A 143,759-nucleotide genomic window follows, 5' to 3' on the forward strand; every position below is an offset into this window, starting at 1 on the left:
CCATCCAAGTGATGATGTAAAAGAAATCCTGATTCATCAGACCAGGTCACCTTCTTTCATTGTTCATTGTTTCATCATTTCATAGTAATTTATATTTTAAGTTATCATGGCAAATTATATACAGGATACAAAAGACGCTATTGACCCTGCCCCCCGGAGGTCTGTGCACGCCACTGCACCCTACACTGATACTGACCCTATTTTTTTTTTTTTTACAGTGTATTGAACCAACCTACAATTCTGCCTTTTTTCGCTTTAAAAAAAAAAGAGAGTTTATAACTCGTAATTGTTACTTTATATCACGCAATTCTAGGAAGAAGAAGAAAAAGTCCGAACTGTGCGAGGTAAGTTCAAATTAACTTTTTTATTTATTTATTCTGTGCTGGAAACAAGCTTCATACTAAACTGAATATTGTAACGTTAGTTCCTGGAAATCGAAGCTACTACAGTTAGGCTGTGGGCCAAGTCCTTTTTTCTCCTTTAGTTTTCGATTTGATAGATCTCCTCCAGGGAACTGATTTATTTTTTATAACTGATTACATTAACCGTTGTTGAGTACATTACTACTTGTTTCCAACATCAAATGTTGCACATTAAAAATATAATGTAGATATAATTTCGCTATCTAACCACAAACGGTTAGCCGGAGTAAGAACCAATCAAAGCTCGTGTTGTTACCTTGTCAACTTGAGTTGGCCAATCACATCATTATTTGAACCAGTGCCTGAAGACCCGGATGTGAACTGAAAGCGGAGCGGCAAACCATTGTTTTGGCTACAGTGTATGGCTGCACCACACCTCGTGGAGACGGTAGGTAACTGATTAGCACTAGCATTGTCCGAAACGTTGTAAAATGTCTGAATGCATGGGTCTTGGCACATGTTCGCCGTCAAAATAGCTACTACTATCAGTATTTGTACAACTAATATAAGCAAAGTACCCAATGCTACACACGTGGGTAATGTTAAGCTAGCGTTAGCACCTGAGGTAACTTAGTATGGTGTGATTAACGTTAGCTTTTTATCTGTGGATACCGCAAGCTAATTATTTATTTAACTGTATGTTTGGCTTTATTGCTATAAAGAGTTTAGCAATGGCATATTTGCATTAGTCTTAAAATGATGACTAAGTTACGCTGAAGGTTTTTTTTTTTGTCTTGCAGAAGATTTCAAGTTTTTCCCCATCGTTCAGCCCCTTCCGTGTAGACTACCAGTAACGTTAGCTGTATGAATTTATTTTATTTAAAGTTAAGCCTGTGATCCTCCCCTAATACTGTTTGGAGCCCAGACAAAAATGAACTTGAACCAGATTAACTTTATCAGTGTCATTTTATTTAAAGATGCATTTAGCCCATGGCTGCATGCTCACAATTTTTGCAAGTTTTGTGTTGCACTTAGACAGCATTGGAGCAGTTCCTACATAGTACTGTACATAGTAACGTTACATCACAATGTGTGCTCACAATGTTTTGTCACATGTAGAAAGCACCAGCTAGCTACCATGCACAGACGTGTGTCTGTGCATGGTAGCTATCTGGTGCTTTCTACATGTGCAGTTTCCCCCCACACATTGTGATGCTTTGCACTGGCAATGCACAAGCTCCAAGACACTTGTTGGTGCTGGTGGAAGTGTCATCCAATGAACTGCGTAGAATTCCCCCTCGATCCTCCATCCATGCTGCATTGGGGGAGGTATGTCTGGCAGGCTTTGCAAACTTCTCCTGTAGAACAGAGGAATAGAAAGTTTGTTGGTATATATTCAAGGTCAGGCAGACATGGACAGTATTTTTTTGCTACATGCATGTAAAATTAATTTTTAAACAGTGAAGAGCTTTCAATTATGATAAATTGTGTTGCTTTGGAAAAATATTTAGTATTTTTAAAATACAAATTACTGTTTATTTTGATACATGTCATGGTTGATGTAATTTGTATTTTTAATTAGATACCTTTACAGATTGATTTTTTTTTTGTATCTTATTTAAAAATATTTTTTTATGTATTTTTGACAATCTAAGTAACATTAGTATTCTTAGTATCACTTGTTCTTACAGTACTAATTTGTTATTTTTTCTGTTCCTAGGTTCTTTACCTGTATATAGCAGCCTGGTAGTTTGCTCGCTGAATGTGAAGGTAAAGGGAGTCCTTATTTGGAGGAAGACTTGGCATCTATAATCTCCTTTAGTGACATGGCTGCCTGATACAGAAGTTTCGAGTCTTTTGTTCCTTGCCCTGCTCCAACATGACTTGTTTCTGTGTCATCTTCACTATAGTCTGATGATGATGGCTGTGACGGTTCATCATGGATTACTTCATCAGCAGTTAAATCATCAACATATACTAAATAATTTCTCGAGGATTTCAGAAATCTCAAAAATGGATGTGACTTTTGAAGTCTGGCTTTTAAGGAAAAAGCTTTGTAAGTTGAAATGTCAACACCTTCTTGTTCTTTAACTATAACTATTTAAAAAAAAAAAGGCCATTTAGCCAGGACAGCCTTAACACCTCACGGTTTCTCAGCAACCTCTCTTCCACCACTGACTCACAGAAATGGTTGTAGCCTGCCTGATATGGATTACTTTCTGGATTTCCCTCACGATAAATTTTGGGCAGATGTCTTGTATAACGTCTGTAGCACCTTTTTCTGCTGTGACTATCAGTTATGTATTGGTTCTTTCTGCATATCAGGCATCCAACAGGCAGGAGATGGAAAGCTCTTTTTGTGAGGCTTGGGCCATATGATGCAGAACGCAAAACCCGAACCTTGGATGCAGTGTCATCACTGACTTCCTCTGGCAACAAGTGGCCTTTATCTATAAGATTACAAAGGGGACAAAAAATGTGTTTATCAAAGGTGATTACTTTTAGTCTAGTAATACCATGTGATGTCTTTGTTTCAAATAAAACATTTCTAAAACAATGACTTGTTCAAGTCAATGTCAACTTCACAATATTTACTGTAATCTTATTTTGAATCTGTTTTTTTACCCTTGTTAAATGTCCAGCTTTTCAGTACAATTTTTTAGATTATAAAAAATAAATTAAAAAAAAAAACATAATGAAAAATCACAGTGTAATTAAGATTCGCTGGTATTGAGTGGTTTATTTAACATACATTTTTTAACTAACTAGAATACACAAATACATGATGCACCTATACACACTTATTTTAATAGACATTTGGTAGAATTAATGGATTTGATACATACCTTTAGTATCTTTGGCTGCTTTTTCTCTCCTCCTACATGCTCTTGCAATATGATCTTTATTGGTGAAACGCATGTAGCATTCCCTATGGAAGCCCACGTTGATTGGCACATCTTGGTCTCTAGGTTTCTGTTAAGTTAAATGTTGCTATGGCTTTTTCAGCTACTAAACTCAGCAGTGTTGAGGTCAACCCATTTCTGGGCACACTAAACAAATGATGCCCAACTTGTTTTAGAAAATAAGGTTATTAGGCGTTTTGCCTTAGAAGCAACATACATACAGCACTTCACATTGACGCGCACCGGCTTTCAATCGCGACCCGCTTTGTTGTTATGCGGTCTAATGTAAATAAATTAACTTAGGTGACAAGCCCACCTACGGGTGATCAACAGCGTTAGAAGTCTTCTGATGGTAAGTGCACAATGTATAGTATAGTTTGAATAAATAAAAAGTATATAAAGCCTATTATAATGGAAGGCTTTCGTTATCAAAGAGAAATGTTACAGTATCAACAATGTTAGTTGTCAAGGAGACGGGTTTATTTGTTTACGTTTTCTGACGCTACGATTTAGTGGTCCTACAAATTTGCCTGTTAAAAAAATTAAGAGTTTAAATTGATATCTTTATAAAATGTGCACGAATCAAAGTTGGAAACAATGCTTACACCACTTATAAGATTTTTTACATGCCATCTTTGAACAAATTACTTAGTTCCTTGGCAGGGATCTATGAAATTCACAATATCGGGGTCCGGCCCACGGCCTAAGTCCTGTTCACAGGGAAACACTTAATTAACCTAAAAGCAATATGTATATTCGGGTGAACTCAGGTTGATTGGGACACTTTTTGCCATTGAGATGACTTCGCAAATGTGTCCCAATCACCCTGAATTCACCCTACACAACGCTTGCGTTAAAAAAAAAATTATATTGTCATTTTCAGTTTACTAGTGTTAACGTATAACGTTACTACCGACCGGCAGAGTCTATGTTGCTTGGATACAACGAGATACAATGGCAAAGTTGTAAGACAAAAAGAGAAAAACTCTGCTTTTTGTGCTAGATTGGTGAAGAAAAATAACCAGTCAGCATTATTAAAATATACATATAGTGAAGTAAATGTGTCCTACCTGGGTTCAAATCTCAGCGCATCAGTGTGTTACGCATGTTCTGTTCCCATGGGAACAGTCCCAAACTCGTTATTGTGTGCCCATTTGACGGTTACAATCGGCTATTGTTACAAATTACAATACTGTTTGTAAAATAATTTGGCAAATAAACTACCATGTAAATTATAGTAATTTAGACCGCAATGAAGTAAAATTAAAACTAACCTTCAGAAAAGCCCAATTTAAAAGGACCTTGGAGTAAATCTACTGACAATTACATGCTTAGAAATGCTTTACGGATTAATATTTTAACTATAATATACTATCTTTTCACTTTGGCTTAAGCTTTTCAGTCTTACACACCTGGCTTTCTTCCAGATAACCTCTCCAGAAATGTATACATGAACAACATTGTTTTATAAGTAGTTGTGCATCCAAATGGACTGAATACATAAAAAGAAACAACGTTCATCTAAATTTGTGCATCACATGCCATTCTTTGTGATATCTGATATTAGAGACCAAGATTCTGATGGGCTATGAACAAATCACATTCATCATCATGTAGAATTTTTTAATATAAAAAAAAGAGTATATATATATATATATATATATATATATATATATATATATATATATATATATATATATATATATATATAAAATAAGAGTAGAATTTTCAGAATTCAGTCATTTTCTTATGCGTGTCTGCTTTCTTTTGCTCTCTCTGGATGGACTGTTCCTGAGCCTTCAGCTGCTCCAGCAACTTGCGGGAAGCAGTGAGCTTCTCCTCTAATCGACTGACCACTGTAGCATCCCTGAGGACAGAGAGAAAGGAACAACTTAAAGAAACTGAGAAAGAGACAAATAGCAGTGAGTGTCGGGGAATAAAAAAATGAACAACCACCCATAATTTTCAACTCAGTTATATACAAATGTTGATTTGGAATTATGTAAAATTCTAATGATTTGTTCAATTGAAACGAGGAAAAAAAATTGGTCTATATATACCCAAACAGCTTCAAATTTTCAAAGGAGTAATTTTGAGAAAGCAAGGGATGATAAAAAGAAAAGATAAATACTGTCTGGGAACAGAAAGTGAGGAAAGCATACCTTCCATTTCGTTTACTAAGAGACTTAGTGAGCTGCTGGATCTCTTTCTCCACTTGAGCAACTTTCTCTGTGGCCTGGAACAGACGAACATTCAGTGAACGTTTGATGCTCTTTCCCCCCCTGTAGGCCTCTGCACCAGTGACGGATGAGCTTGATGAATGAGATGCAGGCTGAGATCCATCGCCAAGCTTAGAGTTCAGGAAATCAAAAACATTGTGGCGTGTTGATGAGGAAGCCTTCCTCTTCCTCCGCTTAGCCTTGGGTTTATGTGAGGCCGGGTTATCCTTCGCGATAGAGGCTGCAGTCTTTCTCTGAGTGAGCTCAGCACAAACGTCCAGTGTGCGACCTTTGGGAAGAACCACTGCCTGAACTGGCTCTACACGACCAGAGAGGGTTTTCCCCAAACCTATGCATACACAGAGACAATAGCTACATATGTATGCACAGACAGAAACAACAGTTCTGACGGTTTTAAAGGGATAGTTCACCAAGGTCTAATTAGTCAATGGGGTCTAATTAGAATTACACCCCACTGACATGCATTATTCAAACAACGGTTGGAGTTAAAAACCTTAATTTGTGTTCTACTGAAGAAACAAAGACACCTTCATCTTGGGTGCCCTGGGGATAGCAGATAAACATAACATTTTCATGTCTGTTATGGTCACCTACCTTTACCGAGCTCATAACCCATTTTCAGCAAGAGCTTGGAGCCAATGCCACGTGTGTGAGCCTCCCAACCGCAAAACTCTGCACTGTTTACTTGGGCCATATCCTCCTCTACGGATGTTAATACTGTAATGAGATACAAAGTCAACTTGATATCAACAATACTCTGTAAATGTGCTGAATAGCGATAAATCTATGCAGCTATTTGCGTATCAGTGAATTCCAGCAACCTACACATCTGGAGCCGTATTCACAAAACATAATATAAATCGGTCAGAGGACTAAACATAAAATACCTTAAACTGTGTTCCGAAGATGAACGGAGGTCTTACGGGTGTGGAACGTCATTAGGGCGAGTTATTAATGACAAATTTCATTTTTGGGTGAACTAACCCTTTAAGAGGAAACTCTTACCTAGGAACTTTTACTGCTATTTAGGAGAACTCTTAAAGGACAACTCGGGCGAATTTTTAAGTTTATCTTGATCGTTATACCTTTGTGAGTACAGTCTATAGACAAAAAAAAACAAAAAAAAAACGAAGCGGATTGGTGCTTGCAACACGGAGTTATTACAGTTAATGCCCAGAGCCCCCCCTCAGCTAAAACGGCAGCTTTGGGGGCATAAACGTAAAGGGTATCTATGTGCCTCTTAACAGATAGAAAATGCAATTAAAATGTCTGCCCAACATGAACAGGTCCCTCACATGACAACGAGATGCGTTTAGCCACTTAGCCATTGTTTAAATTCACCTGTTTTAGCCGGCTAGCTGTGTCTCGCGCTGAAGTCCCGTGGGAACGCAGCGGTAGCTGAAAAAATAGTATTGAACGTGTCCGAGAGAAACAGTTTTCGATTCTGTACTGCTGATCCTGAGGACCGCTGCTCGTTCAGTTACTCGCACATGCTCAGTATCAGCGGCTTGTGAGTTCATCAGTTCTCTCAGCAAAACATGACTCAGTTCAGTGAACGGTTGGAGTTACAACATATAATTCAAGACATTAGTTTATTTCTATTCGGAGGGACTGTCACTCATGTCAGAAAGTGAGTAACTAAAGTAACGTGTGGGATCAGCGCTGATTTTGAGACGCGAACCATTTAGAACGATTCCGTCTGATTTGGTGAACTGGTTCGCCCGGTTCACTTAAAAGAACCGGTTAAAAAGAACGATTCGTTCGTGTCCGGACATCACTAAAATGATGATCCGATCGGGCTCACGAGTGAAGAAGAAATGGTTCGCGTTTGTGCCTTTCCGAATTGTAAAAATTTGCAGCGAACACTTGACTAACTTACAAAGACAGAACACAGCCAGGCCAGCTGAAGAAAAATACCATTCCGTGGTTAAAGACGGGTGCAGCCACTGTGGAGGTAATGTAAACTTTATTTATCCTTCCATTTGGGCACACTCGGCTTGAGGAAAGATGTGCAGTAATTTAAAATAATGTAAATTATAACACATGACGCTCTTCCCAACTGGACTGCCTTTTTTCCGGCTACCGCTGAGTCCCCGTGGGACATCAGCACGAGACACAGCTAGCCGGCTAAAACAGGTGAATTTAAACAATGGCTAAGTGGCTAAACTCCGCGTTGCAAGCACCAATACGGTTCGTTTTTTTTCTTCTATAGACTGTACTCACAAAGACATAACGATCAAGATAAATTAAAAATTCACCGGAGTTGTCTTTTAAGATAGAATGTTTGGTGAATACGGCCCCTGATCTGATAACAGTTAAACTGCTGATAGATGTTAATGTGGGGTTAATTCATCTGACCCTTGAATTGAGCTTATATTTTAAAAATGATTCTGCAAAATGTCAATGTTGCTTAACTGGAAACATGCACACTGACATTCTTTTAATTGTAACACAAACAGGGCAAATCTCACACTAATAATAACTCCAATCTGCACTTTAAAAGGGACAATTATATTTTAGCACCATTAAGATTTATTACATGGTTCCATTTTTCATGACAATTTTAATTTTAAAATCTTGGCATTTTGTCACCAAGATTTCTCTTTACTGTAGTTCATTTGGATGTATTTTTGTAATTACAATTTATATTGTACATTCACATTACTGTTACATGTGTTTACAACATGTATACAACAATACAGTTTTTAATAAAAAACAAAACTGTTAAAAAACTTCAGGTCAGGATTTTTTTTTTTTAAAGAAATGTATATTTTCATGCAGCAAGAGTACATTATATTGACCAGATTTAACAGTAAAGACATTAAGAATTTTACAAAAGACTTCTATTTCAAATAAATGCGGTTCTGTTGAACTTTATGGTAATCGAAGAAAGCCCTGAAAAAAAGTATCACAATATTATACAGCAAAACTGTTTTCAACATTATTTCTTGAGCAGCAAATTAGAATGATTTCTGAAGGGACATTTCACTTAGTGTGAATGTGTCAGTAAAGACACATTCACACTAAGTGCATTTATGTGGAATAAACGCAGCCGTGGCGAACATAAGAGACTTCTTTCAAAAACATAAAAATTAACTTGTAGAAATTAAGAACTTGTGACTAAGAATGGACTCCAAATTTTTAACGGTATTATACAGTATATTTTGATGTACAAATACTTTAAATGTATATTTTTTACATTCAGCGATGATAATATTTTCTATATGAAATTAATGAGAATTGAGGATAAAAATGCTTATATGTAATGAAAATTCTGTCACTGTAAAAAACATCTCGATGGTTTTAAAAATATGCTTTGTTTTTTTTTATTTAAAGCAAAACATTATTTATTTATTTTGCAGAGAAATAAGACCCTGATAGTTTTTTTTTTTCTCCAAGAGATTCACTATTTTCCTCAGACTGTGTGCCTGTGTTCCAGTATATAATGTACATCCCAGGGAATAGGGAATTGCGCTTTAGCACCTTTAGCATAGCCGGCATCACACTGATCATCCTCAGAGTCCGATGAGGAAGAGGAGGAAACATCATCCTGACGAAGAGGAGGAATGATCCCATCAGCCTCCAGCACAGCCTCTTTCAACAGCAGTGAATCAAATTTCACTGTGTAAAAACCACCTTCAATCTCTGGAAACAGGGAAGCAGAATGTCTAATGCACACTTGTAATGTCTTGCACTTAGTTTTACTAGATCAACTTAATATAGTGTTGTGTTTTTGTACAGTCTATGTTTGAAGCTGCAATTTTCCATGAAATCTGCCCTTGGGGATCAATAAAGATTCTCCCCGTCTTGTAAATTGTGGGGAAGGTAACAAACAAATGATATCATGAAGCAATATCAGTTCTTCCTTTTATTTTTGTTGCTGGTGGTAAAGTAACTCTGGTATTGTACCTGATATTCTGGCTGGATACCAGATGCCATCTTCATGCTTGGCCAAACATGCAGAGCCTGACTCCATGTTACTGATGTCAGCCTCCAGGAAGTCTCTGAGCTCTGATACACACACCACCTCACCATGAGAGAACCTGACACACACACACACACACACACACACACACACACACACACACACACACACACACACACACACACACACACACACACACACACACACACACGTCAGTCATGACGGTGTGTCAAGATCAATTTTCATGAAAAGACTTGTTTTATGAACAATATTAGCTTGTTAAAATGTTATGTGGTACCCATATTTTTTTTTTAATTCAAGTAGTCATTAAATGTATGCTATTTATAATATAAAATAATACTTCCACCTTGAATATTTTGTTTTATATATATATATATATATATATATATATATATATATATATATATATATATATATATATATATATATATATATATATATATATATATATATATATATATGGTAATTATTAACCTGTTAAGCTGAATCCCAACTTTTGAAAAAATCCTAAGAAATGCATACTCAGACTAAAACAAATACAGTTTGTGAATCCTTTGCACTAAAAGCACACTTGGCAGTTTACTGTAAAGTCAAAATGATAATATTTTTTATAATCAAAAATAGCTATAAGCAGCTTCAAAGTTTTGTAAAGTTATAATAAAAGTATTTGTATGAAATATCTTTATGAAAATAAAATGGAAGTTGGCCTTCAATCTAGAAATGCACAACAGCTAAAGCCACGAGTCTGACCAGGTTATATTTCAGATCTGACGATGATAAGTCTAAAACTCGGAATTTTATTAAATGTTTTACAAGACATCGTTTCATGTGATTTTATTTTGAGATATCTCTAAAATATCCACTGATGTTTATTGCATGCTATTTACATTTTGGAAAAAAAATGAAAATGCTGATACAAAATTCATTAACATTTAAATTAATGATTTATGATTTAAATATATAAATTAAATATAAAATATTTATTTTAAAAATAATTTTACTTACTATGAAAATAAATATTAAGATCAGATGTGTAAACTTACATGTATTAAGTGTAAGGAAAACATGTCTCTACTTTTTACTTGATGTCATTTAATTTAAACTTTTGTTGAAAATGTTATTTTTTTCTTTTCAAATGTTTACCTCTGAGGACGTTTTTATTTCTGTCTGTCAAAAAAAGGTCTAAATGGTCTCCACGAGTTGCATACCATGTTAACATTAAACATGACAATAATGTGAAAAAGGGAAAAAAAAAAAAAAAGCAGCACCTGCAATTGTCCATGAAACGGCACTTGCCCTCAAGGAAGAAACCACAGGGTTTCATAGATTTGTTTGTAGGATGAAGGTAAAGCACCCGGACTTGAGCCTCTTCTCCTTCTGGCTCTTCAGGGCAAACCACCATGGCGTTATGGTACTCTAGGGTTCCCCATGAGGTACGGTAAGGAGCACGTACCTTGGTTCCACTTAAATCCTCCTCTTCCTCTTCAGGTTCAGTGTTTTGTTTTACCTTACAGTGTTCTGACAGTTCACCATTGAAAGCAGCAAACTCATCATTCAAATCTGTTTCTTGAGTAACCGATGTGGGATTTCGGTTTGTTGACGGCTCCTCCAAGGAGGCCAGCAATTGGCTTTTTCTGACAGATAGCAGGCTGGATTCTGTGAGCTCAATGAGCTGCTCCAGGTCCTCTTTTAGCTTCAGCAGGTCAGCCTGCTCCGCTGAACCCAAACCAGCAGATAATGCCACCTCCACCTGCTGAAGCTGAACGCTGTAGGTCTTGATGGCTTCTTCCAGACTGCTTTCATCCATAGTGAGGATCAGGCGCTTACATGACAGGAGCTCAATGTAGAAAAACTGCAGGAATAGCAGGCAAAATAAAGGGCTCGTGCATCACATTATGCAAAAGAGTAGACTTTATACATAATTCACAATCAGCTCCTTGTTGAAAAATTATCTGGTGTTCGTGTTAATATATATAATATATCCTATATATAGGATATCTCATGAGTGTGGTAAGAAAGGTATGTAACGTTAATGATGCCGGTTAGCTTTAAAGCTACGTTAGAGATCCCAACAGTTAGCATTCTCTAGCTAGTTTCCTGCTATCGTAATTCAAAATCATGGTTTTACGTTTGTACCTGCTAAACAGGTTAAAAATCACAGACTCACATTTTAAATCTTCCGTTGACAGTGTTCATAGCATTGTGTTGTTTCTGTTTGGGCAGACGGTGAGCACTGCGGCTCACTAAGAGTCACTCAACTTTGACCTCACTTTCGTCATCGGTCAGAGGTTCAGCTCTGGGCACTTCCTACATCCTATTTCAGTGCATTAATCGCATGAATTACATTTTTAATTTAATTTTTAATAAAAAAAGCTTTTTTACGTTTTATAAAGGACTTTATACAGAAACCTTTGGTTACAAACAAAAAAGTGCTGCGGCGTTCTAAAACCATTGATCCTTTCGTAGGGTAACTTTTAGTTTTGTTTTAGTTTTTTTCTGGCTGGCGGCTTATGTTGTTAATAATGTGACTGTGTGTAATGCCTCTTGTGGCAAAATAAAAATCTGCTTATTAATTTAACGTTGTATTAAATATGTTGGATTGAATTTCTCTATAGATACACATACACTACTGTGCTCAATGAAAAGTTCTAAAAAAAATAAAAATAATCACAATACAAAATATGACTCATTCCCAGACAATCCTTTTATTATTTTGAGTCTATCACATATAAAATAATAATTAAAACACTAAGAAAAATCTGAATGGTCTTTTCACCATATGCATTTTTTTGTGCCTATAATTCCGTTTATAAGAATTATGTTGCTTTATTTTCCTGTTAACACTGTGAAGCTGCTTTGGAACAATCTGCATTGTAAAAAGCGCTATATAAATTAAGGTGACTTGACTATTCATGCATTTATTGTATGCATTTATTGATTGAAAAGTAGTTCATAATTCATTAGTTTTATAAATCTTTTACTGTTAGCATATTTTTCTAAGTAAATTTGATAACTAGCAGCCTAATACTGTTCATCTAACAAAATATAATTGTATATCCAATCAATTTTAACTTCTAAATAGTTCAAAAGTTTGTTAAAAAACTGTACATTATTAATATTGATATACTATTTTCCTGGCAATAAAAAAAGTTCATGAATCATCCCAATTCATGAATTGAGCTATGAGCATCCTATGAGTTTTTTTCCAGGAAAATATCTTTTCACAGCAGAATATATATATATATATATATATATATATATATATATATTTATTTTTTGAAAAATGCATTTCATTCATTTATTGTTTTTTAATCAGTTAATTCATTTATTTTCTTATTCTCCTGCATAAATCTCTTCATGCATGGTTTATGTAAAAAAGACAAGAAAAGAAGATATTGATTCAATATCTGGAAGTCCTAGCAGCATTCATGAAAAGAAGGATGATATCTTGCTTTGAGTCTTTCCTGCAGATAACGGAGATGCTGCAAAGAAAAGAAAAGAAAATCAAAGAATGATTAGCATACTTGTCAATGTCTACTATCCTTAAAATAAGTCTTACAAAGTCTTACATAAAATACCTTGGTTCGGTGGACTTGATCCCATGTCTGAATTGTGGTTTGCTAGAGAATCATTTCCAGTCAAGGATTTTAACAGCTCACCGAATTGCTTCCTGTGCTGTGGTCGAATGAGCACAGATAAACCTAGACCAAACCAAACAAGTTCAGCAGGAAAACATTTTGATCAAGTAAAATGGTTATGATGAACCCACAAGAAATGGACTTACGTTCTAGTAGAGTGATGTCCTCATCCCTCTCAGTCAATAAACTCACAACAGTCGACACCATCTGCTCATAATTGTTTGATGCTTTATACGCCTGCAAGGCTAAAAACATCTGACGGGTTTTCTCTGCACCGATGGCCTGTTTTATGTCTGACAGCAGAGAGGAGCACGATAGACCTTCTTTGATGGATGTTTGTGGCTTCTGGTCTTCACTTCTTACATTCACTATTAAAAAATCCACAAACTTAATCAGAAAATATTCTGAATGTTAGCAGCAAAAGTGAGGAGCAGGCCATTTTAATAACAGTTAGTATAAATAAGCTCAAAGGTACCTCCAATTTTACCATCCCCTCCATTAAGTTCCACGGTTCCCAAGTGAGGACCACCTTGGTTCAGCTGTTGACTCGAATTCAGCTGCTCGCTAGGTGGATTTACAAGTGGGATCTCAGCTTTCGCTAGAAAAGTAACAAAACAATGTTATTTATGATTATGGAGAGATAAAATGAGGCCCAAATGTTTCCTGTAACAGCTACATATCATTTACTAGTCAAATGTTACCTGTGTTCTGCCCAAGAGCCTCTCGCTCCTCCCTTGACAGTGAATGCTCTGGTTTATAGCCACAACCTTCACCTGTTAACTCCATGCAACGCTCATCAAAATCTTTCTTATGGTGTGGTCGGATAAACTGATAGAGACCTTGAGAAAAAGATAGTCTGTTAAGACCAGGGGGAAAAGACTAACTTAAACACACAGAGTTTCTGCCAATCTCATGTTAATCTTGAGTACCTATAGAGCAGTATTGCATCCTTAATGTACCAATTCTTTCTGAAAACAGCCAAACTCGTGGAAGCGTGCAGTGGGCGGAGATAAAGAGTCACAAGCACACACTATGACACACACACTCACAGCAATGCATCATTGCATTATCCCTGGTTAACTTTTGTTTCACTGTATGTTTGCGTTGTTTACATTGCATGCACATTAGTGCCAACTGCTAACAAAACACAGACATGTGATGCAATTTCACTCAACGCCTGCGGTTTTGACTTGTGACTGGGAACAAACACACACTGCACAAACTGCATCCACCGTTTCCCTAACGCTGGGTTATTTGGGAAGATGAACAAGGTTATCTTTCCCTCACAACCAGAAACTTTTTTAGCGTGGTCCCAAAACAAAATGACAGCGCTGCCGATGGCTTTCGTAACCTGAAGGAAGCTCATTGATGTATTTGCTCCTGCTCTCGCTCTGGTTGATGTTTGCACACGCGCTTATTCGGGAGAAGTGCCTATACAAGGAATTCAGCCCTTTATGATGTCATACAGGGCCATTCTAAAAAAAAAAACTTTACGAAACATTGTTTGAATCCTGAAGGAATGTATTTTGCACAGAAATACTATGCATAGTTATACGTCCAGGGCTAGTTGCATGCAATTTCATTTTTTTAACTTTAGTTAGTGTGTAATGTTGCTGCTTGAGCATAAACAGTATCTGCAAAGTTACAGGGCTGAAAGTTCAATGGAAACAGAGATATTGTCTCTGACTTTTCGGCGGGATGGGCTTCATAGAAGCAGAAAGCAAACGAGCCATTCAAAAGACAGTGAAGATAGCGGTGTGGAATAAAGGTCAAATATAAGAAAAAAACAGCGTTTTTAAAAAGAAGAAGTGTTAAGACATGTTATACTGCGCCCCATTAACACAACCAAGCCTAGAAAAAAACCCCGGAACCAACCCTATAAATTTTGGCCATGTTTAGCATGAGAATCCAACTCTTTAACAGTGTAATTAAGTCAGAATGCATGAAATGGCATTAGACCCCCTTTAAAATGTGTCAGTACGTATACTAGTTAAAGTTGTACTTTACAGCTGGCAAATGGGCTTTCAATAAAGCTTGACTGCCTATGCAGTAGAAAGGCAAAAACCTTTTTAAAATAGGTGCAACCTGACTAAAGAAAACAGAAAAAAATGCTGTTGTCTTCCCTTTTGACAAATAGATAGGAAAACTTCCAACACTCATAATGCACTGGGCATGTTGACATCCAAGGCCACTCCCACCAGTCAAATGCCACCTTGCTTTAGTAGGACTTTTTTTTTTAATAGAATGTGAGGTGGGAAAAAAGCTTTCCAAATATTCGTGGGTGGGGATACAAAAATGCGGAACAATAATATGCAGTTTTCACAAATGCCTTGGACTTGAATGAAAGACTTCAGCTGATTTTCTGTGATTTGTGATTTTCTCAAGTAAATATTGTTCAATTACATATGACACTGTAAAAATACAAAGCAGGTTGAAACCCAGCGAAGTTACACATTATATTAATTGGCATATCTCATGGGATGGATATGGTAAGATTCCACACCTCTGAGCAGACTGTGTGTGTTGTGATCTTGTATTAGGGGTTCAACCACATTAGCCAGAAGATTAATCAGGTCATCGCTTGTCTTGTACGACTGTAGCGCCTCCATGATGATCTTGAAGTTCTCATGACTCAGGCATCGTCTCAGCTCTATCATGAAAGCTTTGCCTGTTTTTGCAGTACAGGAAGCTGCTGTTTTCTGAAACACAGCCAACAGAGGACAGAATACATTTACTTGAATCAAAAGGATCAAAGGAGAAGCATGGCCTGTTCCTTTTACTGTCCAAATCCATTTATTTTTGTAATCCATTAAATTAAAAGATAAAGTGTAATATCTGCATCACCAAATTTTGAACTGCAAAAATAATGGCAATATGTGGAAACCTATTAACAGCACTTCCATTTAAAAGTTGTAAAAGTTTTAATACTTCCAATAAGCAAGGACACCTTATACTAATTAAAAGTGACAGTAAATACATTTATAATGTTTTTTTCTTCTTCAAATAAATGTTTTTCATTGATCAATCATTTTATGTATTAGTTTCCATAAAAACATTAGGCAGAACAATTGTTTTCAACACAGATATAAGCAGCAAACCAGTATATCAGAATAATTTCTGAAGGATATTGTGACACTGAAGGCTGGAGTAATGGCTGCTGAAAATGTATCCTTGCTATCACAGGAATAAATTACTTTAAATAAAAATAAATACATTTTATTTTGAAACTACACACACACACACACACACACACACACACACACACACACACACACACACACACACACGAGCCTAAAAGCACAGCTCAAAACTTCAATCAAGATTCCTCACCCGTTCTTGAACCACTTTAATTTTCCGTTTCCCACCCCTCGATTCATCATCTAGACGTTTATCATGCTGGAGGGAAAGAGTAGACAAGCGACTTGCCTGCAGGGTCACAGACCAATGAGAGAAAGGGAAAATTAGCAAAAAGATTCGCTCACATAGTTACGTTACGGCGTATGAGAAATTTTACAGACCTGCACAATGAGCTTATCTGATGAAAGTAGAAAGATTTGAGAAACAGATAAAAGGGATCAAACGTGTCACTCAAACCCTGATTATGATTTATGAGGCAATTCTTTACCATTCATATCTCATTATTCAGCAAAAAATCATTTTCTAGGTTATTCCCTTTCAATTTCTCAGAGAAATGAGATGCCTTGTGCATATACAAGTGTTTCTCACAGTAAGCAGAAGTTCTGGAATGTGGCACAAACTTTGTATGTGAATACTTTTTTATACTTAGTCTTATATTTTATTTGGACCATGGCAGTAGACATCATCATTATATGGAAAAGAGCTGCTCTGAAATTCTGCATAGGTGCAAAACAGTAGAGAGAAAATAACACTGATTCGGAAAAGAGTGCAACTAAATTAATCTCTTTTGTGATGTATTTCTTGTCTTACCCTTTCTTCTCCAACCATAGAGTCTTCCCTCCCTCCTTTGTTGGTTGTGTCATCCAGGGCGTCCAGCAGGCTGACTGGTTTCCTTTTACTTGACATCTCAATCTCATATTGAATGCAAAGTCTGGCTGCCCCATCCCTTCCAGAATGTTCTTCTGACTCTAAGACAACACAAACTTTTTTGCTCTGACTTGTCTTGCATTGCACTTAACTGACAACAATTAATGCCTCAAAAATTATAAATGATCAAATCTGAGGTCTCTGCTTCCGTTAAAAGGTTCCAAGCATTATCTAATGTTAATGTTTCATTTGTTCAACTGGGCTTTTCTTTAAGTCTCAGAATGAGACAACATTATAACTTATTGCTTAATTACTTGACTTTTATATTGATTACTGTTTAAAGTAATCAGGGAATCAATGGCAACATAAACTTCTAAGACCTGGTTCATATCTTGTTTAAGAGCCTTTAGACCTCATAAAAAAAGAGGTGATCTCACCTAATTTTCTCCTTTTTAAGCTGGGAACGTGTGAGTCTAGCATTTTGGCCTTTGGAGTAGTGTCACTGAGCCAGACACTCTTAGCAGGACAGCTGGAGCCTGTGTTGAGTGACCTGGTGTCTGTATGATTCACACTGCTCTCTGCTTTTCCCTTCTTAACAGGAACTGGTCTCTGACACACAAATCAAACAATAAATGTGCACGTCAGCTCTTATCAGAGCAAAATCAGGAATACATGAACAAAAAATAAACATACTGTTTTCTGCGCCGTCCGAAAGAACTGAGCCACATCACGGACCATGGTACCGAAGTTATCGTAAATCTTAACGTATGGCTTCACCCAAGAAGGAAGCTGATTACGGGCTTCGGTGCCTCTGAACCTGGATTACAATCCCAGAACATTAATACATTCTAAAAAATAATTCAGTGGCTTAGTAAAGATCACAGTAATAATTAACTTTATTAACGTAATAAACCATCAAGTAAATGATATTGAGAGATTTTTAGTTAAAGGAGTACTTCAGCGCTGAGAAGATGAACCTGTATTTAAACTGGGTCATTAATGTAGTAGAAATGTGAACTTATTTTTTAATTTGGTGCCTTCTAGACTGAGAAAAGACAGAAAATGTATTTTTGTCTCATGGGGATGAAAGACAATAATTCCCAGAATGCTTCACTGCCAAAGCCACAGCTGCTAGATAACTGGATCACTTTCCCACCGTGACCGCGTTCATTTTCATAAAATCAGTTCAGTTAGAGAACAGACACTACAATTAAAAAATAGATTAAAAATACAATTAAAAAATGTCTGTTCAATATAATAAGATTTAGAATATACTCCAGGGTTTCTACAGATATGCTAATCGCTGAAGTAACCCTTTAAACATACCAAAATAATTGACTAAAAATAATTTAGTATTCAAATAATGATTATAATCCAATTATATAATTGTATAATATATAATCCAATTATTTATTTTAAATATACTTAATACATTTGTGAATTTCTTTCAAAATATTTGAGAATGGAGAATTAAACTGATCTGTTTCAAGAACCACAAATGTTACTTAATTAAAATCACGATTATTAATATTTAACACAGACTGAAGAAATTGAGTAAGTTTACTCAATTAAAACAATGCGCCCCTCCTCAACCCTCTGATGTGACACCGACAACTCCACGGTTGAGAGTGCAGATATTTGAATTCTTTTAAGTCACCAGAGCAGTTTCTTCTTCTCAGCGTCGCAGAACTGGTGCATTTCCTCTGTGAAATTCAGGTTTGTGTTTTGTTTTATCTCTAAAACCATTTACTGTGCTAAACGGGATTTTATTTAATGCAAAACAACATACAGGGACGCAATGTGAGTCACCTTAAAGTAACGTGTAGTGTCTGTCTTTGAGACGCCTGCTGTGTTGCTCAAAACACACAACTTTATTCGTAAAGATAATGAATATAATTAATTTGGATGATAAAATCTTATCAAAACTGGGCACTGTTTTTTATTGTCAGGTTATGGAGTCTGGCGCCTCATAGCATCTTTCAGCTACGAATGAAATGCAGGGTGGCGGTCTCAAGTTCAAAGTCCAGCCGCAGTCCACCTCAGGCTGTTGAACCAGCACTGATACGGTGGAAATGGGATAACAGTCCAGTTGATTTCACTTGAATTACTTTAAAATGTTTAATTTTTACTTCTAAATGTTTGTTACATGAGTTTAAATGTAAATATTATTTACATGTCAAAACAATAATGCTGTATTGCTGTACTTGTCGACAATAAAGGCCATGTCATGTATAAGTATGTTTGTGTGGAGTATTTTACAAAGGTTTAGAGGAAATTAAAGTTATACTATACAAGGGAATAATACTCATGAATAAAAACAGTTCATATTAGTCATAAATATTGGATTTTAAATGTTTTTTACCCAATTTTTTCTACTCAATTGTATTTGTTAATGTAACAAATTAAGTTACTCTGACATACTTCATTTTTTATTTATTTACATTTACCGGCACTCAGTTAATGTGGTGTCTGTAATTGATGTCACTGCTTTAAAATTTACTAATTTTTTTTTGTGTGTAAAAATGTTTCACCAAAAAAATTGAGTAAATCATAGTTGAATTTTTTAGAATGAGTTTATTGGAGTTCATGCTCTCCAGTCAAATTGGGAATTGCTGTTTTAGTAATTAGTGCTGACCTGTGATCACAGAGGAAGATGGCTCCGTAGTCTTCTCTGTGGCGGATCACTCTGCCAATGGCTTGATTCACAGCTCGAGAGGCCTGCTGTCTGTACCACTCCTGCCCAGAAAGATACTGAACAAACACACAGACCATAAGAACACAACTGTACCTGAACCATACACAATTTACTGCAGTTTATCTTAACCATTATAAAAATAAAAATAAACGACATATCATATTTATTAAATACAGGCAGTGGTCCAAATAGCGATAGAGGCTATTATACCAAGTGAAAATATTGATATATTCTATTTACACCAGAATATTATATTATATTCTATTGTATACATGTATATTTAGCAGCAGGTGTAAACAGTACACTATTAGATGCTATTTATATGTTATTTTGGCAGGTACTATTTGCACCTCAGTATTATTGTACATTAACAGGATGCAATAATAACAGTGTAAATGATTATATTTATTAAAATGATTTAATGGATGCCGCCTTAATAAGACAATAAAAGCCCTCCATACACCAACCCAATAAATATTCTTATTATTATAATTATTAAACATTTAATTAGGCACTTTATTTCACTTTTAGAACATTTTCTTCATTTTTTTATTGAAAGTAAATGCCTTTCCGATGTGATGAAAAAAAAAGCGAAGAGCGAGCTCTGCAAAAGGCGGATTCGAACCCGGGTCGATCGCATCAAAACCTAGATGATTGATTCTTACATTTTAATGTCTATGCCACTAAAGATGTGGAAACATGCATGTCTTTTTAAAAATCTTGTTTGGCCCAACCAGGGATTGTTGGGTGGAGGTAGTGTAAATAGCGCTTGCCAATGTTTATTCTTGTCAGTCAGTATGAATTAGATTTGATATATAAGTCGCATCTGACTATAAGTCGCAGGACCAGCCAAACTATGAAAAAAAGTGCGCCTTATAGTCCAGAAAATACGATATATATACATATATAATGTCAGCAAATAGTACACCATGCATTCTGCATTCTATTAAAACCACAGTAAGGCATTTTAAAGTGTAGGTACCTTCACTCCACTAATTTTATTTTTGCACATCTCGTCCAGATACTGCATTTTAAGCACCACTCTTGGGTCCATCCTGGGGGGGAACGGAAGTCCAGTGATCACAACCCCTCGACCGTACGTGTCAGCAAAATCTAACCCTTCACTTGCCTTGGGGAAAGATGGAAAACAAAGAAATGTGTTGATATTACTGGTGTTGGCTCATAATAAAGTAGTTTTATTGCATCAAATATTTATAGTCTCACCTTTCCTCTGCATACAGCGAAGAAGCTTCCTCCGCTGGAGTTTGGGTCGTTCACCTTGCCATAATAACCATCAATCACCTGCAAGAGAATCCAATTTCAGAGCAGCACTGACTGACAGCTTGTGCACATCAAGCTATGTTGGCATTATGTTAGAATCTATATCAAATCATACAGAGTGCACAATTATTACATGACTGGTACCAGTAGCGGTTACCTCAGTAAAAGTGCCTTTACCCCTCGGTTCTACAAACATGGGCTTCACATGCTCAATGCGATCTGCATGTCCATTAGCCTGAGAGAGTGAAGTGAATTGGTGCATAGTTACTTAAAGATGAACAATATAATCATGAATCTATAGAAATGTTCAACTTAGAAACTTTTTTTAAAAAATTGTCCAACAAATCTTTGTTTTGGTTCTCTTCAATGAATCAGCTAAACCATTTCACATTGCTCTGAATGTTTTTCCAAATCACAACTCCTCACTTTCTTTAATACGTATCTTTAATACGGTCAGACTGAACAAACTCACCCTCCAGAACTCCAGAGTCTTATCCATCACCGGATACGAGGGGAAGAACACCAGCAGTCCATGAGGCACCACGCGTGTCAGATTGACTGCCAATCCAATTAAATGAATATCATCACACATCATATCATTATTGATAAGTGATCAAGATCAGCAGCAGCATTATTTCAGTGTAAGCATCTCTCACCAAGAGTGTTTCCCATAGACGACATGTTTTCAGGAACAAACCTTCAAAAACAAAACAACGTTTACACACCTCATAATGGCTCACATATGGCTTTAGAAACCTTTCAATATAGTAAACGAGTCACAAAAACCAGTATTTCTTAACTGGTGGGTTGGAAGACTAAGTGATTGGGTTGCAGGACGAGCAGTCAAAGCAACAACAACAACAAAAGTAATTTTTCTGTTGCAAGACTTTTATTTTGATGTACAAGCAGGGGCAATTCTAGGATTTCAATATTAGGAGGGCTCATCCACCTATGGGGGTGTGATTATATATATATATATATATATATATATATATATATATATATATATATTAGGGCTGTACTAGAATAATCGAATATTCGTTCGGTGAGGTGGCCTTCGATTTTCAGTTTTGAGATTCGAATATTCGTTTTTTTTTTTTTCAACACGTGACTTCCGTCGCGGACTCTCTCACTCATGCTTGAAATAATAATAATAAATTAAAAAAAACACTGCAACATGCTTTCAATAAAAGCATCGCCCATTTTAAAGATTTAAATTAACAAAAAGTCAGAATAAGACAAAATAAATCCCTTATATAGAATAAAACTAATTGTAATAGATATTACATTTTGTCATTTTAAAAACAATTCATTTATTCTTATTCAACTGTTTATAAGCATGCTACCGTGTTCTTTATTTATTACAGTTCGTTGAAATCACTGTGTGTTACTAATTTAATTTCTGTTTTGGGATTCATTTGTTTTAAAGAAAGATTCCTTATTAATACCTTATTAAAGTTATTGCTCTCAACAGACTTTGTGTTTTGTATCACTTGTGCACTGTCCGTTTTCGGAGCATAAACCTGCCCGTGTAATGCGTACCGGAAACTGTTCTATTTAAAAGATTATTAAATGTTTATTAATATTTAAAGAATGTGTGCCACCTGATCATATTGCACCAAATGCAACACTGCACTCCACTGGATCTGCCGCAACACATTTACGATGCCGAAGAGTGAAACGTGAAGTCGTGAAAGATGATACAAATGCAAACCGACACTATTATTATATATTTAGCCCCACCCACCGAAGCTTCGAATATTCGATATTGATTGCCACCTAAGCTTCGAAGCTCAAAAAATGGCATTCGAAACAGCCCTAATATATATATATATATATATATATGGCTGAACCCTCCTAATATTGAAATCCTAGAATTTCAATATTATATACATGTTTGTATACTATGATAGGCATGAACAATACAGTAGGTTATACACTGCCTATCAAGTTAATCCCTGAATATTGAATTTATTTTTTAATAATTTTAAATAACCGCCTAATCATATATTACTGTAATTGTCTAGATTGGCAATATGCGGGTAAAATACATTTAAAATATTTTTTCCTTTTTTATTTTTTTACTTTTTTTTTTTTTGCAGTAAAATTAACTTTAAAGATGAAGATCTACATTTCTCATTTTCATTCATGGAGATAAAATGGGAAATGTATCATGCTTTAGTGGAGGATTTCTGTCACCTGGAGGAAAAAATGAAAATTACATCAAATTAAGGGAGTTCCAAACCCTTACAGTTATTTTTACGTTTTGCTTTTGATTTATTATAAAATGAATATTAAAACAAATTTGAGGAATTTTACTAGCCTGACAAGCCAGACCCACATCAAGATGTTTGGTCTGGAAACTCACCATACACAGGGCTCAGTCCGAGGGGCGGGATAAACGGTTGTCTTTCAAACTCCCTCTGCACGCGATAGGATAGCGGTACACCAACCAGAGTAACGACGGTGAAGGGGAGCTCGCTGACTGATTAAACATTCGCTGTATCCGGTCGGCTAAACTCCTAACACATCTTCCCTTTTTAAGAATGTCTTCAGTGCCGCACTTTGTTCTTTTCTCAGAGGAAAGCTTAACTCCAAGTCTTCCGGAGGCGCGGGCAGAGCTGATTCGAAAGACCGCCGCCGTTCGCCAGTTTCTGTGTTTACTAGAAGACTGTGTTACTAGAAGCACGCAAACGCAACTCGGCCGTCGTCATTATGGCCCCGCCCGCCGACTCTATAGCCTACACGATGTGATTGGGCCGTCCAGATTCTGAGGAATACAGCTCAGATAGGAATTGAGAGTTGCTAGACCACACTTGCGGGCAAATTAAATTTGCTGCCGCTAGGGTGCGTCTAGATTTCTAGGCTAGAATTTTACTGCACTGAAGTTTTAAACATAGCAAGAGTAGGAAAATGTCACAAAATCTCATGACATTTAGATGAAAGAATTTATTTCAATAAATAAGCCCAAACTTTTACAGTAGACGGGATATTGTCTTGAATTGTTCCCACATCATATTATGTAAACTGCATTTATGAAAAAGAATTACACCGATGCAGATATCATTATCTATCAATAAATGCACACACACACTGAATAATGGAGCGTTTGAGCTTCAGCAAGAACCAATGAGGTTTCTTCTCATGGGTAAAGTAGGTTCGTTTGAGCTTCAGTTTTTATGTAAGCTGATCAATGTTTTTAAATGATAGAAAGGCTAAATTATATCTGTTCATCATATAAATAGATCAAGTCTCTTCAGAAAATGTAGACTAAACCATTCAATTCATTTGGATTATTTTTACAGTCTCTTTATGAACGTTTTGAAGAGCCAAACGTGTCAGTTGCATAATTAATAACAGAATTTACATTTTTGAGTGAACTAACCATTCGACAAAAACTAGTTTGGGACTGCAATTTAACAGTATTACTTTCTAGGCTATTGTTTATTTATCAGTATTAGTCGTATTCTTACACTTTATGAGTATGTTAAAGGGTTAGTTCACCCAAATTATTTCATTAATTACTCACCCTCATGTCATTGGACACCCGTAACCCGTAAAACATTGTTACATCAATGTTCATCATCAGTTCCCTCAGCAAAACATGTCTCAGTTCAGTTAACAGTTGGAGTTACAACATATAATTCAAGACATTACTTTACTTCTATTCTGAGGGACTGTTACTCATGTCAAAAAGTGAGCAACTAAAGTAACTTTTGGGATGATTCAGTCCGATTTGGTGAACTGGTTCACCCGGTTCACTAAAAAGAACCCGTTAAAAGACTACTGATGATCTGATCGGGCTCACAAGTGAAGAAGAAATGGTTCGCGTTTGTGCCTTTCCAAATTGTGGCAACAGAATGCAAAAATTTGCAGTGAGAAGAAAAATACCATTCCGTGGTTGAAGACGGGTGCAACAACTGTGGAGGTAATGTAAACTTTATTTATCCTTCTATTTTGGCACACTCGGCTTGAGGAAAGACGTGCAGTAATAAAATAATCATGCTTTACACACACAACGCTCTTCCCAACTGGACAATTTGCCTTTTTTTTCAGCTACATCTGTGTTCCCACGGGATTTCAGCGCACGCTACAGCTAGCCATCTAAAACAGGTGAATTTAAACAATGGCTTAGTGGCTAAACGCATATCGTTGTCATGTAAGTGACCTGTTCATGTCGGACATTTTAATTGCATTTTCTATCTGTTAAGAGGCACAAATACATCCTTTACGTTTATGCCCCCATAGCTACCGTTTTAGCTGAGAGGGGGCTCTGGGCATTAACTGTAATAGCTCCGTGTTGCAAGCACCAATCCAGTTCGTTTTTTTTTTTTCCGATAGACTGTACTCACAAAGGTATAACGATCAGGATAAACTTAAAAATTCCCAGGAGTTGTCCTTTAAAGCGACATGACTTCTCATTATTACAACATAATTGAGTGAAAAAAAAACCTTGTGGCAGCAAAACGTCATCGTACAATATAAATTACAATTCTTGTATAAAAATAATAATAGCACCTGTGTTTAAAACAAAATGAGGGTGAATATATAAATGACAGTTTAAAGCATAGGGTGCCCTTGATAAAACACTGACCTCCTGTCAAAGGCTGTGCTCAACTTAACGCCATCCGGACCTTTTTCAATAATACTGACGAAGATCTGATCACGCTGGATGACATGAGGATTCTCCAAGGATACAGGGAAAGGACTGCAGAAAATCAGCAGAGAATTAGCATCCAACTTGCATCAACTCATAAACCTCAGCGGGGACAGCTAGAGGAGAAGAGCACGAACATTTGCATTTCACAGGTGAAGGATGAGAGCGGCGAGAGAGTTCCACTGGTAAGAATGATGCTGCGTACTCCCTGTCCGAGCAACTCCTGCATGCTGAACCCCGGAGAAAAACACCAGTAACTCAGCACATTCCCTATAAAATATACACATACCATATCAATATTTTATAGCTTTGGCATACAAGTTTAACGTGCAAGATCACTTTTTTCCCCCCATTATTTCAACATGGAAATAGATTTCTCATGTGTACCAAGGTGACCAAAACATGTAACATCAAAGCAATATAATGCACATTGTGGCCTGGTTTTAGAGACAAGATTAGGCCGTAGTTCAAATTAGGGCATTGAAGTAGGTTTTATAAACATGCTTTAAAAAAACATTACTGGTGTACATCTTGAGACAAAACAACGGCACTGACATATTTTAATTTGTGGCTCTAGACTCATTCTTCTCACTGGTTGCTCTGGTACGACTAACTTTCTCAGTTGGTCACAATTTGGTCCTTTTTCTCTTCTTAAATTCTCTTGATTTATATATGATGGTTTTGCACTGATGTAAAGATTGACGTGACTAAAATCTTGACATTTGCAAAATATTTTAATCTAAACATTGCTTCCAACAAGGAAACATTTAAAAGAAAACCTTAATTAATAAAAGTTATTATTACTGTTATAAAAGTTATTATTACTGTATTAATATTTTATTAATTTATTCATTATTATATTAATATTATATACTATATTATTAAGTTATATTTCCATGGCTACGCATCATGCCCTTGTGACACAACGCAGCCTCAATAGTGCTGTATGGCAGATGTATCACTTATTTAGTTTTAATCAAAATATTCACAAACTTGCTATGTCATCAACTACCTGATATTCCGATTCTCAAAAACATACAAGTTAACGTGTTTTGTTGTTGAAAAATATAACGATCAGATTAGTTGATCTATAATGCGTGATGGGGCATAACCAAGTTAGTTTGTGCCGCAGAATCGAATCTGTCAGATTTACAAAATCAATTCATCCACTTCTCCTGAAATACATGAAAGTAAGTGGCTTGTAAAGTGGGAGAAGAAAAGAGTACACTTTATAGTTACTTACACAATGTGTATCTGATATGAATATATCACGTCATCAATGGATTGTTATTGCCGCTTCAATAGACATCGCAGTGTATTTTACAAACTATTATGTATTGTTTTGCTAGTACTTGTATAGGATATTTAAATGTGTGACATGTAAAATAAATATTATGTGGTTTAAAAAAGCATTGTGTGCTCGCACCAATGCAACCATGTGAAATTTTAACTCGCCAATGATCATCGAATAATAATTGCATGTACGGCCATTTTGGTTGCAGTCTAAAGCCCTGTTTAAGATATGCCAAAACAAGTTGCTTGCTTTTAGTTAAAACAACTCACACATACATTTTAGTCTGTGAAACCAAGGGAAAACTACATTTAAAAAAAATAACCAGTGTGCGCTCTAAAAAAAATAGGACCTTGAGGTGTCTCGGAGATTGAATAAGTCTCATACCTTGTTTCTTGGTAGAGGAAGCAGCCCATAAATCAGTCAGCTGCTTCTTCTTGAAGTTATTGGTGTCTGGATGAATATGGACCTGATGATATCAGACACAGATTTGGGAACAGAAGCAGAGAGTGGAAATGAAAGACAAGGATTACATGAACTATCCTCTGACATAAACTACATCATTAAAAAGTTTGGGGTCAAAAATATTTTTTTTGTGTAAATATGTTTTTGAAAGAAAACTTCAACAAGGCTGCATTTTTTTATTTATTCTTAATCATAAAATTAGCCATTACTCCAGTCTTCAGTGTCACATGATCCTTCAGAAATCATTTTAATATGCTGATTTTGTGCTCAGTTGTGCTGCTTAATATTTTGTGGATGAAAATCCTTTTTCAGGATTCTTTAATGAACAAGGTCAAACAGAACAGCATTTATTTGAAATAAAAAATATTTTGTAACATTATAAATTTCTTTACATGTCTTTAAATCTTAAAATATACCCTTTTTAGTTTTCTGTATATCATCAAATTAACAACATAACAGTATCGCTCACTCCAACTAAAACCTGATAACAGATATGCAACAATGAAGACAGCATGAATGTGAAAATCAATCAGAGCAAACCTTAAATTCTTTCAAGCTTTTTCCCATCTGTGGTTTCTTGCTGCCCTCTGTAGGTTCAGCCCCAAAAACTAACTGATTTAGGACAAACAGACAAATACAATAAAAATGCAGAAAAAGGTCAACTGATCCTCTTGAACATGCTCTACACTTCTTACCTGAATTATATCTGCTACTTTTTGTAGTCCGCTGGTGTTCAGAAAGACACCAGGCTCTGTAATTATTTTTAAAAAATAATAATAATTGACATACACAATAGACAATGTTGAACTGATGAATAAAAAAGGTAAATTATACTGAGGACCAGTTGATTAATACTCACTCCCTGCTAAATATCCTGTGATCTGCTCCATGGCTTCCACTATAGCCATTTTATTTTCAAAGTTCACATTAGCCGTTTGAAAAAGCTCATATATGAAGCTTTAAAAAAGACAGAAAAAGAGCTGTTGTGCATCAAAAATTGTAGATTTTATAGTCAATATATCAAGGTCACTGATACACATTCCCAGCACCAATCTGAATCAGATCACAGGTTTAGTGATGCTCCACTCACCTGCCAGGTTTGGTGATTCCTTGATTATTTGCTGGCATCTCAAAAGCGTTAATGGAAGATTCCATATCCATCAAAATTTCTGTAAGATTATTAAGTTGTGCTCTCAGCAAAATGTTTTGAATAACTTCCAAGTATTCAAAATAACTCCAGACATACAATATTGTATTAAAATATATACATGAAGTGGAACCTACGTTTAATTTTTGCAATTGTGGTAATATCCAGTTTTAATCCTGTAAAATAATATGTAAGAAGTATAAAAAATGGAGTTTAGGATATATACATATACACCATATTGCCAAGTTTTAGGATGCCTGCTTTTACATGCACATTAACTTTAATGACTTCTGTAAGTCAGATTTTCTCTATATTAAAATCTGTAAGGTTTTAATATGGAGTTGGCCCACCCTTTGCAGCTATAACACCATCTCTTCTGGGAAGGCTTTGCACAAGGTTTAGGAGTGTGTTTATGGGAATTTTTGATCATTCTTTTAAAAGCGCATTTGTGAGGTCGGGCACTGATGTTGCACGAGATAACCCGGCTCGCAGTCTCCGCTCTAATTCATCCCAAAGGTGTTCTATCGGGTTGAGGTCAGGACTCTGGGCAGGCCAGTAAAGTTCATCCACACCAAACTCGCTCATCGATGTCTTTATGGACCTTGCTTTGTGCCCTGGTGGGCAGTCATGTTGGAACAGGAAGGGGCCATCCCCAAACTGTTCCCACAGTTGGGAGCACAAAATTGACTAAAATGTCTTAATATGCTAAAGACTTAAGAGTTCCTTTCACTGGGACTAAGGGCCATGCCCAACCCCTGAAAAATAACCGCACACCATAATCCCCCCTCCATCAAAGTTTACACTTGGTACAGTGCAGTCAGGCAAATACCGTTCTTCTGGCAACGGCCAAACCCAGACCAGTCCATCAAATTGCCAATCAGAGAAGTGTGATTCGTCACTCCAGAGAACACATTTCCACTGCCTAGAGTCCAGTGGCATTGTGCTTTACACCACTGCATCTGACGCTTTGCATTGCACTTGGTGAAGTAAGGCTTGGATGCAGCTGCTCGGCAATGGAAACCCATTCCATGAAGCTCTTTTGGCGGCGATGTCCCCGCTCTGTACATGGCCTACCACTTCGTGGCTGACTTGCTGTTATTACCAATTTCTAAATGGAAATTTCACAAATGGACTTATTGCACAGGTTGCAACCTATCAAATTAACTTTTTTCACAAATGTTTGTAGAAGTCTGCATGGCTAGGTGTTTGATTTTATACACCTGTGGCCATGGAAGTGATTGGAACACCTGAATTAAATGATTTAGAGCTGTGTCCCAATAATTTTGGCAATATAGTGTATATAAACCATTTATTTATATTATGTTTTAAATACAAGAAAAATGCCATGTTTTTGCCAAACTAACCTGAATTCAGAGATTCCACATTAAAATCTTCAGCAGAATCTGTTTTGCTGATGTCTGAGGCCTGTTCCCGCAGCAGTCGATCCACAGCTTCAATAGCAGAAATCAGGTCGTAAGGAGTGAGATCAAACGAGGTGGACTCTTCACACATCTTCTCCTGAAATGTACATAAACAGTAGATAGAACATAAAACAAACAAGAATATAGAACAGCTATGAGGTCTCAAACAACATCAAGACACTTACAACATTATGAGCCTCATCAAAAATAACCACAGCTCCTTTCAGCTCAATGTTGTGTGCTCTTCGGCTCTGTGAATAAACAGAAATCATAATTGTGAATAATTAAAGTAAAATAAAAGTCTATCCTAAAACAATACATATCAAATCAAAAATATAATAATTTCAATATAAATAAAATATACAATATCATTAAAAGTTTTGGAGTCAGTAAATACATTTGACAGTAAATACTTTTTTGTAATAAAGACTTTCATTCAGCAAGTACACATTTAATTGATAAAAAACAGCAATGTTACAAAAATGTATTTCATCAAATAAATGTATCACATGCATCAGAAATGTTAAGCAGCACATCTGTTTTAAACATTAATAATAAGAAATGATTCTTGAGCATCAAATTATGAATTTGATTGCTGAACGATCATGTGACACTGAAGACTGATGCTGAAAATTCAGCTTGGCCATCAAAGGAATAAATTAAATTTAAAAATATATGAAAATAGAAAACCGTTATTATATATTATAGGTTCAGTGTGTAGTATTTATAAGGATCTATTGACAGAAATGCAATATAATATACATAACTAAGTTTTCAGTGGAGTATAAAGACCTTGCATAATGAACCCTTATATTTTTATTACCATAGAATGAGCCATTTCTATCTACATACACCACGGCTGTCCTTACAGTGGAGTTGCCATTTTGCGTCATAATGCTTCTACAGTAGCCCTAAACGGACAAACGTTTTTTTTCCCCCAAAGTGCTAGTTGCTCTCTGCTGTCTCAACATTTTTGTCCTTTGTTGGCAACCTTAACTTCTCTATGCACTCTGAAAGGGAGGTGTAAGTGCTGGGTGATGCAATACACAACCTCACTGCTAGATGCCGCTAAAATTCACACACTGCACCTTTAAACTGAAACAATATTTCACAATATTATTGCTTTTTACTATATATTTTTGATCAAATAAATGTAGCCTTGGTGACACAGCTTTCAAAAATTTTAACATTAGTGTATCCAAAGTGATGATACAGGTAGGGTAAATGTTTCACCTTTGGGTCAAGCAGGTAGTTGTAAGGCATGAAGATGACATCGGCGTGTTGTTTGAGCGAGCGGGACAGGTAGTATGGACAAACTCTACGGGAACAAACAATCTAAGCAATGTCACTATTTACAAACACTCAAAGAAAAGATTCACAATGGAATCAGGTCAGATGTTGCATCAGATGGCCACCACTATTTCTTTCAGTGCTTTGATCAAGGCTATAAAACAGTGTGCAGTCTCTCACCTTTGTTTTTTGCCTGTTTTTACAAGATCCTCCACATCCAGGATAGAATTAATGATTTCTTTATCAGTGCTTTTCTCTAAAAAAAAAGACCAAAACCCCCGAAAAGATAGTCAGCCATTTCTTGTAGTCACACATTAAAGCCACAATATGTATTTTTTGTAATTCTTAACAGCTAGAGGTCGCTTATTCAAAACAAAGCGGGGCTTTTATTATGCAGGAGACTACTGCTTACGCTTCTTCCTTTCATCCGTATATGGGGTAACACAGCTGTTTTTTTATATTAGATACATTTGAGTGCGTTAAAAGTTATAACTTAAATGTTACTTTGTGCATTCACTCTGCGGCTACTATGAGACATTCGTTGCAAACTGAAGTAAGCTAGATTGATATGAGGCATGGTAAAACATGGTACTCACGATAAAAAAAAAAAAAAAGGGATTTAAACAATAAGACTAACTGTGTTGAGCTATGTAACAATGATTTGTTTTCTGTCAATGAATGTATCCAAACAGTTGCACACATAATATATTAAAGCGTCTTTGGTGTTTGCATGGTTTCTATAAAATAAAACCATGGGTAAAATGTCATTGATAGGCGACGCAAGGACAAAGTTCCATATTTCTCTGGATTTAAACATTCTTGGAAACATTTGGGATAATGTAAGTACACAAGTCAACAGAATATTTAATATTGTTCTAGTGGTCTTTGGATATTTGCATCCAAAAATCTTACATATTGTGCCTTCAACAACTAATAGTCACAAATCTCTATTGACACTAGGTCAACATTGTTGTCATACCATCAACATTGTTGTAGAATAAACAGGAGCGAGACGATACTTTTGCTCTGCACATGTGGACCTTGAAACAAGCCAAAATGCCTTCATTAATATGATGTTAAGATCCAGCACTGGTATTGTAAGCATCTGTCGTCACACATATTCACACACAGTGAGGAACTGATCATCTTACCTTAATGTGGTTACTCTCATGACGCATCACTTCCTGGTTTATGCAGAGCTGTTCTCTAGATCCTAAAACACAAATCTTTGGCCTATAATAAAGAACAGTACTATGTGTTAGTAAATAGAAAAATATACTAATATTTTTCAAAGAATTTAATAATTTTAATCACCAAGGATGCATTAAAATGATAAAAAAAAGACAAGACATTTATAATGTTACAAAAGATTTCCATTTCAAATACTGTTGTTTTGAACTTTCTATTTATAAAATGATCCTGAAAAATTATCATAAAAATTAACACTTTATTTAACATTGATAATAAAATGAAAAGTTTTTGAGCACAAAATCAGTATATTAGAATGACGACTTCTTTTGTGATGATTTTTACTTTACATAAATGTCACTTATAAACAAAATAATTTATGATTTCTTATGACAATTTAAGACAAACATAATAATGATTTATGAAAGCTCATGTAGCACATATATTTTAAATAATAATAATAATAATCATCATTCACAATATTAAAGGATCACTATGTAGAGTACTTACAATATCCCAAATGTTTCCAACTATTTGTAAATTGTGAGAAAATTGCTATTTTAACCAAGGACCCGGGACGTGTCAGTATAGCGTTTGAGGGAGTCGCCTGTCAATTGCGTCATATCTACGTTACCCTCGGTTTTATTTGGCAGAAGCGCTTTACTCTTAGCAGTGTGAACATGTCACAGCAGCGCCGTGCGAACGCACAGAGTAACGTCATAATAGGGCTGAACGATATTCTGTTTTAACATCGACATCGCGATGTTCGTGTGTGCAATAGTCTCACATCGCCGGAACATGCGATGTGAAGGGTCGTAGCACATGGTGTATTAAGAGAAACGCAGCACACAGTAAACACGAGTTTGTTGCTGGAGTGACATGCACGTTCCGCAAGCCTGCACAGTGATTGGTTCGCTGAGCCGCTGCTCACCGCTCACGGCCAAACATTCACTGCTAAAATGCACAACGAAGAGGATCCGCCGCAACAACAAAAAAAAGGTTTCGTACAAGAAATCATCTTTTTGGGACTATTTCGGCTACAAAAAGGAGGATGTTGACCAAAAAGAGGTACTTTGCATGAAGTGTCTTGTGGCCACAAAACAAGAAAACACCAATTTGTCTGATCACTTAAAATGGCACCACAAAGCACTTTACGACAAATACAAAGCAGGGCTCGACATTAACGCTTGTCCGGGACAAGTGGATGTTTTGAAGGGACAAGTGAAAGAGAATTTTACTTGCCTGACGGACAAGAGCCTGATTAAAACAAAAAATAACTAGCGAATCACCATTGTGCATTAATTTAGTGTAAGTACTGATCGATAGAGGATAATAATATATAATGAACTGACGAGAATAAGGTCGCGCTGTTGGACGCTCGTGCAGCCTCTCGAGGAGAAATTACAACACTTGAGCATTTTCCTGAATACCATCACGACTGTAAATGACACTGATTTTATATGACAGTTCCATACACAACTAATTAACATTCATTTAGTCACTTCCATTTTAGATGCAATATTTAGTGTTTTTGTTCTATTTCAGCAGTGAAAATCGTTCACAGCAGAACCGTAACGCGTCTCACTCACAGCAACAAGCGTGAACTAATCAGCGTTTGAATGAATCGTTTGAATAAACGACTCAGTGACTCACTCATTATGACCTGCTGCCACCTACTGGAGGTTTAGCTTCATGTTTACACATACCTTTCAACATTTCTTTTTTGTCTCTTGTTATGAAGCTTGCTTATTACTGAAATTATTAATATCATGGAATGGTAATTATTGACCTTAGCCTGGATTGATGGCTCTCAATATCGCAATATATATCGTTGGGGGGGAAAATATCGCAATGTAATTTTTTTCCAATATCGTGCAGCCCTACGTCATAACATCATTTTAAACACATTTAAATGTATTTAATATGATAATCAGAGCTGCGTTACCTTACCAATACTCATGACCGGAAAAGCAGAAATAGCGCAGGTGCCCAGAGACTGTGTCACGTCATAATAAAAGTCCCGGTGCTCGCGAGGCGGGTATTTGTGTAACAATCACTCCAGCGGCCGTGCTCAGCTCCACAACACTCGCTCCTGCTCTGCTTTACTACAGTAACGTTAATAACCGCATTCATGAACATGATTTCTGCCCGAGTCCTATTTTCCACCGGCTGTGCGGTGAAGACCACATGTCCCAAGATACTGCGCTTAAACTACGCCTTTGTTTTGAATAGGCGACCTCTAGTGGAAGGAAAGTTGCATAGTGCACCTTTAAATTTTTAACTGTATTTTTCATTAAATAAATTCATCCCTGGTGAACTTTTTCTTGTACGGTAACGTGTGTATTACAGAATATTCTCTATAATCATGCTTTCATATTCTCAATGATCATGATTGGCTGACTGTGCAAAATCTCTTAAATATGTGATGTTATCTCACATAGCTGACCTGTATGATGTGTTCTTGAGCTCATGTATGACCTGTGTTAGCTGGGAATGGGTCCTGGAAGCATATATGATCTTGGGGATGTCCGTGTAATAAGCTAAATTAAAAATGGGGAAAGACAAATCTCATGATATTGATACTTGTGTTAATTCCTATGGTTGATCAGAAAGTAAACTGTCACTAACAACTTAGCCTTTGAAAACACAAGAAATGTTTACAAATTATATTGAAAATATAGATTTGAATCAATAAATCTAGAACAATACTTGGAGTGTCTCCATCCGTGGCTGTTGTTCCCCACGATGACATTGGTCTGTCAGGGAACAGCTCCGCACCGCCCATTCTCTCTGCTATCTTTCGGGCAGAGATAGTGTCTTTGAAGTTCTCTCTCCATCCCAGCGTTGAACACAGCAGGCAGAGCGTTTTACCAGTGCCAGTGGGACTTTCAAGAACACCATTGACTTTCTGAAAGAGTACAAGTGCGTGTCATTCTTATTAACGGGAATTGAATAGAACAATGTGACCTAACAGGAAGACTTTAAAATCTTTATTGCGTGAGATTAAGGTGCCACAGCCTTTATATTATACATGAATCAAAAGGGTAAGTAAAACAAAAAAGTAATTCTACCTTCAGTAGAATGTCATTCTGTCTGTGTATTTTACCTCTAATGGAAAAAGTTATTTAACTTTTTGGAAATAACAAAAAGTGCCAGACTTTTGTCTGTTTGCTATAACCCTTACACTTTCAAAGTAGTTGGTAAATTAAATGAATGGGTATTTGTTTTAAACAAACTTTGTTTAAAGATGATTCTCAGCTATGTTATGAAAGATCTGTAATGGAATAAAATGGAATACATGGGTTTTCCCATTCAATGCAATGTATTTATACCTTACAGTCTTTGATTTATACACTGTCCCTAATTAGCATATTAATGTGTTCTTGGAGCAACATATAATGAAAAAAATAATTGTAATAATTGGAGTAAAAGTTGGCAACATTTTCAAAATAATACCTAATATTTTATAGGAACATTGTTATTTCTTTCCCTATTCACGTTGTCTAAAATGCTTGATAAATATGATCCTGGTGTCCTCTACAGTGGACATGTACGAAATCAATACCCTTTTTTGTAACATATTTGTATTATAAACCTTATAACATTTTGCTGATGCGTTACAATAATTTAAATATTGTAATTAAAATACAAATTTGAAAATTAGTCAGAATTAAATGATAATTACAAAATATGATCATATTTTCATAAGAGTGTTGTTCTCCTGGTGAAACCTCAAAGCAATGGTATCTCTGAAAATCTCTCAATGTGTCTCTTTATATGACATCCAGACTTAAAACTGTGACATGTATGGTGTCAGAGAAATTCATTCAATTACAATGTCCACGTACGAGGACAGTGGCACCCAGAAGGTTAAAGACTATCAAGAAACTTTGCTGTTGTACATTAATGGTAGTGTATGGTGACAGAGTCGCTCACATTCTGCAGACATTCGATGACTTTGCTCATGTAGTCCTCCTGGCACGGGTATGGAGTGAAGGGAAAGTCCACAGTTACTCCTCTAAGCTTAATAAGAGGCATTTTCAACCAAAACAGACTGATCACATGTAAAAAGCGGCACCAAAACACTATAAAAATAACACACTCCTAAGTCTAACCCCAGAGACAACCACAATCCCTTAACAAAACTCGAAAAAATAATAATTCATTCTGCTCTGTTCTATTTGAATGTAATACAATGATGTTAAATGCATTAAAATATATAACATCTAGACCAAATCACAACTTCAGTAGCGCGCCATTTGTGTTTCTTCTTCTTCATTTCCGATTTACACGTAGACTCCTGGCGTGAGTATAATGCTGCCTCCTACAGGTGACGCTGGAAGTGCAGCCAGTAACACAACAGGTCATGTCCATGGTCATGTCGCAGCATTCAAATATTCAACAAATAATAATAATAAATAAAAAAGTAAAGTCTATGATTCAAACAAACACAATACATTTGCTTACATGTTGCTGAGTAGACTTGGACCGTCTTGTAAATTACTATAGCTTAAACTTGTATTATAATATTTATTTAGCCTAAATAAAATATCACTTTAACTGTTTGGGTGCTGTTTAACTCTAAAACTGTGCTAGACTTTCAAATAAGAAACCCTATTTAATTAGTCACACGGGTTTCTCCTAACTGAAATGAAAGAAATTATTATTAGAATATAAAGGCATCTAAACCATGGCCATACAAAATTACTTTTCAAATAAAAAAAGAAGAAGAAGAAGAAAAAAAGAAGAAGATTTTTTTAATGGCCTATGGCTCAACTACACAAGTCAAGCGGATGTTGAGCATTCTATTAAACTAAATAATTAAAATGCACTTTTTTAGGGAAAACATTAAGATATACAAATATTTTAATTTTAATAAACAATTAATAATTTTCCCTTCAAATCACATAGCTTTGTCGCTCATATAAATGTGAAAAACATCCATAAACCCACTAGAAGAGAGTTTATAATTTCTTTATGGAATATTTAATTTATTATGATTTATCCATGCACATCTTTTAAAAAAAATCATAACCTTTAATCAAAATGAAATAGGTGGGAATATATAGATACGCGTACATATACTACGTCGTGTACTATGGGTGGGAGTGGGACACCAGTAGCAAACCATCATGATCCAACGACCCAATCTATTCCATAAGGACAAGATCACATTCTGCTTACATTTTTGTTCGACAAACCGCAGGCATTATAGGGAATAAAAGTATCAAAACTTTTGTTTCATGCCAGCTTTAATGTTAAGTGGTTGATTGCTATTGTTTTGTGAAATAGGCTAGGGTAGACCGAGTACAGTTGGTACAGGGGTACATTTGAGACACCTCAAATAACTTGCGTGCTCAACAAGTCTGGTCTGTGATATTTGCTTCGCACATGCGTATTAGCGTCCTCTTCAATCGTGGAAAATTTGAAGTCTGTGCGCTTCTCCAGTCCGAAGATATCGGTGAACGTTTTTTTTCTAAGGTCAATTTTTCATTTCACCACAGCTCTTCCACATTGAATAGCTTCTCATCCTTGCACGACTTTTAAAGTTAACTTACATTTTCTTAAACCTTAATCTGTGCTCTAAAAACTGGCATATTGCATGACTGTGTGTCATGTAAGGCAGTCGTAAAATATGGAGAAATGTCCAAGGTGGTCAGCGGGGTACAGTTGAGACGCAGTGTATCAATTGTACCCCGCACTAGAATCCTATTGTAGCACATGCATTTTAGTTGCACGATGAAATTATTTTCTTATAGTATTTTTGTCTTATTTCAAGTCCAAACATAAAAAATAAAAAAATAATAAAAAATAAAGTAAGAAGTATTTACTAGACTAGTAAAAATCAGTCCTGTTTTGGGATTTAATTATTTTTTTTCCTATAGTTTTTGCTTAAAATAAGCAAAATAATCTGCCAATGGCAAATGGCAATGTATTATTGATAAATAATCAAATAAAATACTGAATGGAAATAAAAAAAAAATTGAATTCTAATTTTAAAGGTATTTTACAAATTCAATGAATTGGTTTGGCAGTTTTACAGCATTAGGGATGGGTGTCTCAACTGTACTCGGGTACTGTTCCAACTGTACCCAACATGGGTACAGTTGGAACGAAAAAGCTTATTGTGTTTATAAGCTAATTGTGGCAAATATGACCTACTTATGGATGTTAAGAATTATTAATATTTTAGTAGACAAGTAAAGGAAATGTCGAATGAAAAAAACACATATTTTCAGACCTCAGTTTTGGTGTGGTAACTGAAAAAGCAAAAAGTGTACCAACTGTACTCGGTCTACCCTACTTTATTAAAGTTTCAAGCAGTCAAAAATGAGAAGAAAAAAACTGATTCAGCCTAGAAAGAAAGTTCTACAACTTACAAAGACATTTGTTGCTGAATTTAATTATCGGTAGCGTGTGTGTGTGTGTGTGTGTGTGTGTGTGTGTGTGTGTGTGTGTGTGTGTGTGTGTGTGTGTGTGTGTGTGTGTGTGTGAAACTATTCTACTCCCACCATAAAAGTTAATAAGGTGAATTGTTGTTTCCTCCTTACATTTTGTATTTATCGTCTGTACGGTCCCTTTCAAGTCTGTGCCCAAATCAAACCAACTATTTCCAGCATTGGCTGAAAGTTTTCTATAACAATATTTCCTTTTATTCAGGTCTGAGCAGATAAATCTTTACAAGCTTTCTAATGTCCCCATCACAGCTCCGTGCGTGGAAACGAGGAAAATGTGCCATCTGTTTTTAGTCTTGAAAGTTTAATCAAAGGTTATAATACTGTATGCAGAATAATGATACATGAGGAGTGTGAACCTGTATTATATGCAGCTCTTAATCTTAAAGCATGTCAAAATAAAATGACAAATCAAATAAAAACAAAAATAATAAATGTTTAGATTTTTGGTCAAAATGTCATTTTGTATACATAATAAATATGTTTGACCTGATTTTTATTTTCGTTCATCCAGTCTTGCCTTTATTTTCACTTCTCAATATTTCGTCACAACATGGCGACGCACTCAGACGCCAGGCACGAATTAAACACTGAAAACACACAGGTACTGTACCTCAACCTACTCGCTGCTGAACATTTAGTTCAGATATAATATCATTGAAATGTCTAATGCTATGAAAGACTTGCTATACGCACACGAAGGGAACCTGTCGCCATAAATGTGTGTTATTTGCGAAGGAAGTAGCTTTAGCCAGCTAACCAGCAGACAAGGCAACTTAAAAGAGCACTTTCAACTTACATTATCAAAATATCAAGGCTAAACACTGAGATTTACAACCGTGAGGTGTTTTACTTACATAGCCCTGACATAAGTGACGGTATGGATTTTGATTTTGAAACAGTTGTGAATGTGTTGAATGCACGCGCGTGTGTGTGTTGGTAAATGTGTAGTTAGCGAGTTAGCCTGAGGTTTACAGCTTTACTGATTTCACGAAATGATTATTTTGGGTATTAATATTTTATCTGAGCTTTGATTAACTTAAAATAAACTTTTAACCCTGGGCAACTGATGAATATGATCCTCGTTTGGCTTACCATTAGATTCAACATCAGAATTAATTATCTTTCTAAATAAAAAATATAGGCGACTAATATATTTTTGGAAATCTAAGTATGCTTAAATACTCCGTTCCATATTCATAAGTTTGTGGTGTATTAATGTAGTGGTCAGTGTTGACGCATTTTCTTATGCAGATTATTAGGCACGTGCTTTGAATAAATGCATCAGTGGTCTCATTTGTTCATGTCTTAACCCGTTCCCTCTCATTTATTTCTGCTGGTTCTGGTTATAAAAAATAACTGTCTGTGGTTCAAACCCTTGTGAGCTTCTTGTCCAGGCAGCATCTCAAACGTGTGAGATGCCCCAAAAAGCTGCCTATATAGGGAGCTCACTGGGATTTGAGACAGTCTATTTCACGTGTAGCTGCTCTGTCTGCAGCACGTGTTCACCTCTCTTTTCCTGTAAATTAGTTTGTTTGCGTTTGTCTCTGTTTGCAATAAAAATCTTGGATACTGTAGTAGAACAGGTATCTTTATAAAGGATGCGATTATATCACTTAAATGCAATGAGTCAGTGGTTAATGTCAGTGTCAAAACTATACAATAGCTTAGCTTGGTTAACTTAATTTAAGGTTGTTGTTTTGTTTTCTGTTTTTTTTTTTTTTTGCGTTTACACAATCAGGGCACTGAAGTCATGGAGGAAATGATCAAGGTCTGTGGTTTAGAGGCCAGAGGACTCGTTGAAGGAAGCAGTTCACCTCTGGATGTTGAGACTCCATCCCAGGATAACGTTGAGGATTTTGCTGGGCTGGTGAGCAGTGAGGAGGAAAGAGGAGAGACGCCAGGAAGGGAGGATAGCATCCCTGACCCCCTCGATGTGGAGTTGGACCCTAACACAGCAAAAACCAAGGATAAAAAAGCATTCGGTTAGTATTCACCATTAAAGGAGTGTTTCCGGTTCAATACAGGAAATAAACAGGGCCCCATATGACTATGCCATATGACTATGTTTTGGAAGACATTTGTTTTTAAAGTTGTGATAGGATGACTCATTTTAACAAGTTATTCTATGAGTAATTCTTACCTTGTTGTCATAGGCAAAGAGGTTCTGTTGCTGATGCAGGCGCTTCATACTTTAGCCACCCCAGAAGAGAAACTTGCTGCCCTTTGTAAGAAATATGCAGACCTGGTATGTATTTAAAGCTAGAGAAATGATATTGCACAACAACGTATATTTCATAATTAATGTCCTTACAGGGAGAGTTCACCCAGAAAACGAAATGTGCGAAACGAAAAGATTTTTTTCCTTCATCAAGGACAAAAGGAGATATTTAGAAGAATTTCCAAGCTGCTCTTTTTTTCATACAACAAAATCTGAAACGGAAATAGCTACACAAAGTATTAAACAATTCCTGTATCATAAAATACTAAGTGACATGCTGAAATAAATGATTTACTGAAACAAAATGAAAATTTTGTTTCAGTAAATCATTTATTTCAGCATGTCACTTAGTTGGGATAAAATAGTTGGGATAAAAACAAAATAAAAGGATAAAATAGTTACATTTGGTTAATTGTGTAATTACATTTACATTTATGCATTTGACAGACGATTTTATTTTATTGTGCATGCATTGCCTGGGAGTAAAACCCATTACATTGCTTTGCATTGCACTAAGCTATACTGTTTGAGCTAGAGCAATATTGTATTTGAACTTGGTATAGTGTTCATTGGGGGCATGACATGGGTGTTAAAATAGTCAAAAAATATCCTCAGCGATGTGATGATAAAATTCTCAAAACTATCAAAAATTATTTAGCTAAACCTGATAATTCTCTCATTTGTTTTGCTGTTTCGATCAAATATTTTGTGTTGCTGAAATTTCAGTGCATGATAATATTTATGTGTCTTCCTGGGACAGCTGGAGGAGAGTCGGAGCATGCAAAAGCAGGTGAAGGTGTTGCAGAAAAAGCAGAACCAGGTGCTGAAGGAGAAGATCCACCTGCAGAGCGAGCACAGCAAGGCCGTCCTGGCACGGAGCAAACTGGAGAGTCTTTGCAGGGAACTTCAGCGCCATAATAAGACCCTGAAGGTAGAACCACCAGAGCTCATGCACATTTGATTTTAAGATTCATGTTGGCCTTAGCCTTAGTTTAACCATATACCTATTGTGATAACAGGAGGAGAACTCTCAGCGGTTCAGAGAGTATGAGGAGCGGCGTAAGGAGGCGACACTGCACTTCCAGATGACACTCAATGAGATTGAGGCCCAGATGGAGCAGCACAACTTGCATAACAGCAAACTGCGACAGGAGAACATGGAGCTGGCTGAGAAACTCAAGAAGCTAATTGAGCAGTATGAGCTCCGGGAGGAGGTAAGGCCACATCTGTCAAATATGTAAAGTTGCTGTTATGCTCTGGTTGAGTCCTCAAAGAATTATGAGGTGCACCGTTTGCATTTGTTTTGTACCTTATACAGTGCATCTGGAAAGTATTCACAGCCTTTCACTTTTTCAAAAAAAAAATTGTTACAGCATTATTACAAAATGGACAAAATTCATAATTTCCCCACATTAATTCTACAAACAATACCTCATAATGAAATCTTGCAAAATAAAAAATGCCAAAAATCACATGTACATAAGTATTCACAGCCTTTGCCATGATGCACAAAATTGAGCATAGGTCCATCCTGTTTTGGAGTCCACTGTTGGTCAATTTGGTTGATTGGACATCATATGGAAAGGCACACACCTGTCTATATAAGATCCCATCACAGTTAACAGTGCATGTTGGAGCACAAACCCAGCCATTAAGTCCAAGGAATTGTCTGTAGATCTCCAAGACAGGACTATATCAAGGCACAGATCTGGGGAATGCTACAGACAAATTTCTGCTGCATTGAAGGTTCTAGTGAGCGCAGTGGCCTCATCCGTAAATAGAAGAAGTTTGGAACAACCAGGACTATTCCTAGAGCTGTACGCCAGGCCAAAATGAGCGATCATGAAGAAGGGCCCTGGTCAGGGAGGTGAGCAAAAACCTAGGGCTGGGCGATATGGAGCAAAAAATATATCTCGATATATTTTGCTATATCTCGATATACGATATATATCTCGATATCTTCACAGGAAAAATAACCCCCTAAAAACTACAGCAAAAACAAATATGCCAAATACCACAAATTCTTTTCTTTTTTTATTGAAGTGCAAAGAGGTAGTCAGTTCATGTAGGAACAAAGTCCTTTTGCGACATTTAAAAAAAAAAAACTCCCTGATTACATAAATAATAATAATTTAACTGTAAAAGAAAATAAATAATATTGCCTTCTTTTCATTTATTTCATGCTTTCAAAAGATGAATCAAAGACTCCCTTATTTACACTTAACAGTAAAACAGTAAGCATTTTGCAGAAAGATGGGGGCATGACTGAGATATAAATAAACTGATTTTGTCATAACACCATTTCCTGTTAAATTTTTATAAAAATTCAAACTCATCATGCGGATCATGTAGGCTACACATGAGCTGAATTTCACTTCTTTTCCAGTTACAGAACGAAATATGAATGTCAGAAGGTAGGCTATATGATAATATGATACAGTACAACTGACAGAAGAGCACCGTGTGTCTCAGGACACCCAGGATGTGGCGTTTTTCCCTCTTGGTTAAAACGTGAATAGACCTGTTCATCATAATCCCGTGATAAAGCTGACAAAATAATCATAGTAATGATATTGCAATACTTTTTAAATGTTTTCAAATGATATGCGATCATTTTGACATTTTAACCGAAAACTATGCGATCAGTTAGACACAGATCATAAACTGGCACCAGCGTCTCGCACCAGTAGTGTCAATCACCTGACTGTGGGTGAAACGTGCGATTTGAACTATGATGAACATTAATATTTCTTTATAAATTTAAGCAAGCAGTTGTGTTAGAAGGAAAACGTGATCTCTTAACTGAGTCCTGAACAACGCGCGAGCTTGTCAACATGATAACTAATCCTCACCTGGTTGCGGACTCCGCCGTGTGCACTGAGACGACACGCGAGGGGAGGGGGAACAAAAGCAATGAGGCGGGAGGCGCGCGAGCGGGAGCGAGCAGCCGAGCACAGCACAGGGAAGCAAAGTGGCGGAATCAGAATTTAATATAAACAATATATCGATATATACGATATGTCCAAATCCATATCGAGTTGAAAAAATATCTCGATATATTTTAAATATCGAGATATCGCCCACCCCTACAAAAACCTGATGGTTACTCTGACAGAGCTCAAGCGTTTCTCTGTGGAGAGAGGAGAGCCTTCCAGCAGAACAACCATCTGCAGCACTCCACCAATCAAGCCTGTATAGTAGAGTGGCCAGATGGAAGCCACTCCGCAGTTAAAAAAAGGCACCTGAAGGACTCTTGGACTACAAGAAACAAGCGTGTCTGGAGGAAACCAGGCACCACTCATCACCTGGCTAATATCCTCTCTACAGTTAAGCATGGTGGTGGTAGCAACATGATGTGGGGATGTTTTTCAGTGGCAGGAACTGGGAGACTAGTCAGGATTGAGGGAAAGAGAAATACAGCAATGAACAGAGACATCCTTAATGAAAACCTGCTCCATAGCGCTCTGGACCTCAGACTGGGGCAAAGGTTTATCTTCCAACAGGTCAATGACCCTAAGCACACATCCAAGATAATAATAATAGATTTTATTTATAACAGAGATCTGAAAATGTCTCTGCACCGATGCTCCCCATCCAACCTGAGAAGTCCAGCAAAGACGAATGGGTGAAACTGTCCAAAAATAAGTGTGCCAATCTTGTAGCATCATAATCAAAAAGTCTTGAGGCTGTAATAGGTGCCAAAAGGTGCTTCAACAAAGAATTGAGCAAAGGCTGTGAATACTTATGTACATGTGATGATTTTTTGTGTTTTATATTTCAATCAGTTTCAAACAAACTTCTTTTACGTTGTCATTATGGGGTATTGTTTGTAGAATTGAGGAAAAAATTATTAATTTAACATAACAAAATGTGGAAAAAGTGAAGTACTGTGAATACTTTCCTGATTCACCATGTGTTGAGGTCTTTCATATTCATTCATATTGACATTTGACCGCCAAGGGTATTTGCTGCCATTTTATTTAATGGTTTTACATTATATTTGCTTAATTTTAAAAATGTTCCTCAGACATGCGGTGCCCTCAGAGATGTTTTGCATGTTGAGCTCATTCCAAAACTGCAACCTCATATGAAATCATTATAATGCAGCTGGTTCAAAGTAAACACATAATCACGTCTATGTATGTATTATGCATAATGTTCACTGCCGGTAATTTTAAGGGTTCACCCAAAAATCAAAGTTCTGTCATTAATTACTCACCCTCATGCCGTTCCAAACCTGTAAGACCTTTGTTCATCTTCAGAACACAAATTAAGATATTAATTTGATGAAATCCGAGAGCTTTCTGACCCCACATAGACTGAAAAGTTATAACCACTCTCAAGGCCTAGAAAGGTAGTAAAAACATTGCTAAAATAGTCCTTGTGACTACAGTGGTTAAACTTTAATGTTATGATGTGACGCAAATACTTTTTGTGCATAAAGAAAATTGGTTGGACATGGTGTTTCAGAGTAACAGCATATTTTTTTTAAAGGAAACCTATTATGCAAAATTCCATTTTGCATGATGTTTGAGCATAAATGTGTGTCGGCAGTGTGTACACAACCATTCTATAGTGGTAACCCCCCTTCCCCCACTTAAACAAAATATTCTCCATAAATCATAAACAAAGTCCTTCACGTTTTCTACATTTGTAACAGTGTAACACAAATGTTTACCATTTAGCTGAGGCAATCTAAATGTTCTGTGGTTGGCTGTATGAATGAACACACGTTTTTCCATTCCACTTCATTACGTTTCAGATGCTTTTCTATGTGAAAGTGCTAGACGGACGTGTTTGACTGTTGCAGACATGTCTCGCATATTTACTACTTCTCGCATTTTAAAACCGCAGTGCTCAAGTTAAAAAGTTTGAATAGCAAGGAATAGGAGAAAAAAAAAGGCAAGGTGAGTCTAGTGTGTTCTTATAGAAAATAATCTAAAATTAAATAATACAATTTTTAATGTTGTGCATTGAATTGAAAAGTAAAATTAGATTCTGTTGCTTATTTTTCACTGCAGATGTAGGAGATTTTCTGTGAATGAGAGAGACTTCCGTTTCATTAGCCACTAATAGGTAGGGCTGGGCGGTATCTAAATACAATGTATATCTCGATATTGTCCATTTTTACGGTATTTGATATATATGTATGTTTGCAATTGCTTTTTAGTAATAAAATAAAAAAACATGGTTTTATTTGCCCCTTAAAAACATCAAAAACTATTTAGATAGATTTGAATTAAATACAAAATGTTCACATTTTAGTGAACAGGTTGGGATGACCAAAACCTTATTTCATGATACAAGTAATTTAATATTTTTTAAAATGTACCTTATAAATACAATGTAGATTTTTAATTTTTTTTTTAAATAAGCAAAACATGCTAATTACAAACAATATGAAAAAAAACAGTGCTTTTTTCAGATTTAGGTCTATTTAACAGTAGCAAGTCAAGAAATAAATTAAATAACCAAATGTATATAAAAAAAAGCTTAGTCTTTACTCTACAAATTAACTACACTGAGCTTTAAAGGTCCCGTTCTTCGCTTGTTTTCGAATCTTTGATTATGTTTACAGTGTGCAATATAAAATGAGTTCATGTTTTGCGTGTAAAAAAACACAGTATTTTTCACACAATTTACTTATCTGTAAAGCGCTGTTTCCTCTGTCCTAAAAACGGCCTGATGATTTCCTTGTTCTATGAAGTCCCTCCTTCAGAAAACGTAACGAGTTCTGATTGGGCCTGCGCTTCCCGTGTTGTGATTGGACAGCAGCTTAGCGCACTTTGCCCGGAAAGGTCCCGCCTCTTACCATAACGGGGAGATGCAAGCTGTGAATGCGCGCTCTTCTCCACGTGGGAGAGCAACAAGACCACGCCCCCTATTTTGCCTGTTCTTGTGGGCAGAGGTCTTGTGGTTAGTCAACAAACGGTTCTAGTGACATCATTACATCCCTGCACTTCCTGCTGTAGTCCAAACCGGGCGTTCGCTGTAGGCTTTGAAAGAGAACTTCTGTTAAATAAAATATCTCGCTTGGCCTTGAACTTTGAGCTTTATAATTTTACAGGTATTGTTTATGCTCTAACAGCAACATTACACACTAACTAAAGTTTGAAAGATGGAATCGCGAAGAACGGGACCTTTAATAAATATATTAAAGTTATTTAGCCAAGCATGGGTGTTTTTCTATTTTTCATTGTTGTTTGATCACACAGAATGTTATGTCTGACTTAAGACCTGCACGGATCAAGTTACCTCAACTGTATACGTTCACCAAAGACATCCTTATATACAGAATACTCACCAGGATGTGCATTTTTATATATTTTTGAACATTCAAACCCAATAATCCACGAAAGCACTGAATCACAATTGCATGTTGTCTGCAAGGTGTGTGCGCTGTGCTTTATTCTCTCATGGGCGCATGTTTCTTTCTTTGCCATGCGCTGCACATATAAATATTTAACTCTTCTGCTTCCAATGTTTAGTGAACAGTGGAAGCAGACCTCTCGATGATCTGCGTTATCTGGTAATGTTCTTTGGGAAAGTATGTTTGCTTTTGAAATATTCGGTATTCATGATATTTTCACATTTTACATCGTCGTCAAAATTATTGCAATATTATTGCTAATATTCGATATATCTCCCAGCCCTACTAATGCAGTGGGTGTTGTTAGGGGGTAACATTTTATGACCCAAGACTAGTAGTGAAAAATGAGGACCAAGAGTCAGGAGTGTAATTTTTAAATTTACTGAAGAATAGTTTGCAGTTCTGACCGCAGAAGCCAGCTTCAAGTCGTAGGCGGCACTCCTTCTCTCCCTGTCTTGTCGCCCCGCCTATCGTACATATAATTGTCTTAACATACTGTTTTTAAAGTCTATCCACATCATGACTCCAAGTTGGATGATTCTGATTGGCTCAGAGTCATGGTAAATTTCCACTTATTGTCAGTTAATTGGATGCACGTCTTCATAGACTTGTCACTTGTTGACGCTTTCACCCCAGAATTAGGCCCTTAGTGACCTTCCAGGTCTGCAGCAGGCGCCGGCTTGCCCAGAACAACAAGTCCACCCATCTCTTAGGATGTCCATTATACACCATTCTCAGCACTAATCTGTAACACAGAATATTGCGCACATACACAGATACACAGTCTCTCCAAGATTGGAGCTGATTGAGCTCCAGTTCTAACCCAAAACATACTGATAACATGTGCTTTCTCTCAGTGAGAGGTACAGAGGTATACAGGCAATATTCATCTTGATTTTTTAATGTTTCAGTAAAAGGACATATAAAATATAATAAATTAAATGAAACACAAATCCATATTTCATGTGTGTATGTATGTATATATATGTGTGTGTTTGTGTAGAATCACCCTTTCAGTATAGAAAAGAATCACCCTTAAAATAACCAAAAAATGTTTTGCTTTGCAGCCTGAAATGAAAATGGAAAAATACTGTTTTTGTTTTATTCAGCTGTATTTACAACTTATAAGTGAAAGCTTTAATACCAACTTGTCAGAAAAAGAAAAAATTACACAATAAAAAACAGAATCGCTGAGTTGAAAAAAGATTCACCCCCCTCCTAAAAATGACTTGTAAACCCAATCAGGTGTAGTTAATCACCTTCTTAAGAGCATACAAAGCCATTTGACTTTTCCTGAATCATTTCAGTCCTTGGTAGTGTAACTAAAGAAAACAATCAACTATGGGTGGCAAGGCATTGTCAAAAGATCTCCGGTTGATAAAGTTGTGGACAGGCACAAGTCAGGAGATGGATGTGCCTAGAAGCACACTGAAGTCTATTATTAAGTAGTGGAAGGTATTTCGTACAACACAGACCCTCCCTGAATCAGGATATTGCTCCAAACTGGATGAAAGAGCCTGGAGGAAACTGATCAGAGAGGCTACCAAGAGGCCTACAGCAACTCTGAAGCAGTTGCAGGAATTCATGACAAAGAGCTGTCATGACAAATGTCACAAATGTGGCTTGTATGTGAGGGTTTCAAAAAAAGCCACTCCTCAAGAAAGGCCACATGCAGTCATGACTGAGCTTTGCCAAAATGCACCTTGAAGATTCTGTGGCCACGTGGAAAACAGTGTTATGGCCAGATGAGACTAAAATTTAATAAGTTGCCCTCAATGCCAATCGATTTGTCTGTAGAAAATCCAATACAGCTCACCATCCAAATAACACCATTCCTACAGTAAAGCATGGAGATGGTAATATCATTTTATGGGGTTGTTTCTATGCAGCAGGGCTGGAGGACTGGTCAGGACAGGATAGAAGGAAAAATGAATGGGGCAAAATACTGTCTAATTCTTGACGAAAATCTGCTGCCCTAAGCTAGAAAGTTGTCAATAGGAAGAAGATTTTCCTTCCAACATAAAGGTAAAACAACACAGTAAAACTGACCACACACTAGTTGAAGGAGAAAAAGTTGAATGTCCTTGTATGGCCTAGACAGCGCCCAAACTAAACCCCAATTGAAAATCTCTGGAATGACTTGAAGACAGCAGTCCACAAACACTCACCATCAAATTTAACTGAACTTGAGCAGTTCTGCAAAGAAGAGGGGTCAAATATTGCAAAGTTTGTAGAGACATAGGGCTGACCCTGAATAGTCGAAGATTCGATGCATCGATATGCGGAGCCTGATTCGACCACCGATCTTCACCCCCTTTAGGCACAATCGGCTTAAGAACTTGCATGTAAACGCACTCAAAGTGTTCTTTTCCTCTCTAGGCAGGTATTTTTTTAGGTTTATTTATCAAAATGTTCTTTTATATATTTGCGTGATGTTCTGTATTTCGATCGCGGCTTTAACATGTTATGAGAAAACGGTTTATTAATGTTCCCCTACGAAAGGAAAATATATTTACCAATATATTACTTGAAATATATTATAATATATTGCAAATACAATATCAATAATGTATTGATGATATTATACAATATATTATATATTCCTGTACTATATTGCAAAATATACAAATGATTGCCGCTTTCATATATTGCAATATATTGGAGAATATAAATATTAAATCCCATATATGTGAATATATTTCCTAATGTATTAAATTATATTTTCCAATATACTGCAATATATATTTGTTTTGTAAGGGTTTAGCCACCACATTACCTTTTAGGTGATTTAAACCTAAATAAGAAAGCCATTGTCAGTTCGTCTGTCAATTGGCAGGCAGTTTTGGTCTCTTTTTTTAAAAGTTGTTGCTGTGTGCAGTGTGTAAAAGAAAAGAAAAATAGTTTTACCCTTCTGCTGACAGTGTCGTGCCCCTCCCAACCCATTCACACACACACAGATGATTCGACTATCAGTCGACCATAGAGAGATTCGACAATTCTCATTCGATTGTCTAAATCCTTAGTCGAGGACAGCCTTATAGAGACATATCCCAACAGGCTTTAAATAAAGCAAAAGGTGGTTCAACAAATACTAAAACAAGAGGGTGATCCTTTTTCCAAATCTGATTCTGTTTTTTTATAATATTCTGTTTTTTTACTTTATATTTATTTTTTTCTTTATTTTCTGATATGTTGGTGTTATCTTTCACTTTAATGTTATAAGTTGCGCTGAGTAAATGCAGCTGAATAAAACAAAAACTGTGTATGTCTTCATTTCAGGCTCCAAAGCAACAAAATGTGATTATTGAATGGGATTGGGGGGCGGGGCAGTGTTATTCTCTATACCCACTGTAGATAAATAACTAGAATAATAACAATAGAAACTACAGAACTATTTCAATTATGACAACTCTTAAAATAGTTTTAGCATGTTAATGATTATTGTAATGGTAATTTATGTGGTCTTGATGGACTTGATCTGCTATGCTGCTATACTGTTAAAAAAGTTGTGCTATTTACTTAAAATTATGGTAAAAGTTTTAGTATTAGCAGAGTAGTTTTTAAGGCTTGTTTTTAATAGACTCTACCTAAATAAATTGTATAAAATCTCTTTAATTATTTAATTCCTTAATTAAGTCTATGAAACAATTAATTTTATAATTTAGTGAAATGTGCTTATTTATTTTAAGTGAACCTTAAAAAAAGGTGCATACATGAAAGTGAATGGAAATGACCTGTTTATATTTGACTTTTAGTTACTTTATACAATTAATAGCCTGTTTGCTGCTAGCACAGCATGAGCAGAAACAAACTTGTTACCGCACAGGCATTAGAAAAGTTATTGGTCATTGAACAAAGCAATATGCTTTATAATATTAGTGTACATGCAGTTATCCACAACCTAACCATAAGCTCTGCTCTTCTGCACAATAGTAATGTTTAAAACTTCAACATAAAGGAACTTTTTCAAATGTCAAACATAACTGAACATTAAACATTAACAGATGTTTCCCTTCACTCAAAAACATACAATTTTAATTTTAATAAGAATTTAATTTCAATATTAACTCTCCGTTTCCAGCCTTTATAAAACTTTATAAAGTAAAATATCTAGTTGAATACATCCTCCATATTCAACTTATATATTTTTCTTACAAAAACCCATTGATTTGGTTCAGAAGGCCTTTATTAACCCCTCAGAGCCTTGTGGATTTTTGGGCTATATACAGGTCCTTTAAAAAAATTAGCATATGTGATAAAAGTTCATTATTTTCCATAATATAATGATAAAAATTAAATTTTCATATATTTTAGATTCATTGCACACCAACTGAAATATGTCAGGTCTTTTATGGTTTTAATACTGATGATTTTGGCATACAGCTCATGAAAACCCCAAATTCCTATCTCAAAAAATTAGCATATCATGAAAAGGTTCTCTAAACGAGCTATTAACCTAATCATCTGAATCAACTAATTAACTCTAAACACCTGCAAAAGATTCCTGAGGCTTTTAAAAACTCCCAGCCTGGTTCATTACTCAAAACCGCAATCATGGGTAAGACCCTGTCCAGAGAAGGCCATCATTGACACCCTCAAGCGAGAGGGTAAGACACCGAAAGAAATTTCTGAAAGAATAGGCTGTTCCCAGAGTGCTGTATCAAGGCACCTCTGTGGGAAGGAAAAAGTGTGGCAAAAAACGCGGCACAACGAGAAGAGGTGGCCTGACCCTGAGGAAAATTGTGGAGAAGGACCGATTCCAGACCTTGGGGGACCTGCGGAAGCAGTGGACTGAGTCTGGAGTAGAAACATCCAGAGATGAAGATTTGGTTTTTCAGCACGACCTGGCACCTGCTCACAGTGCCAAAACCACTGGTAAATAGTTTACTGACCATGGTGTTACTGTGCTCAATTGGCCTGCCAACTCTCCTGACCTGAACCCCATAGAGAATCTGTGGGATATTGTGAAGAGAAAGTTGAGAGACGCAAGACCCAACACTCTGGATGAGCTTAGGGCCGCTATCGAAGCATCCTGGTCCTCCATAACACCTCAGCAGTGCCACAGGCTCATCGCCTCCATGCCACGCCACATTGAAGCAGTCATTTCTGCAAAAGGATTCCCGACCAAGTATTGAGTGCATAACTGAACATAATTTTTTGAAGGTTGCCTTTAAAAAAAAATTAAAAACACTTTTCTTTTATTGGTCGGATGAAATATGCAATTTTTTGAGAGCTGTATGCCAAAATCATCAGTATTAAAACAATAAAAGACCTGAAATATCTCAGTTGGTGTGCAATGAATCTAAAATATATGAAAGTTTAATTTTTATCATTACATTATGGAAAATAATAAACTTTTATCATATATGCAATTTTTTTTAGAAGGACCTGTATATAAAACTCAGATTGTATTCGCCTGAAAGAAGAATATACAGCTAGGATACCTTGAGGGTGAGTAAATCAGGGTAAATACAATTTTTGAAGGAACTATCCTTTGAAATGTTGAGCAAGTAATCTCTCTGGCTGCAGGACCAGCAGAGGCCAGTCAGCTTGTGTCATGTGGTAATGATGTGATTGCTTGCAGATTGCATGTAAAGGACCAATCAGCATGCGCCGTCTAGAGGTTCATGACTGAACTAAATATTTGCACTATGAACCAGTCTGTTTATGATTACAATACATTTAATGTGTAGATGCAAGCAGCAATTTACAGGGTTCAAACAATTATGACCTCTAAGCGCATGCATAAGTTAGTTAGTTTTATTTAGCAATACAGGTAATTTACTTAGGCAATTTACTTAGGAAAAAAAATCTTTAACATTATAGCACCACCTGGCACTTTGTGCTTGAACCAGTGATGCACGGGTCAATGTATAAACAACCCGCACCCGACCAACATTTTCAAGTAACAACTTAGACCACAAAAAAAAAAAAAAAAATGGTACAATGGTATTGCTCAGTTCAGCATGTTGGGAAATCGCCAATCGGCCATTTTGTCCCGCGTCAGGAAAGGGGTTAAAAGAGCTATAAGGCAGGCTATTGGTGGCCTAAAACAGAAGATTAGCCTACTTATTTTTAGCTTTCCTCGCGCTGTGTAGAAAAGATATTCAATCAACCGTCTCTGGGTTGAGACTGTTTCTTCTTGCCTCTATGACACGACCTGCGGAGCTGAATGTGTGCTCACTGGCTGCACTTATGCTGGAATGCGAGAATCCTCCTTGCCAATTTCATAGTAAATTGTGTCTAGTACTATATAAATAATAGGTTTAATTGGCTTCTTTATTTCAAATGACTGATCACGACCCGAATACCATTAAAACATTTTTTGGATGACTCGTAACCACGGGTGACCGCAGGTACCCGCTCATTTTGAATCAACCTGCGCCTCACTGGCTTGAACCCCTGATTATATGACAAAAAATACCAGTTTGCAGTAACAAACAGCATAATTAATGTTTTTCTAAAGCTAAAGTATCCACAATAAAGTGGATAGCACTGTAATCCTTGCACATTCAAAGAAAAGTTGTCATTTTCTAAAAGTGAGTGTTTAAAACAGAATCCTGAAAAAAGAATCCTGTTGAATATGACATTTGTCTTTACCCAGCACATCGACAAGGTGTTCAAACACAAGGAACTGCAACAGCAGCTGGTGGACGCTAAACTCCAGCGGACGGCTGAGCTGATGCGTGAGGTGGAGGAGAAACAGCAGAGAGAAAGAGAGTTTGTGAGTATCCTTGTAATAATCCAATCCAAAAGCCAGGCTTATTCCTGAAGGTTTGGTACTTAAAACCAAAGAGCTATCCTTTAGCATTCCCATTCATAACAATGGCAGTTGTTTGGTTGGCGACTGGCATGAGACCACCTGAAATATGAGATTTGAAGTCTGTCATATTTATTCTTTGGTGCTCAGTTAAAACCATAAATGCCGTGTGACCAAAAGGGGTGGGAATTGAAAATCAAGTCCAATTCTGGAATCAGATACTTTAGTTAAAGGTGCCCTAGAATAAAAAATGTTATTAACATAGTGAAATAATAAGAGTTCAGTACATGGACATCACATACTGTGAGTCTCAAACACCATTGCCTCCTCCTTCATATATAAATCTCGTGAATCAAAAACACCACGGAAAAATAAGTGCTTCTCAACATAAACCCAACAGTGACGCAAGCGTTGGGGATCATTTATATGCACGCCCCCAACATTTGCATCTGTCCAAATGTATTCCTGAAAGCAGTAAGTAGTGATTTATCCACTTATTGACTGTTTAAACAATTTCGGATTAAATTGAAAGTTTCTTAGGGAGACCACATTGTCTAGATAACACAAGATGCTAGTACAGTAACAATAGGAAACTCCAAGTACCATACAAAACTAAATAGTGTGTCTAATGACAAAGGTTAATATTATTTTGTATTACAAAATACAACCGTAGATACATTGCTTACAGATCGTTCACTCGATCCTTCTAGCAAACGTCACCTTTTCCACCATATAAGTTAAAACGATAGTCATTTGACAAGGCTATTCATTTTGTAAAAATATAAGTTATATATTTATAGTTTTGAGAACTGAAGTAGGCCTATGATGTTTTTGCATGCTTGTATTTCAGAGTACATCTCAGTCACTGTGTAGCCTACATTGTGACTTACGTTATGTAAACATGCAATATCGTTGACGAAAAAAGACAAGTCTAAAATGTAGACTGAATGACACTTTAAGCAGACCATCTCAAATGGAGATTGCTGAAATGCAGCTTACTCGTTTATTGGTGTTTTCACATCATCCCCGCGTGCGCCGTACATATGGTTGCCAGATTGGACATGTTTAGGTAAAACACTGCATAGTATACATGTTATTTTCACAGAAAAGCTCTGTTTGGGGGGTTTAAATTACTGAAATCTGGCAACTGCAAGCAAGCAAGCTCTTTAATCGCCCGCAGATGATCTGAAAACACCAATAAACAAGTAGGCTGCATTTTAGCAATCTCCATTTGAGATGTTCTGCTTAAAGTGTCATTCATTCGGTCTGTGTTCTGTCAGGACTCACGAGCCGCTTCGCTGAACAACTGAACTGCAGTGAGCTGTGAGAGGCTGAAATAAGCCAATCAGAGCAGAGCTCAACATTAATATTCATGACTATTCCAAATAAGGCAAAACAGAGCGTTACATCCTAGGGACAATTTATAGGGTTGTAAATGGACCTGTAAAACTGTATCTTTTTTTGCCCTTAAATAAGCCACATACCCTCTATGTATATATCAGAGAACAATTTAACATAGGGTTGTGCCGATGGACGACATCATCGTCCATCGTGATGGCTGTGCGACATCACGATGGAGAAACACCATCGTGATGCCACGCCCCCGCCCCGCTGCGAGTCTTGCGAGTCGACACCAGAGTATGTGAGCGGAGTGGAGCGGCGGCAATTTCCCCTCCACGCTCTTTCTAAGCATTCAAGAATCCCTCCGCTCCAGTTCCGCTCCGGGTTCACCATCTCCCTCTCCCCGCCACGCTCACTGATATCAGAAACACCGCTCCGTCTTCGCTCTGAGGAAATTTGCGGCTAATAACTGCTAAAGTATTTTAGTAAGCTCTGAAATATCACTATAAAGTTCGGTTAATAACCTGCATTAACTGAAAAAAATTATAAAAAATAAATAATAGGAGATTAAGACTTAAGAGCCTTCAACATGGTTTTTTGGAACATTTGTGTGCATTTTCCCCCCACTATGCCAAACTGGCTTTATCAAAGGTTAAATATCATTGATGCTTTTTGCAGTACGAATTTGTTTGTATGTTTGGAAGTTTGGAAAGATGAACATTTTCATCAGTTATTTTATCTACGGATCAATACAGATTTCTGCTCATTCAAAATCATATAATAGAATAGAATAGAATAACTGTATAGGCTACCTACTGGCTACTGATAACTGTATGCAGGTAAGCACTACAAGATGTTTTTGAATGCATTAGAGAGAACGGTTAGTTCGTGTGTGAATAAGTGCTACGTACCTGTTTAAAATGTGCTTTCACCCGCACATATTCAGTATGAGGTAAAAAAAAATCCCTTAAACTTTAACATCCCGCTCATGCCCATCGCCGTGAGCATCTGTAGCCTATAACGCTGGTTGTTTACCGTGTGAGTTCTGAACACTGCACCATGCTTATTTAAATCTTTTCGTTTCTACACATATTAGGCTACATATTTCTCATGTCTGTGAGGCAAGCCTGCTGAGTTTCCGTTTATTTGAGACCAGTTCATGACCACTGAAAGCGATCGCTTCCGCGACCTCATAGTCTAGGCTACTTATTTGCTTCTTATTAATTAAATACATGCAATTGGCCGAAGAAACCTTTATTAAAATTAAGATACAATTTGTACAAAACGAAAGAGAGGCTTTTTACAAAACAAAATGTAATATTAAACTAAATATAACCACCAAAATCATTTCTGACCCACTCGCATCTTTGCACTTATAGGCTATCTCAATCAGATGAAATTAAAAAATAATATTAGGCAATAATATTTAAACATAAATTAAAAACATTGTTTAATGGCTACAACAAGTATAGTAAGCTACAGATTTATGTCATGTCTGAGCTGGATTTGAACGAACATCATTTTACCGGCGGGTTCATGAGCGCGCGCCTGCGGATTATTGAGCTGATCACACCGGCTCCGCTCCACTCCGCTCATTAGTCATTACAGGCTCGTTCTCGTCAGAAAGCCCACGTATTCAAAAATGGTCGGGTTTAAATGGGGCTTGGGCTCATAATTACAGTTAATGTGTCGGGCAGGGCCGGTCTCTGGGGTTCATTGGCTTGGGTAGGGACGGTCTTGATTTTTTTTTAACTGATCTAAGCTCTAGTTCGAAAAAACGAAAACAAAACGAAAATATTAGTTTATCGGTTCCTTTGTGTGCATTTTAATATGACTTTTCAAGCGCAAGAAGACTCACACACTGTTTTCTGTGCTGCGCACATATCAACAACACACAGAAAGCCACCTCTCATACTGTATACTGTGCGATACTGAGTTTGCATCCGCATCTTTTTGCACTTGAACGGACAAATGTACCTAAAATGTCAAAATATTGTCGTAAACCCAGTCGGTTATGTCTGCACGTAAAGTGACTGCAACCTAAAATTCCTGCTGCCGTAACTATAATAACGTTAATCAAACAACAAAAGACAACGAAAATTCACTCGCTGTTATTGACTAAATAACTTTTGTAACTATATTTGTAATGTATATTTTAATTATAAAGTGCAGTGTTATTTTACATTTGATTACAGTTTATGCCTGAATACCTGAAAATCTTAAAACACTGTTTATTTCAATCGTATATCAATATTCAGTTGTATTTATTTGTGTGATTGGTAATGTTTTTGTTCTTTTTTATATATTTGTTTTATTTAAGAGTGTATACTTTAATAATGCTTGAAACTTTTATATTATGTTTTATATTTATAAAAATATTAGTTACTGGTTGTTTTTTCTGTGGTATTTTTAACTTTGATTTTTGTTCATGTTATTGCAATACGACTTATGTGAATATCTAAGTTTTTACTTTTGCAATATCGGAATCGATAAGCAGAATTGGAATCAATAAAATTCAAACGATACCCAACCCTACTAAACACTCTTGACTCCAGGAAAATTGTCATTATAATACTGATTGGTTGATCTATATTCTCTGTTCAGCTTCTGAAGGATGCGACTGAGTCGAGGCATAAATGTGAGCTGATGAAGGAGCAGGAGCATCAGTTAAAGCAGCAACTCACTCTGTACATGGACAAGTTTGAGGAGTTTCAGACCACCCTCGCTAAAAGCAACGAGGTCTTCACCACCTTCCGACAGGAGATGGAGAAAGTGAGTGTGCAGGAAGTGTGTCCAGAAGAGTCTCTTATGCTCAGGCTGCATTTATTGATAAAAAAAGTAATATTGTCAGATAGTATTATAATTTTAATAACTCTTTTATATTTCAAATATATTTTAAAAATTTGACTTATTACTGTTATTGCCAAGCTGAATTTTTTTCAGCATAATTACTCCAGGCTTCAGTGTCACATGATCCTTCAGAAATCATTATTATATGCTGATTTTGTGCTCCAGAAACGTTTCTTTTTATTATCAATTATCGAAAACAGTTGAGCTGCCTATTATTTTTGTGGAAACTGCTAGGGGTGTGCGATATATCGTCTGCAATAATAGTGTCTTAAATAGTGAAATAGCATTCATTTCTTGATCTGCGTTGTTCTCTCTCTTGACTTGATATTTGAAGAGCGCGCACCCTCTTATGATTAGTTATGAAGTTTTTGAATGAAAAAAAAAAAACATCCAAACGTCATACGTTGACCACAGACAACAGCATTCATTTTTTTTAAAAAGCCGATTCATGCCACCTTTAATATTATTTGACTTACATGTTAGACGTCATGTTTTTGCCCTTTTTTTGCCAACAAAAATAGTTCAAAACAAAGCCACAGCAAGGACTAATTGCGTCCTTGCTGAATGAATAACATTTTTTGAAGAATCAGTTGAATCTCATGATTCACTCATTAACATTGCCTTCCTGCCACCTATTGGCAGTTTTAATTTTGCATTTAAATTAAGTTTTCATGTTTTAAATAATTTCAAATATCAATATTTAACATTTTATTTTTAAAATATCAAAACTTTATTTGTGCATTTGTAACTCAAGGTTATTCATTTATCACCTCTTTAGCAGCATTAAACAGTGTAAATGCATCTAAATGCCACTTCATTTCAAAGATGAATTTTGTCGATTTAATTTGATTGATAACATCCATTATTATTATTATTTTTAATAAATTAAATTGACATAATAGAGTATGCCTGCATGCATATAATTAGGTTTAAAAATAAATGTATACAATGCCCATAAGTATAAAAAAAGAAGAAAGTAAAACTGAATTTAATCTTTTTGGAAAAGATGATTCCTGTCACTGCTGTGAACTGACCACCACACAGAATATGAAGAATATCAAAATCTTTAGGAGTCAGCTGTCCATGGCAGTCCTAGACCTGCCAAAGTACAGAACAATAACACACTGAGCAAAATATCGTCTAATTACCATTAGCGTAAAAAAATCCTGGGACAAAAAATATACATATTTGTCAATATTGCACACCCCTAACTGGTACATTTAATTTGTTTCTACGTTTTTAAATTCACATTTTCTAAAGAAAATAAATCTTTAGGAAAATTAAGTGATCAGTCATGATTGTTTGAAAGACAATTAAATATAAGCTTGAAGAAATTAGTATTAATCCTCTGTATGGAAAAGCATGTTTTTCACGACAAGTTTATTTTCTGTGAATGATCAGATGACAAAGAAGATCAAAAAGCTAGAGAAGGAGACCACGCTGTGGAGGACCAAATGGGAGACTAACAACCACACTCTACTGCAGATGGCAGAAGAGGTGAGAGGAATACTTAAGTTGTTGTGTTTTTAAAGCCCGCAGCGTTTACTAAAGTCATATTTCTAAATTCTGTTTGTAATTTAAGTTTGAAACGGAAGGTTTGGGGGAAAGAGGTGGCGGGAACTGGTGTATGTTACACATAAATGTATTTATAAAATAAAGCACAAAATGAAAGTAAAGCGGCAGCCCCTCACGGACCACTGCTGTATATTTTTGCTTTGTAACTGGGTGCATTATCCTGCTGAAAGAGGCCACAGCCACCAGGAAACACCGTTTCCATGAAAGGCTGTACATGGTCTGCAACAATGCTTAGGTAGATGGTACGTGTCAAATAACATCCACATGGATGGCTGGACCCAAGTTTTCCCAGCAGAACGTTGCCCAAAGCATCAAACTGCTTCCGCCGGCATGCTTTCTTCCCATAGTGCATCCTGGTGCCATGTGTTCCCCAGGTAAGCAATGTACGTGGCCATCCACATGATATAAAAGAAAACATGAGTCATTAGAGCAGGCCACCTTCTTCCATTGCTCTGTGGTCCAGTTCTGTTGCTCACATGCCCACTGTCGGCGCTTTTGGCGGTGGACGGGTCAGCATGGGCACCCTGACTGATCTGCGGATATGGAGCCTCGTACGCAACAAACTGTGATGCACTGTGTATTCTGACACCTTTCTATCAGAACCAGCATTAACTTCTTGAGCAATTTGAGCTTCATCAGAACACATGGGCAAGCCTTCGCTCCCTACATGCATCAATGAGCCTTGGCCCATGTCCCTGTCGCCAGTTCACCATCGTTCCTTCCTTGGACCAATTTTGATAGACACTGACCACTGCAGACCGGGAACACCCCACAAGAGCTGCCGTTTTGGAGATGCCCAGCCGCCTAGCCATCACAATTTGGCCTTTGTCAAACTCATTCATCCTTACGCTTGCCCATTTCTCCTGCTTCTAACACATCAACTTTGAGGACAAAATTTTCACTTGCAATATATCCCACCCACTAACTAAGGTGATGTGATGAAGAGATAATCAGTGTTATTCACTTCACCTGTCATAATGTTATGCCTAATCGGTGGATGTATGTAATAACTACACTCACCTAAAGGATTATTAGGAACACCTGTTCAATTTCTAATTAATGCAATTATCAAATCAACCAATCACATGGCAGTTGCTTCAATGCATTTAGGGGTGTGGTTCTGGTCAAGACAATCTTCTGAACTCCAAACTGAATGTCAGAATTGGAAAGGGGGAATGGGAAGTTTCACAATCTGCTCAGTTACTGGGATTATCATGCACAACCATTTCTAGGATTTACAAAGAAATGGTGTGAAAAGGGAAAAACATCCAGTATGCAGCAGTCCTGTGGGCGAAAATGCCTTGTTGATGCTAGAGGTCAGAGGAGAATGGACCGACTGATTCAAGCTGATAGATGAGCAACTTTGACTGAAATAACCACTTGTTACAGCCGAGGTATGCAGCAAAACATTTGTGAAGCCACAACACGCACAACCTTCCTCAAATAGGAAAAAGAGGCTACAATTTGCACGAGCTCACCAAAATTGGACAGTTGCAGACTGGAAAAATGTTGCCTGGTCTGATGAGTCTGGATTTCTGTTGAGACATTCAGATGGTAGAGTCAGAATTTGGCATAAACAGAATGAGAACATTGATCCATCATGTCTGTTACCACTGTGCAGGCTGGTGGTGGTGGTGTAATGGTGTGGGGGATGTTTTCTTGGCACACTTTAGGCCCCTTAGTGCCAATTGGGCATTGTTTACATCCCACGGCCTACTTGAGCGTTGTTTCTGACCATGTCCATCCCCTTATGACCACCATGTACCCATCCTCTGATGGCTACTTCCAGCAGGATACTGCAACATGTCGTGCTCAAATCATTTCAAATTGGTTTCTTGAACATTACAATGAGTTCACTGTACTAAAATGGCCCCCACAGTCACCAGATCTCAACCCAATAGAGCATCTTTGGGATGTGGTGGAACGGGAGCTTCGTGTCCTGGATGTGCATCCCACAAATCTCCATCAACTGCAAGATGCTATCATATCAATATTGGCCAACATTTCTAAAGAATGCTTTCAGCACCTTGTTGAATCAGTGCCACATACAATTAAGGCAGTTCTGAAGGCGAAAGGGGGTCAAACACAGTATTAGTATGGTGTTCCTAATAATCCTTTAGGTGAGCGTTAGTAGTCAAGCGAATATTCATATATACTTCTGTTTGGGAATTGAAAAAAATATATATTTGAACCTTTTTTTCCCTTACCAAGCCTGCAAAAGCAGTAATAATGTGAAATTATTATTACAATTTAAAATAATATCTAATTTGTTTCTGTGATGGCAAAGCAAAATTTTCAGCATTATTACTCCAGTCTTTAGTGTCAAATAATCCTTCGGAAATCATTCTAATATGCTGATTTTGGTGCTTAAGAATTACTAGGGGTTCAAGCACGAAGTGCTTGAAAACCTATTGTATTTGTGGCAGTTTTTATTCTGCCGTAAAACGCATCGTGCAGACCAAACCATAAGGGCTAGAGACTTGAAACTTGGCCAATAGGTAGTACAAAAATCGAGGAGAGGTTATCAAGTTATGAGCCAGATTGGCCTATAGGTGGCACTATAGCAATCAGTTGCGCAAAACTGCTCATAACTTCTAGACCGTTGGCCATAGCCTCAAGTGTCTTATATCGTTTGAATCCTTGGTTCAAGACCAAGACTCGGATTGGCTCGCTCTTCAGGCGCTAATTTTGAGATTATTATTTTTATTTTATTTTGTTTAACTATATTTGCAAACTAGTCCCTGTTTTTTTGGACCGATCGGAACCAAACCGGTGCAGAAATAAAAACGGCTATAACCATCTGACTGTTGAAGAGACTGCTGTATGAAGAGCCTTGGTCCATGGCCCCATGTATGTATAGGAGGACATCAGCGTATCTCAAAAACATGGCCGCCATCGGCCAATGAAGTTGAACACCTATAAGACAAGGTTAATGGAGGCCGATCTTGATGGACATGTTTGACTCATGGCCCTAGAGGTCTGTAAGAATTTTGAAAGAAATCAACCACTAGTTGGCGCTAACAAGTTTTATTACAGATGGCTTTGTAATCACATGACATCCACACCATATGCATGTCAACTGATGGATCTCCTCTTATTGAACAACTTTGCTTCTAGAGCCATTGCTGTCAATCAAATTGTTCATTAAAGTGTTAGTTCACCCAAAAATGAAAATTAGATGTTTATTTGCTTATCCCCAGTGAACCCAACATGTAGTTGTGTTTGTTTCTTCAGTCGAACACAAATGAAGATTTTTAACTCCAACCGTTGCTCTGTGCCAGTCATATAATGGGGTGAATAGGTAACAATTCTATGAGAGGAAAACATACAAACAAAAAAAACATGCTTAGGCAACGTGCACAAAAACCCTGCTGCTCCTCACGACACATTGATTTGTTACGACTCGAACCGATCGGTTTCTGTGAGAAACTGAACAGTATTTGTTTTTGTTTTTTTTACCTCATATCCCGACGAGTCTCATCAAGTTTTCCCATCGGCAGTAACTTCCGTCTGATGTGGTCATCATATATATACAGTCCCTGACAAAAGTCTTGTCGCTTATCTATTTTCTAGAAATACCTGATATTAACCTGACTTTTAATTCATTCATTGGTGTTAGAAATAGCTCATATGAAAAGCTAAAACCCTCCCAAATGATGTTTAATGCACTGAAATAAATAATTTTCACAGAAAAAATATTTATCATTTAATCAAAACAGAAAGGTCATATTTTGGCAAGACAAAAGTTTTGTCGCCTATACAGAAATTGAACAAATTTACAGCAAATACAAAAATATGTCAGCAAATTAAGTTGTGGTGCTGTGAGATCCAAATTGAATATCTTGTATGGCTTCCATGGGCTTGAAGGACTGCATCCATGTGGTTTGGCAAGGATTCATACAATTTATTGATGAAGTCATCAGGAATAGCTAAGGAAGCAGTCTTGCATGCCTCCCAGAGTTCATCAATATTCTTTGGTTTCGTCTTCCATGCATCCTCTTTCATCCTACCCCGCATATGCTCAATGATGTTCATGTCTGGTGACTGGGCTGGCCAATCCTGGAGCATCTTGATCTTCTTCGCCTTGAGGAACTTTGATGTGGAGATGGAAGTATGCGATGGAGCACCGTCCTGCTGCAGAATTTGGCCTCTTTTATGGTTGGGAATATAAGAGGTAGCTAAGATTTCTTGGTATTTTAGACTATTGATGTTGCCTTCCACCCTGCAGATCTCTCGCACACCCCCATACTGGATGTAACCCCAGACCATGATTTTTCCGCCACCAAACTTCACTGTTTTCTGGGTGAATCTCGGATCCATTCTGGCTCCAGTAGGTCTCCTGCAATATTTGCGGCGACTGTGGTGTAATTCAACAGAAGATTCATCTGAAAAATCCACCTTCTGCCACTTTTCCTGCATCCATCCTTTTAGCAGGCTGTGAGCCTTGGCAAATGCCACACGGTTTTTCAATTGTCTTTTGTTTAGTGCGGGCTTCTGGGCACTGATTCGACCATGGAGGCCATTTCGAGACAGAATCCGACAAACTGTTCTGGTTGACACATGGACTTCAGGTGACCAGGTCTTGTGGAGCTCTGCTGCAGTGGAAAATGGGCTGGCCTTGGATATTCGAGCCAACAAACAGTCCTCTCGAGCAGTTGTCTTGCGGGGTCTGCCTGACCTGGGCTTGTCAAAAACGTCCCCAGTCTCTTCAAATCTTTTTTTTATCTACTGTACTTGACGCTGAGACACATTGAAGGTGTCTGCCACATCAGCAGTGGATCTGTTCTTCAGCCTCTTGATAATCAAAACTTTAGTCTCAGGGTGAATCTTAGGCATGTTTGCAGAGGTCTAGTTGCAGTTGATGTGAAGGTCTAGCGTACTGGGGTTCTTTTTATACACACTTGAGACCTAATTGGTCCATTATTAGTCACAGGTGAAGCTCATATGACAAGGTGACAACACTTATGTCTTTGCAAAAATTGACTCAATGGGCTTTACCAAGCTGTGAATATTAGAATACTTTTTGAAAGTTTAGTTTTTCACTGAAACATTATCACAAAAGCTGGTGGGATTAAAATGAGCCATTTCTTGTAAAAAAAATCTTGATTAGAAATATATTTCAGCGGCGCTTTAGGTCAATTTGTACACAAGCGACAAGACTTTTGTCAGGGACTGTATGTATGTATATATATATACAGTCTTGTTCAAAATAATAGCAGTACAATGTGACTAACCAGAATAATCAAGGTTTTTCGTATATTTTTTTATTGCTACGTGGCAAACAAGTTACCAGTAGGTTCAGTAGATTCTCAGAAAACAAATGAGACCCAGCATTCATGATATGCACGCTCTTAAAGGGATCCCCTGGTGTTGAGACTTGTATGGCTTAATATAACATAAATGATGTCTCTTACTGAATTATGTAGTAGAAAACCCATGAAAGATCTACGTTATTTTAAAAATCGATTTTATATTTGGACCATGGGCGGCGCCATTTTGTTTGCGTTCTAGGTTGATGACGTAGAGTGGTTGAACTCCTCAATCAGCTGGCATTACCCGTAGCTATTTTTACCACAACGCAACTCGAAAATTGTTTCAGAGTTAAACAAAACCAATGAATTGCTTTGTAATTATACTTAAAACACACTCAAACATACATGTGCACACAAACTCACCTACACAAGTCACAAACAGATCGGCGGGCGCGCACACGACAGGCTCTGTCTCACTCGAGATGTTGGGCTGCTCAGTCTCCACGACAGGGGCTGAATCTGAAATCGACCTTATACCCTTAAATAGGGCATTATTTGAAGGGACGGACATTTGTAGTGTTGTCCGACACCATAGTGGACATGTTCGAGTGCAGTCATTCAGTCTCACGTTCACCGCAATAACGAGTGTAAAGCCGATTTACAAACAGCTGTCCGACTTCACGCACTCAAACATACATGTGCACACAAACTCTCTCTCTCACACAGACTCACACACACCCCAACAGATCGGCGCGAACAACACACACACACACACACCCCAACAGATCGGCGCGAACACACACACACACCCCAACAGATCGGCGCGAACACACACACACACGCACGCACTGCGTGCGCGCATACATAACCCTCAATCTATGTCCTGTGTTGATATCCTGTTCAACACATCCTGTTCCCTAGATAGACTGTTGATAGTAGATTAACTAACGTTATAATGCCTAATGTGACCAGCAGAGGGAAATAGGTAGGACGATGGGATAAAGTAACGTGAGGAAGAGAGGCAGGATGTTTTGGTGATGATGCATGCGATTGAGACAGAGCAGTCTGTCAGAGGTGTGTGTGTGCGCGCCCGCCGATCTGTTTGTGACTTGTGTAGGTGAGTTTGTGTGCACATGTATGTTTGAGTGTGTTTTAAGTACAATTACAAAGCAATTCATTGGTTTTGTTTAACTCTGAAACAATTTTCGAGTTGCGTTGTGGTAAAAATAGCTACGGGTAACGCCAGCTGATTGAGGAGTTCAACCACTCTACGTCATCAACCTAGAACGCAAACAAAATGGCGCCGCCCATGGTCCAAACATAAAATCGATTTTTTAAATAACGTAGATCTTTCATGGGTTTTCTACTACATAATTCAGTAAGAGACATCATTTATGTTATATTAAGCCATACAAGTCTCAACACCATGGGATCCCTTTAAGGCTGTGCAATTGGGCAATTAGTTGAATTAGTTGAAAGGGGTGTGTTAAAAAAAATAGCAGTGTAGCATTCAATCACTGAGGTCATCAATTTTGTGAAGAAACAGGTGTGAATCAGGTGGCCCCTATTTAAGGATGAAGCCAACACTTGTTGAACATGCATTTGGAAGCTGAGGAAAATGGGTCGTTCAAGACATTGTTCAGAAGAACAGTGTACTTTGATTAAAAAGTTGATTAGAGGCGAAAACCTATAAAGAGGTGCAAAAAATGATAGGCTGTTCAGCTAAAATGATCTCCAATGCCTTAAAATGGAGAGCAAAACCAGAGAGACGTGGAAGAAAACGGAAGACAACCATCAAAATGGATAGAAGAATAACCAGAATGGCAAAGGCTCAGCCAATGATCACCTCCAGGATGATCAAAGACAGTCTGGAGTTACCTGTAAGTACTGTGACAGTTAGAAGACGTCTGTGTGAAGCTAATCTACTTTCAAGAATCCCCCGCAAAGTCCCTCTGTTAAAAAAAAGGCATGTGCAGAAGGGGTTACAATTTGCCAAAGAACACATCAACTGGCCTAAAGAGAAATGGAGGAACATTTTGTGGACTGATGAGAGAAAAATTGTTCTTTTTGGGTCCAAGGGCCACAGGCAGTTTGTGAGACGACCCCCAAACTCTGAATTCAAGCCACAGTACACAGTGAAGACAGTGAAGCATGGAGGTGCAAGCATCATGATATGGGCATGTTTCTCCTACTATGGTGTTGGGCCTATTTATCGCATACCAGGGATCATGGATCAGTTTGCATATGTTAAAATACTTGAAGAGGTCATGTTGCCCTATGCTGAAGAGGACATGCCCTTGAAACGGTTGTTTCAACAAGACAATGACCCAAAACACACTAGTAAACGGGCAAAGTCTTGGTTCCAAACCAACAAAATTAATGTTATGGAGTGGCCAGCCCAATCTCCAGACCTTAATCCAATTGAGAACTTGTGGGGTGATATCAAAAATGCTGTTTCTGAAGCAAAACCAAGAAATGTGAATGAATTGTGGAATGTTGTTAAAGAATCATGGAGTGGAATAACAGCTGAGAGGTGCCACAAGTTGGTTGACTCCATGCCACACAGATGTCAAGCAGTTTTAAAAATCTGTGGTCATACAACTAAATATTAGTTTAGTGATTCACAGGATTGCTAAATCCCAGAAAAAAAAAATGTTTGTACAGAATAGTTTTGAGTTTGTACAGTCAAAGGGAGACACTGCTATTTTTTTGAACACACCCCTTTCAACTAATTGCCCAATTGCACAGCCTTAAGAGCGTGCATATCATGAATGCTGGGTCTCGTTTGTTTTCTAACAATCTACTGAACCTACTGGTAACTTGTTTGCCACGTAGCAATAAAAAATATACTAAAAACCTTGATTATTCTGGTTAGTCACATTGTACTGCTATTATTTTGAACAAGACTGTATATATAATATATATATATATATATATATATATATATATATATATATATATATATATATATATATATATATATATATATATATATATATATATATATGTATATAATGTGTGTGTGTGTGTGTGTGTGTGTGTGTGTGTGTGTGTGTGTGTGTGTGTGTGTGTGTGTGTGTGTGTGTAAATGGTCTTTTGCATCTGTTATCATATAATGTTCAAAACATTTGTTAGATCTCCTCATTCTGACTCTCTAGGTCAATAATTATCCAAAAAATTACTTCTGCATTTGGATGGCTATAATAGGGTCATATCAAAATATGACTTTGACCAAGTGTACCTAAAGCCTTTAACTTCTCAATGAATGCTCAGATCTTCATTTCATCTGAGATCTCAGTTTTAATTATAATTAATTTAATGCTTAAAGGCCTTAAATACAAAAGACCTTAACTGTTTAAAGGCCTTAAATGCTTGAACCCCGCTAAATGATGCTTGCAGCTTTAATTATTATTATTATTAGAAGTGTTAAAAACAGTTGTTATGTGGAAACCATGATACATTTTTCCCAGGATTTTTTTTTTTTTTTTTATGAATAGAAAATGTATTAATCTTTTGCAACATTATAAATGGTTTCTGTCACTTTTGATCAATTTAATGTGCCCTTGCTGATTAAGTGACCTCAAACTTTTGAATATTTAAGAATCTATTGACTTGCTACTTTCATTTGTCTCGTAGAAAACTGTGCGAGACAAGAATTACAAGGCCCTCCAAGGCAAACTGGATCGTCTGGAAAAGCTTTGCAGGGCCCTGCAGAGAGAACGCAACGACCTGAACCAGAAACTCCGGGCCCTTCAGGGCCCAGCGAAAGATCCTGAGGAGGAAGGGACAGGGCCTCCTGACCCTCAGCCTCAGGGGCTCTCTAACCAGACCTCCAACCCAGAGATGGAGAGAGAGGTGGAGGGAGAGATGGAGGGTTTGGCGCCTGAAACAGAGAATCTTGGGCTTCAGCCTGAGGAATTAGGCACCACATCATCCAGACAACTCATTGACGACTGAGCCTGGCCTTCCAGTGGCCTTTCTTTTCTTTTTCTTTTTTTTTGTGGAGGTATATATTTTTGTCTAACAATTATTATCATAAAATTTGTGAGAAAAAAAGCAGGACATTAGTGAAGACGCTAACTGCTCTATATGTTGGTAATTCGCTTTGTGGCGAGCACTTTTTACTCCCTGTTTTCTATCACATTGTATTTTCGTAGGAAATGGTCATGGGGTCCAAGGCGGCCACCAATGCAGCTTTGTTTCGTATGTTTTTTTCCTTCTTTTCTCTCCCCCAACCCCTGCCCCTTTCCGTTTTCAGCCCTTCCCTGTTTAGCTGTGCTGTGGTTGCACATTTTTCGGTTTTCTTTAATAAAATGTAGCTCTTCGCTCTGACCTCTAGAATCTGAATAAATCATTTTGGATGCATATAATGTTTAATATTGCTATTTTAAAATAACCATACATAGTCAACTAGCCAGCCCAGCTGTAGATTACCAGATAACCTTGAGGCTGGAGAAACAGGGCATTAATAACGGAGGAGAGAGATACGTTAACACGCACTCACCTACTCATTGGCACTTTGAGTCAGAGCCTAAACTTGTCGATAACAAGTCACGCTTCTATTGCTTTGATTAAAATGGACGTGAAATGGAATTTAAAGGAAGATGCATTTCTAAATAAGAGAGGGGTCAAGACTTCTTACTGCCTGTGACTGGTTTTCATATGAGAATCTGATTAAGGGCTAGTTTGGCTTTGAAAAAGGCTGCTACATCTCCAACAATTATGTGAAATACTAGGACAGGGTCAAACAGTCTTACAGATTTTTTTGTTGCATGACAGATAACTCGTATTAATGACAGCAAAATGCCATGTGCAATTATATTACATTAAAATTCACTTCAACTTTGCAACCCCATTTATTTAAGAAACAGGGTAGTTTTTTTTATTGAATCAGGGTATCTAGGCCACTTCAAGCCAGTAGACCCCCCCCCCCCCCCCCACTCAAAAGTATACAATTGATCATGCCATTTTTAAATTGATTGATTGTTGATTTTTTTTTAAATTATTATTTGCTCCTTAATACTTCTGAATTGCTGAAAGAGCAAGATGATTATGTGAAAATCTCCTTTGTTTGGTTTGTTTTATTGTCCTGATTCTGCTATTGATTAGTCCTGATGACAACTGTTGTTTTAATATTTTTTCACCAAAATGTCATCATTTACTCACCCTCATGTCTGTCTAAACCTGTATGACATAATTTTTTTCTGTTGAGAATGAAAGTTATTTTTTGGGATGAATACCTGGATGCAAAACTTCTGTTTAAAAGGGGCCTTGACATATTTGTTACTGGATATGCTGAATGTGATCCTTTTTTGCGGACTTTGTTCAGATCTTTACATTCAATGCTAAAATGTTCTAAAGACCTGCAAACTCAATATTGTTCTCAATATTGTTAATGTGAAACTATATGTCGAGATATTAACCGATGAATGTAGAAGTTGCCAATTCCATGTCTAAACCAATAGCCTCACAGCCCTTTAAGATCTGGGTTGCGTTTCTCAAAAACATTTTGAGCTAAATTGGTTTGCGGCAATGGTTCTACGATCTGTTTAAGCTTATGATGCTTTTGGGAAACGCAGCACTGGTCATCATCATGTTGAGGACACAGGGTCTAGAAAAACTTGCCTCTTCAGGTCCATTATAACATCTGACTCTGTTCATGTCCTGATCTGAACCTCTCACACTGGCCAGTACATTCCTCAACACTCGATCCAACCAAACATCCAGCGTGCATTTAACATAATCGATTTTCCACTGAACACATTAACCACAAATGGTGTGTTTTTGAATGTGAATGTGTTTAACTTGCCAAACTGTAGATCTTCACCAGCTTCCATCATTGCTCTCTATTGTATCATTGTCTAATGACCTCAAATTTTGGATAATGTTGATTTTTATTACAAGAACGTCTCAGCACTTGATTTGTATGGATTTTCTCAATGTAAGTTTCACTTCACCGTTAAATATTATCTTGTATCTACAGAAGTCTGTGAGAAATTGTTTTGATGCATACATATGTAATTGGGGTCATGGTCATTCTAAATTTGTGGAGATGTTGATACTGTCATTTGTATCTGCTTGCATTTTTTATTTTATTTTCTGGCAATGCCCCAGTTTGATTCTCAGGTTATGCAAGAAATCTACCTCTTCAGGTAAGACGTACTGTGAAAGATGCTCAAGCGAGCTTTTCTTTCTCCCCCAGCTCAGCCTGCGACCCCTCTTGAGATTGTACAACGCTCTTGTAGTTCTGTCTTGCTTTTCAATAAAACATTTTGTAGAATTTTCCTTACTGTCGTGCCTTGTTTCACCTCATCTTCACTGGCCCAGCACAAGCAATACTAGAACTAGCATTCACACAAAATGCACAGCTTCAGATGTCGAGACACAAAATCTAACAGTTGTTCTGTACTTTATTTTTATAAGTGAATTAAGTACAGACAATTATCAACAATTTAGGAATACAAAATCATTTTAAAAGTTATTACAAAAGACTTATTGCAAATTGACACCATGTTTATGCACACAAAAAGAAACTTAAATTGTGATGAGCCACACCAGGCCGTAACTTCTCAGAAGTGATTGAACAAGTGGTGCAGTCTTTCTCCAAACCATCTGAGCACAAACTTCTCTACTGAAATGAATGAAGGCTGAACCTTTTAATCTACAGAAGGACCCTGTAATGGGTATGTATGAAGTAGGAAGTAAAAGGATGGATTTTACTGAATAATGCCAAAAAAGCAAAAGCTGAGGAGTAAGAAGCCATGAAAGGGTTGTAGATTTTTAATGAGATCAGTTATGATGCCTGGCCCTCAAGCTCTGACGCGGGGGTGTCTGGCTCTTCATCGTTGTAGATGTTCTCAGCCTAAGCGAGAGAAGTTTATGATATTAGTACAAAGTACAAACCTAATATGAAATTAAAGGCATTAAAAAAACCATAGGAATCCACAGTCTTGCTTCTACTTACCATCTGCCATACTTGCATAATGTTGTCCTCTGACACAGAACAGATTACCCAAGGTTCATTTGGGTTCCAGGAGAAATCTGAGATCTTAGCTGTATGCCCACCATGAATGAACTGCCAAAACAAACAAAATTCATGAACTCATCTCATTATACACTATTGGTCTATTAGTGGATTATTAGAATTTCAAAACTACTGGCTCTTTGGTACCAAGCTGAAACAAAAAAAACAAAACAAAAATGATACTGTTTGGTACCAGATCAATAGTACCATGTACTCAATTGTAGTGTCATGATACTGGAATTGATGACTTCAATTTCTGAATTCAACCTTGAAAAACCATAAATATTTTCAAGCTTCAAAAAGTATGACATCGTAAAAATAATCCATCTGAGTTGTTTATCCTGAGCCTTCTGAAGAGAGTAATATAATTGATATTTCATATTTAATATGGACACTCTGGGTTCGGGCAAAATTTCAGAGCCCGGAGCCCTCCCCGGACAGCACGCCAAATACGCATAATCTTTACTCTATTTAATCACGAGTGTGAACTCGTGAAAAATTAATCCAAAGAGGCAGAAAATAACTTTATAATCTTCTCTAATATATTTCTATTTTAAATAAATACTTTTGTTCTGAACTTTCTATTCAAAGAATTCTGGAAAAAGTTTACAAAAAAACAGTTTTTTTTGTTTACAAAAAAATATTATTCCACATTATTTCATTGTTTTCAGCATTGATAATAAACAGGAATGTTTCTTGATCACCAAATCATCATAATAGAATGATTTCTGAAGGATCATGACACTGAAGACTAGAGTAATGGTGCTGCAAATTCAGCTTTACCATCACAGGAATAAAATTACATTTTAAACCTTTCAAATAGAAAACAGAAATAGAAAAAATAGAAAAATATTTTAAATTACAATGTTTCACAGTATTACTGTTATTACTTTAATCAAAATAAATGTAGATTTGAGGAGCACAAGAGTCTTTCAAAACATTACAGACATCTTACTGACTTCAAAAATATATTCATAATCTATATATCCTAGCTATATATCCCATCCATCCATCCTTGTACTAATATTTAACTTTTTAAATAGGGTGTTTAATAGTATGCATTTTTTCTTCAGTATTAAAATACTTATCAATAATAATATCATTATAGCTCTATCTAGTATAATCAATATTTTAAGCAAATAACTGGACTCACCAGCAACTCAGGTGGCCCGTCCTCTGCGTCCTCCGCAGACTGCTCTTCTCCAATTTTACTAAAGGACACAAACGTAATGCAATCAATATATGATAAAGGCATTTGTGGATCCATATGAAGAAATTAGAAGAAAGTAATGTCATACCTCAGGTCCCAAACATTGAGGCGTCTGTCTGTGCCACTGGAGGCCAGGATGGTCTCGTTATGGGGAGACCACTGGACCTGTCAAGATCATCAGCATTATTATTACACTATATTTTTTCAATTCTTTACAGATTGCTTGAGGTCACATTGTAACAGAATCTTGAGTGTTACCTGGAAGATTTCATCCTTATGCGACTCAAAAGAGTGAAGCTTCAACTTCAGGTTACGCAGATCCCACAATGCAACAGTCTACAGCCATAAAAAAAAAAAAAAAAAGTGAGCATGTTACTTTTTTCAAACCATTTTTTTTTTCTGAATTACACATCAAATAGCAGGGGTTCCCAAGTTTTTCAATTATGATTTTTTTAATCTTTAAAATGTATTTAAAAAAAAAAAAGTATACATTAGTTTTTCTGTGTACAGTGTGTGTGTGTGATCTAAATTTCATCACGTGTCCGTGTAGCTCTAAATTTCTAATTTCTGAAGAGAAATAGCACAGACACTGGTCAAGAATAAAACTTTTTTTAGGGTGCATGTGTGGAATGCCTGTGTTCATGCACACTATTAAATACACTCATCTAAAGGATTATTAGGAACACCATACGAATACTGTGTTTGACCCCCTTTCGCCTTCAGAACTGCCTTAATTGTATGGGGCACTGATTCAACAAGGTGCTGAAAGCATTCTTTAGAAATGTTGGCCCATATTGATAGGATAGCATCTTGCAGTTGATGGAGATTTGTGGGATGCACATCCAGGACACGAAGCTCCCGTTCCACCACATCCCAAAGATGCTCTATTGGGTTGAGATCTTGTGACTGTGGGGGCCATTTCAGTACAGTGAACTCATTGTCATGTTCAAGAAACCAATTTGAAATTATTTGAGCTTTGTGACATGGTGCTGGAAGTAGTTATCAGAGGATGGGTACATGGTGGTCATAAAGGAATGGACATGGTCAGAAACAATCCTCAGGTAGGCCGTGGCATATAAACAATGCCCAATTGGCACTAAGGGGCCTAAAGTGTGCCAAGAAAACATCCCCCACACCATTACACCACCACCACCAGCCTGCACAGTGGTAACAAGGCATGATGGATCCATGTTCATATTCTGTTTATGCCAAATTCTGACTCTACCATCTGAATGTCTCAACAGAAATCGAGACTCATCTGACCAGGCAACATTTTTCCAGTCTGCAACGGTCCAATTTTGGTGAGCTTGTGCAAATTGTAGCCTCTTTTTCCTATTTGTAGTAGAGATGAGTGGTACTTGGTGGGGTCTTCTGCTGTTGTAGCCCATCCGCCTCAAGGTTGTGCGTATTGTGGCATCAGAAATGCTTTACTGCATACCTCGGCTGTAACAAGTGGTTATTTCAGTCAAAGTTGCTCTTCTATCAGCTTGAATTAGTCGGCCCATTCTCCTCTGACCTCTAGCATCAACAAGGCATTTTCGCCCACAGGACTGCCACATACTAGATGTTTTTCCCTTTTCACACCATTCTTTGTAAACCCTATAAAAGGTTGTGCGTGAAAATCCCAGTGACTGAGCAGATTGTGAAATACTCAGACCGGCCCATCTGGCACCAACAACCATGCCACGCTCAAAATTGCTAAAATCACCTTTCTTTCCCATTCTGACATTCAGTTCGGAGTTCAGGAGATTGTCTTGACCAGGATCACAACCCTAAATGCATTGAAGCAACTGCCATGTGATTGGTTGATTAGATAATTGCATTAATGAGAAATTGAAAAGGTGTTCCTGATAATCGTTTAGGTGAGTGTAGATTATACTTTCAAAGATTCTGCATTAGACTGTATACATATCCTAAGCTTACACATCAAATTTGAGATGTACTTTAGGCTTTAAGGGTTAGCTCACCAAAAAACACTCACTCATTACAAACCTGGAAGACTTATTCCTCTATGAAACAACTGTTTATTGAAATTAGAGAAATTTCTGTCCCTCCATTGACAGTCTACGCAACTGACACTGATTCTTGAGATCGTAAAATGAAGAAAACGTAGTTTAGTCCAAATTTTACAAAGATGATCACTTTACATAATAAACATATTCAATTGAGGCTTTTATTCACATAAAAACATAGATCAGTGAACATAAACCGCAGTTTAACTGTACTTGACGCATTAGAACAAACCTCATCAGTTTTTGTGGAAGATCAAACACGCTACGTTTGTAAACTAGAATGAACCTCATTGGTTCATTGATAAACCAGCCATGCTTGAGCTGATGAGCTGATTGAAGTTATATGTAAATAAAACCTTAACTTAAATCTGTTTATATCTGAGCGATATAATTTTATCAGAAAATTTTGATTTAACCACTTGATACATATGGATTAGTTTTACAACCTACTTATGAACTTTTTGAAGCAACAAATTGGTAGTTGCATAGACTATCAATAGAAGGACAGAAAACTCAGATTTCATAACAAATACCTTAATTTGTGTTCCGAAGATGAATGAAAGTCTTATGGGTTTGGAATGACAAGAGGGTGAGTAAAAAAAAATTAATTACATTTTTGAGTGAACTAACCCTTTAAAGGGAATTGTGTCCCCTCCTTTAGATTATGCAGATCACAGCATGTACAGACCTTGTCTGCTGAACCAGTGGCCAGAATGAACTCGCTGTATGGGTTGAAGGACAGGCAGTTGACTTCAGCCGTGTGAGCGTCCACAGCGTGACTTGGCTTTGAAGTGTTATTGGATCGTGTGTCCCAGCTGTAGAAGACAGACATTTGATAGTGTAACACAACTTAGCTTAGCTGTTAAAAAAATGCTTCTCTTTGTATTTATTTTTAAAAAAAAACCTAGTTTCAGAGATTCCTTTACAGTAGAGGGAAACCATAACACTTTGCTTACTCACATCATGAGTTTCTGGTCATCAGCCACAGAGCCAAACAGCGATTCATGTAGAAGGTGCCAGGACACATCCTCCACCACAGCTGTGTGTCCTGTGAAGATGGTCTTGGCATCTACTATCTTCCCCTCCTTTGGAACAGCACTGATGTCCCACAGACAGATTGTCTAAAGTTAATGAACAACACATTATCTTAAAACATGCAAGTTTTAAGTATGAATGAGTCCATCCAAAACTCAGTATCAGAATTGTGACGATACAGGCCATTTTTGCCTTTATGGGTCAATCATGGGTCGGTCAGTCCAAAACTGTGCATTATGGTTGTTAATTGTATAAAACACAAAAAACTATTATAAAAACATATTCTGAAGCCATTTAGTAGCTTTACTTGAGGAACAGAAATTCATGGAAACTTTTATGTGACACTTTGAGCACTGTTGAGTGGAATCGTAAACCCCTCTGATTGGCCATTGTGCTCACATGCTCATCAAATATGTCTGTGATTGGCTACAATGGTCAACGCTTCAAAAACATCAACGCTCTTCACCTAGCGCTTACACAGATACACATGGCTTGTGCAATGGCTTTCAAAACCCTTTCGAACAGTTCTGTGTGCTTTCAAACGCTCTGGTAAGTTGATCATTGTAGTCAATCACAGACGCATCTATCATCATATAACTGCTCCATATGGCTCCGGGGGTTAATAAATGCCTTCTGAAGCCGTGTGGAGCAGTTATATGATGGATAGATGTACTTTTATGGACTTCAAAAAGGAGACAACAATTCACTATCATTATAAAGCTTGGATTAGCCAGAACTTTTTTAATTTAACTTTAATATAATATTTTATTATTCTGAAAAAGAATGTCACATACACCTAAGATGACTTGAGGGTGAGCAAATCATGGGATAATTTTCATTTTTGGGCAAACACCCTTTGAAACAACTCATGCATATGATTACCTCTGTGCTATCGTGTCTATGGCCCAGAGAAGACTGTATAGGCGCTGGGGCGGTTCATGTGACTAATGTAAAACGCAAATGTTATCATTGGTTAAGAGCACTAGTTAATAGATAACAGTAAGGCTAGCATATTCATACAAAAAAAAAAAAAAAACATATCTACAGTATTGTTGATGGTGAATTATTTTGATGATGTATCCAGTAGCCTAGATAAAAATATCTACCGGTACCTTTTTTTTCATAGGCAATTAGGCCCATTTCTTTTTTTCTGTTATCCATTTTTTTAAATAATGAAACACTGTACAGTTAGCAAGTTAGTGAGGTATATATTTAAAAAAAAAAAACTGATCAAGAATTGTGATATTGAAGTACTAGTGGCATAGGCAGATACTATCTGCCATAGTATCGAGCCATTCCTTCAAATTCAAAACTATGTGAGGTCAGTTTGAATGCGAGAACACTCACATGGTCGTCTGATGCACTAAGTAAGTTTCCACTTAGGTTGGGGTTCCAGGATAAACCGTATCCCTCCTTCTGATGTCCCCGCAGTCTCAGGTCTGGACTACACTCTCCATTGGGATCTGCAAATTGACAAATCAGACATATTATTCAAAGCAAGCAGCTTCAAACATGATTTTTTTTGGTCTGCAACATCTAATCAATAATAATAAACTAATCTGATTATAGATGTCATTGTCATTGGTCATCGTGGGACCAAAGTTGTCCTATACATGAGCTTAGAAGATTATATTAAGCATTAAACAAGCTTCAACATTAAGCTACAAAACCGGTTGTTTAGGAGCTCAGCATAAGAGTTTGGAGTCTAAGATACTTAACACATTTTCACCAGCACAAAACTTTCATTGGACTGTTAAATCCTTATCTTATGCGTAGCTCTCTAACAGAGTGAATTGTGAATTTATCTATTGTGATGCGTCGTTTCATTATGGGTTGTTGTAGCACTGTGCTGGAATTCATTTTCAAGAAGCACCGCATCTATTTATGGGTATAGCTACAGTAACATCTTCAGCTGGTCAACTTGAGATCGTTTTCATCTAAACTGGGTGTTGAAATGAATTGTCAGACATGGACGATTCTGCATCAATGCAGGAATTGACCATAATCGATTATAGCCTACTGACGTTTCTTTGACATCATTCATCACATACAGTATGCGCTTCTCACGTTAGCATAAAATTGTGGAGGGAGGAAAAACACAAAAGTGAGTAATAAAAAAAAAATGCACCTACTATTTAAAAGGGGTGATGAATTGAGAAAACCAACTTTCCCTTGAGCTTTAGATATATAAAACGTCATGGTAATATAAGAATATCCTGTAAGTTTCAGAGCTGACAACAAGATCGCGTGCGCATCTATATGTCCTCACGAGATGAAAACCGCCCATCAAAACCCAGCGTTCAGTAGAGAGCCTCAAAATCAGTGTAGAAAATAGCCTATTACTTATTAGTTATGGTGTTTTTGAATGTAAAAACCACACAAACATCATAAGTTAACCTCAGACAACAGTATAAAAAAAATTCAAAAGTTCATGACACCTTTAACATGCTCACAATTATGAGTGTGTGTGCAAGGCTGCATGCGTGATGGTGTGTGCGCGCGAGGCTTCATGTGTTGGAGTGTGTGTGAGGCTGCATGCGTGTGTACGGGTGTGAGCGAGGCCGCATGCCTGTGCGGATGAGTGTGTGCTAGGCAACATGTGTGAGATGGGTGTGTGCAAGGCTGCATGCATGCAAGTGTGTGCGAGGCTGCATGCGTGTGCATACAGGTGTGTGTGAGAGGCCGCATCATGCCTGTGCGGATGGGTGTGCGAGGCCACGTGTGAGATGGGTGTGTGAGGCTGCATGCGTGTGCGTACTGGTGTGTGCGAGGCCAGCTCAGGCCACATGTGCGAGATGGGTGTGTGCGAGGTTGCGTGCATGTGAGTGTGTGTGAGGCTGCATGTCTGTGCGTACGGGTGTGTGCGAGGCCATGTGCGTACGGGTGTGTGAGGCTGCACGCGTGCATGCAAGTGTGTGTGCCAGGCCAAGGTTTCATGTGCGTGCGTCAAGGCTGCATTCGTGTGACTTAAGTTGTGTTTGATGTTTAAATGAAGGAAGTGTACTTTCTTGGAGAGGAGTTCATATATCTGACTGTTTGTATTCAGACAAAAATGTAGCCATGTGCAGTAATATTGAGGCGAAGGTGTCACAGAGCCGAAGCACAAACAAAAGGTTTTTTTTTTTTAATCGCTAAAGGGCCAAAAGTTAGTGTCTTTAATATATTACAGGGCTTCTTTGGATCAACTGAAAGGCACTGACCTGGTTTAGAAGGGTGTTTAGTGTAGTCAAACACCAGCACGTCAGAGGTGGGGGTCTTGGTGGCGATGATGCAGGGGTTTTGTGGCATGTATCTGGCTCTGTTCACTTCTCCTTCATGGTTGATCTTAATCTCAATCTCGATCTTTCCACTCACTGACCCAAACCCTCCAAACTCTGGTGGAAACATTATATACAATCATTAATGTCCTAGTTTAGTTAACTTTATTTGTCAAAATTATGTTTGTAGAATTCAACCAAATAAAAAATTAACTGCCCATTTAGTCATCCAGGTATTAAAGGATTAGTTCACCCAATAATTAAAATTCTCTCATCATTTACAGATGCTCATGTCATAAACCCAAGAGACTTTTGATCATCTTTGAAACTATATTTTAACAAAGTCTGAAATCTTTATGAATCATAAGGTTTAATGAAGAGACATGGTTGGTTTATAAACACTGATCAGCCGTGCCTGCTTTTCATATGGATTACCTTTAGTGTTTTCATATACGTTTTGAAGCTTGACAACTGCGGTTGCATTTTATAGAGGGACAGAAATCTTAAATATTAAAAATATCATAATTTGTGCTTTCAAAAATTAACAAAAGTCTCATGGGTTTGGAACAACATGAGGTTGAGCAAATGACAATTTCATTTTTTGTAACATCCATCTTGGTTTAAAAACACTAAATACAGGTATTAAAAAAAAAGACCCATCACATTCTGAAGTTGTCAAAAATGCACATGGCCGCATCATATTTGTGGAATGATTCAGTCTTATTGATCAACTCAATCTGGATTCCCCCCCAACGTCCTGACCATACCTGCTGAAGAAACACAGACATGAAATTGATTTTATTATGACTTCAACACAAACCAGAATACAAAATTAGCATCCATTCATTATCAGATCAGTTCTAACCTCCTTTCTCGCTGTCGTAGTGGGACGCGTCAAACTGAGCGTCGTCATTAGGGATCTGAACACTGGCGATGACTAAGTGGTTCTGCTCATCCGAGGTGTGTGTGCCCAACACCAGCCGATGAACCGCGTAGTCCTTTCCCTCAGGCCTGCACAATGATAGACAATGATTTGTAGAGTCCTAGTCATCTGTTGTTCCAGAAGGGTGTGCAGGTTAGTTATTAGATTACCTGTTCACATCAGGAAGCCACTGCACCGTTAAACTCGGCCACTCGAGTGCATGTGTCATGACAAGATCGTACAGGAACGGTGTGTTTTTCTTCCAGATCTTGTATTCCTCATTTATTACTCTCTCCTCCACTGCATCATCATACACTGAGAAGAGAGAACAGAAGGATAAATTTAGGCCAAATGCATCCAAATTAACATATTCCCCAATAACTGCATTGTGGGAGTGCAAATGACAGTAAACGGTTGCTGTATTCTCTTATATGTGCAGAAACCTAAGTGTAACATGATTAAGTTCCTCAACTTTGGTTACACTGCAGCACATGAATGATGGAGGGAACTTGGAGAACAGCATTTCGATCTGCTTTGAGAAAACATTATCTGTATTATTCAACTCAGTAGAATCGTTTAATAATGCCAGTAGCTTTAACCGTGAAGTAAACCGTGAATACTTGGTAAAAACAGGCTCAGGTTGTGACACTCATTCATTCTCGTGTTAGTAAGTGGGTCACATCCATTAGCACTTTAGGCTAAAGCTAGCAAACTCTGTCAAAGAAAAAATGATGCACGTAATTCACTACGCAAAAAGTTTACCTTCTTTGTCTGCCATTTTGGCGTGTTTTTCTGCGGGTTGGCCACTGAATGAATTATTGGTTTTAAAGCCAAAAAGCAGGGGAAAAACAGGCTTTTGGGCTTTTACGCTCACGACTCCGTCACTTGCAGCACCAGCTCGCGCCTCCCAAACGCGCAAAATCTACGAGCTAGGGCTGTCCGATTCACATGCGAGTTGTTCTTTTGAACCGACTCTTTTTTATGATTTGGTCAAGCCGATTCACAAAGAGCTCGAAAATCACCTAACTTGGCTTTTGGATGGTGTTAAATTGGTGACAAAAATTAAGAATTTGATTCAGTTTTTATAATTGCTCATTATTATATGCATAAAGTCAAAGGGAACGGAAAATACCTATGTTAAAAAATCTTACAATTTGCTTGGCTCTCAAAAATTCTTGATTGTCAAAAAAATTTGTGAAATGTTTTTGGGGATCATTAATATTATATTATTATTGATAATACTAAAATACGAATTTATAAATTATATAAAAAATGAAACAAAAAATATGAATATTTTAATTGAACAGGTGATGTTTTAGGATTTATTAGAAATTAAATTGATAATGAAGGATGTGGTACTGGTTTGTTGATTAGGATCAGTCTCTGAAAGGCCAATTTTTTTGTAATTAATCTGATCTTGTTACTTGCTAAATTCCACAATCATAAACCCAAATAGCTAAATGCTAAACCTCTCTTTCTTATATTTGTGAAAAAATTTGATAAAAAGAAAATAATATCTATTTTCAAATAAATGATCTGAGATTACATTATCTCAGAATATCTGTTTGCAATTATTTTACTTTGCCCTTTTTCAGTGTCATGCAATTCTCATAATTTGTCAATATGTTTATTTATATATTTATATTATTCCCCCGTTTTTTTTCTTTTTTCTGTTCTTATTCGTTATTACTTTTTGTGTTGTGTATGTGTTTTATTTTGAGCATCAAAAATAATAAATAAATCTGGTTGAGCAAAACGAGCAGCTCATATGAACCGATTCGCTTTAGTGAATTGAGCTCCCAAAGCTAATCTGAGCATGCGCGTTTACACGCTTTCAGTGTACGACGATAAATGTGATGTCATCTTTGCGCGCGCGTTGTAGGATTGGTGTGAAATGTGTTTTCTTTATAGATAGCTTTTACAGTTGTCTACCTACGTAATGTGTAAATAGTGTTTTAAAATGACGGATAATGATTGTTGCGCGGTTCAGACAGACCCTTCAGATACGCAGGACACTGAGAGTCGCTTAGATGAGTGTGAAACTGCTGCTCTTGTGCTCAGGTGGTGTATGGGGATTTTTATTATGCAGCTTTTTAAATTATTATAAGAAGGTTTTTAATATTTTTGCGATGTATTTATCACCATTTATTTAAACTCCTTTTTAGTCAGAAACAACGACGAGCTGTTCTTAAACGAGATAGAAGGAAAAGGAAACGTCAAGCTCTTGCTAAAATAAGAGAAGCAGGTAATAATTATATTTTGAGTATAGTTACTTTTAGTACACCTGTCTATGCAAACATAACCCTGACTTGCACCTTAGTAGTATTTGTATCATATAAACATATGTTTCAGCTTTAGCAGGTCATTCACAAAATAAAGAAAACCAAGAGTATGAAGCTGAAGATGAGGAAGAACAGAAGAATGATGAGCAGAGGTTTGTCATCTTAGGTTCAGTACGGTAAGCTAATATAATATTATTGGACACAATATAAATATGTCATGTTTTACACTTCAGTAAGCAATTACACCAGGAATGGATGGAGAGAGAAAAAATTGCACAGGAAGAATTTAGGTTGAAGAGGGAGAAAGAAGAGGCGGCGCAAAAGAGAAAGGAGGAAGAAGAGGTAAGCAATTTCTGGACCGCTTATTTTAAATGGAAAGAAAAGTCTAATTGTTGACATTAAATCAATGACATGACATTCTGCAATGTGCTGGGCAAATCTACATATAATGCTCCAATATCTGCTTTTCTGTAACCAAAGAGGAAAATAAGAGAAGAATGGGAGGAGCAGCAAAAGAAAGAGAAAGAGGAGCGGGAGCAGAAGGAACAGGAGAAGAAACAGAGAGAGGTGATCCCTGCACTGGGAGGATAAAGATGCTGATGTCTACATATATCCTCTACCAGATATCAAAACATTTCATGCTACCTTCAACAAATCAGCCTTTAAAGTGTCAAGCAATTTGTCAATCATGGTTTTACATAAGCACACCACATGCTTATGCCACAGTCTCTGTTTCTTGTGTACAGTGATTTTGTTTGTTTAGCCAAATATTATGTCTTCATTTCCTTAACTAAGATACACAAAATCGATTTAAAATGCAGCAAGTGTCCACTTCCATTGAAGAACATGTATCTTTTCGTGTCAGCTGGGTGTATAGTGATAATGTTGCTTACTGATTGCCTCAATAGAGAACATGTGCTGTAAAAAGTCACATTTGAATTACAAAATACTGATATCAGTCCATAATGTACAAATGATCTGCCTCATTATCTTAACCAATTCTAACAGACATCTGCTTGCACACCACACAATTTCACCCGCCATACTCTGTATGTTTGCACCATTTATAGGAAGCGGTACAGAAAATGCTGGATCAAGCAGAGAGTCAGGTAACATCCTGCTTTCCATGTCTAACGTATGTTGGAAAATCCAGTTCTATGTTTGCAAATAATGACAGTTCTCCTTATTTTGTTGCATTTAGCTGGAAAATGGTGGTCCTTGGAAAAACCCTGATGCCCCAAAGGATTATGGGACTGAAAAGGACAGGGCAAACTGTCCCTTTTTCCTTAAAACGGGTGCTTGTAGGTTTGGAGACCGGTAAGTGTTTATTTAACTGCTCTTTTCAAGGAGCTTGCAAGGTCAAAATGAGATTTCAAGTTCTCTAGATGATGATTTTTTTTGAATGAACAGGTGCTCCCGAAAGCACGACCATCCAACATCCAGCACCACTCTGATGGTGAGGGCGATGTTTGTGACGTTCGGGATGGAGCAGAGCAGACGTGATGACTACGACACTGATTCCAGTCTTGAGTACAGCGAGGAGGAAACACACCAGCAGTTTCTGGATTTCTATGAAGACGCTCTGCCAGAGTTCAAGAACGCAGGGAGGGTGGTGCAGTTCAAGGTAGCTAAAATAAAAACCTAAAAATGATAAACATTAAAAAAATATATATTAAAATGTAACAATTTGGTTTGATACTGATGCTTCTGTGTCACGGAGAGCAACCGAGGAATCGTGTTTATCCGTATGAACCGAAGCATCTTGTTTTTGGGGATTCCGCTTTTTCAGTGTAAATCACGGTTTGTCCCTCTTGTAACTCGTCTCCTCTCTACATGGAGGGAAGTCGAAAGGCAGTAGCAACAAGTTACAATCTGGCAGGCATTTGCCTACTATTTTGACAATAATCATATTTTGTTAGGCAATGTTCCCTTTCACTGGCTGCAATAGGTAGACTGGATAAACCCAGGCTGATCTACCGGCGATTTGATTTCGCCCTGCAACTCAGTTTGGAAACCTGTACATTAATTTCTACTGCTGCTGTTACACTTTTGCGGGAACCAATCACACACTGGCTTATTTACCTGGCTTGCTATTGGCGGGTTTAACACGATGACAGATAGAGAAGCGATAGGTCATTGCACGTTGATCACGTCTCTTGTGGTCTGATTGGGTGAAGGACTATCCAATTGCATACAGAGTCATTTAAATTATTATGCTCATTTATCATGCCTCTTGTGGTCTGATTGGTTGAACAACTATTCAGTTTCATACAGAATAATTTTAATAATGCTTGCTTATCACGCCTCTTGTGCAGTAGAAAATACAGAGCAGACTCCCCAGACCAATGTTCAATCTTAAATTGAGCTTGGTCTGGTGATAGCCAGACAGCGCAATAGATACAAACCCTTATTTAATTACAACTGTCTTAGACCTAGGATCTTAAAGGGATAGTTCAGATTGAAGCTGAACATGGAAGGCTAGCTATTTTACTTTATAACGTGTTAAATATGGATATTTTTCTTACACAAACCCATCGATTCCCTTCAGAAGGCCGTGTGGAGCAGTTTTATTATGGATGGATGCACTTTTTTATGTTCTTCAAATGTATAATACTTGCAATAGCCAGATTTTTTTTAATATAATTTTGATGGTATTTGTCTGAAAGAAGAATGTTATATATACAGTGCCTTGTGAAAGTATTTGGCCCCCTTGAACTTTGCGACCTTTTGCCACATTTCAGGCTTTAAACATAAAGATATAAAACTGTCATTTTTTGTGAAGAATCAACAACAAGTGGGACACAATCATGAAGTGGAACGAAATTTATTGGATATTTCAAACTTTTTAACAAATCAAAAACTGAATAATTGGGCTTGCAATTAGTTGCAAAGTTAATACTTTGTAGCACCGCCTTTTGCTGCGCGATTACAGCTGTTAAGTCGCTTGGGGAAATGTCTTTATCAGTTTTGCACATCGAGAGACTGACATTTTTGCCCATTCCTCCTTGCAGAACAGCTCGAGCTCAGTGAGGTTGGATGGACCACCATGTTTGACAGTGGGGATGGTGTGTTCAGGGTGATGAGCTGTGTTGCTTGTACACCAAACAAGGTTTTGCATTGTTGCCAAAAATTTCAATTTTGGTTTCATCTGACCAGAGCACCTTCTTCCACATGTTTGGTGTGTCTCCCAGGTGGCTTGTGGCAAACTTTAAACGACACTTTTTCTTCTTCTTGCCACTCTTCCATAAAGGCCAGATTTGTGCCGTATATGACTGATTGTTGTCCTATGGACAGAGTCTCCCACCTCAGCTGTAGATCTCAGCAGTCCATCCAGAGTGATCATGGGCCTCTTGGCTGCATCTCTGATCAGTCTTCTCCTTGTATGAGCTGAAAGTTTAGAGGGACGGCCAGGTCTTGGTAGATTTGCAGTGGTCTGATACTTCTTCCATTTCAATATTATCGCTCGCACAGTGCTCCTTGGGATGTTTAAAGATTGAGAAATCTTTTTGTATCCAAATCAGGCTTTAAACTTCTCCACAACAGTATTTTGGACCTGCCTGGTGTGTTCCTTGTTCTTCATGATGCTCTCTGCGCTTTAAATGGACTTCTGATACTATCACAGTGCAGGTGCATTTATACGGAGACTTGATTACACACAGGTGGATTCTATTTATCATCATTAGTCATTTAGGTCAACATTGGATCATTCAGAGATCCTCACTGAACTTCTGGAGAGAGTTTGCTGCACTAAAAGTAAAGGGTCCGAATAATTTTGCACACTCAATTTTTTAGTTTTTGATTTGATAAAAAAGTTTGAAATATCCAATAAATTTCATTCCACTTCATGAATGTGTCCCACTTGTTGTTGATTCTTCACAAAAATTACAGTTTTATATCTTTATGTTTGAAGCCTGAATTGTGGCAAAAGGTCGCAAAGTTCAAGGGGGCCGAATACTTTCGCAAGGCACCGTACCTAGGATTGCTTAAGGGGGAACTTCATTTTTGGGTGAACTGTCCCTTTAATGAGACTGCATGATTTATAGACAATGGAAAGACTAATGTGGACTGTGTTTTTGTTGCACATTATATCAATTGATCCAGATTCTGTATGCATTCTATTTCTATATTCTCGGAGAACGAAAACAATTGATTAAAATTAAATGTATTGTTGAAATGTAATTTTTATAATTGAATAATGCATTTAAAAATATGAAATAATTTGCATTTAATTTTTATATAAAATTACTACAAATAATTTGGATTTTATGAAATTAATATTATTTCCCCTTTTTTTAATAGGTGAGCTGCAACTTTGAACCTCACTTAAGAGGAAACGTTTATGTTCAGTATGACACGTAAGTCCCGTATTATTAGTCATTGCTGTAGAGGTGAAATTACATTTGTTGTAAATATTATTTTATTTTTGATATCTCTGTTTATATACCTGCAGAGAGGAGCAATGTAAAGAAGCTTTCATGATGTTCAATGGCCGCTGGTATGCTGGAAGACAACTGCAATGTGAATTCTCCCCAGTAACTAGATGGAAAACAGCCATATGTGGTAAGGAAAAGAGAAGTTTCTTTGCCATTATTTTAATCCTTTCTTTATATATTAATTTAAAAAGACTATATTCTTTTTCTTATGTTCTCAGGACTTTTCGACAGACGGAAATGTCCAAAGGGGAAGCACTGCAACTTCCTCCATGTCTTTAGAAATCCAGACAATGAATTCTGGGAGGCGGACCGTGATCTTCATATGTCCCCTGACCGCGGTGGAGGCTTTTCTAGTCGCCATTTGAGCAGCAGAGATGGAATGTGGTCCCAGCGTGGAAATAGTCCTGAACGATCCCAGCGCAGATGGACTGATCGAAGAAGTCACAGCCGTGAACGGTACAGTTATAGGGGAAGGCGGAGCCACAGCAGAGAGAGGCGTAGCCGTAGCAGAGAGAGGAGGAGCAGGAGTAGAGAGAGGCGGAGCAGGAGCAGAGGGAGGCAGAATCGAAACCGGGAAAGGTGGAGTCGTAGCAGAAGTAGAGAGAGAAGGAAGTCAGAGCAATCAATAATAAGGAGATCTCAGAGAGAGCAATCCAAAAGGAGCAGGAGCCGATCCAACAGCAGAGACCGGTTAAAGCAGAACGAATATTCATCAGCAGACTCGAGAAGAAAGAGGTCAAAATCAAACAGTCCGGACCATGTGTCCAAAAACGGGTCTATGAAACGGAAGATCCACAGGAGGGAAAGCCAAAGCCCAGAAAACTCTGATCGAATGGATACACATCAGCACAAGCACTCTAAAAAGAGCAAGAAGAAGAAAAAGGGTAAAAAGAAACACAAAAGAAAGAAGAGTAAATCACGCAGCTCAAGCTCGTCTGCGGGGTCTGGCGAAGATTCCCTGAATGAGGAGTGTAATAAGACGCCGTCTAAATCAGAAGCTCTTGCTGAAGAATGTACAGCTGCGGCGCCTAGCGCAGGTTCACCACAAGATCATGTAGAAACCTCAACTTTGGGGTTTTGTCACCCAGATGAGGAAATCCAGTGCGCACTTACAGACTCTACTAATTCCGAAAGCATCACACAGATTACATAGAAATACATAAACCGTTTCTGTTGTCTTAAAGCAGCTGTTGTAATTTTAGTTCACATAACAGATTGCCTAGTTTTCAAGATTTATGCTGATGAATACATTGCTTGTACATTTGTAATTAAATCTAGCATTTTCTGAAATCTTGTTAAAAGCGTTGGTAAGGTAAAAATGATTTTTAATTCATTTTCAGTGAGGTGTTCAAAGACGTTATGTTGGTAAGCAGTTCTTGGTGGTTATTTTTGCTAAGTTGCGATGAAACAGAAGTAGCGATGGATAATTTCTTCCATATTGTGACATGCATCTGAGTGAAACATATTAAAAAAGATGCAAGTGTTGGGTGGGGACTTGGTTCTACCCATCAGTTGTGTGGATTGGAGGAACACAGATCTGAATGCGAGTCGATTGTAAGAAAGAGATGGTTTAAGCGGACTAAATTGGAGAAGCCCAGCATATGTCACCAGAGAGAAATCGTTCCGATTATGAGCTCAAAAATTACATCAAATAATATTACAAAAATAATTGTATCCATTAATTTTCAGTCAGGACGCAAGGTTTTCAACAAGGTGGCCTCAATAAATCAAAAAAATACTTGCATTTAATTATATTAACATTTATTATTATGTTGGGGAAAAAAACACTAAAATAAGGATGAAATCATTTAAACTGACATCATATGATTTTATTATTTTGATTACAACAGAACTACCAGAGGCACATATAAATAGAAGAGACTTCGAATGTCGTCTTTGACAAAGGGGGCCCTCGAGTCAAAAAGGATGAGAACCACTGATTTAGATGCATTTGGGTGCCAACTACAAGAAAGTATACATATCAAATGATGTTCTTTATTAGTAAGAGATCATCAAAGATTTGGACAACACGCTGCAATATCTGACTTTTATTCATCATTTGTTTTGTTTAAGAGGAAGTCTGGCAAACAGTCCAATACAATAGAATACAAAGATGATTTTATGGGGAAAAAGGCATGAAGATGCTGGAGAAAATTCTTTGGCATTAGAAATTAAACTGATGAATGGCAAATGCCTGATATGCCTGAATCAATTAAGTGTTCACAGAAACAAATAATTACAGTGGGTCTGGTCAGAAATTCACTAATACTGGTAATACTTGTGCCTTAGTTAAGACAATCGTTGAATTTAAGCCAAAACAATTCTGAATGTCTAGTTTACATTATCTGTGTTGCCCCTTTGAAGCTGAATAAGAATGCTTGGTCTGTAGCACTTGAGCAAGTCTTGTACATCTGAATTCTACTGGATCTACAGAGAGTTGCAAAAAATACTGGCAAACTGTGAGCTGGAGTGTTTTAAGGCAGCTGAAGGTGAGAGGTAATGTTTTAATACAGAGAAGACGTCATGGGAAAAGTGGGGATGCTGACGCTAATCTTTGCTACACATGTACTGATCCAAACCTGAATCCAAACACTATGGGACATTTTCATAACTACTAACATGATTTTTTGATGCCCTCGATTCCCTCAGATGTTTGGCAGTAGAAATGCAAGCATCAATACCTTAATGTTAATGCAGGAAGTCCTGATTCTTTTAAACCCTATTTTGCCTGCAAGCTAACTTAAAATACAGATGTAGAGAAAATGCCCACAGAAAAAGAAAGGAATATGTGTGTTAGTGTTTTGGTAGGTTTGTTAGTCCTCAACATTTATGTCAGTCCAATCTCCTCCAGAACACTACGTGGTGTCTCGGCTTCCTGTTACAGAGATTAAAAAACAGGAAATTATTTTGTATGCTAAAAAAAAAAAAAAATTAGATGTGTGCAATGTGTGCATTTCTCACCTCCTGCAACATGTCAGCCTGCTCTATGGCCTTCAGAACATTCTTCTTCGACGTCTCCTGGGCTTCACCACCCAGGATAAACTCATCCAGTATGTAATAGGCTTTCTCAAAGTTGAAGATAATGTCCAGTTCACACACCTAGTTTTCAAACACACAATGAGTGATTGCAAGAGTTAAACTGTTCAAATATAGCAACAGATCTGATCATTGGTTTAAAGTAATAGTTAGATTAAACTTCTGACTTTATTTACTTAAAACTGTTCAAAACCTCTTCTTTTCTTTGCTCGGCTGCACTTTTTCATACAATGAAAGCTGAATGGTCCTGTTTTCCCCCACACAATGCTATCATATGGTGTTAGAAAGTTTGAAATAAAGCAATATTTAATGGTGATCTTTTGCACTTTTTAGAGTCGTATAGTCACACAGCTTCGGAAAGACACGAGGGGCAAGTAAATGATTACGAGTTGTCATTCTTTGGGTGAATTGTCACTTTATAGTCATGAAACATTGTAAACCCAAATAAGTTGGCAACACAAACAATTTGTTTCAAATTGTTTAAGAAATTTAAAGATTAAGTAAGCATAATCATACATTTTAATATCTCTCAACTTGGAATATTTAAGTAAACTAATTCATATATCCTCCTGGGGCCCAGTAATAGACTTTTGTCCACTGTAGTGGACATTATATTTTAGTGAGTTTCTGTGACATCACACACGTCACAGTGTTGAGTCAGGATGTCCTTTATAGAGCACATTCAGGGCTTTGCACAGATACCAAATGTTTGGAGGTTTCACCAGGACAACAACAACTTCTTGTTTTTTAAAAATGGCTGACATTAATGTATAGCTTATGGAAATATGATAATATTTTGTAATTATAATTTAAATCTGATTAATTTTCTAATTGTTTGTTATAAATCAACATCTCAGGAAAATGCTATGGGGTTTCTAATCAAAATATGACTTTTTTTTTTACAAAACAGGGCATTGATTTAATAAATGTCCACTGTAGAGGACACCAGGACATTATGTTTATCAGGCATTTTGGAGACACAAACAGTAAATAGGGAAATAAATTACATAACAATATTCCTATGAAATATTACATATTATTATGCAAATGTTGCCAATTATTACTCCCCTTATTACACATATTTTTTTCATTACATGTTGCACCAAAAACACAATAATATGCAAATTAGATGCAATATACCAATACATTGTATTGAATGGGAAAATCCAAGTATGGCCATTTTACCCACATATTGCATAAAGTAAGATGGTATATCAAAGCATTCAGTTATATCTTTTATAACATAGCTCAGAATCATCTTTAAAAAAAAAGTTTGTTTTAAAAAAATCCTGAAACTTAAAAATGTATTCGTGAATTAAAAATAAATTCCATTGTTTTTGCCTATACATGCAATTTCATTTCATTACATTTTTTTAACAACCAAGTCCTGGTTTCAACTACAGAGGACATATCATAACATATGAATACAATATAATTTTCCAAAAAAATTATGTGTTCATTTGTTTCTTATGCTAAACAATCTAATGACTTTTTTCAACTTTTTTTTCTGGGTCCCAAGAATATATTTAACTTACAAAAATCATGTAGGCTAATCTCAAATTTTTTTGTACTGGAAACTTGACTAGCTTTAATTAGCTAATTCCATAAATGCTACCTTGCTAATTGGTTATCTTTCTAAACTAGCATAACAAAATATTAAACACTATACTAAATCTCCCACGTAACTTTAATCTTGCACACACAAAAAAAAAAAACATTGTGTGACCCTGTACCACAAAACCAGTCATAAATCACATGGCCAACAATACATCGTATGGGTCAAAATTATCAATTCTTCTTTTATGCCAAAACTCATTAGGATATTAAGTAAAGATCATGTTCCATGATGATATTTAGTAAATTTCTTATATATATACAACTATTTAAAAAAAATCTGCAATCTGAGGGTGCAAAGTATTGAGAAAATCACCTTTAAATATGGACACATTTAAAGGTGATTTTCTCAATACTTTGCACCCTCAGATTGCAGATTTTCAAATAGTTGTATCTCGGCAAAATATTGTCCTATCCTAACAAATCATATATCAATGGAAATCTTTCAGCTTCATATGTTGCAAATGTTTTTTGTTATAAATTCCAAAAATGTACCCGTATGACTGGTTTTGTGGTACAGGGTCACATATAACACTTTATCTAGGGCATTTACTGTCCCTTTGGGTGTCATGCCAAAGCATGCTGGGAAATAGAAACCCCAGCCCAGTTTAGGTTAAATTTAAGTTAGTCTAAATTAAAATAAACAATTTCATAAAACACATTTACTTAAAATGTGTCAGTTATGGTGAAATAATATGAAAACTCATAAATGTAAATGTTTTAACTCATTTGTTTAGGGTCAGCTCAGTTATTTTGAGCGTTAGGGGTATAATCTTTGTCACTATTGTGAGTGAAGAAATATGTCATGAAGAAAACAGATAATAGTTAACACATTTGATTAAAGATTACAAGTTAAAATTAAAAAACATAAATGACATCAATCTTAACTCACGCTGCCAAAATATTTGTCCAGCAGTTCCACGTATCTGTGGATGATCTCCAGGGTTATCAGCTCGTTTTCTTGGTCTTCCACAGCACAGCAAAAGTACAGGCTGGCATATCTGAAATGGAAGATAAGCTCATCTCAATAAAAAGAAAGTGAAACACTTTTCTCTGTTCCTCTGTGCAAAGTTGCACAGTCTTACAACATATCAAAAACAGGATATTTTTGTTCTTTTTATTGGATGCTCTTTTTGGGGGCTTTTTGGGCTCCCATTCACTGCCATTATAAAGTTTGGATTAACTAGGATATTTTATTATTATTATTATTATTATTTTAACTCTGTATTAATCTGGAAAGACAAGTCACATACACCAAGAATAGACACAATTTTGGGTGAACTCTCTCTCTTTAATAATGACTTTATAATGACTAAAAAATCCCTATTAAAAATACACTTCTGAAAATAAATTCAACATATTTCAAAATCACATTCTTGTTATTTTAATTGCTGAAAGTGGGATGGACCATACTCACCCTTTCATGGGGGAGATACAGACATTTTCACTACTTTTTTTGCTACTTTTCTTGCTAGGTTAATTTTATGTCAGATAATAGTTTATTAAATATGCATCGTAACACAAAAAACATATGGTATCTGTGCCTTTAATAGTTTAAATAAATAAATTAAAGTAAGGGAACACCCAAGTCTACCATATATCATGGAAAGTGCCACATACAATGGAGCTGTAGTTCCGTGCTTATCATTCAGTGTCGTTTTCTAACCTTTTATAGACTATTTTCAGATCCCTCCATTCCAGGAAACTGCACATTTTGGGTTTGCGTGCTAGCACCATCTGAATGACCTCACGAGAGATCTTCTTCTTCTGTGTGTCAGACAGCGGCACGTACCATTTCTGAAGCCGCAGCTTCCCCTGCCTGCTAAAGAGCAGCATAAACTGCATCTGAAAAGAGGGAGAAACCAAAAGAGTCTCAAACCTAGACATCGTGTTTGCATCTGCATCATCATATGTACCTAGTCAAGCCATTCAGTAACTCCAAGCCTTTCCGCAAGGAAACGTTCGTCATGGCGGATTTTTTAAAAGTCAGTTCATATTTAAAATGACCAAACCGAGGCGTTGTCGTGTTTCGTGAGTTACTTCTGTTTGTAGCAACAAAAGAGGAAGGATCGCGTTAGCAAGAAGGCTACGGCCGTGTAAATGTTGCATTTATAAAGTATCCACACTATTCAACCGCAATTATTTGCACTAGCAAGTCCAAATGACCAAATAAAGTCCACCGATGCAAGATAAATAGTTTTGCTTTTTACCTTAAAGTTTATATTACACTCGATTCCGTGAGCATGGGCTTTGTGGCTGATGGCAGTAAACGCAGATGTGAGGAGTCCCGTTACATGGACGATGCATCGCCCTTTCGCTAGATCATTGGAATCGTGTGCTCCCATTGGCTCCGCGACTAACCGATGACACTCTGTATTGGTCCTGACGTGAACAGGATGGGTGAAGCTCGGATTGAGACGGAGGTTTTTGTTATGCAGTAAAATATGCAGTAAAATCTATCATTTAAATCGTGACTCTGTCATAGATTTTTTTAAACATTATAATATCCTATCTGAAATTCATCGTGCGATGATTTTTTTATGAGAAAGATTAGACTGTTTAACCCCAAGGTCCTTCGGGACAAATGCGGGCAAAATCGTTTTTGTTTGTTTGATTCCTTAATCTGAGCGGTACAAGACTTGGCTACTTTTACTACATTTCCACGTTTCATTCCTAAAGCCGCCACACACACACACACACACACACACACACACACACACACACACACACACACACACACACACACACACACACACACACACACACATTAACAAAAACAAACAAACGGACTCGATTCAACAGTTAAGTTGAAAAAAACTTCCTTCACTTGTCCTTCGTGGACAAAAGTGGGCAACCATAAATGAGAATGGGAAATATAATACAGAGCATTTTTTATTTGTCCAGTAAAAATGAATAAATCCAACATAATGCAGAGCATGGGCATAGGCCAAATGCCACTGAATGAGCCAATAACATCATGCAGAGCTTTTTTCTTCTTTTTTTGTCAAATAAAAAAGTAACACACATACATAAAGAATTTAATGAACCAATAACTTAGCAATAAAAATAGGCCTATATATTATTTTGAAATGTGCAAAATAATCCTGTGCGCAAAAAACTTCAAACTCAACGTCCTATATTTTTGATTTGTTGATGCTTCCAAACAAAACATGTTGTACATTGTTTATTCTTATCTGTTCATTACCATTTACTTCTATTTAGCTATTTTTAGGTTTATTGTTTATTCTTACCTGTTTGGTATACTGTTAAGTGGCTACTACTACTTTTTGGAGTAGCCTAATTGAAATTCTATATATTTTTATAAATACATTATTAGCCTTTGTCTTATAGCATGGTCATATTTGTCTGTAAGCATTTTTTGGCATCTTTGTATAGTCTCACCAAGCGTTTAAAAAAAAAATATTATTATTATTTTTTATCTAAAACTTAAGGTTAAGTTTGTTACAGCAGTTGTTTACTGCATCCTATGTAGCCAGTGAGTATATTGGCTATTGATATTTTTTGCTATTTTGTTATTTTATACCAACACTATTTTGCCAAAATTTTGAGACGTCTGCCTTTACATGCACATAAATTTTAATGACATCCCATTCTTAATCCATATAGGGTTTCATTTGGAGTTGGCCACCCTTTAAAACTTCTGGGAAGGCTTTCTGGAAAGGAATTTTGTCCATTCTTCTAGAACAGGGGTTTTCAAACTTTGTGATGCCAAAGACCTCCAAATATGATGAACCTGTTATGAGTAACCCCCTTTTTAAAAATCCATATATATATATATATATATATATATATATATATATATATATATATATATATATATATGGAAAAACTTTTAAACTGTTAGATAAATAGTAAGTGTGATATTTTAAATACAACATTCCACTGCACTTCTTTTCTATAATTTTTTAAATATATACACATGCTCGGTGGATGCCTTTGGCTCACATCTCACATATTTTGCAGTGTCTTGCACATGACACAAGTTAAAATAACCATCTCAAACGATTCTAGACTTTGTGCTTTTTTGCTTCTACTGGCCTGCGTCTTTTTTTGCAGCGAAAATGCAGATTTGTGTTACCCACTCAGATTGTGCTACCTCCCATGGGTACATGGTCATAAAGGGATGGACATGGTCAGAAACAATGCTCAGGTAGTCCGTGGCATTTAAACAATGCCCAATTGGCACTAAGGAGCCTAAAGTGTTCCAAGAAAACATCCCCCACACCATTACACCACCACCAGCAGCCTGCACAGCAGTAACAAGGCATGATGGATCCATGTTCTCATTCTGTTTACTCCAAATTCTGACTCTACCATCAGAATGTCTCAACAGAAATCAAGACTTATCAGACAAAGGTGTTGAAATTGAACAGGTGCATTCCGAATAATCCTTTATTAGTGAGTATATATTGGTGTGAATATATATTGTCCTTGTTGTCAAAAGTTACAAATCTCTATAATTTAGTGACCACATTTTGTGTTACTGAAAGTAACACCCAATCGATATAATATATATATATATATATATATATATATATATATATATATATATATATATATATATAAATCAAACAATAGCTGTTTAACCTTGTGTAGGCTCTAGCCCGAGTTTTCCATCTATCCTACCAAGTCTATTTGTCCTAATCTATCCTAATATATATATATTAGGATAGATTAGGACAAATAGACTCGGTAGGATGGATGGAAAACTCGGGCTAGAGCCTACACAAGGTTAAACAGCTATTGTTTGATTTTGTGCATTAGCATAAATTTGAAGGGGAAGACTGTATTTTTGAAGAAAACGTACCACTTACCTTTAACAATATAGCTATTGAAATGCTTTGGTTCACGCTGCATAATCGTCCCAGATTCTACTTTCATACACTAGAGGGCGCTGTGCGCACATTTGATTCAATAGCAGCGCTGATCCCCGCAGCTCTCGCCGGGTGCGGTGGCGTGCACCTGTAATCCAAGCTGCTGGGAGGCTGAGGCTGGCGGATCGCTTGAGCTCAGGGGTTCTGGGCTGCCGCGGACTATGTCGATCGGGTGTCCCTGCTAAGTTCGGTATCGATATGGTGTTCCTGGGGGAGCCCGGGACCACCAGGTCGTCTAAGGAGGGGTGAACCGGCCCAGGTCGGCGACGGAGCAGGTCAAATCCCCCGTGCCGATCAGTAGTGGGATCGCGCTTGTGAATAGACACTGCAGTGCAGCCTGAGCGATACAGCGAGACTCGGTCTTTTGTGTGCAAAGCAACAATAAATGAAGTCGAAATAAAGCCTTTATTGGCCAAATTAAAAGATCCAGTCCAGTGTCCAAGTGCATTATTTCCTTTTAAAATAATTTGACGGATTCATGAAATATATCAATTAATTCTATAAAACCTATTTTTATTTAGAAATCATTTTTTTAGTAGCCTATAGATTTAAGAAGGCTAATACATATTATTTTATGCTTTTGTTATCTTAACACTGAATGATCAAATCAGTTGAGAGTATTCATTACTTAAACTAAGATAATTTTGTTAATAACCATACATTAGCCTAACTCCAATAGATTAGGAAAAACAGGCTACTCGGTAGGATAAAACTCAGGCTATAGGGCCGTTCATTCTTTATTTGTGATGGCAAGCGGTGTCCCTACTTTACAACAGTTGAAATAAACTTTAAATACCCCAAAAGTATATTTTCATGGTTGTATTCTGTAGGATAAACACAATTTGTGCACTATTAATAGATACATTTTTGTTTTTAAATACATATTTAATTGAGTTTGAGAGATTGCATTTGTAACAAAATATGCATGTTCCCGCCATATACCTAGCTCAGAGAGGTATCATGGAATGTAATTGCAACAATATAACATTTTTAACACAAATTAAGTGATTATATTGTAAATATAGATTTTATTTAACATGTTCAATTTTATTAATTAAAAAAAAAAAAAAATTGGGAAATATTTGGGGGGAAAAATGGCGTCCCCCAAATTAATGTCTGTGGTGTTATGGATGTTGCCCCTTTAAGAAAAGGGGGAAATCTATTTGGACTACTTTCTCTGTGTAAAGGTCATTGCCGGTTCTGGTTCATCTGAGGGGTGCATGGTGAGGACAGTCTTTCTTATTAATTTTCTTAAAATTAGCTAAATTTCTAATAAAAAATTTCATGTTCATGTTGATAACTTGAAGATTTTACATATTTTAATCAAAATTTTGATAAATACATACATATTAATATTTCCAAAATGTCCCCTGACCTTAAAATCATCATGATGGCAGCCTCTATTTTATATTTAAAAAAAATGGATTTAGGCTAATTTGTCTGTGGTATTACTGTCTGTGGTGTTACTGTCTTGGCAACACTCTTATAACTCCACAAACCTTTTATGCAATATTACGTCTGTGGTGTTACTTCAAAATGCAGGCCTATCTGAAATTTCTCTCCTCCAGAGCCATTTATTCTTAAAATTTAATGTTTTTAGACTGTAAAATGGATTTAATCTTTTAGAATAAAGACTATAAAGGTAGCACAGACCATTTTTCCTACCATTTTTTTTTATGTATATCCTATTTTATTTTTTAAAAAGAGAAGAAAGAAAAAATAAACGATTCTTCTTTGGCAAAAATAGGGGCCAAGATGCCCAATTAAACATTTCTTTAAAAAAATTAAATAATTTAAATGATCAATGAAACTGAGTCCTTAAAGTAATTTATTAATTTATTTATTTTTTATAGTTGCATATGCCTGCTCATTTTAGAACAAACCAAAATTTAACTTCAAATATTGGTAACACCATATACTTAAGTGGTTGTTTCACCAGTGTTTGAATTTGAATGGATATATCATATTAAACTAATTTTAAAACCATAGCAATACATTTTATTAAAAGAAAACAAACAAGCATTTTTCAATTTCTGCCTCTCATTTTCCATTTTGTGCATACATATACATTTGAATGGGAAGACTGTATTTTTGAAGAAAACGTACCACTTGCCTTTAACAATATAGCTTGCAAAGGGATTGCAAAATGCATTGGTTCACGCTGCCTAATCATACCAGATTCTACTTTCATACATCATACACTAGAGCGCGCTGTGCGCACATTGGATTCAATAGCAGAGCTGATTCCCGCTAGCCTAGAAATCTAGACACACCCTAGCGGCAGCAAATTTAATCTGCCCGTCTGTTTATTTTATACCCATCTGAGCTGTATTCACCTAACTCTTGCTGGGCCAATCACATCGTGTATAGAGTCGGTGGGCGGGGCCATAATGACGACAGCCGAGTTGCGTTTGCGTGCTTCTAGTAAACACAGAAACTGGCGAACGGCAGCGGTCTTTCGAATCAGCTTTGACTGCGACTCTGGAAGACTTGGAGTTAAGCTTTTCTCTGAGAAAAGAACAAAGAACGGCACTGAAGTCATTGCTAAAAAGGAAAGATGTGTTCGTGGTTTTGCTGACCCCACGGCGAATGTTTAATCTATCAACAAGCTCTGTTTCACCTTTGTTGCTCTGGTTGGTGTAGCGCTATCCTATCGCGTGCAGAGGGAGTTTGAAAGACAACCGTTTATCCCGCCCCTCAGATTGAGCCCTGTCTATGGTGAGTTTCCAGACCAAACATCTTGATGTGGGTCTGGCTTGTCAGGCCAGATTCCCGCAGCTTTAACCTATGTAGTTGTATTACTGATAAATAGTATTAAGTAATTATAGATGAATAAATCATCTTTTCATAAATGTGATGCTTGAATTATCATAGTTTCTCTTTACATGCATGCAAAGCAGTTAAAATTTTAATATATTCTAGTCATATTTGCTGTTGAGTGGAAGGAAAAAAGTAATTGTCTCTGTAATGTTAATCCTCAAGGTACAATGCAACAGAATCTGTAAAGAACTTAAATTACCAGTAGCCTACACATTCAAGGGAAAATGCTAAACGTGTGTCCTGATGGCGTGAGCATGTTATTAATCATTATTTTTGCGCGGTTTGAGTATTTATCTATCCAGCAAAACTCTTAACTGTGCATTCAAACTCTACTGCGCATGTTTAAATGACGTCATCGAATTGTGAATAAAACCACCGCGCATGCTCGTCCAGTACGTGTTGGATCTGATCCAGTACGTCATCGTGCTACAGGCTGCAGCGAGGACTTTGAATCATTTTGTTGACGGATCTTTGAATCTCTTTCAGCAAAATGAACAAATCATTTTCAGGTCATTTCGTTCATTTAAAGGTGGGGTAAGTGTTATTTCAAAACCGTTTTAGAAAAAAGGACTCGGCCAAGTGGAATAACAAACTTGTAGCCAATCAGCAGGTAAGGGGCGTGTCTATGGTGAGAGGCTCAGTGTGCGTCATTATTCAAAACACACAAGTCACACAGAACGGACATTAGCCAAGAAAGAACCAATATATACTGGCTTTTTCTTGAATATGCTCGTGTGTCATGTTCGCTTGTTTGTCCATTTGCGATCGTATTGTCGCTCACTTCAGCGATAATAAAGACCTGTTCATTTCCACACCGTATGGAGCATCTAAATCCCCTCAGTGTTTCAAGGTTTCAAGCGTCAGCTCACAAAATGTGTCCGACAGGTAAGATACTATAGGCTACTCCTAATATTTGTATGTTTCCTATTTTCATCTATATAACCCATCCGGTCATAATTGTAATATTGTTAGCTGGACTATCAAGCTTGTACTAACGTTATCAAGTTTTTCATGAGAACTGTTTGTGTTTTGTGATCGCTATAACTCTAATCTTTTCATAATTGTAATATGTCGTTAGCTGGACTGTCGGCTCGTGTTCTATCGAGTTGTCATAAGAACGGTTTGTGTTTTTGTGATAGAAGGGTGACTTTTTCATTGAATATTCAACCTGGATTAGTTACACACAGATTCTGCCATAGTCGTTGCCTGGGTTACGTATGTGTGGGGCAGAGCTATCAAAATAGGGCCGAGACACTTTTTGGGGGTAGGGGCGTGTTTGTTTTGGTGATTTGAAATATCAACAACAGTTACCAGATAGCACTTACCCCCCCTTTAAGCAGAATCTAATTAAAATATTACATGTTACATTTTTCAACACCATTAGTACTTTTAGAATAAATAAAAAAACAATAATTGTATGCAGTCATGGCCAAACTATGTTAAACAAATGATTAATTAATTGTGCTTGCCTCACTTACCGATCCAAATTGTTCTTTAAGTCTATTCTTAGGCTATAGCTTAGTGGCTGCAACCATACAGCTTACACACACACTTAAGCCTTGTTTATACTCGACAAGTCTGCTTGAGCGTGAGGGTGCGCGCGACAAAAATTACGTCAACGCGGAATGGGTGGTCGTTTGCGTTGGGTGCTTAAAAGACAACTCCGGTGAATTTTTATGTTTATCTTGATCGTTATATCTTATTGAGTACAGTCTATAGAAAACAAAATTAACCGGATTGGTGCTTGCAACACGGAGTTATTACAGTTAATGCCCAGAGCCCCCCCTCAGCTAAAACGGCAGCTTTGGGGGCATACACGTAAAGGGTATCTTTGTGCCTTTTAACAGACACAAAATGCAATTAAAATGTCTGTCCAACATGAACAGGGACCTTACATGACAACGAGATGCGTTTACCCACTTAGCCATTGCACTTCGGACCCGCAATATTCCCGGAACATTGTCGGGTAGCCTGTGTGAAAGCAACCACGTCCCGGGATTGATTACCGAATTGAACCCGGGTCGGGGACTTAGTAACATTGCGGGATTCGACCCAGTACGAGCGCTGTGTGAACAAAAGCCAAAACTAATGCCGCACCCTGTACGTAGTTATCGTGCGACTCCTAGAGCTTGTTTTTTCATTAATACAACCCTGCAGTGCCAGAAGAGCTAGTCGGTGTTTTAAACGCAGAGAGTGTTCGGATACAAAAGAAACTAAAATGAAACATGCAGAAATGTGCGCAAACTGGACACAAGTCGAGACCACGGAGCTCCTTACTATCCGCGCTGAAGCTGAGATCCCTCGCCATTATACATCACATCAGGATGTCACTTGTCAACTCGTTCCGGGACCGTTACGGGTTGTGTGTGAAAGCACACATATTACGGTATTTCGCTGGCAGTGTGAATGGACCAAATCTAGCGGCCCGGGAACAAATGCCGGGTCGCATTATCCGTGTATTTGCCGGAATCGCAGTGTGAAAGGGGCTTTGGAGATCTCTTATTTTACCTTGTATTTGTATGGTTTAACTTTTGGCATTAGCCATTATCTGAACTATTGCCTCTAGTGGCCAAAAGTTGTGTTGCAAGTGCACACCTGAAACCAATGCAACTATAAGTAGTGCTTGATCCTGTCTGTTTGTTACCAACACCCAGATGAAGGCCAATGGGCCTACCAATAAAGGTTTTTTTTTTTTTTAAACTTTTGCATCCTATTGAGTGCCTGGACTTTTGGAATTTTTTTTTTCCAAATTCTTTTTCATCATTATTTGAAGGTTGACTTTTTTGTATTAAAAACACTTTTCTTTTATTGGTTGGATGAAATATGCAATTTTTTGGGGTTTTCATGAGCTGTATGCCAGAATCATCAGTATTAAAACAATAATAGACCTGAAATATTTCAGTTGGTGTGCAATGAATCTAAAATATATGAAAGTTAAATTTTTATCATTACATTATGGAAAATAATGAATGTTATCGCAATATGCTATTTTTTTGTAATACGTATATATGGAATATACAAAGTGTCTGCTCTGTAAAATAAATTATGTTTTCAATTATGTTTTCGAGAATGTGTGTTTTGCAACACTTTTTTTTTAGTTTATAGTGTTATGTGAAAAAAACAGACATAAGAAATAATTGTTGAAAGAGCTTTTATTTTCAGAGACAGTTTTTTTCACACAAAAACAACAACAGTGAGTGTCTTTAGATGCTTTTTAAGTAACACTTGTTTCCTTGTTCGTTGTCATATCACAAATGATGTGCATTAACATTTGTTTTAAATTCAGTGTGTGCATGTGTTTGAATACTGTCGCACAAAGCTCTGCCTTTAGTAAGTACGGTGTGAAGTGGTGGTTTGCTTTATTTGGATTTTTGGTCCACCAGTTGTGGTCGTGTGGGAACCCCCTGTGGAAACAGTGTGAGATCCACCTGAGGAAACAGTGTGAGATCCACCGGATGAGCCAGAGTGAGATCCAGCTGAGGAAACAGAGTGAGATCCACCAAAGGAGACAGAGTGAGATCCACCTGAGACTGAGATAGATCCACCTGAAAGGCAAAAGAGAAAGAGTCATGCTTAATGTAAAACATGCCTGAAACTGACCATACCAATAATAGGCAAAGATAGATTTTAATTACCTGGTATTTGAGTCCTGGAAGAGTAGGAGGAAGAAGAAAAAAATGAGTGAAGCCATTCCATGACAAGATAATGTAACATGATCCATTGAGCATCACTGTTTTTAATTTGCATTAAATTTGACAAATAAATGGACTTACTTGATGTCCTGATTTTCCAGGAGGCTTCTGTAGGTGGCGATCTCCTGCTCCAGACGGCTCTTGATGTCCAGCAACATGGCGTAATCGCGTCCCTGTTGCTCAATGCTAGCCCGCATTTGACTCAGCTCACATTCCAGCATGTTGATTTGGTTCTGGTAGCCTGCTAGCATAGAGCTGTACCTATTCTCTGTTTCTGCCAATGAGTTCTCCAGCGCCCCTTTCTGTTTAAACAATGAAGACAAGCACAAAGATCTTAATAAAGCATGTTTGGTCTGATTTCTTCAAGTCTTATGTCACTGTTTCCTGCCTTTGAGAGTTATCGCACTCTACAGTCCACTTGTGTCTCACCATGCTGAGTTGAGACTGTAGCTCAATCTCCAGACTCTGCAAAGTGTTTCTGAGCTCTGTGATCTGTGACCTGGTGGTTTGTATGATTTCTGTGCTCTGGGCCACCTCTTTGGTCAATGGTGCCGTCTAAAAGAGAGACAAAAACACCATACATCACAATCCAGGCAATACTTCAAGTGACAAGCTGGAATAATCAAATTAGTTCAGTATTTCAGTAATAACTAGTATTTAGAACTTTATTTTTCTTTTGAGTTCTCAAAACTGACACATTTTAAGTAACCTTAATTGTTTTAAGTTTTATGAACTAGTTTCTTTTAATTTAGACTAACTTAAATGTGACTAAAACTGGGCTGGGATTTCTATTTCTACCTTTTTTTGCCATGACACTCAAAACAAACAGTAGCTTAAATGCCAAAAATATAAGTGTTTTTATATATGGAGAGGACACTACAGGAAACTGATACAGTTGTCCTGGTGAGGATGACAAATATTATATTATTTATTACATATATATAGCAAGAGCCATCAAAGCATTTTGTAACCAATTAGCAAGGTTAGTTAAAGCTAGTCAAGTTTCCACTACACTGTAAAAAATTATTTAGAAAAAAAGTTACCTGCCTTAAAATTTTGAGTTCATTGAAATTGAAATTTTGAGTTAAAACAATGAACATTTTTTGAGATTCGACAACCTTTATTAAAATATTATTAAAAGATTTTTTTAAGCATGTTGGGTAATTGTGTGTGTTATTTCTGATGATGCAGTGAAACATGCCAAATAGTGCTATTTTCATGATTTATCAAATTTTTTATGTGGTTCAGATACAAAAATATTTTGAGTTTCTATTTATTAAACAAATTTCCTTCATTGTATCAACTCAAATTTTTAATTTCAATAAACTCAAAATTTTAAGGCAATCAGGTTACTTACTTTTTTAAGTTAAACCAACAAAAAACAACCAATTTTTTTTACAGTGTACCATTTGCGATTACATGATATTTATAAGCTTATTCAAATTAGCCTACTCAAATATGTCAAGTTCAGAGAAATTTTAATGAATGATTACAAAATAGAAATCTGCTTACTTAAACATTTCTTAACTTTAAAAATTGAGATAACTAATTGAATTATTCTGGTTTACAGTGTGGTTTATTATTCAGTCAAATGAGGGGCTTTAATGTATAAAGGCAAAGTATGTTTTACAACCAACAGATTTAATGAGACAGAAGAGGTCTTACCTGGTTTTTAAACCATTCTTCCTGTTCCCTGCGGTGTTTCGTTATGATGGTTTCGTAATGAGCACGAATATCCTCCAGAACCTTGTTCAGGTCTTGCTGAGGAGCAGCATCAACCTCTACGTTCACTGTGCCTGTCAGCTGAGACCTCAGAGCAGCCAGCTCCTATAATATAATATAATATAATATAATATAATATAATAATATAATATAATATACAAAAATGTAATGATCAGTCATGATTCTTTGTATGAAACTTCTACAAACCTCCTGGTGGTTCTTCTTCATGAAGGCCAGCTCTTCCAGCAGACTCTTGATCTGACTCTCCAGGTCAGCCTTTGTCAGGTTGGTCTGGTCCAGCAAGCGACGCAGGTTAGCGATGTCGGACTCCACGCACTGGCGCATCATCACCTCATGCTCAAATCTGATTGGTGGAGAGGTCACACAGGGTATTAAACTCACCAATCAATGTTTAAACAGTTTGGGATCTGTAGGACTTTTAAACATGCTTTTTTTATTTTTTTATTTTTTAAGTCTCATTTGTTCACCAATGTTGCATTTATTTGATTAAAATAATTGATATTTTAGTTTTTACTTTAGTTTATATATACATATACAAACACTTATGTCTAAGTTAGTGGTCAACACTGTTTAACTTACTTCATCCTGAAGTCATCAGCAGCCAGTTTAGAGTTGTCGATCTGCAGGAGGATGTTGGCGTTGTGGATGGTAGCATTTTTAATCTGAAAGGTAGAATATTGATATATTAATTGAATACATTAGAGCATATAAAGATACAGATCATCAGAACCTGAAGTGATTATCTGCAGTCTGTTTTTAGCTTTATGCAAAGAAATGTCATTAGAATGTTCTGCTCATGTGTCATTCAGAGATCACTGTACCTTGTCCTTCAGGTCCTTGATGGTGTTCCAGTAGGCGCTGTAGTCTCTCTGTGCAATCGGCCCCTTCTTATCATAGTACTCGCGGATCTGCCTCTCCAGAGCGGCATTGGCGACTTCCAGGGAGCGCACCTTCTCGAGGTAGGACGCCAGACGGTCGTTCAGGTTCTGCATGGTGGCCTTCTCATTCAGCTGGAAGTCCCCAGTACCGCCTCCAGCCATTAAGCCTCCTGTATATCCTCCTCCACCAAGTACTCCACCGTATCCTCCACCGTATCCTCCACCATATCCTCCACCGTATCCTCCACCATATCCTCCACCGTATCCTCCACCGTGTCCTCCACCGTGTCCTCCACCGTGTCCTCCACCGTATCCTCCACCAAAACCGTATCCTCCACCACCACCTCCAATTCTGGAATGCAGCAAGGAGGAAGAGATGCGGGTGCTTCCACCAAAACCACCTCCATGCACGCTGAAGGCTTTATGCGGAAAGCCTGACGAACTGCCCCGACTCTTGGTGATTATAGACTTTGAAGTCACGGTCTTGGGACCTTTCGAGGTCGTTGAGCGAACTGAGACCGACATGGTGGCTGGATATTGAGATGAGATGAACCCAGAGAGGACACTACAGGAAACTGTTAGAGTTGTCCTGCCGAGGATGGCACAAATGATCCCGGCTTTGACCTCTTATAGAGATGGAGATCCAGGGCGGCTCCTACACTATGTGGGTAGGTGAGGGAGGTTGGGTGTGTGTGAGATTTTGTGTGTGCCAGACCCAGCTGTCACCACCAGCAGAGTTGAAATGTAAAGACCAGTGTTCAGGCTCCACCCTAGTGAGGAAACTGCAAAAGAATTTTGTACTCCTGAGAAATACTCACCCTTCAGACTACAATGGAGGGAGTGCAATGAGACAACTAGGCTTTCGACACACACTGTGTGTGTATGTATCTGTGTGTGTGTGTGTGTGTGTGTGTGTGTGTGTGTGTGTGTGTTAATGTTCAAGTGCTTTGTGCCAGTGGAGGAATCCCTTTGACCGTTAGAGGCAGAAATAGGAGGCTCAGCCTGTCATAAAAGGATATTTTATAAATTCACCATTTTAATAAAGAAGGATTTGGCTGACAGGTAGATCCCTGAGGTGATGTGAGATCATCTGAGACAGTTTCACCACCCATTTACAGGTCATCTGCTTGATTACTTAGATGACCAGTTTGATTATTTTCTTTTTATATTATTTAATTGTATTTAATTAAAAAAAGGTTAATTGTAATTGTATTTATATTTTATTTCATGTAAATAGTGCATGTGTGCTGGGGTGTAAGTACAGAGAAATTGTACTGAAATTGGCATTTTTAGGGGAAAAGTGCAAAGATTTACACTTTAAGTAGTTAAAACTAAACAGTAAACTTTTAAAAAATTTTATTTTCTTGAGCATTGGTTATAATTAAAACCTGTGTGGTGGGGAAAAAGATAAATATTGAAATATTTTCTTACATGAAAGAATCTCAAAGTTGTGCTTAGTTACACTTAATCATGGTTTTATTACAAGGGTGCATACATGTGTTTCATTAATATGTAGGCTACATTTTCTTAGTTTCCTTGTAATAAAACTTATTTTCTGTATATCTGCATCTGAGAGAGAGAGAGAGAGAGAGAGAGAGAGAGAGAGAGAGAGAGAGAGAGAGAGAGAGAGAGAGAGAGAGAGAGAGAGAGTTGTTATTTCGCACAAGGTGGCGCTGTGAGCGCACAAGATTCAGCTACTGCCATCCATTATTAATTAATTATATTAGCATAGATTCAACGAATGAGAACAGATGAAAAATTAAAAATTGTGTATTTGCATTGTGAAAGACGTAGTTACTTTAAATAAAAGTCTCTAAATACAACTCTTTAGGTGTGGTCAAAAAGTGTAATTTGGTGTAGGCCTAGCCTATAGCAAGCTTAAAATGTCTAAAAACTTATTTTTTTATTATCTGTTTGTAGATTCGTTCTAGCAGTATTGAAAATGTACTACCTGTGAAAATACTAATCTCCAAAAGGCAAAAGCTATCGTTCATCCTTGCCTAATTGTAACCTAATCATTTACTTTCATACACTAGAGGGCGCTGGGCGCACATTTGATTCAATAGCAGCGCTGATCCCCGCAGCTCTCGCCGGGTGCGGTGGCGTGCGCCTGTAATCCAAGCTGCTGGGAGGCTGAGGCTGGCGGATCGCTTGAGCTCAGGGGTTCTGGGCTGCCGTGGACAATGTCGATCGGGTGTCCCTGCTAAGTTCGGTATCGATATGGTGTTCCTGGGGGAGCCCGGGACCACCAGGTCGTCTAAGGAGGGGTGAACCGGCCCAGGTCGGCGACGGAGCAGGTCAAATCCCCCGTGCCGATCAGTAGTGGGATCGCGCTTGTGAATAGACACTGCAGTGCAGCCTGAGCGATACAGCGAGACTCGGTCTTTTGTGTGCAAAGCTGTTCTGTGGGTGGTATCTGTCACAAATCTCAGCAACAACCAAATGCACACAAAATAAAACCTTTACTGGCCACATTTAACTCCAGGCCAGTCTTTATTTGGTTCAGTGACGTTATGTTTTTGTCAAGAACATTAATTTATTTTCAAATTATTTGATAAATTCATGTCATATATCAATGTATTCTCTAAAAAAACTTTTTGGGGAGATTTTTTTTTTTTTTTACTACATTTATTATTATTATTATTATTATTATTATTATTATTATTATTATTATTATTATTATTATTATTATTTAATTATTTTGAACCCACAAATGGCGGGTGGTGCAACTGAACAAATTAAATTGGTGTGCCATAAATAAATAAAAATGAAAACTAAATAATATGGCATAATTTTAGGTTTGAACCCTTTCATTTCAACAGATTTGATAAATATCAGTTGTTTTAAAGATGCTGAGATCATTAGGAAAACTTTTGTCCAGCCATTTGTATATTCTCAAATAGCTCTTTTATTATTTAATAAATAAAATAACATTCAATTAAGGTAATAACAGTAAAAACGATAATGCATCATCCAGAGGAGCCCAACCGATTGTTGGGTTATGAAAGGTTTTGTAGATTGCTCTCAAATACTATCAAAATCTGCTAATTTCAAGTATTTGGTACAATTTCCATGTCAGGTGGTGCAGCTACAGTATACAACTATTTGATAGTACATAAAATACATTTACATTTTTTAATCATTTTTTTAAACATTTTATTTAAAAGAAACAAACTATTATTTTAGATTTTAGAAAAATCATATAGTACACATTGAATAATCTAACCAGTTGAAAATATATAGGCTATATAATGCAAATGATTCATTCATTGAAATGAATTCATCTTGACTCTGGGATGCTGATGAGATAAAACTGATGAGGAAGATTATTTAAAAGGCAATCTTTAGTCACAGCAATGATAGTCCTGCAAGGGGATGACTTCGCAGCCTTAGCTAAATTAAGTATACATGATACTATAGTAATAATCTGAGATGTCATCGCTGCAGAATTTCAACGGTATCAACATTTACTCCATATGACAATATTAGGTCTCATGTATGATTACGGAGATGAGTGGGTCCTGATACATGTTGCCTTATTCCAATAGAGTTTAGAATGTCTCTAAATGTCAATCCCAATGGGTCTTTTTCATTGTCTACATGGACATTAAAATCACCAACAATTAAGACTTTATTTGCAGCCAGTACTAACTCTGATAGAAAGTCAGCAAATTCTTTGATAAAGTCTATATATACAGTAGTCAGCACAAATGTCAAACAGGATTTATCATTTACATTATAACATTACTTAAAGCACCAACACTTTAAATTAATTATATTTGAAACTATAGACTTCTGAGTAATATGGAAGGTATTATTATATTAAATCAACACCTCCCCCTTTACGTTTCAGATGCGGCTTGTGTTAATAACAATAATCTTGGCTAATTTAAAGTAATGCAATCATCAGGTTTTTAGCCAGGTTTCTGTCAAACACAGCACACAACATTATCTGTAATCATATCATTAACAATAAGCACTTTTGGGGAAAGGGATTGAATATTTAGCAGCCTGAGCTTTATCATCTCTTATTCTGCATAACATCTGTTGTGCATTTGTTGGACATCAATTACATTTTTAGCGTTAAATATTTTTGATGTTTTAAAAAAAAATGTCTCTATCCGATAATATCTAGGTCTGTACGTGTTGAGATTTATCTGACTTCTGTGATGTGAGACAGCTAGCAGACAGTCTGTCTGCTTCCTAATCTGGTCCCCGGTTTGTCAAGATGTAGCTCTAAGAATGTGCTAAATTACTAGAATGAAGAGCAGCACCAGGAAGGATTGATACCACGGGGATATTAATAGCACTGCGGATTCAGTTCCCTTGATCCTTCTGATGGCCTGAGGCAACATCGCGATCGGGGGAAAAGCATACAGTAGGTGTCTTGGCCAGGGTTGGGCCAGCGCATCCTTGTGTTTGGTGAAATATATTGAGCAGTGAGCATTGTTGTAGTAGTTCGTGTAAATGAAGGAAGAGGACACAAGGGTTGACTCGACTGCTGACGGATATATTTATACTCAAAAACTCCACAACATCCACACAACAACGTGGGACTCTTATTATGAACAACTCCTTGTAAACACTTCCGGGTTACTGGCTTCCGGTTTCCTCTCGTGCTTCTCTCGCGTCCGCAGTCCTTTTCTCTCGTCAGCAGTCCGTCTCTCGTCAGCTTCCGTCTCTCTTCATTTGTGGGTGAAGGGACCATTCCCCTGGGGGAATGCCGCCTCTGGATAACATATGCGGACCCAGATTCAGGATGCCTGGCACGTGAGCCACTCTCAAGGAGCTCAGGTTGTGCTCTGCCCAAAAAAGGAGGTGTTTTGCCATGGAGTGTAGAGCGGCTGATTTCAGACCACCCTGGCGATTTATATAGTCTACATCTGACATGTTGTCCGAATGAAGCAGGATGTGGTGACCCTTTTTGTACGGAAGGAAAGTTCTCAGCGATAGAATTACCACTTTCATCTCTAGACAGTTTATGTGCAGCCTTTTCACTGATTCTGCCCATTGGCCAGAGACCGGCTTGCCCTCATGTATAGCGCACCATCCTAAGCTGGTCGCGTCTGTCGAGACCACTTTCCGTTTTGTAATTGTACCCATCATTACGCCTGTCTGGTACCAGGCAGTCGCTTTCCAAGGAGCCAGAGCTTTGACACAGCTGCGGTTCACTTTGATGCGAAACTGACCTGATCACCATGCATGAACCGGAACGCGGGGTTTCAGCCAGTGTTGAAAGGGGCGCATATGCAATAGACCCAGTTTGAGTACTGTTGATGCTAAGGCCATAAGACCTAGCATCCTCTGAAAACGTTTGAGAGGAACGCAAGCACCAGGTTTGAATGACTTCACCATGCTCTGAACGGAGAGGGCATGCTGAGACGTAAGGTGCGCTCTTATCTGTATTGAGTCTATGACCATCCCCAGGAAAGAGATTTTCTGGGTTGAAGACATCGAGCTCTTAGCGGTATTGATCCTGAGACCCAAACATTCTAAATCTGGGGTGTCAAACTCAGTTCCTGGAGGGCCACAGCCCTGCAGAGTTTAGCTCCAACTCTGTTCCAACACATACCTCTAGTTTTCAAATAACCCTGAAGGACTTGATTCTGGATCAGGTGCGTTTAATTAGGGTTAAAGCTACACTCTGCAGGGCTGTGGCCCTCCAGGAACTGAGTTTGACACCCCTGTTCTAAATGGTTGAGGAGCCAGGACCTGTTGGTTATCAACTGTGTCTCTGACTGGGCTATAACAAGCCAGTTGTTGAGGTAGTTGAGTATACACATCCCTCTTTGCCTTAGACCTGAGCTAGACCTGCGTCCATGCACTTGGTAAAAGTGCGAGGTGCCAGGGATAACCCGAACGGCATGACTGTGTACTGATAAGCCTGACCCTCGAAGGCGAATCTCAAGAATGGCCTGTGGTGGGGGGCTATCTGAACGTGAAAGTATGCATCTTACAGATCGACAGTGAAAAACCAATCCGCCGGGCGAATGTGCGTGAGGATTTGTCTCACTTTCAGCATCTTGAACGAGCGCGTCATAAGCGTTTTGTTCAGATGTCTAGGATGGGTCTGAGACCGCCATCCTTTTTCGAGACGAGGAAGTAGCGACTGTAAAAGCCTGACTCGCTTATTGTCGGGTGTACGGTTTCCACTGTCTGACTTACGCTGCTTCTCACCGAGATCTCGACCACAGAGCGAAAGCGCGGGGGTCTGCGAGCGAACTGTTGCGAGTAACCTCGTTTTATTATGTTCAACACCCAATTTGATATTCCCGGAATGGCCTATCAGGCCTGGGCTTGTGAACTTTGGCGTCAATTTGCGCCGCGTTAACCAATGAGGAGCCTGCTTGCTGCTGTCACGTGGTAAAGTGATGTGATGAGCAGTGATGCCAGTAACGCGTTACATAGTAACGCGTTACTCTAATCTGACTACTTTTTTCCAGTAACGAGTAATCTAACGCGTTACTATTTCCAAACCAGTAATCAGATTAAAGTTACTTATCCAAGTCACTGTGAGTTACTATTTTAGTCATTTTCCTTTGTAAAAACCGACAGCTTATCAAAGTTCTCAGCCCGAGGGCTGGAGCCGTGGCAACTGCTGAATGTAACTAATAAAGTAACTTGTAATCTAACTTAGTTACTTTTAAAATCAAGTAATCTGTAAAGTAACTAAGTTACTTTTTAAAGGAGTAATCAGTAATCAGTAATCAGATTACTTTTTCAAAGTAACTGTGGCAACACTGGTGATGAGAAACCCTGCATATAATTTAAAAATACCGTTATTTTGCCACTAAATGTAGTTTCAATGCTTTTCAGTTGATAATGTAATTGTTTAAAGCTAAAATATGTGGTTTACTTATAAAGACAGTGCCTATTTAAAAATAATACTCTTGCGTTTTTGGAGTTGTGAGATCCAGCGATCACCGGGCACTCAGCACTCGTTAACCCCGGCGAGAGCAGCCTTTCCTCGGCCAGTCCTTCTTGCGTTTGCCGCTGGCTCGGATGTCTTTTGTAGAGGTTAAACATGACAAATAATTTGTCTTGTGTACATATAATGGGCGAGCTTTGGTCCAATTAATCTGATGTTGCCTACCAAATCATTTTGACTGAGGGCAAAGGGAAGTTTCATAACGCTATATTTTATTTAAATATGCATATGCAGTGAAGATAATCCAGGTAGTGCGTTGGCTGAACCACATGTGTGGCTGTTAATGCTTAATATATATTTTTTTGAAAATGAAAAGAGGCAGAGTGGTGTTTTAGGACATATTTCACCTGGAGCGCCTTTAACGCGAGTCTATTTCGCTTCAAATGCTCGATTTCTATACGCGTCCAATTTGCTGCGGATGCGTGAATGGATTCAAAATGTCCACGCGTCAAACTAGACACGGTAGACGCGATTTTGATGCTCAATTCGCGTTTGGTGTGAACGCAGCGTTAGTCTCAACCAAGCGGTAACCTCCCACAATCTCTCTTGAAGCCAATACAGAAGAACTGTAAACTGCAATTCATAGACTGGCCACTAAGGACAGGCTCCAGATGTTAAAATTCCCAAATTTACAGCAGAAAAAACATGTTTACAGCCTGGTACAAATTTTGGTTTTGGTCTATACGGCTAATTTTGACCTTCATGACAACTGTGAGGGGGGTGAACTTTTTTATAACTCATTCATTCACGTTATATAAAGCCTTAAAGTTCTGCATAATTAAGAGCGCGGTTACTTTGATTGACAGGTGGAAAGCTATTTATCTGCCGTCTATAGTCATTGCGTCACCGCCCACTTCCCGCCTTTTTGCCCATTTTCTGTTATCTGGGAGTGACTCACAATGATGCGCTGGCAAGATGGCAACGCCCAGCTCGCCCCTACTTTAAACTTCAGAACGGCTTATCGGAATCCTATGGGTGACATCACGGACACTACGTCCATATTTTTTTACAGTCTATGGTCTCAACACCCCTTTATACTATTCGGTATACTTCTATTCACATAGTTGCATATTTTCTTTTCTCAGCTGCAACAATTATCTCTACAACATATAACCTTTATTTTCTTAAGATTCCTGACTCTGCTGAAGAGATTATTCTGTCCTTTTTTTGACAGCAGATCTTTCCTATGATAATGTTCACTTTTAAGTCTTAGTGGACAGGATATCCTAACTGATCTTGTAACTGTTCCATGGACACCTGCAAAAGATGACCTCTGTTTATTCTTAAAGTTCCCATCTCAGTTTCTACTTGTTACAATCTTGAATGGTGTTGATGTTTCTTCCTGAACTGTTCCAGTGGTCTTTGAAGTCCTAATCCACACTTTCTGTTAAGGGGTGGATTTCCCAAAAGCATCGCCCCAGAGGAAAAGAAAATCTGAAAAGAGTTTCATTTATTTCTCCTAGACAACTTTAAGATCCATATGACACCAAACTGAGACAAAGGTTTATTTCTCTTGTGTCTCAGGCTTTTCTCTGGAGCAATAAGATGCACTAAATCTCAATTTAGTCTCCTTTTAAGTTTCAGAAGAGATCTCAACAAGCTCTAATATAATGCTCAGAGTTTCTCAACTTCTGTGTCTCTTTGTGATCTCAGACAGAGAAATCAGAGAGTTCTCTCCATGAACTCAATATACTCTCATCCCAGCTTCAATTCATGCATCTCATGCTTAACTCAGATAGAGCAAAGGAAGAGATTTCCACAAGTGCTTATTGAATTCTCAGACTTGGATCACTTGGTTGTTTCATATATATGATATCCACATGTTTTTTTTAAATATAATGTATTACTGTATGAATAAATTAATTGTACATCTTTTGTTTTAGGCTGCAAAGACCCTCTTCTTTTAAATTATTTTCTATAAATGATTTGAAATATTTCACTGCATGTAATTCAGTAAAATAATTTTATTAACCACACAAAACGCGTTGTAAAATAAAAAAAGAGTAATTTATTGGTAACTTGAGAGCAAAGAAATTATAATTTCAACATTTCAGATGTATCAAAGTTTAACTGCCAAAAACTCATATCATTAATAAAATTAATGTTGTATATTCAGATGTATGCATCTTCTCATGTTAGCCCCAAAGTGACCTTTTTGTATGACAATAGGTTGAACTAGAACAGTTGAGATGGCATCACAGTAACTGCGGTTACTCAATGCAATCTGTAATTTGTGCTTTCTTTTCTTTTATTCTTGCAGCTTACGTCATGCACTGTAGTGCACTGGATGGTTGGACACCGGTTGAAAAAAGTAAGGTCAAAAAAGCCTTCATAAACTAATGCCGCATCAGGGCCACAACACTGTAAATATCGGATGGGACACACAGAGACATTTGTTAAAATGACAATGTTCACAAAAAGTCCTTTTTTTTCAAATGATGTATGTTGGCGTCAGAGACTCTGTGCTTCTCTCGCGTCCGCAGTAACAGAGAGTTTATTGAAACAGAGAGTTTATTGTTGTGGAATATACACAGTGTATGCTCTGTAAAATAAATTACATTTTCGAGAATGTGTCCCCCATGTGTTTTGCAACATTTTAAATGTTAGTCCATACGTGTTATGTAAAGAAAACAAAACACACATAAGAAATTGTTGAAAGTACTTTTATTTTCAGAGACAGTTTTTTTTCACACAAAAACACAACAGTGAGTGTCTTTAGATACTTTTAAAATAACACTTGTTTCCTTGTTCGTTGTCATATCACAAATGATGTGCATTAACATTTGTTTTAAATTCAGTGTGTGCATGTGTTTGAACACTGTCGCACAAAGCTCTGCCGTTAGTAAGTACGGTGTGAAGTGGTGGTTTGCTTTATTTGGATTGTTGGTCCACCAGTTGTGGTCGTGTGGGAACCCCCTGTGGAAACAGTGTGAGATCCACCGGATGAGCCAGAGTGAGATCCAGCTGAGGAAACAGAGTGAGATCCACCAAAGGAGACAGAGTGAGATCCACCTGAGACTGAGATAGATCCCCCTGAAAGGCAAAAGAGAAAGAGTCATGCTTAATGTAAAACATGCCTGAAACTGACCATACCAATAATAGGCAAAGATAGATTTTAATTACCTGGTATTTGAGTCCTGGAAGAGTAGGAGGAAGAAGAAAAAAATGAGTGAAGCCATTCCATGACAAGATAATGTAACATGATCCATTGAGCATCACTGTTTTTAATTTGCATTAAATTTGATAAATAAATGGACTTACTTGATGTCCTGATTTTCCAGGAGGCTTCTGTAGGTGGCGATCTCCTGCTCCAGACGGCTCTTGATGTCCAGCAACATGGCGTAATCGCGTCCCTGTTGCTCAATGCTAGCCCGCATTTGACTCAGCTCACATTCCAGCATGTTGATTTGGTTCTGGTAGCCTGCTAGCATAGAGCTGTACCTATTCTCTGTTTCTGCCAATGAGTTCTCCAGCGCCCCTTTCTGTTTAAACAATGAAGTCAAGCACAAAGATCTTAATAAAGCATGTTTGGTCTGATTTCTTCAAGTCTTATGTCACTGTTTCCTGCCTTTGAGAGTTATCGCACTCTACAGTCCACTTGTGTCTCACCATGCTGAGTTGAGACTGTAGCTCAATCTCCAGACTCTGCAAAGTGTTTCTGAGCTCTGTGATCTGTGACCTGGTGGTTTGTATGATTTCTGTGCTCTGGGCCACCTCTTTGGTCAATGGTGCCGTCTAAAAGAGAGACAAAAACACCATACATCACAATCCAGGCAATACTTCAAGTGACAAGCTGGAATAATCAAATTAAACAAATTAGTTCAGTATTTCAGTAATAACTAGTATTTAGAACTTTCTTTTTCTTTAGAGTTCTCAAAACTGACACATTTTAAGTAACCTTAATTGTTTTGAGTTTTATGAACTTGTTTCTTTTAATTTAGACTAACTTAAATTTAACCAAAACTGGGCTGGGATTTCTATTTCCAGCATTTTTTGCATGACACTCAAAACAAACAGTAGCCTAAATGCCAAAAGTATATATATATTTGTAAGCTTACTCAAATTAGCCTACTTAAATATGTCAAGTTCAGAGAAATTTAAATGTATGATTACAAAATAGAAATCTGCTTACTTAAACATTTCTTAACTTTAAAAATTGAGATAACTGATTGACTTATTCTGGTTTACAGTGTGGTTTATTATTCAGTCAAATGAGGGGCTTTAATGTATAAAGGCAAAGTATATTTTACAACCAACAGATTTAATGAGACAGAAGAGGTCTTACCTGGTTTTTAAACCATTCTTCCTGTTCCCTGCGGTGTTTCGTTATGATGGTTTCGTAATGAGCACGAATATCCTCCAGAACCTTGTTCAGGTCTTGCTGAGGAGCAGCATCAACCTCTACGTTCACTGTGCCTGTCAGCTGAGACCTCAGAGCAGCCAGCTCCTATAATATAATATAATATAATATAATATAATATAATATAATATAATATAATATAATATAATATAATATAATATACAAAAATGTAATGATCAGTCTTTGATGAAATGTATCAGAAATGCATCAGATCAGATTCTTTGTATGAAACTTCTACAAACCTCCTGGTGGTTCTTCTTCATGAAGGCCAGCTCTTCCAGCAGACTCTTGATCTGACTCTCCAGGTCAGCCTTTGTCAGGTTGGTCTGGTCCAGCAAGCGACGCAGGTTAGCGATGTCGGACTCCACGCACTGGCGCATCATCACTTCATGCTCAAATCTGATTGGTGGAGAGGTCACACAGGGTATTAAACTCACCAATCAATGTTTAAACAGTTTGGGATCTGTAGGACTTTTAAAAATGCTTTTTTTAAAAAAAAATTTTTTAAGTCTCATATGTTCACCAATGTTGCATTTATTTGATTCAAATAATTGATATTTTAGTTTTTACTTTAGTTTATATATACATATACAAACACTTATGTCTAAGTTAGTGGTCAACACTGTTTAACTTACTTCATCCTGAAGTCATCAGCAGCCAGTTTAGAGTTGTCGATCTGCAGGAGGATGTTGGCGTTGTGGATGGTAGCATTTTTAATCTGAAAGGTAGAATATTGATATATTAATTAAATACATTAGAGCATATAAAGATACAGATCATCAGAACGTGAAGTGATTATCTGCAGTCTGTTTTTAGCTTTATGCAAAGAAATGTCATTAGAATGTTCTACTCATGTGTCATTCAGAGATCACTGTACCTTGTCCTTCAGGTCCTTGATGGTGTTCCAGTAGGCGCTGTAGTCTCTCTGTGCAATCGGCCCCTTCTTATCATAGTACTCGCGGATCTGCCTCTCCAGAGCGGCATTGGCAACTTCCAGGGAGCGCACCTTCTCGAGGTAGGACGCCAGACGGTCGTTCAGGTTCTGCATGGTGGCCTTCTCATTCAGCTGGAAGTCCCCAGTGCCGCCTCCAGCCATTAAGCCTCCTGTATATCCTCCTCCACCAAGTACTCCACCGTATCCTCCACCGAATCCTCCACCATATCCTCCACCGTATCCTCCACCATATCCTCCACCGTGCCCTCCACCGTATCCTCCACCAAAACCGCATCCTCTACCACCACCTCCAATTCTGGAATGCAGCAAGGAGGAAGAGATGCGGGTGCTTCCACCAAAACCACCTCCATGCACGCTGAAGGCTTTATGCGGAAAGCCTGACGAACTGCCCCGACTCTTGGTGATTATAGACTTTGAAGTCACGGTCCTGGGACCTTTGGAGGTCACTGAGCGAACTGAGACCGACATGGTGGCTGGATATTGAGATGAGATGAACCCAGAGAGGACACTACAGGAAACTGTTAGAGTTGTCCTGCCGAGGATGGCACAAATGATCCCGGCTTTGACTTCTTATAGAGATGGAGATCCAGGGCGGCTCCTACACTATGTGGGTAGGTGAGGGAGGTTGGGTGTGTGTGAGATTTTGTGTGTGCCAGACCCAGCTGTCACCACCAGCAGAGTTGAAATGTAAAGACCAGTGTTCAGGCTCCACCCTAGTGAGGAAACTGCAAAAGAATTTTGTACTCCTGAGAAATACTCACCCTTCAGACTACAATGGAGGGAGTGCAATGAGACAACTAGGCTTTCGACACACTGTGTGTGTGTGTGTGTGTGTGTGTGTGTGTGTGTGTGTGTGTGTGTGTGTGTGTGTGTGTGTGTGTGTGTGTGTGTGTTTATGTTCAAGTGCTTTGTGCCAGTAAAGGAAATCCCTTTGACAGTTAGAGGAAGAAATAGGAGGCTCAGCCAGTCATACGAGGATAGAGATTTTATAAATTCACCATTTTAATAATAAAGAAGGATTTGGCTGACAGGTAGATCCCTGAGGTGATGTGAGATCATCTGAGACAGTTTCGCCACCCATTTACAGGTCATACAGATCCTCTTGAGTAGGTGACCAGTTTGATTATTTTCTTTCTCTTTTATTTATTTTAAATTGAATTAAATTGATTTTTTTTATATTATTTAATTTTATGTTTATATTATTATGTTTATATATTTAATTTGATGTATTTTTTATTAATTTTTTTTAATAGTTTTTATTTTTATTTTTTTAATCTAAATGGTGCATGTGTGCTGGGGTGTAAGTACAGAGAAATTGTGCTGAAATTGGTGTATTTACCTATGGGTACATTGCCAACATTTTTTTTTTATCAAATTAATGAGACAGAAACATGAGGTCTACACTTTTAACTCAAGTAGTTAAAACTAAACAGTAAACTATTTTTGTTATTTCGCACAAGTTAATATATTCTGATTCTCACCTCACATGTGAATAGACACTGCATTGCAGGTTATTCTGTGAACTTTAAACTGAACATAAAACAAAGCATTGTTGGTAGTAAAATGAAAGGGTCCAATATACAATCTGTACTAGCTAAGTCATTTTAGTTGCGAGAGGAATTCATTATGGAGATTGATTCATTGTATTAGCATAGACTCAAACGAATGAGAACAGATGAACAATGAAAACTCTTGTGTATTTGCATTATGAAAGATAATTACTTTAGGCCTAAATGAAAGTGTCTAAATTAAACTTTTTAGGTATGGTCAAAAAGTGTGATTTTGTGTAGGCCTATTGTATACTTAGTCAATTCACTACATGTCACACACAGTCACTGCATGCGAATCACTGCATGCTATTTATTTTTATTTATTTTTTAATGAAAAAAAAAAATTTTTATTATCTGTTTGGAGATTCGTAGCCTACTAGCAGTATTGAAAATATACCCAAAAGCTATCGTTCACTCTCGCCTAATTAACCAAATCATCTGCAATGTAATATGCATTTCTATATACAAATAAACTAGAGGGCGCTGTGCGCACATTTGATTCAATAGCAGCGCTGATCCCCGCAGCTCTCGCCGGGTGCGGTGGCGTGCGCCTGTAATCCAAGCCAATCCAAGCTGCTGGGAGGCTGAGGCTGGCGGATCGCTTGAGCTCAGGGGTTCTGGGCTGCCGTGGACTATGTCGATCGGGTGTCCCTGCTAAGTTCGGTATCGATATGGTGTTCCTGGGGGAGCCCGGGGCCACCAGGTCGTCTAAGGAGGGGTGAACCGGCCCAGGTCGGCGACGGAGCAGGTCAAATCCCCCGTGCCGATCAGTAGTGGGATCGCATTTATGAATAGACACTGCAGTGCAGCCTGAGCGATACAGCGAGACTCGGTCTTTTGTGTGCATCTTATTTTCCGTTTTGTTTCAACGTAGACGAGTGTAGGCTATATAATTTATTTGTTGCGTTAGTTTGCACTTAGTAAAATAGTGCTACTTCTAAGAATTATGGAAATGTGACTTCAGGTTTGCAGTAGCCTGCCCTACAGTAGGCTACTTTTCAGTAAGCCTATTAAAGAGGGCTAAATTGCAACTTTGATAACGTGGCATCAAATAGATCAGACAACAGAGCTTTTAGGAGCACAAAACATAACCTCTGACCAATAATAATGATTTAAAAAAAACATGTACCCTTGCGAAAGGGAAATATATCTACCAATATATTACATATATTATTATAATATATTATTTTCCAATATAGTAGGCTATATATTGGAAATACATGGAATAATAAATTGATAGTAAATATATTATACAATATATTATATATTCATGTAGTATATTGCAGTATTGCAAAATATACTAATGATTGCTGCTTTCAATATATTGCAATATATTGAACATAAATATTTAATATATGTTTATAGTATAATCTCAAAATATATGCAATTTTATATTTATAAATATCTGCCATATTGTATTTTGATTTACAAAACCGATTCCAAAAAAGTTGGGGCACTGTACAAATTGTGAATAAAAACCAGAATGCAATGATGTGGAAGTTTCAAATTTCAATATTTTATTAAGAATACAACATAGACGACACATAAAATGTTTAAACTGAGTACATTTTAAGGGAAAAATAAGTTGATTTTAAATTTCATGGCATCAAAATCTCAAAAAAGGCCATGTTTACCAACGTGTGGCTTCCCTCTTCTTTTTATAACAGTCTGCAAACGTCTGTGGACTGAGGAGACAAGTTGCTCAAGTAATGTTGTCCCATTCTTGTCTAATGGTGGCTTCTAGTTGCCACAGTCCATTTTAAATGAGACTTCTGACGCTTCTGAAACATGTTTGGATATGGCTTCTTTTTTGATCTAGAGTTTTAGCTGGCAACGGCAAATGGCACAGTTTTCACTTGGATTGTGTTCACCGACAATGTTTTCTGGAAGTATTCCTGAGCCCATGTTGTGATTTCCATTACAGTAGCATTCCTGTATTTGATGCAGTGCCGTCTTAGGCCTCGAAGATCACGGGCATCCAGTATGGTTTTCCGGCCTTGACCTTTACGCACAGAGATTATTCCAGATCCTCTGAATCTTTGGAAATATTATGCTCTGTAGATGATGATAACTTCAAACTCTTTGCAATTTTTCTCTGAGAAACTCCTTTCTGATATTGTTCCACTATTTTTTGCTGCAGTATTGGGGGAATTGGTGATCCTCTGCCCATATTGACTTCTGAGAGTCACTGCCACTCTGAGAGGCTCTTTTTATACCCAGTCATGTTAACAATTGACCTAATAAGTTGCAAATTTGTCTTCCAGCTGTTCCTTATATGTACATTCAACGTTTCCGGCCTCTTATTGCTACCTGTCACAACATTTTTGGAATGTGTAGCTCTCATAAAATCCAAAATGAGCTAATATTTGGCATGACATTTCAAAATGTCTCACTTGCAACATTTGATATGTTATCTATATTCTATTGTGAATAAAATATAAGTTCATGAGATTTGTAAATTATTGCATTTTTATTGTATTATTGTGTCCCAACTTTTTTGAAATTGGGTTTGTATATGGGAAAATGTGTTAACAATATGCAGATATAGTGTCACGTATGTTTAATATATTGTAGAATATATTTTAAATATATGTACAATTATATGGAAATATATACATGAAATATATGTACAGTGTTCAATATATTGTGGAATATATTTTAGAAATATGTAAAATGATATGGAAATATGTATAAATGAAATATGTACATATGTGTTCAATATATTGTGGGATACATCTTAAATATACGCAGTAATGTGCACAATGTATGTGTCACAAATCTGCTCTGAGAGACACAGGTTGAGGATCCAACTTTATTTAAAGGGTAATCCACAATCGTAGTCAGACAAAATGCAAAAGTTCATATACAGGCAGTCCAAGCCAGGAGACAAGACAGGAGACAAGCAAAATGGGTAATCCACAGAGCAGGCAGGAAGTCCAAAAACCAAGAGACAAGAAACCAGGGATAACACAGTGCAGGATGGAGTAAACATGGTGTATGGTAATGAGGTGAGACACATGTGTAAACAGTGAGTCTAAATGAGTCTGGGCAAAAGATGATGGATAAAGAGACACAGATGAGGGTCACGTGTGAGACATTGGCTGCGTTCAAAAACCTAGGCAGCTAACTCGTTGCCTCGCTGCCTCATCAGACAATGACTCTGCAGGCAGCGATTTGTGCATGAAACTAATTTCAGACAGACTTCTAAGGCAGTGTAATAGTTTAATGATCTACAGCTAAATATAGAGAGAGCTTTGGTGAGAACTAAATACATTTAATTACTACATTAGTAATTTCTAATGACATCAGAAGTGTAATGCTGGTTAAAAAAAAAAACGTACATTTACACACAAACTGACCAGCAAACGCAACTTCTGGACGCCATCTTTTTCCCCCAGCTCAACTGTCACAAGCACAGGATTGTGGGATATCAAAGGACCGGCAGATATGAGGGTCTCTCAGGATGCAGGAAGTGAAGCAAACATTAGATTAGGACGTGGCTTGATGCCTTCCTGCCTTCAAATGTAACCTCCGAAGGCAGCATATAATTAATGTTCCAGTCTATGGTATAAATCCATTATTTAACATTAGTACATTTCTAGCGATAAAGGTAACAGATAGCTCTTTCCAGTTATTATAAACTTTTTGTAACCAGCAAACAACTGAAACTGAAACAGAACCTAAATAATCAAAACCACTTCTGGACAGGACTTTTTTCAGTCAGGAAGTTTTCAGTTTTCAGATTTCAGTCATGAAGTTTGCAGATTTCATTATACTTACTACTGTGATGATTTACCAGAATGTTTTTTGGTGGTGAAAGTGCTGTGACACCCAGTCGACAACCTCTAAGCCTGATTGCAGCAACTTATTTCATGCTCTTTTTTAAGATGTTAAAACAGAACTGGAGCAAATTAAACATAAAATCTCAGCATCTGAGCAAAAATAATGCCACGCCTAAGTCTGGTATTCATGTATAGACATAGTTCCAAAAGTTTGTTTTCTACTATTTTTATTTTATTTTTACGTTTCACTCTTTTGTACTCGTCTCTTTATGAAGATTATTACAGCTCATTACATGACTTGTTACATCCTGCAAATCACATAAATGTAAATGTATAACAAATTTGTGGTTAATCATAGCCAAATATAGCCATTAAAGTGCCTTTTCATTTATGAAATATATGGTATTAAACATACACAGAGTCCTCTGGGTTTCATCTCTTTGAACATATGTTTTGTGCATATTCCTCTAGACATTTTCTTTTATCCACACAATTGCAATTGTTTATGAAGGTCAAAGGTTTTTGCTGATAAAGAGGAAGTCAATGGCCAGCCAGCTTTTTTTTTTTTTTTTGACCTCCACTTCACCACTTTTTGTGATGGATCTGTTGCCAGGCAACGTAAAAATATTGTGAGCCTGTTATGGAACAAACCTATGAGTTCATATCCGCCATAGTCTTTTCTAGTAATTTTCAGTGAACATATGAATGTGGTACATAAATATGATATAAGGACTGTGATTAGGTTTATTTTGTTTTGATGAGTATTTGACTCATCTTATATTTAAAATTTAGACTGTGCTAAGATAAAGATAAACACAACAATGATGTAAAAGTTATTCTTGACAGCAGCTTTATTTTCAGAGACACACAAAAATACAAATACGAGTAACATCCATTTGTCTTTCCGTAACACTTGTTTCTTTGTTCTCACAAATAATTTCAAAAACCAAATGTATGTGTCTGCCTCATAAAGTAGTGTGGTCTGCATTTAGTTGAAGGAATGCTGTGTCTGCTTGATAATTGTTCCTCCACCTGTGGTGACGGTGATGGTTCCACCTGAAGGCAGAGAGAAAAAGAGTCAGTATTGCATAATGTATAGCATTGACTGACTGTAAAACTGACCATCCCACCACAATGTGCAAAGAGAGATTTCACGTACCTGGTATTTGAGTCCTGGAAGAAAAATAAATAAAAGATGCATTAGTGAAGTAATTACAGAACAAGAATATGTAACATGATCCAGGCGCCACTGCTTTTGACACAAATTATAAAAAAGGAAATGGACTTACTTGATGTCCTGATTTTCCAGGAGGCTTCTGTAGGTGGCGATCTCCTGCTCCAGACGGCTCTTGATGTCCAGCAACATGACGTAATCGCGTCCCTGTTGCTCAATGCTAGCCCGCATTTGACTCAGCTCGGATTCCAGCATGTTGATTTGGTTCTGGTAGCCTGCTAGCATAGAGCTGTACCTATTCTCTGTGTCTGCCAGTGAGTTCTCCAGCGCCCCTTTCTGTTTGAGTAATTAAGACATGCAGAAATAAGTCACTATGTATTTTGTGTTCTGTGAAAGAAAGTCAAATGGATTGGAAAGAGAAGAGGGAGATAAATTATGACAGAATTGTCATTGTGGGGGTAAACTATGCCTTTTTACACATGCTTGGTTTCAGAAAAACATCAACATGCAAAGTCCACAAATGGACCCTTCAGACGTTATAAATGGCTTCTCCTCATTCCTTTCCTTGCACCTCACCTACTATTTCGGATTTAGAGGGCTTCATAAAATAAAGGGTTCTTGACATATCTCCCACTCACCCTCCTTTCCCTCTGTTTTTCGTACATTTTGCCTCCCTTTCTGTATCCTCTTCTTGGCCTGCTTCCTTAACCTCTTGTGTAAAATTTTCCTGCCCTTGGTTCAGATAACGAAATCCCCCCTCCTCCGCCTCCCTCTACAGTTCCTGCATTCCACTTGTGTCTTACCATGCTGAGCTGAGACTGTAGCTCGATCTCCAGACCCTGCAAAGTGCGTCGCAGATCTGTGATCTGTGTCTTGGTTGTTTGTATGGTCTCTGTGCTCTGGGCCACTTCTTTGTTCAAACCTGCCGTCTAAAAGAGAGACAAAAACACACAATATGAATTCAATTACTGAATATTGTAATCTGAGATGTACTGATTTACACACTACTATAAGATATGAGCTAGAATATGTGGTTTATTATTCAGTGGTGCAAGGTCTTACCTGGTTTTTAAACCAATCTTCCTGTTCCCTGCGGTGTTTCGTTATGATGGTCTCATAATGAGAACGAATCTCGTCCAGAACCCTGTTCAGGTCTTGCTGAGGAGCAGCATCAACCTCTACGTTCACTGTGCCTGTCAGCTGAGACCTCAGCGCAGCCAAGTCCTGTAAACCCACAAGGCTCAAGCATCAGTTCACGGATTTCATTCACAAGTTCCAAAAACAACCACATGCAAGCTACAAACCTCCTGGTGGTTCTTCTTCATAAAGGCCAGCTCATCCTGCAGACTCTCGATCTGCATCTCCAGGTCGGCCTTTGTCAGGGTCGTCTGATCCAGCAAGCGACGCAGGTTGGCGATGTCAGCCTCCACAGACTGCCGCATTACCAACTCATGCTCAAATCTGATTGGTGGAGAGGCAGAAATGGGAATAAACTCGCCAATCATGTTTTAAACATGACCTAAATGGTCTTTTAAGATGCTAAAGCTACCAAAATCTGGTTATGGAGAAATATCATTTGAGAGAACTTACTTAATCCTGAAGTCATCAGCAGCCAGTTTAGAGTTGTCAATCTGCAGGAGAATGTTGGCGTTTTGGATGGTAGCATTTTTAATCTGTAATGAAAAGTAAATTGAATAAATATGCAGGAATATGTCATCAGAGAACTTTGTGAGGACAGTATGCATTATGTTTCAAGCATTCTCAATAGGTTTATAATCCAAAGTCTCTTATTTAGCAACTAGAATAGTCCACTAGAATTTGCTGGTCCTGTGTCATAATCATTGAGAGATCACTGTACCTTGTCCTTCAGGTCCTTGATGGTGTTCCAGTAGGCGCTGTAGTCTCTCTGTGCAATCGGCCCCTTCTTATCATAGTACTCACGGATCTGCCTCTCCAGAGCGGCATTGGCGACTTCCAGGGAGCGCACCTTCTCGAGGTAGGATGCCAGACGGTCGTTCAGGTTCTGCATGGTGGCCTTCTCATTCAGCTGCATGTAGTCAGTGTTCCCAGTAACTGTGTGTCCAGCGCTGAATCCTCCACCATATCCTCCACCATATCCTCCACCGTATCCTCCACTGTATCCTCCACCATATCCTGCACCCAAACCATATCCTCCACCACCTCCAATTCTGGAGGAAGAGATGCGGGTGCTTCCTCCAAAACCACCTCCATGCACGCTGAAGGCTTTATGCGGAAAGCCTGACGAACTGCTCCGACTATTGGTGATTATTGACTTTGAAGTCACGGTCTTGGGACCTTTGGAGGTCGTTGAGTGGAAAGAGATCGACATGGTGGCTGGATGCAGAGATGAGAAGAATGCAGAGAGGACACTACAGGAAACCGCTAAAGTTGTCCTGAAGAGGATTGGTGTCTTTGAGCGCAGCTCTGTCCTCTTATAGAGATGGAGCTCGAGGGCGGGTCCTGCACTCTGTGGATGGGAGGGGGGAAGGAGGGTGTGTGTCAGACCCTTCTGCTACCTCCCGCAATGTTGAGACTCAGGGACCAGAGTTCAGTTTCCACCCTAGTGAGGAAACTGCAATGGAATGTCTCTATGTCTGTATGAACTGCACTGTTCATGACTACCCTTGAGATTTCAATGAAGGGAGTGCAAAAAGGTTTTCAGAACTTTGACACACATAGAAACACACACAGGCACACGTGCACACACATGCAAGTGTTTTGTGAAAGTTTTCCTTTCCCTGTCAGTTTGGGGGGGGAAAAACACTTGACCGGTAATGTGAGGATACTTTTAAAAGTAAGGATTTATTTTTGATCAAGCAGTAAATATAAACCTGGAAGCAAACAAAACATCAGAGTTTCAGAGTTAAGAAGTTTGTTCTCAGACGGTAGCAATGAGAAGAAAAGTCATGATTTGAAACCATGAGGGCACTTATGCTGTGTCCTGTTTGCTCATATAGACCGGGTCAGTGACAAATAAGAACATGATTTCAATCTTTTTTATACACATGTGCCAAGCTTTGCATTCATGTTGGTTTCATACATTTTTTTCAGTCGCACCACATTACATTGTTGGTTGTACTGGGGTGCGTTTCCCGTACAATGACACAGCTCACTGCTGAACTACCATAGTACGATGCATCGTTGAAGAAATCAACTAGCTAGTCACGACTGTTTCCCGAAACCGTATTGTCGCAAATCTGTCGTTCAACTACGTGGTTAATGATGTCACGCAGGTGGTGGAGTAATAACTTCTGTTAATGAATTATTTTGAGATTGAATTCACACTCTTTTGCTAATAATTATGACAGTTATGATGTTATTAATAAAATAACAGTAAGTCATTTTAAAATAATTAATTGACATGAAGTTGCAAATAAATGAGAATTAGCTGACAAGAAGTTTCAAAGTTACTTATACAAAATGGCTAAAGTGGACACCTGAAATAAAGCGTATTTATTTCATGAATAAATACATATGAATTGCATATTTAATATATATATATATATTTGAATATGAATATATCTTGAAATTAATAGATCCAGAAAAAGTAATTATTCAAAGAAGTTTATTCAATCTTTTCATAATAAAAAATGTCTGTTTATTTGACCAAGAATCAGCTCATGCTTATTTGTCACGTGCCGTGTTCTTTTTGACAAGGGTTGTGGTTGGTTGCCAGGGTGTTGCTATGCAGTTGCTAGGGTGTTGTTTTTTGTTTATTGCTGTTTGTCTCAGCAAACAATGGTAAATGGTGGTATAAGCAGTAACAGGTCAGGAGCAAAGATTTGTGTGCAAAATTACATCATGCGCATGTTTTAAGGTTTGTAATTTAGCAGTTTTTTAAACATGCCCTTGATGTTAAGGGTGGTGACATTTGTAAGATCTTAAGCATGTGTTTCTTGTCTGTTGGCGCTCGCACAGGATTAGCCTTCTTTTCTCCCTGGGGGGGATGTGACATCATCTGACCATTTCAACATCATCCTCTTAACAGGTCACATCTGGAACTTTGCATAAACTTGGATACCTCACTCACTTATCAACAATAGAGCATTAAGGGGGAGGGGGATATTTTGAAACATTGTTCCTGCGAATTGCATGTTTATGAGTTATTATCATAAGATAAACCCTGCGATTGTTAACAGATCCCTGAAATCAAGGAAAAATGTAAATACGATTATGTGAAAAATCAATATTTTATTTAAAATGAATTAAAACAATTATTATCTTTTATTATTTCAGAAGAAAATGACTGGAGAGTGATACAACAGAGATACAACTATAGCATTAGGACATTTGTTTTAGTATTGCATAATGCTGTGTAAAAAAATTATATTCTACAGCAAGCTGTAATGCGATTAAAAACTTTAATACTGCAATATTAAAGTGTCCATTTATATATATATCTGCTTGATATATTCTTCTTTTTGTGCTTTAGTCTGTCTCTGTTGTGAAGGCTTTAGTCTGTGTGCCTCTCATTTATGACTCACTGTATAAACAGATCTCCACCCATCTCTCAGTCTCAGTCTCTCAGTCTCTCAGTCTCTCAGTCTCTCAGTCTCTCTCTCTCTCTCTCTCTCTCTCTCTCTCTCTCTCTCTCTCTCTCTCTCTCTCTCTCTCTCTCTCTCTCTCTCTCTCTCTCTCTCTCTCTCTCTCTCTCTCTCTCTCTCCAGCATGAGCTGTCCTCAAAGAGCTCATGGGAGAGTTGATAGCTATTATTACTCATGAAAATGAATAAAATTGGCTGTTTTGCCCAGGCGAGCACCAGCTTTGACTCAGGTATGATAAAGGCCTGCTGCCACAAGGCAGAGAAAATTATTGTAACCTTGACAGTTTTTTTAATATAAGCTATTCTTGTTTTATTTACCTGTAATAGTTTACAACATGAAGTAGTGAAAGTGCTAATTAGGGTGAATAGGGTGCGGTAAAATTCAGGGTGTGGAAAAATTCAGTTTAGACAAAAGAAATTACATATCCAAAGGGTTTTTGTTAATGTTATCTTTAATTTACAAAAAAAGGAGGAAAAGGAAATACAAAAGCCATTTATAGCGCAAGTTTACTAAGCCCCGTAAACAATAAAATGTAAATAAATAAATAATAAATCAAATTAAAAAAGATGCTCTGCATGGCTTCATGTACTCTCTCACTGTCGGTATTCTAGTTTCAAGATAAGTGCCAAATAGATAGGTCATGGTGTGCAGACGGGTGTCAGGTAGAGTGTGTATCTATGCAAACGTATGTATACTAAAACTAAAAATACTAGCCTAACTTATATAAAGTTCAAACATTATTAAAGACAATCAAGAGTCAATAAACTGAACAAATAAACAAATGAAGTTATAGCACAAATTAAATAATCAGTGCTTGCATTTTTTGGTCTAACGGTAGCCTATTCAGGGGATAAAAACGATTGAAATTGAATTAAATAATCAATTGTAAAACATAAATGAAATACAGATGAATCCTCATTAAGTCAAAAGCAGTGAGTAATTTTCTCTTTGTCAAACATTGTCTGATTACCATTAAATCTCAGACAAGCCAAGCCAAGGCAAATTCTCATTTTAATATGCGATGTCACATTCTGCATTTGCCCGCAGACTCTCCTCCATTTACTTCTTTCTTCTTCTTTTTTTAAACAGGTGATTTCCCGGAGATTCGAGATTTAGCGTCCTCCATGTCAACTTTCTCCCTCCTTGTAACAACTAACCTATGCTCTTCCATACCAAGCGTCAAAGTTTTTACGGATATGACGAGACACGCACAGGCAGAGTTGGGGGTAACGCATTAAAAGTAACTTAAGTTACATAATTAGATTACTTTTTTCAAATAACTAGTAAAGTAATGGATTACCTTGAAATGTACAGCAAAATTTAAGTTACATTTTGTTAAAAAGTTACTTTTTTAAATAAGTTACTTAAGTTACTTTTCCATTTTAGTTTTCCATTTATTGACTGGCATCTCTCCTGTCCCCATGATGAGAGATATCGTGAGTAAGTGCACATGCGTTGTGTGCACTGTGTGTGAACATAATGGCTATTGTAGTTTTAAAATAAATGTGTCAAATAAAAACACAGATATTACTCAAAATGACTAACAACAATAAAATGCATTCTCAAAATATTATGCAAACCTGTAATATAATAAATATTAAATTACACATATATACTTTATGTATTTAATCTCACTTTATTAACCATTGTCTTTGCTGCTGACTTTCAATGATCCAATTCAACCATACTAATAAGCAAAAATGGCTTTAGATAAACGTCACATTGTCAGTGTGCATTGTCAGCATTCTATTCTTCTTCAATCTTCAGTCTTCACAATGGCAGAACAGCTGCAAGTTTTTTTTTCTCTGCCCTTTACTATACAGGTGTGAATTTGCATTTCCTTCAGAACTTTTTTGTTGTTATTAAAACAAGCAAGCAATAAAACGTGAATGTAAAAAAAAAAAAAAAAAATGAAATGTACAAGTAACACACATTTAATGTAATATTACTTTCCATAAAAAGAAAATAAGTAACACAATTGTTACTTTTTTTAGGGAGTAAAGCAATATTGTAATTTATTATTTTTAAAAGTAACTTTCCCCAACCCTGGACAAAGGTGAGTAACGTATGTATGCAATTTCCCACAAAAACCACCCCGCCAGGTGTAAAATATAAACACTTATAATAGGCTTACCAGAGTTAAATCAAGGTAAGAAAAAAACAGGTTTGTTTAAAATAAACTTTTTTTCAGGCGGCACTCCTTTGCCTCTTGGGAAAAAATGCCTGTTTAATGGGTAGGTCAGTTTTAAACAGCAAAGCCTTAAATCCCTTTTAATAATAGTTTTATACCTACAGAAGTATGTTTTACAGTTTGTTAACAATTAAAGTATGGTGTAGGTTATTTTCTTCTGGGAGCCCTTGAGAACATTGCATTCTATTGTTATATATTTGATCAAACTCTTATTTTTTTGGTCTCCTCGATTGTTCTTTTTGTCTTCAAAGCCATTTGTTCGGTACAGTACCTCAGCAAAACATGTATGGGGCGAGAAGTTTATTTATTCTTATTTTGTGTATTCTTCATTTACATGCAAGTGCACGGTGAAAGTTAAATAAATTCAAATACAAAGAAATCCACACACAATCAAATTCGTACTTACCTCTATAGATATTTATTTTTGGAAAAGGAAAAAAGGTACAAAAGATCTATTACTGGCCTAAACAATCAACAACACAAGGAGCCAGTGAATGCCAGGAAATATGATGTGTTCCTCCCTCGTTTCTGTTACCTCAGCTTTTTAAGGCAGCTTCATCTCTGGAATGTGTATGGATCATGAAAAACTAAATTATTATTTATTATTATTTAATTTATTATATTGTTATCTTATTATCTGAATATTTTTTTTACTAATAGTTTTGTTGATTCAGGTAATGTTGTTGTTTTTATAGAAACAGAACAGTGTTGGGATAAAGTTACTTTTAAAAGTTATGTGTTGCAATATTGCTTTACTTCCTAAAAAAAGTTACTAATTGCGTTATTTAGTTACTTTTGATGGAAAGTAATGCATTACGTTGCTTGTCCGTATATTTTTCTCATCTGGGCTGGGCTTGCTTGTTTGTTTGTTTTTAATAACAAAAAAGTTCTGGTACTATAGTTGCCACTATTTTTGGCAAATGTAGAAGCCTGTTCACAACAAATGTTAAATGAATAAGCCTTAGGCTGAAGGAAAAGATACAATTCATTCCTGTACAGTAGAAGGAGCAGTTTGCAGAAACCATTCAGCTGTGCTGACATTCTGGATTGGAGAAAAATAGGATGCAGGAGAAGAAGATGCTGCACTTATTTCAGCAATTAAAAAAGAAACACAAATATGATGTTTATCTAAAGCCATTTTTGCTAATGGCTGAATTGGATCATGGAAGGACAGCAGTAAAGACATTGGTTAATAAAGGGAGATTAAATACATAAAGTGTACTTTTGTTATTTAACATGTTTAATTATTGCAGGTTTGTGTAATATTTTTTTATATTAGTTTTTGTTGATTTCGAGTACTACAAGTAAGATGAGTAAATGCATACTCACTTAGAACCACAATTACTATCATGTTCACACACAGCGCACACGACGCCTCTGCGCTTACTCACGATTTCTCTCAACATGGGAACAGAGCAGGTGTCAGTCTGAGAAAACAAGTGGGAAAACAGTAAAAAACATTCTAACTTGCATTACTTATCTGAAAAATGTGCTCTAAATTGAAAAGTAATGCTTTATTTTACTAGTTACTTGAGAAAAGTAATCTGTTCATGTAACTTGTAACGCTCAACACTGGATATGAAGGACTTCATGTAAATAGTTTTAGACAGAGGGAAGTTTAACCACTGATTGTACAGCCTACATCATTTTTTTATGTTGAATATATTTTAAATCCAGGTAAACTTGAATTGAAATACAGGAAAATGTATGACATACTGAAAATTCACGTTGACATGCAAAATTCTGGGGCAAATAAACGCCACATTATGTATCCAGAGAAGCATAATATGATGGGAAATCTTTGAAATTTCCACAGATCCTGAGATAGTTGGGGTGACTCAATATACCCACTGGCTCATCTTACGTTGCTTTTACCGAGTAAAGTTTCAGATACCTCCCTCCATAAACATCACCTCACTGTGTAACACCCTCAATGCTTGTGCGAGCACCACCTGAATGAATAACAGTCATGAAGTGAATGTTAACACCCATGTTGTCCTCAGAAAGCGTGGCTTGAACTTGTCCATGTAATCATCTCCCATTCATGCACTAATGCCATGACAACACAGGTAAAGTGTAAACATTAGCTAGTGGATGTTTTGCTAGGTGTGTACCTCCTAATGTCCCACTATCTATCACTGTCCTCTACAGCCCCCTCTTATTGTTTCGTTCAGGATATATCAGATTCCTGACTTTACATGTTTCTATCATAAGTCAAATTGCATAGGCATGGCTGGCATGCAGACAGATACTATGTACTTTTCTCACGATGTCACACTTCTGATGACTTTTTCCTACAACCATGTTATCACCTGTTGTGAAAGGTGTGACTACGGATGGGAGTGTGATGTGAAGGGACAATGGAAAGTCTTGTTCTCTAGCTGACAGCTATCATGCATGTGCTTTGAGTAAATGTGCAGTTTTGTTGTGTTGGTTCAGCAATAAATCAAACATTGTAAAAAACACAATTTGAAAAAAGTTGAGAAGACTGATTTTGTTTTGTTGGTTCAGCCAAAATCCATACTGTAAAATCTCATACAACAAAACAAATCTTAGTATTCATTTCCACTAGCTTTTTTTTTGTTGACTCAACTTTTGTAAATAACAGTTATACGAACTGAAAATAAGTTGTCTGTGACACACACAAAAAAAAGTTTAGTTGAGTCAATGGGACATTATTTGTTTTCAGGAGAGATACATTTAATCTGTAAGAAATCTTTTGTAGTTGAGCCAATTCAGCATTTTGTGTCTTTTGGAAACAGAAGTTCTTATTACGAATGAACAGGTTCAGATGTAGACTTTTTTATTGAAATTTTTTGGTTACCATTTTGGTGATGAGTGTTTGCTTTAGTTGGGCAGTTTGAGTCTTAGTGGATTGTATGAGTTTGTAACAGTGTTTAACAAAACATGTAATTTGTTGCAAAGAATGCTGTAACCAATGATCAGGTGATCTCGGTAACAACATTATAGAGGAGCTACTTTATTCATGATCAAAGTGATTTTTCATAAACTGTTTATTATATTTACCAACAAAAGTTTTTTGCAACAGATCAGTCATTCTGAATTTAGATTTTTAAATGCATATTGGGAACTATTTAAGACACACACAGACATCTAGAATCAGCATATGAATCTCAACAATTGTGACATGTTTCATGCTGCAATGCATGCTGGGAGCCCTCATTTTAATACTACGTTGGCATGCAACAATGTCACCATTGTTGAGATTCACATGCTGATTCTTGATGTCTGTGTGTTGTCAAATAATCCCCCCTATAATGTATTAAAATTTCAGAAGGTCTGCTCTACTGCAACAAAGTTTTGCTGGTAAAATATTTGGTTAGAAATATTATTGATTTATTTAGAGTTTATGAGGTTGAAATCTTGATCATCTTGGTTTCTTTTGTAGCAAAAATTAGCCTTTTTTGCTAAACACTGTTACAAAGGCCACAACCTCACACAATGAGGCTAACTGCCCAACCAAACGAAACACTCATCACCATGGTGATGACCAAATGATTTTCAATTTAAAAATCAACATCTAAACCTGTTTCCAATGGACAAAATTTCTTGAATTGGCTCAACTACAAAAGATTTGTTACTGAATAGTTGCATATCTCCAGAAAACAAATAATGTCTAGTTGACACAACAACAAAAATGTCACAGACAACTTATTTTCAGTTCGTATAACTGTGTATAAAATTTGAGTCAACAAAAAAAAGCTAGTGGAAATTGATTTTTGTCAGGATATACTATATATATATATATATATATATATATATATATATATATATATATATATATATATATATATATATATATATATATATATATATATATATATATATATATAGTATATCCTGACAAAAGTCTTGTCGCTTATCTATTTTCTAGAAATACCTGATATTAACCTGACTTTTAATTAATTAATTGGTGTTAGAAATAGCTCATATGAAAAGCTAAAACCCTCCCAAATGATGTTTAATGCACTGAAATAAATAATTTTCATAGAAAAAATATTTATCATTTAATCAAGACAGAAAGGTCAAATTTTGGCAAGACAAAAGTTTTGTTGCCTATACAGAAATTGAACAAATGTACTGCAAATACAAAAATATGTCAGCAAATTAAGTTGTGGTGCTGTGAGATCCAAATTTAATATCTTCTATGACTTCCATGAGCTTGAAGGACTGCATCCATGCGGTTTGGCAAGGATTCATACAATTTATTGATGAAGTCATCAGGAATAGCTAAGAAAGCAGTCTTGCATGCCTCCCAGAGTTCATCAATATTCTTTGGTTTCGTCTTCCATGCATCCTCTTTCATCCTACCCCACATATGCTCAATGATGTTCATGTCTGGTGACTGGGCTGGCCAATCCTGGAGCATCTTGATCTTTTTTTTTCGCCTTGAGGAACTTTGATGTGGAGATGGAAGTATGCGATGGAGCACCGTCCTGCTGCAGAATTTGGCCTCTTTTATGGTTGGGAATAAGAGGTAGCTAAGATTTCTTGGTATTTTAGACTATTGATGTTTTCTTCCACCCTGCAGATCTCTCGCACACCCCCATACTGGATGTAACCCCAGACCATGATTTTTCCGCCACCAAACTTTACTGTTTCTGGGTGAATCTCGGATCCATTCTGGCTCCAGTAGGTCTCCTGCAATATTTGCGGCGACTGTGGTGTAATTCAACAGAAGATTCATCTGAAAAATCCATCTTCTGCCACTTTTACAGCGTCCATCCTTTTAGCAGGCTGTGAGCCTTGGCAAATGCCACACGGTTTTTCAATTGTCTTTTGTTTAGTGCTGGCTTCTGGGCACTGATTCGACCATGGAGGCCATTTTGAGACAGAATCCGACAAACTGTTCTGGTTGACACAGGGACTTCAGGTGACCAGGTCTCGTGGAGCTCTGCTGCAGTGGAAAATGGGCTGGCCTTGGATTTTCGAGCCAACAAACGGTCCTCTTGAGCAGTTGTCTTGCGGGGTCTGCCTGACCTGGGCTTGTCAAAAACGTCTCCAGTCTCTTCAAATCTTTTTTTTATCCTCTGTATACTGACGCTGAGACACATTGAAAGTGTCTGCCACATCAGCAGTGGATCTGGTTTTCAGCCTCTTGATAATCAAAACTTTTGTCTCAGGGTGAATCTTAGGCATGTTTGCAGAGGTCTAGTTGCAGTTGATGTGAAGGTCTAGCGTACTAGGGTTCTTTTTATACACACTTGAGACCTAATTGATCCATTATTAGTCACAGGTGAAGCTCATATGACAAGGTGACAACACTTATGTCTTTGCAAAAATTGACTCAATGGGCTTTACCAAGCTGTGAATATTAGAATACTTTTTGAAAGTTTAGTTTTTCACTGAAACATTATCACAAAAGCTGGTTGGATTAAAATGAGCCATTTCTTGTAAAAAAAAAATAAAATAAAAAAAAAACTTGATTAGAAATACATTTCAGCGGCACTTTAGGTCAATTTGTACACAAGCGACAAGACTTTTGTCAGGGACTGTATATATATATATATTTTTTTTTTTTACAGATATATCCTTTTGGCTGACAATGTTGTGTGACAGCCTTGTATTGTCTCTCTATATTTTTTCTGCAGTTATTAAAGGGATAGTTCACCCACAAATTAAAAGTCTTTCATCATTAACTCACCCTCACGTTGTTCCAAACTTGTATGAGTTTCTCTCGTGCCCTGACTCGTTCGCCAAGCTGAACATCCAATCAGAGTTTTCTCTCTTACCACCAGCCAAATGTTGAATGGACCCAACAAAAACAAAAAAAACAGAGAGTGAGCCAGCGGTGCGGAACACACTGGAAAAACGAAGTCTTTAGGGTGCAAAAGATGACAACATTTTTATTTTTGGGTGAACTTTCCCTTTAAGTTTGATTCATAACTTTCCTGTTGCTGAATATAGAAATTAATTATCCCCTAAACAGCACTGACTATTATATATATACACTGGTCAAGCATAACATTATGACCACCGACAGGTGAAATGAATAACACTAATTATCTCTTCATCACGACACCTGTTAGTGGGTGGAATATATTGGGCAGCGAGCATTTTGTCCTCAAATTTGATGTGTTAGAAGCAGGAAAAAATGGGCAAGCATATGGGATTTAAGCAAGTTTGAAAAGGGGCAAAATTGTGTTGGCTGGGCAACTGCGTCACAGCATCTCCAAAATTGAAGCTCTTGTGGGGTGTTCCCGGTCTGCAGTGGCCAGTATCTATCAAAAGTGGTCCAAGGAAGGAACAGTGTTGAACCAGGTCATGAGCTATAGCTCAAATTGCTCAAGAGTTTGTGCTGGTTCTGAAAGGTATTAGAATACACAGTGCACAGACCAGTCAGAGTGCCCTAGCTGACCCCTGTCCACCGCCGAAAGCGCCAACATTGGGCACGTGAGCATCACAACTGGACCAGGGAGCAATGAAAGAAGATGGCCTGGTCTGATGAATCATATTTCTTTTACATCATATGGATGGCCGGGTCCGTGTGTGTCGCTTACCTGGGGAACACATGGCATAAGGATGCACTATGGGAAGAAGGCAATGGCGGAGGCAGTTTGATGCTTTAGGCAATGTTCTTCTGGGAAACCTTGGGACCTGCCATCCATGTGGATGTTACTTTGACGCGTACCATCTACCTAAGCATTGTGGCAGACCATGTACACCCTTTCATAGAAACGGTATGCACTGGTGGCTGTGGCCTCTTTCAGCAGCATAATGCACCCCACCTCAAAGCAAAATGGTTCAAGAATGGTTTGAGGAGCACAACAACAAGTTTGAGATGTTGATTTGGCCTCAAAATTACCCGGATCTCAATCAAGCATCTGTGGGATGTGCTGAACAAACAAGCAACCCCACCTTGCAACGTACAGGACTTAAAGGATCTGCTCCTAACACCTTGGTCCCAGATACCACAGCACACCTTCAGGTGTCTAGTGGAGTCATGCCTCTATGGGTCAGGAGTCAGGACTGTTTTGGCAGCAAAAGGGGGACAAACACAATAGTAGGTGGTCATAAACTTATGCCTGATCGATTTATAACTCAGCAAAACAAAACAAAATCCTTTCATTTTCCCCAGCAAATGTCTTAATATTTACCACCACATACTAAAGTACTACAGTGCATCTCATCCTCATGGACTGCACCAGATTTGCCAGTTCTTTCTCTGAGATGTTACACCACTCTTCCAGAAGGCTTGCTTTGGCACAGCAAGAATCAGCTGTCCTTCCTGTCTCTCTCATTTCACTAAGTGCACCATATTCCTGCATCAACATCTTTGTTGATCCTGGAACAAAATTCCAGTTAAGCTGTGGCGAGGTGAACGAGCGAGGGACATGGGAGGAGCGAGCGATATCATGATATCAATCATGCCAATCTGGAATGTAGAAAAAAATATTACCACTTAGCGCCTCCGGTGGACATTTCACCCAAAAAGTGCAGGTAAACGTACTTGGAGGTACATATTTCAGGTGTTGCAAAAATGTAAGCAGAGTCACGTATTTCCAATGGGTGGGTTGTCTGAAACTGCTCCATTGGGCTGTTATTATGGGGCGTGTTTTAACCGAACCAGGAAAGACATCAATTGGATAGACCTACAACCAATCAGAGCAACGAAGCGACACATTACGCTAGTTGTCAAATGTCAACAGAGTTCAACTGCACTGTGTTACCAAGTCCGCGTTTTTTTCTGCGGGTTGTTTTCTATGTCTGCAGGTTGAAGCGACTATTATGTGATATATAGACCCATGAGTACGAATTTTAGCAGGCAACCTTGCCAAAATAACACACATTTTACCCCCCAAACACCATTTCCCCCCACCCCCCAAGAAGCTATTGTTTTGGGCTAGTAGTTGGTGGGTTTTGTTATAAAAACTTGGCAACCCTGTCTGCACGCACGCTGGAATAAACGATCTTTGCCGGTGTTGTAAAAAAATAAAAGAATTTAATGATACACAGAGTACTTGCCCAACATGATCATCATTTTTGAGAGAAATATTGAAGGTGAATGCATATACAAACAAGCTCTCCGTTTAGGATTCGAACAAATATAATCCAAGTGCCTTTGATGACGTGCATGATTACGTTACTGTTGATCATCTGTCCGTTTCTGTTACTCCTCCTATAATTACTCCTCTATGGATCGAGGCCAGACCAAACCACCCGACCTAAAAATTTTGTGGGCGGGGCTAAGTTCGGCTGGCATCCAGGCTAACTTTTATGCTGTTTTGGTCAGTTTTTGCAAAAAATACCTGTGACTTTACCTGTACATTAATTTGCCTGTTATGTGTTTTATATTGTTGAGAAGTGGGTATGTTTAGGGTAGGAGTTGGGTATAATATTCATAAAATCATGTCTACTTTTACAAATGCAAAGAATTAAATGCATCTTGATCTGCCGCATTAGGTAAATAAGTTAAATGAATGGAACACCCTGCTCATTAAAAATGTACGCTAAAGGGGTACCCCGTCCGTTAAAAAGCAGAGGGGTCCTGACCAAGCGTCAGACGCGAGTAGAGAGTGAGACAGTGTTGGATTTGAGTGTTTATAGTTTATGTCAAGTTTAGCCTTTCACCAGGGTTATGTGCTTTTATATCAGTGTTATTCACTTATAATTTCTCTCTGATTTTAGGGATAACTTATTGGTAGGGTTAGGTTTAGGTTTAATGATATGGTGACTTAGGATTAGGATCAACAAAATATGTTGATTCAGAATGCATCTAAGGGTGCATTTACACTTCTCATGTTTGGTTCGATTAAAACGAACCCTTGTGCGATTGCTCGGTTAGTGCGGTTCATTTGGACATATGTGAACGCTGCCATCCGAACCCTGGTCTGCAACAAACAAGCGGACCGAGACCGCTAAAAAGATGGGTCTCGGCTGGGCCGCATTAATGCACGGGCTTACCTGGGCTTAAGCCTAGGGCCCCGGGCTGGGGGAGGGCCCCGATGATGCCGGAAAATATTGTAACCGGATTTTATAATATGTTGGCTGTCCCTTTAAAATTACGCTTTATCGCGTTGAATGCACATACGGGCTTTGCAAGTCCTGCTCGAAAAATGTCAGACAAACCCTCCCACTCAATGAACCCTGCAATCAACAGTCACAGTTGGAGTTTAGAGCTCAAAAAATCAAGCCCAACCCACCGAGCCCCTTATTTTGTCTGAGCCCGGCCATGCCCGACACATTAACTGTAATTATGAGCCCGATTTAAACCCGACCATTTTTCAATATAAGGGTGTTCTGACGAGAAAGATCGGAGCGGAGCGGTGTGACCGCTCAATAATCCGCAATAATCATGAACCCTCACCGGTAAAATTATGTTTGCTCAAAAGACGTATGTGAAAACTGTTGACACTTCTGCTAGATTCCGAGACAAGCAAACTCTTGAATATCACGCGAAAATGTGCTAAAATATTCTGCCATGTGGAATATGGAGCTGTGGAATATAATCATTTTTATCTATGGCAACGTTGATACAAAAGATTCTGCATAGGCTACATGTAATTAAATAGGCCTTATCATACACGTTTCCTACGATAATCTTAAGAACATTTTGAGACGCCATGAATATGAACTAAAATGTGTTTTTAACATACCATCTCTGTATTTAAAAAAATAATAATTATATTAAAAGCACATTTTAGTTCCTATTCATGGTGTCTTTAATTACCTGGAAGCTCAGTTTTTCACTTATTTTTGTGTATTTTATATAACAGACCTATAGATTTGGATGTTTCTAAATACCATTTATTCCCGTAAAATAAAAGGCTTTGTGATATTTTTGTGATTGAAAAGATCAATGATTCAATGACAAATGCATTTTTAACAGTCACTTGTTGCCACCTGGTGGGGTAAAAGGGGTGGGACCATGACTTTTAACAATTAATTATGCAGTTCCAATGGATGAAGGGCCCCCCAAGAGGTAAAAGCCCAGGGGCCCCTTGTAGTCTTAATGCGGCCCTGGGTCTCGGTGCGCTTCCAAACAAACTCTGGTGCAGTTCGATTGATATATGAACACAACACGGACCAAAGACATGTAAACGAACCAAAAACAGGACGTAATATCACAAGATGCGACGCTACAAGTCAGCTGATTTCACGACGCGGAAAGATCGATCGGTGTATCCAAAATGAGTAAAGTTAACGTTAGAGGGCAAACCTGGAGCAATGAAGAGGTAAGTGCCTCATCAATATTTGGTCTGACGAGCATGTTTCGAAAATGCTAGAAAAAACACACAAAACGCATACTTGGTTCTTCTATCAAAGGACCTGCATTGCCCATTAGTCGGTACAGAGGACGGAACTGCCTAAGGACTAAAGAGGAATAGCACTTCTGAGAGTACTTCGACTCGGCACAGTAAAAAGTCCCAGCTGAAAAATCCTCCCTCACATCTCCCCCTCCCCCCTATTGACAGAAATGAGAGACGTTTTAGTTAGGGAAATAACAGTTTAATATGAAAAAGCAATGAAGTATCCCTTTAAGGATTGTTTCACAGGTGCATGTGCAACAACTGAATCAGAATAAGAAATAGCTTGATGGCTGAGTATGTTTACACACACAAGGAATTTGGATTGGTGACAGGACCTTCCAGTGAAGAAAGTACAGTGCAGACATACATAGGTGTCATGATATGGTGTCATCTGCAAATTTCAAGAGCTTGACAGAGGGGTTTGTTCTTGTGCATGGAGATAGGGGCCAATTCTGAAAAGGGCTTCCGTTAAGACTTTTGCGGACATGTCTTGGTACAAGCTGTCACCCTATTTTTTTTTTTGTTAGAAGACATCCATAGGTAAAATATTAAGGTGGTTGTCAAGCTGATTTTTTGTGTGACTTGTACAAGCAATCTTAGGCCAATTTTTTGGTTTCCTGCTCAACTCGACATGCCAACAATAACAACATGTCCTCCAACCAATACGCCTATATAGGTCGTTTGTCACTTCCTTGAAATACGACCCATGGGAGCGTTTACTAAAGGTGCGCCCCTATCGACAATATTTTAATTAATTAAATACGACGCGGAGGAGCGTTTTCTAAAGTCGTGCTCCTATTGACAGCAGGACGCTTTCATTTTAAAGCATTTTTCCCTTTTATCTGCTTGACATTTCAGGTTTTGCATAGCTCAGTTGGTGAAGCATTACACTACACAACACCATGTGATCATGCGATCTTGAGTTCGATCCCAGGGAACATGTGCTCATAAAGTGTGTATGCACTATAAATCGCTGGGTAGGTTTAGGGATGGGGTGTGTGTAGTTGTAAATAAAATAAAAAAACATTTGCTAAATGGAAATATGACAAATGGTGGTAAAAAGTCCACACATTGCATTAAAATGAATACGCATTTTGATTGGTAACGACAGTCATACGTAATTTCATGACGTCAGACGTAACACGACACTGTCATTTTTACGCCAGCAAGAGGGCGCCTGACTTTAAAATGTAAATATAGGTCGTAATAAGGTGCTTGAAAAACGACCTAAAGAGTCGTATTTTTTTGGAGGACAGGTTGAACAATAAATAACCTCTATCAATTAGTACCCCTATCAATGGGAATGAGTCAAGCCAAGTTTAAAGCTTGTAGGAAGAGACAGTGCAATGCTGCACAAGTTATAATACTTTAATGTCTAAGCAGAAATGTAGATGGTGGTCTATGGCGCTATTTGACTTCATTAATGTACAATGGTGTAACACAAATTATATTGAACTGACATATCACTATAGTTATTAATTCCATCCTAACATAACTGCTCTCTCACTTCTTTGGGGTTAGGGGTTAGCAACTAGTTAGTAGTAATAAAACTGATATTAAAACTTTGTCGGGCGCTTTTTGGTACAAGCGTACAACCTTCTGAAGCAACATCACCGGTTGTCAAAGACACAAACTCATACATATTCTCCAGTTGGAAGACGTGGCATCTCTGGAACTGGTCTACAGGTCGAATGACATCATCATTATCCCTTCAGAGTCTTGATGGAAGCCAGTCTTTGTGGTTGTCTTCATCATCATGTGTCAGTCCAAACAGCGA

At 37.5% G+C, this 143,759-nt stretch overlaps 9 protein-coding genes and 1 long non-coding RNA gene across 13 annotated transcripts; 3 read left to right on the plus strand and 7 right to left on the minus strand.

Annotated features, from left to right (window-relative positions):
* Nucleotides 1–738: 738 nt before the first annotated feature.
* On the plus strand, nucleotides 739–2,825 carry LOC137058373 (uncharacterized). The gene is made up of 3 exons (XR_010900669.1): nucleotides 739–810; nucleotides 2,083–2,418; nucleotides 2,688–2,825. It is a non-coding gene; the product is annotated as an uncharacterized lncRNA (long non-coding RNA).
* Nucleotides 2,826–4,992: 2,167 nt separating this feature from the next.
* Nucleotides 4,993–11,745, minus strand: zgpat (zinc finger, CCCH-type with G patch domain). Its single transcript, XM_067431072.1, has 7 exons — nucleotides 11,619–11,745; nucleotides 10,720–11,303; nucleotides 9,415–9,548; nucleotides 8,989–9,150; nucleotides 6,100–6,222; nucleotides 5,428–5,833; nucleotides 4,993–5,132 (listed from the first exon to the last, which is right to left on the minus strand). The coding sequence occupies exons 2-7, from the start codon at nucleotides 11,256–11,258 to the stop codon at nucleotides 4,994–4,996; spliced, it is 1,503 nt and encodes a 500-aa protein (XP_067287173.1). The 5' UTR covers nucleotides 11,259–11,303; nucleotides 11,619–11,745; the 3' UTR covers nucleotide 4,993.
* A 1,019-nt stretch (nucleotides 11,746–12,764) lies between these two features.
* rtel1 (regulator of telomere elongation helicase 1) lies at nucleotides 12,765–36,816 on the minus strand. The gene is made up of 33 exons (XM_067431762.1): nucleotides 36,466–36,816; nucleotides 35,239–35,437; nucleotides 34,976–35,069; nucleotides 32,493–32,574; nucleotides 32,321–32,381; nucleotides 31,522–31,597; nucleotides 31,285–31,369; nucleotides 30,237–30,302; nucleotides 29,995–30,148; nucleotides 28,768–28,806; nucleotides 28,574–28,652; nucleotides 28,343–28,440; nucleotides 28,179–28,234; nucleotides 28,024–28,095; nucleotides 27,406–27,487; nucleotides 25,865–25,997; nucleotides 25,665–25,778; nucleotides 21,727–21,767; nucleotides 21,543–21,628; nucleotides 21,228–21,305; nucleotides 21,014–21,091; nucleotides 20,772–20,918; nucleotides 19,730–19,845; nucleotides 17,788–17,911; nucleotides 17,532–17,703; nucleotides 17,038–17,195; nucleotides 16,420–16,515; nucleotides 15,593–15,788; nucleotides 13,791–13,928; nucleotides 13,565–13,687; nucleotides 13,236–13,457; nucleotides 13,030–13,152; nucleotides 12,765–12,933 (listed from the first exon to the last, which is right to left on the minus strand). Exons 1-33 carry the CDS (start codon nucleotides 36,565–36,567, stop codon nucleotides 12,878–12,880), a joined length of 3,546 nt encoding a protein of 1,181 aa, XP_067287863.1. The 5' UTR covers nucleotides 36,568–36,816; the 3' UTR covers nucleotides 12,765–12,877.
* A 2,632-nt stretch (nucleotides 36,817–39,448) lies between these two features.
* txlng (taxilin gamma) lies at nucleotides 39,449–71,191 on the plus strand. 3 transcript variants are annotated; one of them, XM_067431546.1, is made up of 9 exons: nucleotides 39,449–39,588; nucleotides 40,726–40,969; nucleotides 41,141–41,232; nucleotides 41,966–42,136; nucleotides 42,225–42,419; nucleotides 54,180–54,299; nucleotides 58,281–58,448; nucleotides 59,928–60,023; nucleotides 68,990–71,191. In XM_067431546.1, the coding sequence occupies exons 1-9, from the start codon at nucleotides 39,538–39,540 to the stop codon at nucleotides 69,308–69,310; spliced, it is 1,458 nt and encodes a 485-aa protein (XP_067287647.1). In that variant the 5' UTR covers nucleotides 39,449–39,537; the 3' UTR covers nucleotides 69,311–71,191. The 3 variants fall into 3 exon arrangements, with proteins under 3 accessions (XP_067287647.1, XP_067287648.1, XP_067287649.1); XM_067431547.1 differs by lacking the exon at nucleotides 39,449–39,588 and adding an exon at nucleotides 39,674–39,862; XM_067431548.1 differs by lacking the exon at nucleotides 39,449–39,588 and adding an exon at nucleotides 40,458–40,570.
* Nucleotides 71,192–71,745: 554 nt separating this feature from the next.
* Nucleotides 71,746–81,743, minus strand: rbb4l (retinoblastoma binding protein 4, like). 2 transcript variants are annotated; one of them, XM_067430890.1, is made up of 12 exons: nucleotides 81,576–81,743; nucleotides 80,984–81,128; nucleotides 80,757–80,902; nucleotides 79,835–80,008; nucleotides 77,982–78,097; nucleotides 76,560–76,720; nucleotides 76,288–76,414; nucleotides 73,846–73,923; nucleotides 73,676–73,752; nucleotides 73,531–73,588; nucleotides 72,318–72,428; nucleotides 71,746–72,215 (listed from the first exon to the last, which is right to left on the minus strand). In XM_067430890.1, the coding sequence occupies exons 1-12, from the start codon at nucleotides 81,589–81,591 to the stop codon at nucleotides 72,147–72,149; spliced, it is 1,278 nt and encodes a 425-aa protein (XP_067286991.1). In that variant the 5' UTR covers nucleotides 81,592–81,743; the 3' UTR covers nucleotides 71,746–72,146. The 2 variants fall into 2 exon arrangements, with proteins under 2 accessions (XP_067286991.1, XP_067286990.1); XM_067430889.1 differs by having other exon boundaries at nucleotides 79,835–80,011.
* Nucleotides 81,744–82,666: 923 nt separating this feature from the next.
* On the plus strand, nucleotides 82,667–89,421 carry zrsr2 (zinc finger (CCCH type), RNA-binding motif and serine/arginine rich 2). Its single transcript, XM_067431274.1, has 11 exons — nucleotides 82,667–82,874; nucleotides 82,979–83,058; nucleotides 83,166–83,247; nucleotides 83,329–83,437; nucleotides 83,576–83,662; nucleotides 84,166–84,204; nucleotides 84,297–84,412; nucleotides 84,506–84,719; nucleotides 87,395–87,450; nucleotides 87,546–87,655; nucleotides 87,747–89,421. The coding sequence occupies exons 1-11, from the start codon at nucleotides 82,774–82,776 to the stop codon at nucleotides 88,679–88,681; spliced, it is 1,929 nt and encodes a 642-aa protein (XP_067287375.1). The 5' UTR covers nucleotides 82,667–82,773; the 3' UTR covers nucleotides 88,682–89,421.
* Nucleotides 89,422–89,561: 140 nt separating this feature from the next.
* ap1s2 (adaptor related protein complex 1 subunit sigma 2) lies at nucleotides 89,562–94,527 on the minus strand. Its single transcript, XM_067431275.1, has 5 exons — nucleotides 94,389–94,527; nucleotides 93,845–94,023; nucleotides 93,071–93,179; nucleotides 90,490–90,627; nucleotides 89,562–90,403 (listed from the first exon to the last, which is right to left on the minus strand). The coding sequence occupies exons 1-5, from the start codon at nucleotides 94,521–94,523 to the stop codon at nucleotides 90,356–90,358; spliced, it is 609 nt and encodes a 202-aa protein (XP_067287376.1). The 5' UTR covers nucleotides 94,524–94,527; the 3' UTR covers nucleotides 89,562–90,355.
* Nucleotides 94,528–103,220: 8,693 nt separating this feature from the next.
* On the minus strand, nucleotides 103,221–106,731 carry LOC137057830 (keratin, type I cytoskeletal 19-like). The gene is made up of 9 exons (XM_067430897.1): nucleotides 106,533–106,731; nucleotides 106,150–106,460; nucleotides 105,908–105,990; nucleotides 105,515–105,671; nucleotides 105,251–105,412; nucleotides 104,015–104,140; nucleotides 103,667–103,887; nucleotides 103,529–103,542; nucleotides 103,221–103,369 (listed from the first exon to the last, which is right to left on the minus strand). The coding sequence occupies exons 1-9, from the start codon at nucleotides 106,729–106,731 to the stop codon at nucleotides 103,221–103,223; spliced, it is 1,422 nt and encodes a 473-aa protein (XP_067286998.1).
* Nucleotides 106,732–115,669: 8,938 nt separating this feature from the next.
* Nucleotides 115,670–118,917, minus strand: LOC137057826 (keratin, type I cytoskeletal 13-like). The gene is made up of 8 exons (XM_067430892.1): nucleotides 118,372–118,917; nucleotides 118,130–118,212; nucleotides 117,737–117,893; nucleotides 117,420–117,581; nucleotides 116,744–116,869; nucleotides 116,396–116,616; nucleotides 116,258–116,271; nucleotides 115,670–116,167 (listed from the first exon to the last, which is right to left on the minus strand). The coding sequence occupies exons 1-8, from the start codon at nucleotides 118,915–118,917 to the stop codon at nucleotides 115,974–115,976; spliced, it is 1,503 nt and encodes a 500-aa protein (XP_067286993.1). The 3' UTR covers nucleotides 115,670–115,973.
* A 5,691-nt stretch (nucleotides 118,918–124,608) lies between these two features.
* Nucleotides 124,609–127,392, minus strand: LOC137058334 (keratin, type I cytoskeletal 19-like). The gene is made up of 8 exons (XM_067431577.1): nucleotides 126,814–127,392; nucleotides 126,546–126,628; nucleotides 126,260–126,416; nucleotides 126,018–126,179; nucleotides 125,759–125,884; nucleotides 125,071–125,291; nucleotides 124,941–124,954; nucleotides 124,609–124,837 (listed from the first exon to the last, which is right to left on the minus strand). Exons 1-8 carry the CDS (start codon nucleotides 127,303–127,305, stop codon nucleotides 124,770–124,772), a joined length of 1,323 nt encoding a protein of 440 aa, XP_067287678.1. The 5' UTR covers nucleotides 127,306–127,392; the 3' UTR covers nucleotides 124,609–124,769.
* Between the last annotated feature and the right edge of the window lie 16,367 nt (nucleotides 127,393–143,759).

The sequence above is a fragment of the Pseudorasbora parva genome, chromosome 22 (genome assembly GCF_024679245.1).
Source record: "Pseudorasbora parva isolate DD20220531a chromosome 22, ASM2467924v1, whole genome shotgun sequence".
Taxonomy (NCBI): Eukaryota; Metazoa; Chordata; class Actinopteri; order Cypriniformes; family Gobionidae; genus Pseudorasbora; species Pseudorasbora parva.

Excerpts from the sequence above, each read along its gene's own strand:
- txlng (XM_067431546.1), top strand. The coding sequence starts at position 39,538 with ATGGCGACGCACTCAGACGCCAGGCACGAATTAAACACTGAAAACACA. Across the intron at positions 41,233-41,965 it reads GTAAGAAATATGCAGACCTG|CTGGAGGAGAGTCGGAGCAT; the intron begins GTATGTATTTAA and ends TTCCTGGGACAG. Across the intron at positions 42,137-42,224 it reads GCCATAATAAGACCCTGAAG|GAGGAGAACTCTCAGCGGTT; the intron begins GTAGAACCACCA and ends TTGTGATAACAG.
- zrsr2 (XM_067431274.1), top strand. The coding sequence starts at position 82,774 with ATGACGGATAATGATTGTTGCGCGGTTCAGACAGACCCTTCAGATACG. Across the intron at positions 83,059-83,165 it reads TGCTAAAATAAGAGAAGCAG|CTTTAGCAGGTCATTCACAA; the intron begins GTAATAATTATA and ends CATATGTTTCAG. Across the intron at positions 87,656-87,746 it reads ATGGAAAACAGCCATATGTG|GACTTTTCGACAGACGGAAA; the intron begins GTAAGGAAAAGA and ends TTATGTTCTCAG.
- LOC137058334 (XM_067431577.1), bottom strand. The coding sequence starts at position 127,305 with ATGTCGATCTCTTTCCACTCAACGACCTCCAAAGGTCCCAAGACCGTG. Across the intron at positions 126,629-126,813 it reads TCAAGGACCTGAAGGACAAG|ATTAAAAATGCTACCATCCA; the intron begins GTACAGTGATCT and ends TTTTCATTACAG. Across the intron at positions 126,417-126,545 it reads GCTGATGACTTCAGGATTAA|ATTTGAGCATGAGTTGGTAA; the intron begins GTAAGTTCTCTC and ends TCCACCAATCAG.
- zgpat (XM_067431072.1), bottom strand. The coding sequence starts at position 11,258 with ATGGATGAAAGCAGTCTGGAAGAAGCCATCAAGACCTACAGCGTTCAG. Across the intron at positions 5,834-6,099 it reads GGGTTATGAGCTCGGTAAAG|GTTTGGGGAAAACCCTCTCT; the intron begins GTAGGTGACCAT and ends GTGTATGCATAG. Across the intron at positions 5,133-5,427 it reads CTTAGTAAACGAAATGGAAG|GGATGCTACAGTGGTCAGTC; the intron begins GTATGCTTTCCT and ends CTCTGTCCTCAG.
- ap1s2 (XM_067431275.1), bottom strand. The coding sequence starts at position 94,523 with ATGGGAGCACACGATTCCAATGATCTAGCGAAAGGGCGATGCATCGTC. Across the intron at positions 94,024-94,388 it reads AGTGTAATATAAACTTTAAG|ATGCAGTTTATGCTGCTCTT; the intron begins GTAAAAAGCAAA and ends CCCTCTTTTCAG. Across the intron at positions 90,628-93,070 it reads TGGACAAATATTTTGGCAGC|GTGTGTGAACTGGACATTAT; the intron begins GTGAGTTAAGAT and ends TTTGAAAACTAG.
- LOC137057826 (XM_067430892.1), bottom strand. The coding sequence starts at position 118,917 with ATGTCGGTCTCAGTTCGCTCAGTGACCTCCAAAGGTCCCAGGACCGTG. Across the intron at positions 117,582-117,736 it reads TGAAGAAGAACCACCAGGAG|GAGCTGGCTGCTCTGAGGTC; the intron begins GTTTGTAGAAGT and ends ATTATATTATAG. Across the intron at positions 116,617-116,743 it reads TACAGTCTCAACTCAGCATG|AAAGGGGCGCTGGAGAACTC; the intron begins GTGAGACACAAG and ends TTGTTTAAACAG.
- LOC137057830 (XM_067430897.1), bottom strand. The coding sequence starts at position 106,731 with ATGTCGGTCTCAGTTCGCTCAACGACCTCGAAAGGTCCCAAGACCGTG. Across the intron at positions 105,413-105,514 it reads TGAAGAAGAACCACCAGGAG|GAGCTGGCTGCTCTGAGGTC; the intron begins GTTTGTAGAAGT and ends ATTATATTATAG. Across the intron at positions 103,888-104,014 it reads TACAGTCTCAACTCAGCATG|AAAGGGGCGCTGGAGAACTC; the intron begins GTGAGACACAAG and ends TTGTTTAAACAG.
- rbb4l (XM_067430889.1), bottom strand. Across the intron at positions 73,924-76,287 it reads CCACTGGTTCAGCAGACAAG|ACTGTTGCATTGTGGGATCT; the intron begins GTCTGTACATGC and ends TTATGGCTGTAG. Across the intron at positions 72,429-73,530 it reads ACGGGCCACCTGAGTTGCTG|TTCATTCATGGTGGGCATAC; the intron begins GTGAGTCCAGTT and ends TTGTTTTGGCAG.
- rtel1 (XM_067431762.1), bottom strand. The coding sequence starts at position 36,567 with ATGCCTCTTATTAAGCTTAGAGGAGTAACTGTGGACTTTCCCTTCACT. Across the intron at positions 25,998-27,405 it reads TTCCTCTACCAAGAAACAAG|GGAATGTGCTGAGTTACTGG; the intron begins GTATGAGACTTA and ends TATATTTTATAG. Across the intron at positions 12,934-13,029 it reads ATCAAGTCCACCGAACCAAG|CATCTCCGTTATCTGCAGGA; the intron begins GTATTTTATGTA and ends TTTTCTTTGCAG.